Here is a 144,179-nt window from a genome sequence, read left to right on the forward strand (position 1 = left end):
TCTGAACTCTCATAGAATGCCGGGGGAATCTCTGCTCTGTGCTATCACAGGCGGTGCTGTGCGTGTGGGGAGGGGACTGATCCCACTATATCTGTAGAAAGATGCTGTATAATGAGGTTTCACTGTGCTTTCCTCATTTCTCCATTCTTCTGAGAGACCATGGCAGAAAGAACTTTATTACTTTCAGTCCAGTTTATTTGACTAGTATCCAAAATCTGTGCTTTATCATTGGTCATGGGAAACCTGAAGAAAGGAAGAAGAATGTAAAGAGATAGTATGCATGGAGAGGATAATGATAATCTCAGAGCCAGGGATTTCCATCATGACCTTTTTGTTGTTTGTTTCTTTTTTTGCCAGCACGCCAGAAAGAACCTTCATTTACTTTTATAATCACCTCTTATGCTTTTTTGCCACGTGACTTTGGAGCAGGCGCTTTCTGGGTTGCAGCTTTTTGACCTTTCTTGAGCTTTCGGAGGAGGTGCTGCCTTCTGGCCTGTAGCTTTCTGCAGGAAGCTTCTGGGCTGGAGCCTTATTGTCTGCTTTTGAACCCCAAGAAAGCAAATGCTTTGGGCAAGTAGCTTAACCTGTTTGTGTCCTACTTTTCTTTTCTCTCAATGGGGATAATAATATACAGGTGGTATTACAATGCTGCTATTGTACAAAAAAAATAGTGCATTAAAAACAAGGTAAAAACCGCCAGCTGAAATTTTCTAAGTGCTTACTATGGACCAGGCACAGTTTTAAGCGTTTGATACTTTTGAGTTCATTAACTCTGATAACAAAAAATGATTGAATATACATAAGGTTCTCAAATCAGGGCAGGGCACATGGCAAGCCCTTTTTAATTGTGTGATTCCGAAAAGCTACTAAATAATAATCTATATGATTAAACCTTTTTTCCATTCTGATGGGCAGTTATCTCCTCATTTTCACTATTACAAATAGTGCTTTAGTGAACATCATTGTACGTATCTCCTCCATGCATGTTTAAGAATTTCTGGGAGAAGGGAGCAGGGACATGGGAGAGTCTAGAAATAGAATCCTGTCATGCATTTAGCCTGTTTCCTTCATTCTGAAAAAAAAAAAAAAAAAAAAAAAAAAAAAAATTCAGTAGTATATGTTTCCTCACTTCTCAAGAGAGCTTTAAAACATAACCAAATATTAGCCAGGTGTGGCAGCGTGCACTTTAATCCCTGCTACTTTGGAGGCTGAAGCAGGAGAATTGCTTGAACCTGGGAGGCGGAGGTTGCAGTGAGCTGAGATCACACCACTGCGCTCCAGCCTGGGTGACAGAGCGAAACTCTGTCTCAAGAAAAAATAAAAATTAAAATAAATAAATAAAAGATCACTTTTTTTTTTCTTTAAACATTGGTTTGTGGATAGTATTTGAATTACAATGTGCTACACTAAACAGAGTATACCAGCAGAATGGTTAATGATTTACCTTTTACTTGTCAATTTGAATTAGAGGATAAATTTGGCTGAAAAAATTGAGCACATAGACAACATTAATTTGGGAAGGTGTGATTATCAGTTTCTCTGCCTCTGTTTTTTGTTGGTTTTTGTTTGTTGTTATGTTGTTGTTTTTGTTTTTGTCTGTTTCTGCAGATTGACATTAATTGCTGGCCTTGTGACCAGAAAACGTTTTCCAGTTTAAGATAAAGGGCAATACTTCAGGTTTTGTGACACATCCTAATGAGCTTCGCCAACTACTCTCCTACCACTATTGTTCTGTGTTTGAAGAACAAAGAGTGCAGAGTTGAACAGGGCAGGTCCCAGCTCACCTGAATACCAGTGAGAATTAAATCTCAGCCCATGTCTCTGATTGCCCAGTGCCCCTGAATTTGCTATGATTGTGTGGAACAGATTGTCCAAAGAGCTGGCCCTGGTCACAACATGCCTCACAAACTGAAACAGTGACAGCAGCGGTGATTGATAGAAATCCTTCTATGAGTAGCAGGTGCTACCCAGGTGAACCAAACCGTGGCCATTATTGTTTTGGGTCAGAATGCAATTAGTGTCAGAAACAAGAGCAGCCTTCTGAATTGTTCTGTGCTTCTTCTAAAGTAAACATGCAATAGTTTGTATTATTTTAGTTTGCATTTCCCTGCCACTGGTGAAGTGGAGAATCTCTTCATACTGTTCTTTTGTATTTCTTCTTTATTGTGTGTTCATGCTCTTTGCCCATATATATACTTTTATAAATTAATGGTTTTTTTTTTCAAATGTCATTTTCTTACTTTCCTATTTTAATTGCTTACTTTATTTCATTTTTTTCATGGACACCTCTAATATTATATAACTTTATTTCTTTAATTGCACTTACTATTATTTTATTTTTAATTTTTTTAATACAAAGTTGAGACGGGGGGGGGTCTCATTATATTGCCCAGGCTGGTCTCGAACTCCTGGGCTCAAATGACCCTCCTACCATTGTCTCCCAAAGTGCTGGCGTTACAGGCATGTTCCACTGCACCCAGCCTATGATTTGAAATTATCTTGTTATTTCTTACCGTATTTGTTGCTACTAATTTGTTTATTCATTTATTTATTAGCAGGGATCTTGCTAGTTATGTTTGCCATTGTATTTGTAACAGCCTGGTTTATACAAGACACAAAGTATTTGATAAATTAATAAACAAGTTGCATTGTTGCTTTGATACCTATAAAATACAGTAGATACTTGTGATACATGGTACACAATCAAGTATCTAGGGGATTGTGTAGGCACCAACCCCCTACACAATCAAAAGTTCAAATATAACTTTTAAGCCGGGTGCAGTGGCTCACACCTGTAATCCCAGCACTTTGGGAGGCCGTGAGGGGCTGATCACTTGAGGCCAGGAGTTCCAGACCAGCTTGCCCAACATGGTGAAACCCCATCTCTACTAAAAAAAAAAAAAAAAAATACAAAAATTAGGCAGGCATGATGGCACACACCTGTAACCCCAGCTACTTGGGAGACTGAGGTAGGAGAATTGCTTGCACCTAGGAGGCAAAAGTTGCAGTGAGCCAAGATCAAGCCACTGCACTACAACCTGGGCAACACAATGAGACTCCATCTCAAAAAAAAAACAAAAGGAAAAAAAGCAAACATAACTTTTAACTCCCCCAAAACTTAACTACTGATAGCCTACTGTTGACCAGAAGCCTTACTGATAACACACACAGTTAACACATATTTTGTATGTTATATGGATTATGTACTGTTATCTTACAATAAAGTAAACTAGAGAAAATGTTATTAAGAAAATCATAAGGAAGAGAAAATACATTTACTATTCATTAAATGGAAGTGAATCATCATAAAGATCTTCATCTTTGTTGTCTTCACCTTGAGTAGGCTGAGGAGGAAGAAAAAGGGTTGGTCTAGCTGTCTCAGGGATGGCAGTGGGGAAGAAAATCTGCATCTAAGTGGAACTGGGCAACTCAAACCCACGTTGTTCAAGGGTCAACTGTATACCAATACCTTGACATTAACAGATGGTGGATTATTGTGTGTTCTCCTCTAAATTAAACTTGAATGAAAATATGTTACAAGTCCAGGTGTCAGTAGTTGAAAGAACCAAGGGAATTCTCTGGTGGGGGTTAGCAAAAACGTTTAGCTGAGTTGTAGGAGTTTCAAGGCAGTAAGGTAGGAAGGTTTCCTGCTTCAACCAGATCAGCTCCTCGCTCATCAGCATTCCTTTTTTTTTTTTTTTTTTTGAGATGGTGTCTCTCTGTCGCCCAGGCTGGAGTACAATGGTGTGATCTTGGTTCACTACAAACTCGACCTCGTGGGTTCAAGCAATTCTCCTGCCTCAGCCTCCCCAGTAACTAGGATTACAGGTGCATGCCACCACACCCAGCTAATTTTTGCATTTTTAGTAGAGATGGGGTTTCCCCATGTTGGCCAGGCTGGTCTCAAACTCCTGACATCAGATGATTCACCTGCCTTGGCCTCCCAAAGGGCTGGGATTACAGGTGTGAGCCACCGAGCCCAGCCACTCATCAGCATTTCACAGAGACATCCTGCACAAACTTTTGTTTGAAGAAAGGTTCCATTGCTCAAAACAGGAAGTTGGTCATGTGGGAGAAATCACTGTTTTAGGGAATTTGGAGAAAAAGGTAATGGAAATGACTTTACCTTTTAAGTTATATTTATTTTTCCCTTTAAACATCAGTGTGCTGTTATTATTAATGTTTTTATGATATAAAAATATAGGCCAGGCACGGTGGATCACGCCTGTAATCCCAGCACTTTGGGAGGCTGAGGCGGTGGATCACTTGAGGTCGGGAGTTCAAGACCAACCTGATCAATATGGTGAAACACTGTCTCTACTAAAAATATAAAAATTAGCCAAGTATGGTCGCAAGTGCCTGTAATCCCATCTATTCAGGAGGCTGAGGCAGGAGAATCACTTGAACCAGGGAGGTGAAGGTTGCAATGAGCCAAGTTTGTGCCATTGCACTGTAGCCAGGGCAACAGAGAGATATTCCATCTCTATTCCTAAGTATTTTATACATTTCTGCTGTTGTAAATGAGACTTTTTGTATGTTATTTCCAAATTTATTATTTCTTTAATTTTTGTACATTGACCTTTTATTGAGACACCATATTAAACTCCCTTAACCTATCTCTCATTTGCTTTTTTTGATTAATTTTACCTATAGACCTAGTTCTGTAGTTTCAACTCTATACTCTCAAAGTCAGTTTTGTTTCTTCCATCTTAATATTTCCCTTTTTCTGAGTTAATTAAATTGGCTAAAATTTCAAGTACAATTTTTCAATAATAGTATTGTTAGAGGAAATATTTGATTTTCTTCTAATTTAAATGGGAATTCTTGGAATGATTTACATTATGCATTGGACTTATTGAAAGTTTCTGCTTTCACCCTTTTCCAGGTTTATTTCTAATCTTAGTTTACTAAGATGTGGTCAATGTAATTGCTGCTGAATTTTACCAAGTGATTTTTTTTTTACTGTCTATTGAGATTATTATAAACTTTATTGATATGCTAATGTAGTGAATTACAATGATACCTTTTTCGAGTGATGAACTAATTCAATCAAACTCTAATTATAATGTTTTGTTATCTTAATACACTGCTGGATCAACTTTACAAATATTTTAATTAAGATACCTGTACATTATGGTCATAGCTGAGATAGCTTAAATGTTTGATTGCTTGTCTCTCTGAGTTTCTGGCTATCTCTCTATTTGGTTATGTGTCTGGATACTATGCGTGGTCTGGTTTTGATGTCAGAGTTACGTTTATTTCACAGAATGCCTTAGAAATAATTTTCTTTTTTTACCCTAGAAGAGTTTCAGTAGCATAAATATGGTCAATTTCTTGAAGGTCCAAAAGAAGTTTATTACAGCTATATTGGTTTAGTGCCTTTTTTAGAGGTAGAGTTCTCTATTATTTATCTATTGCTGTGTTAGAAATTATCCCAAAATTCAATGGCCTAAAACAACAATAACCATTCATTATCTCATTGATTCTGTGAGTCAGGAAGTTGGGAGCAGCTCAGTTGTGTGGTTCTGGCTTAAAGTTTCTCATGAGGTTGCAGTTAGATATTGGCTGGGGCCACAGCGATCAGAAAGCTTTATTAGGGCTGGTGGATCAAAATGTCTCACTAACATGACTGCCAAGTCAGTGCTGGCTATTGGCCAGGAACCTCTGTTCCTTTTCTCATGGATCTCTCCATAGGACTGCTTAAGTGTCCTCACAGCATGGTGCCTGGCTTCCTCTAGACTGTAGGGAAGTCATCTTTTGGCTTCCCTGGGCCACATTGGAAGAAGAATTGTCTTAGGCAACACATAAAATACACTAGCACTAATGATAGCTGATGACTAAAAACAACAACCAAAAAAAACTCATGATGTTTTAAGAAAGTTAATGAATTTGTGTTGGCCATATTCAAATCCTTTCTGGGCCACATGCACCCATAGGCTGCAGATTGAACAAGCTTGCCCTAGAGTAAGCAGTTAAAAAGAGCATGATAAGACACAATGTCTTTGAATGACCTAGTCTCAGAAGTCACACACTGTCACTTTTTTTCTTACTCTATTAGTCACTGGGCCAGCTCAGATTTAGCCCTGATTCAGAGAGGGGACTACAGGAGGCAAAAGTTTATTTGAGAGCATCTTGTAGGCTGGCCCCCATAAGTGCTCAGTGCCTTTTCAATTATTTAATGATTATTGCTCTAGTAAGATTCTAGTTCTTCTTGAATCAATTTGATATTTTATAGTCTTCAGGAAATTTACCCTATCATATAGTTAAATGTTCTATAAGTTTTTAGTGGAAAGTTTTGGTTTCTCCAAAGTTACAAAAAAATTCTGCCCTCAGATCTTCTAGAATTTTTGTGGTTTTATAGTAATCAAATTTTTTGTCAAATAATTTAGGTATTTGTCTGGGCAGGGTAGCTCACACCTATAATCCCAACACTTTGGGAGGCCAAAGTGGGAGGATAGCTTGAGGCCAGGAGTTTGAGACCAGCCTGGACAACGGAGCAAGACTCCATCTCTACAAAAATTTTAAAAATTAGCTGGGTGTGGTGGCTGCTCCAGAGGCTGAGGCTGGAGGATCACTAGAGCCTGGGAGTTCAAGGCTGAAGTGAGCCACGACCACCACTGCACTCCAGCCTGGGTGACAGAATGAGACCTTGTCTCAAAACAACAACAAACTAAACTAAATTTCAGGCTATGAAGGGGAAGGGAGGTTGGACATGCCTCATTATACCCCCTTTTCTTTTGGAGTTCAGATTTAACTGACCAGCATTACTGTTAAAATGCAGAGCATAAGACTGATAAAACAGATGCTTTGGCAATAAAATAGCAAATTCCAACCAACTCTGATACAGCATCACATAACAGATAGCAGATCCTGAAGGCAATAAAAATATTTTACCCCAAAATATATTTTCTTAACGTACTTTGAAATGGCCCTGTAAACCTGTCTTTTGTGGGAAGTTTGTGTCTGTGAAGAATCTCCTTCTGTTTCTAGGTCTTTCCCAGATCTAGGAGAGATTAAATGAGAATCTGACACCGTTATGTTCTGAAAAGAGATATGTACCGTCTATTCTCTCTAAGACTGCTACCTGGAAGCTACGTCGACAAAACAAGAACCTTGGCTTCCACAATACACCTTGTCTTCACTCAAGCATTCCCCACGCCTCAGTGTATAAAACCAAACTGTAACCTGAGCCATGGTCATTCATATTGGCTTCTTTAAATATTTTATGAAGTTTGGCTTTATGGTCAACACTTCTTTTATTGAAAGTTTCTTTGTTTTATTATCTAGGATCATTGTTGAATTTTGTCACATTCCTTTTCAGCATCCATGGAGATGATCATTTGATAGACAATAAATATTACTAGATTTTTCTAGAGTTGAGCCATCCATATATGCATAGGAGAAAAATAACTTTCATAGTCATAACTTGCCATTGGATTCTGCTTATTAATAATGTATTTAGTATTGATATTAATTGAAAGACTAGTCTATGGCTTTGTATCTTTTTTGTTTTTTTGCAAGAGTCTCACAATGTTGTCCAGGATGGAGTAGAGTAGCATGATCATAGCTCATGGCAACCTCCAGCTCCTGGGCTCATGTAAGCATCCTGCCTCAGTCTTCCAAGTAGCTGGGATTACAGGCACACAAAACTGTGCCTGGCTAATTAAAAAAATTTTTTTTGCAAAACAAGGTATGCCTAGATTGCCCAGGCTGGTCTTGAACTCCTGGGGTCAAGTGATCCTCCCACCTCAGCCTCTCAAAGTGCTAACAGGCATGAACCACCACACCTGGCCTTAGCGTTTGTAAATTTTGTAGTCTCTGTTGGTTATGTATTTTATATTCCCTTCATAAAATAATTAGGAAACTAGCTCCAGAATAATTTAAATGAAGCTGGAATTATCTGCATTTTAAAGATTTGGTAGAATTTCCCTGTGCAATAATGTAGTTTTGATACTTTCCTTGGGAAGAGAGAGGAGAAACTGTTAACTATTTTCATATTGGACTTTCTCTTGTAATCTAATGAGTATGGGATGGTGTAAAATAAAAAGAAATAGGAGGGACATGGTGGTTCATGCCTGTAATTTTAGCACTTTGGGAGTCCACAGCAGGTTGATTGCTTGAGCCCAGCAGTTCGAGACCAGCCCGGGTAACATAATGAGACCCCATCTCTACTTTTTAAAAAAAATAATAAGAAAAAATATATATTTGGTCACTTTCCTTTCATTCCCTTGGCACACAACTGGATATGCTCTGGATCTGTGTTCCCACCAAATATCATGTCGAATTGTAATTCTCAATGTTGGAGGTGAGCCTGGTGGGAGGTGATTGGATCATGGGACAAATTTCTCATGAATGAATGGTTTAGTACCATTTGCTTGGTACTGTTCTCAAGATAGTGAGTGAGTTCTCACAAGATCTGGTTGTTTAAAAGTGTGTGGTACCTCCCCCTTCTCTTTTGCTCCTGCCCCTGTCTTATAAGACATGCCTGCTCCTGCTTTCCTTCCACCATGGTTGTAAGTTTTCTGAGGGCTCCCTGGAAGTTGAGCAGATGCCAGTATCATGCTTCCTATGCAGCCTGTGGAATCATGAGCCAATTAAAAGTCTTGTCTTTTCTTCTTTTTTTTTTTTTTTTTGAGACAGGGTCTCACTCTGTCACCCAGGTGGGAATGCAGGAGTGTGATCACAGCTCACTGCAGCTTCAACCTCCCAGGCTTAAGCAATCCTCACACCTCAGCCCCCTGAGTAGCTGGGACTACAGATGTGAGCCACCAAGCTTATCTAATTTTTGTATTTTTGGTAGAGATGGGATTTCACCATGCTGCGCAGGCTGATCTCAAACTCCTGAGCTCCAGCAATCCACCCACCTTGGCCTCCTAAAGTGCTCAAATTATAGGCATGAGCCACCAAGCCCAGCCTAAATTTCTTTTCTTTATAAATTGCCAAGACTCAGGTATTTCTTTATAGCAATGCAAGAACGAACTAATACAGAAATCCATAATCCTAAAACCACTGGGATCACTGAAGTGATAAATGTCTTTGTGTATGCTAATGAATGACTGGTAGCTGGGGGCTCCCGGATAGCCTCAGGATGGGGGCTGGTTGCCAGGGGGACTAACCATGTGGTTAGAGGGTTTGAACTTTTAGCCCCCCAAACCCCTACATCCAGTAGGAGAAAGGGATTGAGGATTGACTTAACCACCAATGGCCAATGACTTAATCAATCATGCCTACAGAATGAGGCCTCAGTAAAACCCCAAAATGACAGGGTTCAGAGAGAGCTTGCAGGTTGTGGAACCCAGGGAGGTGTTGGGAGGGTGGTGTGCTTGAAGAGGGAATGGAAACTGCATACCCTATCCACCCTACGTGGTCCTATGTGTCTCTTCCATCTGGCTGTTCCTGAGTTGTATCCTTTTATGGTAAACTGGTAATCCAGTAAGTAAACTTTTTCCTGAGTTCTTTGAGCTGTTGTAGCAATTTTTTTTTTTTTTTTTTTTTTAAGACAGAGTCTCACTCTGTTACCTAGGCTGGAGTGCAGTGGCGTGATCTTGGCTCACTACAACCTCTGCTTCCTGGGTTCAAGCAATTCTCATGCCTCAGCCTCCCAAGTAGCTGGGATTACAGGTAAGCACCACCATGCCTGGCTGATTTTTATATTTTTAGTAGAGACAGAGTTTCACCATGTTGGCCAGGCTGCTCTCGAACTCCTGACCTCAGGTGATCCTCCACCTTGGCTTTTCAAAGTGCTAGGATTACAGGCCTGAGCCACTGTGCCTGGCCAGTTCTAGCAAATTATTAAAACTGAAGTTGGCAGCAGTGTGGGGGTTGTGGGAACTTCCAATTGATAGCTGGTCAGTCAGAAGCACAGCTGACTTGGAATTGGCATATGAAGTAGGGGCAGTCTTGCAGGACTGAGCCCTTCTTCTGAGGAGTTTGGGCTAAGCTCAGCGAGTAGTGTAAGATTTTTTTGAATTGTGGGACACCTAGTTGGTGTCCAGACAGTTGGAGAATCAGTTGGTGTGGGAAAACAATGACGACAACAACAGTAGCAGTGAAGTGGGTTGAGTGTTGAGAGTGAAGTACAGAGGAAACAGGAGTTTTCCTTTCAGATGGGAAGCAATACAGCTAAGCATCAAAAACAAGTAATGTGGCTAGGAGCGGTGGCTCAGGCCTGTAATTCTAGCACTTTGGGAAGCCAAGGCGGGTGGATCACCTGTGGTCAGGAGTTCAAGACCAGCCTGGCTAACATGGTGAAACCCTGTCTCTACTAAAAATACAAAAATTAGCTGGGTATGGTGGCAGGCGCCTATAGTCCCAGCTACTTGGGAGGCTGAAGCAGTAGAATCGCTTGAACCTGGGAGGCAGAGATTGCAGTGAGCCGAGATTGCATCACTGCACTCCAGCCTGGGTGACAGAGCAAGACTCCCTCTCAAAAACAAACAAACAAACAAACAAACACAACAACACAAAAAAACAAGTAATAACTTCTTATCATGTTCCAGGTCTTGTGGACCGCCCACACTTTCATTGACATCTGCATAGTCATTGTAACACCAACCAACCTGGAAAGGCAGAATCAATCAGAAGCATCTAAAATGCATTTTTCAACTGAGAAGAAACAATAACATGAACGATATCCAATGAAAGTTCCCCATGTTTCAAAGAAAACAATGAACATTGCTAGTTTTTTTAAATTGAAAACTATTTTTGATGGCTATTATTAAAAAGTCAAAAAATAACAGATGTTGGCAAGGTTACAGGGAGAAAAGAGAATGCTTATATGCTGCTGGTGGGAATGTAAATTAGTTCAGCCACTGTGGAAAGCAGTCTGGGGATTTCTCAAAGAACTTAAAATAGTACTACTATTCAACCCAGCAATTCCACTACTGGGTATATACCCAAAGGAATATAAATCGTTCTACCATAAAGACGCATGCACGTGTATGTTCATTGCCACACTATTCACAATGGCATAGACATGAAGTCAACCTAGATGCTCATCAGTGGTGGACTGGTTAAAGAAAATGTGTTGTACATATACACCATGGAATACTACATAGCTATGAAAAATGAACTCCTGAACTTTGCAGAAACATAGATGGACCTAGAGGCCGTTATCTTAAGCGAATTAAAGCGGAAACAGAAAACCAAATATCACATGTTCTCATACCATAACTGGGAGCTAACCATTGAATCCACATGGACACAAAGAAGGGAAGAATAGACCCTGGGGCCTGTTTGAGGGTGGAGGGTGAGAGGAGGGTGAAGATTGAAAAACTGCCTATTGGGTATCATGCTGATTACCTGGGTGACCAAATCATCTGTATGCCAAACCCCTGCAACACACAATTTGCCCATATGACAAATCTGCACACATACCCCTTGAACCTAAAAGTTGGAAAGAAAAAGTGTTTAAAAATAAAAATTAAACTATTCTTGGAAACAGATGGCAACTTGCCGTCTTGACCCAAATTTACTGTATTATAAAAATTTAAACCAACCACAGAAATTAACATGAATCAGACAAAGCAAAAAAGGAATCAGGTTAGACTTGCTGTAGGTGAGAATTTGGCTAAAAAAGAAGAATATCAATTTTTGAATTATTTTTAATTTCAGTCTGCTACTATTGTATAAGTACCTTCCTTAACTTCTTAATCTCTAGGGCAAGCATATTTTCAATAACAGTTTTTAAAAAGATTGCCTTATTTATGACTTAATGAAATTATATATATATTAAATTTAAAAATAAATTTTATAAATTTATTTTTTGTAGAGATGGGGTCCTGCTATGTTGCCCAAGCTGGTTTTGAACTCCTGGGCTCAAGCAATCCTCCTGCCTCAGCCTCCCAAAGCACTGGGATTACAGACATGAGCCACTGCACCCAGCCTCAAAAACTTAACTTTTGATTTCAGAACACTGACCCCATTTCTCTTGAGTCTGTGTTTTCCAGATGGCAATTACCAGCTTTTAGCTTAAATAAACTCTTTAAAACTAAATTTTAATGCTTTGAATTATTTCAGGTTGGCACATGAACCAAATAAAGTTGGTTCACAAATATAATTGCATCACATTCTACTTGAAAACCTTCCAGGAAAGTCTTTGGTGATCTGGTCTCAGCCCATCCTCTATTTTCACTCCTGATAACTCTCCTTTGTACATCTTATTCAACCTCTTTTATGCCAACATAAGATGTTTGGTCATGTGTCCACTGGTTTTTCTTTTGCCCTAAATCCTTTTCTATTTCTCAGAGTGATAAGCTATTTCTCATCCTTCAAGACTTAGCTCAAATCTTAATATCTATAAGAAGTCTTCTTGGCCAGGCACGGTGGCTCATGCCTGTAATCCCAGCAATTCGGGAGACCAAGGTGGGCGGATCACCTGAGGTCAGGAGTTCGAAGCAGCCTGACCAACATGGTGAAACACTGTCTTTACTAAAAATATAAAAATTAGTCGGGTATGGTGGTGAGTGCCTGTAATTCCAGCTATTTGGGAGGCTGAGGCAGGAGAATCGCTTGAACCCGGGAGGTGGAGGTTGCGGTGAGCCAGGATCATGCCATTGCACTCCAGCCTGGGCAACAAGAGTAAAACTCCGTCCAAAAAAAAAAAAAAAAAAAAAAAAAGTCTTCTTGACCCCTAGTTGATCAGCTTCTATCTTTTTCCTTCTACAGTACAGTATTTAACTATATGTCTCTCCCTAGACTGAGACTTTCCCAGCGACTGTGAAAGCAATGGCATTATCATAGTCACCTTCTTAAAAACAATGTCAGTGCCTTATTCATCTTTATATTCTCATCTCTATTACTATTCCCTCATACTACTGCCCAGCAAAATGTCTGGCATAATACATCTTTAATGGATGAGTGAATGCTGAAGCAATATGATCCTTCTTTGCTCCAAAGTGCAATCTAAAAAAAGGACATTAGTCTAAAGGCAAGAAACAAACCTGTATAATTTAAACAAAAAAACTACATATAATATATGCAATTTAAAGCAAAAATTTTATTCAGAAAATAAAAATTAGAATCTAAAGTTACAATTCCAATGTAAATCATTGGAAATTTGCATAGAAGCCAGTGCTGAACATGGATGGGTCATCCAAATCTTCCTTCCATTGTATGCTGACTCTTTGAAGACAGTGGACTGTTTTGGTCACATAGCTCACTTTGACATCCATTACTGCTTTGTTTCACCCATAGGTTTCCTATGTATTTGAGTTGTTTCAATGGTCTTTTTTTTTGTAATTTATAGTCACAATACTTTGTTTAGACAAACAAAACAAAACAAAACAACAACATTCATCCCAACATTGATAACAAATTACAATTTTTTTCTTTTGACATGGGGTCTCACTATGTTGCCCTGGCTGGAGTACAGTGGCTATACACAGGCACAATCATAGTACACTGATGTCTTGAATTCCTGGGCTGAAGTCATCTTCCCACCTCAGCCTTCTGAATAGCTGGGACTACAGGCACACCGCCACTGCATCTAACACAAATTACAATTTTTAAAGGTGGTTGGGTGTCATGGTTCATGCTTGTAATCCTAACACTTTGGGAGGCCTGGGCAGGTGGATCACCTGAGGTCAGGAGTTCAAGACCAGCCTGGCCAACATGGTGAAACCTCATCTCTACTGAAAATACAAAAATTAGCCGGGCATGTAAACCCAGCTACTTGGGAGGCTGAGACAGGAGAAGTGCTCGAGCCCAGGAGTCAAAGGTTGCAGTGAGCTGAGATTGCACCACTGCACTCCAGCCTGGGTGACAGAGCAAGACTCTGTTTCAAATAAATAAATAAATAAAGCAGGTAGGTAGACATGAGAAAGGGCAGAAACTGAAGAGTAGAGGTAAGAAGATGGTTTGGGAATACAAGGTTTATGTATATATTACCTGTGTGACCTGTAAATACTGAACCCTCTCTAAACCTTAATATGTAAAATGAGAATATCAGAATCTATAATCATTATTGCCAGCATCAAATGAGATACACATGTAAATTTGTAGCTTCCCTGATCCAGAGTAAGCTTTTTGTTTTCTTATTAATTCCGAGTTAAAAGAATCATTACATTGTATTTTTAAAAACAGAGATATAGCTCATAAGCATAATGCATTTGAAAAACAGTTAAAAATCATGGCCTCAAATGGTGACTCACAACTGTAATCCCAGTACTTTGGGAGGCCAAGGCAGGAGTATCACTTGAGGCCAAGAGTTCAAAACCAACATGAGCAACATAACAAGACCCCCCCCTTCTCTACCAAAAAAAGGAAGGGGGGGCCAGGCGCAGTGGCTCTCACCTGTAATCCTAGCACCTACCACTTTGGGAGGCCAAGGCAGGTGGATCACTTGAGGTCAGGAGTTTGAAACCAGCCTGGCCAACATGGTGAAACCCCATCTCTACTAAAAATAACAGAAAAAATAGCTGGGCATGGTGGTGGGTGCCTGTAATCCCAGCTACTCAGGAGGCTGAGGCAGGAGAATTGCTTGAACCCTGGAGGCGGAGGTTGCAGGGTTGCAGTGAGCCAAGATCGCCATTGCACTCTAGCCTGGGTGACAGAGCAAGACTCCATCTCAAAAAAAAAAAAAAAAAAGAAAAAGAAAAAAGAAAAATCTTGATTTTTAGAGGTTGGAATAATAAACTAAATAAAAAATAATATAATATTTTAAAATTGACTATTTGATTAACATCTGGCTTTTGATTAACAAGGACAGGAACTTGATTTCGATTGCTCACGTTGACATATAGGAGATGCTCAATAAGTCTTTTTCCAGTGCATGACTGCAGGCATGCATGATGAACAAAGGTTATTATCTTCAAGAAGATATTATTTAGGCCCTGCAGATGTCATATGCTGGCTATAAATTTGTCTAGAGATCATAAGGTCTTGCCTTTGAATAGCACTTGAAACCTATAAAGTTGTTTCCAATCATGACAAATATGTGAGGTAGATTTGAACAGTACTATTTTCTAATTTTGATGGACAGGGTAAAGAGGAACAGAGTGAAACAATGTCACACCCTCTAAAAGATGACAGATCCAAAACTAGAAAGAATAGTTTTCTGACTATTCCTTGTTTTTGTTTTTGTATTTTTACAAACTTTTCTGTATGTTATCTGAATGTCTACATCAATTCCTTACAAATTATCTTTTATAAATATAGCTATGGCCATAAAAGATGTTCAGAATATATTGTCTTGTAAATAGTTATTAGCAAAGACAATACAGCATGGCCTTATTTTTATTTAAATAAATATATATATATATTGATATACATTTAAATATATATATTGATCTCTGTATCTAAGACTTTGGAAGACCATACGCCAAAATACTAAAAATACTGGCTATTTCTTTTTTCTTTTTCTTTCTTTTTTTTGAGACGGAGTCTCGCTCTGCTGCACATGCAGGAGTGCAGTGGCGCGATCTCAGCTCACTGCAAGCTCCACCTCCCAGGTTCACGCCATTCTCCCGCCTCAATCTCCCGAGTAGCTGGGACTACAGGCACCCACCATCACACCTGGCTAATTTTGGTTTTGTATTTTTAGTAGAGGCGGGGTTTCACCATGTTCGCCAGGATGGACTCAATCTCCTGACCTCGTGATCCGCCCGCCTCAGCCTCCCAAAGTGCTGGGATTACAGACGTGAGCCAGCACACCTGGTCAATACTGGCTATTTCTGAATGGTGAAATTTCATGATTTAAAATTTTAATTTATGTGTATCTTCTTTCTTTCTTTCTTTCTTTTTTTTTAGATGGAGTTTTTTGCTCTTGTAACCCAGGCTGGGGTGCAATGCACAATCTCTGCCCACTGCAATCTCTGCCTCCTGTGTTCAAGCGATTCTCCTGCATTCAAGCAATTCTCCTGCATTCAAGCAATTCTCCTGCCTTGTAACTATTTCTCCCTAAAATGTCATCAGTTATAAGGAAATAGCCACAGATAGTAAATAAATAATAAACACACAAATTCACAAATTAAAAATAAAAAGTTACTGTAGACTTCAGATTTAAATATTTTGTAAAATATTTACAAATATTTATCCTGACTTTCCAACATCAGCATAGTTTCCAGTCATTATAGTTTTGTTAAACAGAGGAAAAAGGAATTCTCAGAGATGACTGATTGTTCAGGGAAATGAATCCTGTCAGAAAAATGTTAAGAAGGAAATTGCTTAGCATCAAACTTTTAAGTAGCTTAAAATGCCACCATCTAGCCAAGCATTTTTATTATTATTATTGATCAGTTTCATCATATTCATAGGCATTATTTCATCCCTCCATGCAGTCACCTTAAATCTACCCTATGGAGAATCTTAAAACCTTTTATAATAAGAGCTTAAATACAGTGTGCAGCATTAATACACAGAAATTAGTAAAACTGAGATTATTTTATCTTCAAACAGTGTTTGAGCATCTGCTATACTGTGTTCCTCACTGAGGATGCAAAGAAACGGGAGGTGAAGTCCAGGTCCAAGATAAGCGCTCAGATCCAGGGGAAGATACAGCAGGCAGGTAAAAAAATGGTTAACAATGGATGTGGTATCATCTAAGTGACATATGAGCAGGTGGCTAAGGCTCAGAGCAGAGAGGATCTGGAAGCTGAATTTATGGATGAGAGAGACTTGGTTTGAGTTTCAAAGAAACAGTTGTAACAAAGTCACAGATTAAGAGGGAAACGGGTTGATGCCGTTCCCAGCATGAGTAAAACATTCCCACAGTGTGATTTCCAGCACTGTGAAGGGTGAGTTGTAAATTCAGGAACACTTTGTAATAGCAAATCTAATCACACAAGTTAAGTAACCTTATATGGTAACTTAAAAGACTTTAACCTCCCCTAGCTGGGAGTTTTGGATAGATATCTTTTTCTTTTCTATATTTCTAAAAACATTTTTGCAATATTTTTAGTTACACAAGCAATACCTACTCAACATAGGAAAAAAAAGTAAGCAAAAATAAGAAAATAAAAATCAGTGAAACTTTCAACTCTGAAGTTACCGTTCTTTTTATTTTCATAGATAATATTGCTAAATTGTTCTCCAAAGTAGTTATATCAATGTATATTCTCACCATGGATATTATTTTTATGCAAAAATACGTAATTAATTTTTTTTTTTTTAAAGGACAAATGTTTGTTAAGGCCATTTGGTTAATCCCAGAGTAGGTGTGATTAAAATCATGGTCTTTTGAATATATTAAAGTAGAAGTAACGATTCTGGGAACTGAATGGAGGAGAAAGTATAACTTTTGGTTATAAATTCTTATTTTCTTCCTAGACTCATGATTGGGAGAGATACCTTTGTAAGCAAATTGTTGATGGCTACAATAAGAATAAAATTTGCCAAAATTTTGGCTTTAAAATTATGGAAGGGCTGGCCAGGCATGGTGGCTCATGACTGTAATCCCAGCACTTTTGGAGGCAAGGGTGAGTGGACTGCTTGAGCTCCAGAGTTCAAGACCAGCCTGGGCAACATAGCAAGACCTTGTCTCAAAAAAAAAAAAGTGTGTGTGTATATATATATAATATAAAATATTGAAGGTGAGTGGGAAGATTTGGGGATGAGAAGGAAGAAAAGGATGACAGTTGCATCTGAATAGGTTAGATTTCTTTTGGAGAGTTTGGGGCATTTATTTGTTTATTTATTTTTAGCTCAGAGACCAGAAGGACAATGAACAGAGATGGCCTAACATCTGTTCTCAACTGTGTTTGAGTCGTTGGGATAAAAGAAGAGAAAACTACAAGCTGATAAAAGTGATTTCATGATATTTGGTAAGTTTCTCAGCAAGATCTGAGGGCCTACACTGATAGAACTAACCTTTCTTGAAACTTTGGGATTTTGGCCTAAACAGAGCTGCTTGGTTCTTAGTGGCAAAGTAAAGCATAGAGTTAGTAGGCCACTGCCCCAGTACCAGGAGGACCAGTGAGGACCACACTGGGCCTAGCCCTTTGCTTTTTCCTTGGATGCCAAGACAATATGTTAGGGGTGGCAAATATGTGAGTCTCAGGGCACCAAACATGTTACTGCTGGAAAATATCCATGTTACTGGTGGCAAATCTGTTATCAGTCTGCAGCCACCTCAATTCTTGCCTGCTCAGAAGACAGAATTTGACTAAGGGACATAAGGCAGAAAAAAGAGACATGGGCAAGTGTCCAAGCAGGAGTAGTTTATTTAAAAGGGCTTTAGAACAGGAAAGAAAGGAGAGTACTCTTGGAAGAGACCCAAGTGGGCAACTTGAAGAACAAGTGGGGTGTTTAACCTAACTAGTACTTTATAAGCAGGCCCCTTTCCCATGATTCTCCCCTTAGGGTGGGCTGCCCACATGAGCAGTGCCCTCCTTACCCTTGGGAGGTGAGCCGCTCAGTGTGTTTAGGAAGTTGTGCGCATGCCCATCTTCCCTTTTCCAGTGGTGTGCGTCCAGAAGCTCATGCTCTGCCATTTTGTCTCAATGCACATGCACAGGAAGTTGCTTCTCCCTGGCGCCTACATTCAATTAACACCTTATTTATTTATTTATTTATTTATTTATTTATTTTTGAGATGGCATCTCACTCTGTCACCCAGGTTGGAGTGCAGTGGCACGATCTTGGCTCACTTCAACCTCCTCCTCCCAGGTTCAAGTGATTCTCCTGCCTTGGCTTCTCGAGTAGCTGGGATTACAGACACCCACTACTATGCCCAGCTAATTTTTGTATTTTTGGTGGAGATGGAATTTCTTCATGTTGGCCTTGAACTCCTGACTTCAGGTGATCCACCTGTGTTGGCCTCCCAAAGTGTTGGGATTACAGGTGTGAACGACCGCACCAGCCTCAATTGACACTTAATGCAACTGGTGTGGACCATCAGGAAATGGCCTCTCCCTGGCACTGGCTGCTAATTTATCACTTTTAGTGAGGCAATGTGATAATTACCAAACCATCACCTGACATTCCTTGTGAGTCAGGGAGAGCCCTCTCCTGCCCCACTCATGCCTAACTGCCTGTAACAAATTGGTGGAGGCCACACCAGACACTGACCTTGGCTTTCTCACTACACACACTGTCAGGAGGACCAGTGGTGAGGCTTCTGCACATGGCATCAAGTGGGAGATAGAGGAGGAGGGGCCGAATGGGCAGGCACTGTGCTGTGACCACAGTCAACAGCCCCCACCTGCCTTTGGGACCCCCAGAAATATCTCGGGGACAGTCTGAGTGGGACTGCTTTCTTGTTGGGTCAGGTGGGCAGGGATGTGGTGTAATCACCTAACAAGTTCTTCCCACTGCACAGAGAAAATCACTTCACTGAGACCAAGACACTGCAGTAGAGAAGAAGAGGCTGGCCCATCCAAGAGAACTGGAGTTATCACTCAAGTCAGTCTCCCCCACCTCCAAGTCTCGAAGGTTAGGGTTTTTATAGACAATTTGGTGGGCAGGGGACTAGGGAATGGATGATGCTGATGAGTTGGGGATGAAATCACAGTGATGTGGAAAACACTCCCTGTGTACTGAGTCCACCTCTGGGTGAGGCCACCAGACCAGTTGAGTCAAGAGTCTGGGTGGGATCACTCTGAAAAATATCTCAAAAACCAATCTTAGGTTTTACACTAATGATGTTATCAATAAGAGCAATAGAGAAAGTCACAAATCTTGCAATATCTGGCCACATGATTCCTGAGCAGTAATGGATTATGGAAACTATACCTACTTTTTAGCAGAGTTCAGGCCCCTCCCCTAATCCTATTCTTGTGATCTTTCATTAGTATAACTAAGGTGGGTGTTGGTCCCTGAGCAAGAAGAGTTAATTTTAGGGAGAGACTATTATCCTTGCTTTCAAACTAAACTATAAATTACTACTAAAGTTAGCTTGACCTATGCCCAGGAATAAGGAGAGCTTAAAGGTCAGGAGCAAGATGGAGTCAACTATGTCAGACTTATCTTACTGTCATAATTTTGCAAAGGCAGTTTCAATGAGAAGGGAGAACAGATGGTTGGAGAAGGGCTCAGGCCACCGTATAGTGGCAAAATCAAGAATGACCTCGTTTTGTGGGCAGGCTGGTAAGGACTGCTCTTATGAGCTATGTGTGGATGTGACTGAAATCCATTGTGACTGTGCTCAATTATTTTTGGGAAAATTCATTCTATAAATATTTATTTCTTCTCTTCCATTTGAAACCACTTTATTTTTCTCTCTTTCAACACAATCATTTTAAACAGTGGGGCACTTTTTATCACATGGTTCTATCATATTTGATTTTATGATCTTGCTATTTTTGGACTTTTAGGCTATTTTGTCCTATCATTTATTATGATACAGTAAACATCCTTCTTAATACCGTTTTGAGCACAACTATTATTTTCTTAATATAAAGACTCCAAGGGAGGTTCCAAGATGGCCAAATAGGAACAGCTCCAGTGTACAGCTCCCAGCGTGAGCAATGCAGAAGATGGGTGATTTCTGCATTTCCAATTGAGGTACCAGGTTCATCTCACTGGGGCTTGTTGGATAGTGGGTGGGCCCACAGAGCACGGCGGGGCATCGCCTCACCCAGGAAGCACCAGGGGCCAGCACCCTCCCAGTAGGGGCCAACTGACACCTCACACAGCCGGGTGCCCGTCTGAGATGAAGCTTCCAGATGAAGGATCAGGCAGCAACATTTGCCGTTTTGCAATATTTGCTGTTCTGCAGCCTCCACTGGTGATACCCAGGCAAACATGGTTTGGAGTGGACCTCCAGCAAACTCCAACAGACTTGCAGCTGAGGGTCCTGACTGTTAGAAGGAAAACTAACAAACAGAAAGGACATCCAAACCAAAACACCATCTGTTCGTCACCATCATCAAAGACTGAAGGTAGATAAAACCGCAAAGATGGGGAGAAACCAGAGGAGAAAAGCTGAAAATTCTAAAGATCAGAGCACCTCTTCTCCTCCAAAGGAATGCAGCTCCTCACCAGCAATGGAACAAAGCTGGATGGAGAATGACTTTGACGAGTTGAGAGAAGAAGGCTTCAGAGGGTAATAACAAACTTCTCCTAGCTAAAGGAAGATGTTTGAACCCATCGCAAAGAAGCTAAAAACCTTGAAAAAAGATTAGACGAACAGCTAACTAGAATAAACAGCATAGAGAAGACCTTAAATGACCTGATGAAGTTGAAAACCATGGCACAAGAACTACGTGACACATGCACAAGCTTCAGTGGCTGATTTGATCAAGTGGAAGAAATGGTATCAGTGATTGAAGATCAGATGAATGAAATGAAGCAAGAAGAGAAGATTAGAGAAAAAAGAGTAAAAAGAAATGAACAAAGACTCCAAGAAATATGGGACTATGTGAAAAGACCAAATCTACATCTGATTGGTGTACCTGAAAGTGACGGGGAGAATGGAACCAAGTTGGAAAACACTCTTTAGGATATTATCCAGGAGAACTTCCCCAACCTAGTGAGGCAGGCCAACATTCAAATTCAGGAAATACAGAGAACGCCACAAAGATACTCTTCGAGAAGAGCAACTCCAAGACACATAATTGTCAGATTCACCAAAGTTGAAATGAAGGAAAAAATGTAAGGGCAGCCAGAGAGAAAGGTCGGGTTACCCACAAAGGGAAACCCATCAGACTAACAGTGGATCTCTTGGCAGAAACTCTACAAGCCAGAAGAGAGTGGGGGCCAATATTCAACATTCTTAAAAGAAGTTTCAACCCAGAATTTAATATCCAGACAAACTAAGCTTCATAAGCAAAGGAGAAATAAAATCCTTTACAGACAAACAAAGGCTGAGAGATTTTGTCATCACCAGGCCTGCCTTACAAGAGCTCCTGAAGGAAGCACTAAACATGGAAAGGAACAAACGGTACCAGCCACTGCAAAAGCATACCAAATTGTAAAGACCATGGATGCTAGGAAGAAACTGCAACTAACAAGCAAAATAACCAGCTAACATCATGATGACAGGATCAAATTCACACATAACAATATTAACCTTAAATGTAAATGGGCTAAATGCTCCAATTAAAAGACACAGACTGGCAAATTGGATAAAGAGTCAAGACCCATCAGTGTGCTGTGTTCAAAAGACCCATCTTACATGCAGAAACACACATAGGCTCAAAATAAAGGGATGGAGGAAGATCTACCAAGCAAATGGAAAACAAAAAAAAGCAGGAGTTGCAATCCTAGTCTCTGATAAAGCAGACTTTAAACCAACAAAAATCAAAAGAGACAAAGAAGGCCATTACATAGTGGTAAAGGGATTAATTCAATAAGAAGAGCTAACTATCCTAAATATATATCCACCCAATACAGGAGTGCCCAGATTCATAAAGCAAGCCCTTAGAGACCTACAAAGAGACTTAGACTCCCACACAATAATAAATGGAAGACTTTAACACCCCACTGTCAACATTAGCCAGATCAACGAGACAGAAAGTTAACAAGGATATCCAGGACTTGAACTCAGCTCTGTACCAAGCGAACTTAATAGACATCTACAGAATTCTTCACCCCAAATCAAGAGAATATACATTCTTCTCAGCACCACATTGCATTTATTCCAAAATTGACCACATAGTTGGAAGTAAAGCATTCCTCAGCAAATGTAAAAGAATAGAAATTATAACAAACTGTCTCTCAGACCACATTGCAATCAACCTAGAACTCAGGATTAAGAAACTTACCCAAAACTGCTCAACTACATGGAAACTGAACAACCTGCTCCTGAATGACTTCTGGGTACATAACGAAATGAAGGCAGAAATAAAGATGTTCTTGAAACTAATGAGAACAAAGACACAACATACCAGAATCTCTGGGTCACATTTAAAGAAGTGTGTAGAGTGAAATTTACAGCACTAAATGCCCACAAGAGAAAGCAGGAATAATCTAAAATTGACACTCTAACATCACATCACAATTAAAAGAACTAGAGAAGCAAGAACAAACACATTCAAAAGGTAGCAGAAGGCGAGAAATAACTAAGATCAGAGCAGAACTGAAGGAGATAGGGACACCAAAAACCCTTCAAAAAATCAATGAATCCAGGAGCTGGTTTTTTTAAAAGATCAACAAAATTGATAGACCGCTAGCAAGACTAATAAAGAAGAAAAGAGACAAGAATCAAATAGATGCAATAAAAAATGATAAAGGGGATATCACCACCAATCCCACAGAAATACAAACTACCATCAGAGAATACTATAAACACCTCTACACAAATAAACTAGAAAATATAGAAGAAATGGATAAATTCCTGGACATGTACACCCTCCCAAGACTAAACCAGGAAGAAGTAGAATCCCTGAATAGACAAATAACAGGCTCTGAAATTAAGGCAATAATTAATAGCCTACCAACCAAAAAAGTCCAGGATCAGACAGATTCACAGCTGAATTCTACCAGAGGTACAAAGAGAAGCTGGTACCATTCCTTCTGAAATTATTCCAATCAATAGAAAAAGAGGGAATCCTCCCTAACTCATTTTTTGAGGCCAGCATCATCCTGATACCAAAGCCTGGCAGAGAGACACACACACAAAAAGAGAATTTTAGACCAATATCCCTAATGAACATCGATGCAAAAATCCTCAATAAAATACTGGCAAACTGAATCTAACAGCACATCAAAAAGCTTATCCACCACGATCAAGTTGGCTTCATTCCTGGGATGCAAGGCTGGTTCAACATATGCAAATCAATAAAAGTAATCCATCATATAAACAGAACCAAAGACAAAAACCACATGATTATCTCAATAGATGCAGAAAAGGCGTTCAACAAAATTCAACAGCCTGTCATGCTAAAAACTCTCAATAACCTAGGTATTAATGGGACGTATCTTAAAATAATAAGAGCTATTTATGACAAACCCACAGCCGATATCATACTGAATGGGCAAAAACTGGAAGCATTCCCTTTGAAAATTGGCACAAGGATGCCCTCTCTCACCACTCCTATTCAACATAGTGTTGGAAGTTCTTAAACTTTCAACTTAACTAAGAACTTAAACTAAAGAGCTTCTGCACAGCAAAAGAAACTACCATCAGAGTGAACAGGCAACCTACAGAATGGGAGAAAATTTTTACAATCTAGCCATCTGACAAAGGGTTAATATCCAGAATCTACAAAGAACTTAAACAAATTTACAAGAAAAAATCAAGAACCCCATCAAAAAGTGGGCAAAGGATATGAACAAACACTTTGCAAAACAAGACATTTGTGCAGGCAACAGACACATGAAAAAATGCTCATCATCACTGGCCATCAGAGAAATGCGAATCAAAACCACAATGAGATACCATCTCACACCAGTTAGAATGGCGATCGTTAAAAAGTCAGGAAACAGCAGGTGCTGGAGAGGATGTGGAGAAATAGGAACACTTTTACACTGTTGGTGGGACTGTAAACTAGTTCAACCATTGTGGAAGACAGTGTGGCGATTCCTCAAGGATCTAGAACTAGAAATACCATTTGACCCAGCCATCCCATTACTGGGTATATACCCAAAGGATTATAAATCATGCTGCTATAAAGACACATGCACATGTATGTTTATTGCGGCACTATTCACAATAGCAAAGACTTGGAATCAACCCAAATGTCCATCTGTGACAGACTGGATTAAGAAAATGTGGCACATATACACCATGGAATACTATGCAGCCATAAAAAAGGATGAGTTCATGTCCTTTGTAGGGACATGGATGCAGCTGGAAACCATCATTCTCAGCAAACTATCGCAAGTACAGAAAACCAACCACCGCGTGTTCTCACTCGTAGGTGGGAATTGAACAATGAGAACACTTGGACACAGGGTGAGGAACATCACACACCAGGACCCGTTGGAGGGTGGGGGGAGGGGGGAGGGATAGCATTAGGAGATATACCTAATGTAAATGACGAATTAATGGGCACAGCACACCAACATGGCACATGTATACATATGTAACAAACCTGCACGTTGTGCACATGTACCCTAGAACTTAAAGTATAATAAAAATAAAATAAAATAAAGACTCCAGAGGGGGTCAAAGAATACAGTTTTCAAGTTTTTAATAGCACTACACCTTATCCTCCACAAGGTTGTGCCCATTTACACTCCCACTAGGAGGGTAGAAGTGTTTGCCCACATCCATTTTAACAGTGGGCATTGTTATATGAAACATTTTTGTGTGTGCGTGTGTGTATGTGAAAAGGCTTGCTCTGTTACCCAGACTGGGTGCGATCATCGTGCACTGTAACCTGGAACTCCTGTGCATCTGAAATCCTCCCACTTCAGCCTTCCCGGGTAGCTGGGACTATAGGCATGCACCACTATGCTCAGCTAATAAAACATTTTTTAGGTGAATATTGGTGTCTTAATTTTTCACCTGTGTTTGACTGTCATTAGTGAGGTTAGACATGCTTTCCTTTATTTGTTGGCCATTTGTATTTGTTTTTTAAATCACTTTTTAAAACATTTACTGACATTTAATGTGTGGAGCACAAAAAGAGATAATAAACCTTAAATTAGAATATTAAGGCCAGGCACATTGGCTCACACCTGTAATCCCAACACTTTGGGAGGCCAAGGCAGGCGGATCACTTGAGGTCAGGGCTCAAGTGATCTTCTCACTTCTGCCTCCCAAACTGCTGGGACTACAGGTATGAGCCACTGTGCCCAGCGCCCATGTGATATTTAAATGGCTTTTCTTTGTGTCTCTGGTGGTCAACTCCCATTTCCCCCTCTGCCCAGATCCTTTTAAGAACTGAAGTCTGCTTATCAAGTAAGTTTGAAGGACAGACTCTGTAAGTTTAGCCTGGGGCCCTCCCTGCCCTACTTCCAGGAATGTAATACTCATCCTCTTGCATACAGCTGATAAGCATGCATGCTTTGGGAAACTCTGAAACAGGATGCTTCCTGTCCCTCCCTTCTTTTATTTTATTTTCTTGTTTTAAAAACAGTATCTTATTCTGTCCCTATCATAGCTCGTTGTAACCTTGAACTCCCAGGCTCAAGGGATTCCCCACAACCTTAGTCTCCTGAGTAGCTAGGATTACAGGTGTGCACCACACCTGGCTATGTTGAAAATTTTTTTGCAGGGACGGAGTCTCCTTATATTGCTCAGGCTGGTATTGAACTCCTACATTCAAGTGATCCTCCGGTCTCAGCCTCCCAAAGTGTTGGGATTACAAAAGTGAGCCACCACCTCATACCCTTATCCCTCCCTTCTAAGAAAAAATACTAAAGCAAAATATCGCTGAGGTCTCAAAATACAAATAGTGTAGTTTTGAGATACATGAATTGCCCTAGTCACTCAGTAATGACTTTGGAAAAACACACAGGCTAATGTATCCTTTCCAGCAGATAAAATTTCTAGGGCTGTCCACAGGGACACATTTATTTTTAGAGTCCTGTGGCTAGCACACTAGCCTAGGGCATGATTGATCTCTTCATTTCTGCTCTCTTTAGGGTTGAAGGAAATTGCTGCACTTGAATCAACTGTGTCATGAACCAAACTAGTAAACCACCAACACAAATGGTTTTGTGGTGGTGCCTTGGGCTTTTATTTTGTGGGCAAAGTCATCATTTCTCTTTGGTTCCATTCAGAATCTGAAGGGAAAAACTCTTTGTAGCCATGATGAATTTTTGGGGGAACATAAATTGCGAAGTGTTGATTCTCTGACTGAAAACCTTTTTAGGTGGTGATGTTTTCACCGCTGGATATAGCTGCTCCCATTTAGATATGCAAGTCTCTCATTCTTGGTCTAAGTGCTGGTGCCCTTATTAAAGAATTGTCTGGGCCAGACGCAGTGGCTCATGCCTGTAATCCCAGCACTTTGGGAGATTGAGGCAGGTGGATCACCTGAGGTCAGAAGTTCGAGACCAGCCTGGCCAATGTGGTGAAACCCCATCTCTACTAAAAATACAAAAATTAGCCTGGCATGGCGACGGGCGCCCGTAGTCCCAGCTAATCAGGAGGCCGAGGCAGGAGAACCCCTTGAACCCAGGAGGTGGAGTGCAGTGAGCCAAGATTGTGCCAATGTACTCCAGCCTGGGTTACAGGTGAAGACTCCATCTCAAAAAAGAAAAAAAAAAAAAAAAAAAAAAAGAGTTGTTTAATTGCGTTTCGTGGGAACCTGCAATTCATGGCAGCCAAGTTTCCAAATTGTTCATTCTTTGCATTGCATCATTTCTTTTTTCTTTCTTATGTGGAATATTGTTAGCATTAAATAAAATGATTTTTTAGCCAGGAAGAGAGGAGAACAAAACCCTAATTCTGGCAGGAGCAGGACTTGAATTATTGGGCTAAGCATAAGGAAGGAATTATTTCAGAGACAGAGAAACATTAAACACCAGTTGTAAGCAGTAAATTTTATCATTGAGGTGATGCCAATATATTAATCACTGTTAACAGTCTATCATCCAAGTCTAGGGCTCCTTGGATATTTTTTGCCATAGTTGGTTACTCTTTGCAGAATTTACAAATTTTGAGGGCATTTTCTTTTAACCAGCTTGGGAGGTAGGGGCTGGGGGAGTTGCTGATGAGAAAACAAAGACATGAGCCAAAACCAAATGTGCAAATAAGTGCAATGGGAACAATTGGATAGACTCACCTCTCAAGAAGACAGAAGAGAAACTATTGAGAAGTGGTTCTGGAAGACAATGCTCAAATGGCACAGGAAGTACTTGACTTTTTTTTTTTTTTGGAAACAAAGTCTTGCTCTATCACCCAGACTGAAGTGCAGTGGTGCGATCTCAGTTCATTGTAACCTCCACTTCTCAGGTTTAAGTGATCCTCCTATCTCAACCTCCCAAGTAGCTGGGGCTACAGGTGCATATCACCATTTCCAGATGATTTTTGTAGAGATGGGATCTCCCTATGTTGCCCAGGCTGGTCTCGAACTCCTGGGCTCAAGTGATCTGCCCACCTCAGCTTCCCAAAGTGCTGTGATTACAGGCATGAGCCACTGTGCCCAGCCAGGAGTTACTTTAATGTGAACACTCCATAGGTATGCTGTGAGAAGTTATTAATTGACCTTGAGAGAAAAGCAGTGACTAATTCAGACTGTGCTTTGAAAATAATGGCTGGAAATCTTTTTGCTTCAAAGCAAGCAAAGCAAGAACACAGATTAATGAAAGAGTTTTAGCTATCTTGAAAATAGGAAAGAATAAATAATAAATAAATAAATAAAAATAATAAATAAAAGAAAGAAGAATAAATAAATAAAATGTCTTTAACAGTTGGTACCATACTTTTGCTTCTAGTATTCTTGAAAACACATTTCTCTGACTTAATTTTAGATTACAGAAGCACTCGGCCAGGCGCGGTGGCTCACACCTGTAATCCCAGCACTTTGGGAGGCCGAGGCGGGTGAATCACCTGAGGTCAGGAGTTTGAGACCAGCCTGGCCAACATGGCGAAAGCTTGTCATGGTGAAAAATTACCCAGGTGTGGTGCTGCGTGCCTGTAATCTCAGCTACCTGGGAGGCTGAGGTGGGAGAATCACTGGAACCTGGGAGGCGGAGGCTGCAGTGAACCAAGATCCTGCCATGGCACTCCAGGTTGGGTGACAGAGTGAGACTCCATCTCAAAAAAATAGCACTCACTGGTTAACCTTCCCAGGCATCTAACTCTCCTCCAGTTTAATCAATTAGTGATTATTAGATTATTAGAATTCCTGAATTTTTCTTAGATGAGATTGATTTTACCTTTGTTTCTGATGTTCAATTTTCACCACAGTCTGATGATCTTGGCTCAGTGACCAATTACAAAGCCAAGAACATGTTCCATCTATGAGATTTCTCTTTCTCTCTCTCTTTTCTTTTCTCCTTTTCTCTTTCTCTCTCTCTCTTCCTTTCTTTTCTTTCCCTTTCTTTCTTTCTTTCTTTCTTTCTTTCTTTCTTTCTTTCTTTCTTTCTTTCTTTCTTTCTTTCTTTCTTTCTTTCTTTCTTTCTGTCTCCTCTCTCTCTCTCTGTTTCTTCCCTCCCTCCCTCCCTCCCTCCTTCCCTCCCTCCCTTTCTTTCTTCCTTCCTTCCTTCCCCTTCCTTTACCTTCTTTCCCTTCCTTCCTTTCTTTTCTTTTAAGACAGGGTCTCACTGTGTTGCCCAGGCTGAGTGTAGCGGCACAAACACAGCTCACTGCACACTCAACCTCCCAGTCTTGAGTGATCCTCCCACCTCAGCCTCCCAAGTAGCTGGGACTACAGGGACTATATGTACATGCCACCACACCTGATTAACTCTTTTGTGTTTTTTTTTTTTCTTTTTTCTTTTTTTGTAGAGATGGGGTTTTGCCATGTTGCCCAGGCTGATCTTAAGCTCCTGGCCTCAAGTCCTCAAGTGAACTGCCAAGTGCCTCCCAAAGTGCTGGGATTATAGGCACAAGCCACCATGCCCAGTGAGATCTTTTTTATTTTTTTTTGAGATGGAGTCTCCCTCTGTCGCCCAGACTGGAGTGCAGTGTGGTGCAATCTCAGCTAACTGCAACCTCTGCCTCCCAGATTCAAGTGATTCTCCTGCCTCAAACTCCTGAGTGGCTGGGATTATAGGCATGGGCCACCACGCCTGGCTAATTTTTGTATTTTTAGTAGAGACAGGGTTTTACCATGTTGGTTAGGCTGGTCTCGAACTCCTGACCTCATGATCTGCCCGCCTTGGCCCCCCAAAGTTCTGGGATTGCAGGTATGAGCCACCATGCCCGGCATGCCCAGTGAGATTTTTAATTGTCCCTGGCTCTCTAGGTATTGGTCATTTGTACCTCACGTACCATGCTCAACCTGTTCATTACCATAAGTCTTCATGACACCACCTGTTTTCTGCCTAGGTGGATCATAAAAAGGTGTTAGGGCCTTTTTATAGTTTAAAGTCAAGTCTTATTGCTCAGCTCATACTTTCCTATTCACTCCCCTCTCTTCTCTGCTTCCTCAAAAGTAGTAACAACAAAACCCATAGGTACTTTTCATTTTCCTCCACTGAAACATTGAGCTCGTTCAAGTCTCCAAGTCTGCTCCCAGATTCAGCTCCAGGACCCCAGTGAGGCTTCTAAACGTCCGTCTAATTCAGTTTTTATAAAAGGGATATTTTTCTCCAGCGTGTCCGAGGTGAGGGTGTCCAATTCTTTAACTTTCAATAGAACATATTAAGTCAGATAAAATCACAAACTTTAACACAATTATCACTTGCAAGGGCTCACAAACCTTCCTTGTTCAATTCTGAAGAGCTAAATAAAAATGCCTTCAATATATAAGGAGCACTCAAACTATCAATAGCATCCATTCCCAAGTATACATTGGTTGTTTAGAATGCTAAACACGTTTTTCTTTTTTTTTTTTTTTTTTTTTTTTTTTTTTTTTTTTTTTTTTTTTGAGACGGAGTCTCGCTCTGTCACCCAGGCTGGAGTGCAGTGGCCGGATCTCAGCTCACTGCAAGCTCCGCCTCCCGGGTTCACGCCATTCTCCTGCCTCAGCCTCCCGAGTAGCTGGGACTACAGGCGCCGCCACCTCGCCCGGCTAGTTTTTTTTTTGTATTTTTAGTAGAGACGGGGTTTCACCGTGTTAGCCAGGATGGTCTCGATCTCCTGACCTCGTGATCCGCCCGTCTCGGCCTCCCAAAGTGCTGGGATTACAGGCTTGAGCCACCGCGCCCGGCCTAAACACGTTTTTCTTTAAACAAAGATTTATTGAGAGCCTAATGTGTGCTAGTCACTTTTTCCAACAAAACAATAGAATGAGTATTATTTGGGTTCCAGGGCCAGCTCATTAAAGCTGTTTTACCTAACATGGAATCAAACTATACCACAAATTGTGCAAGTCATATTTTTTTTTTATTTTATTTTATTTTATTTTATTTTATTTTATTTTATTTTATTTTATTTTATTTTATTGAAGCAAGGTCTTGCTCTGTCACCCAGTCCGGAATGCAGTGGTGCTATCACAGTTAACTGCAGCATTAACCTCCAGGGCTCAAGTAGTCCTCCTACCTCAGCCTCCAGAGTAGCTGGGAATACAGGTATGAGCTCCTACCACACTACCACCAACACCCATGACAACTCTGCCTCCCACCCTCGGTGGCAAGTAATATCTTTGAGTCTTGGAAATAGCAGACCATGTGATAAGAAAGGAGGGAGAAGAAGGAGAAAGAATAGAACTTTCTCTCCCTGTTGTGGCAACTTACTAGCCCTAGGACCAATGATTAGTAAATACTTATTTGGGTCTATGTGCTATTTCAAATGCTTTATATAAGCAGCTGTTTAAACATATTAAGCATATGTTTTGGTTTGTATTGTCATTTGTCTTCCTTCTGTACCCCTTTTCTACTCTTTGAGAGCCTCTCTCTAAGGTACAGGGCACACCTGTGGACCTGGGCACTCCGTCTGCCTCTTGCCCTGGCCAGTTCTACCCACCAAAGTGTTCCATGCTCTCAATGTCCTATTCTCCAACCTCTACTCATCAAAATCCCCATTTCCTCAGTGTAACTAATCTCAGGTGCCAGGAAGAAACTTTCCAGAGATGTATGTATGTATGTATGTATGTATGCATTTGGAGATGGAGTCTCACTCTGTCGCCCAGGCTGGAGTGCAATGGCATGATCTCAGCTCACTGCAACCTCTGCCTCTGGGGTTCAAGTGATTCTCTTGCCTCAACCTCTGGAGTAGCTGGGATTCCAGGCACCCGCCACCATGCCTGGCTAATTTTTTTGTAATTTTTTTTGGTAGAGATGGGGTTTCACCATGTTGGTCAGGCTGGTCTTAAGCTCCTGACCTCAGGTGATCTCCTTGCCTCGGCCTTCCAAAGTGCTGGGATTATAGGCATCAGGCACTGTCCCCAGCTGAGATGCTTTTATTTTTAAAGAGGATACCTCAGATATCAAATGCATTTCTTTTTTTTTTCCTTTTTGAGACAGGGTCTCACTCTGTAGCACAGTGCAGTGACACAATCACAGCTCACTATAGCCTTGAACTCCTAAGCTCAAGCAATATTCTCACCTCAGCCTCCCGAGTAGCTGGAGCTACAAGCATGTGCCACTATGCCCAGCTAAATTTTGTTTTTAAAATTTTTTGTAGAGACGGGATCTCGCTATGTTGCCCAGGTTGATATTGAACTCCTGACCTCAAGCAATCCTCCCACGTCAGCCTCCCAGAGTATTGGGATTATATACTCTCCCAATTATATAGCCACTGCACCCAGCATCAAATGCATTTCTGGTGGCATTCAGGCAGATGGATCTGGCAGTGAAGGACTGGCAAGGGGGTCCTGGTTACTGGGTGGAAGGGTTGATCCTTCTTAACAGTCAGTCCTGGCCAGGTGTGATGACATGCACCTGTAATTCCAGCTACTCAGAAGGCTGAGGCGGGAGGATCGCTTGAGCTTGGAAGGTCCAGGCTGCAGTGAGCTATGATTGCACCACTGCATGCCAGCCTGGGTGACAGAGCAAGACCTCATATGTATAAAAAACCGGTCAGTCCTTGGAGGCCACACTTCAGAGCCATTTCTATTTTTATAGCTTCTTCCCTTCTCTGCTTTAAACGTAAAGGAAGCACAGGGGGAAAGTACCAGCAAAGGTAAATTAGCACCCTCAGCTTCTCTTAAATTCTGTAGAACACAGCAAGGCAGGGGCAGCGAAGACAGTGTTGTGAAGGAGATGGAGTCATCTTTGTGACCAGTTTCCTATTCTTGTTGTTAATATGCTGACACCTGTATCTGCTGATTACTGACTGACCCATATGAAAATTAATTCACATTTACCCCATTTCAGGGGACCTATGGGAAAATAAAGTCTTTTTTTTTTTTTTTTTTTTTTTTGAGATAGGGTCTCACTCTGTCGCCCAGGCTGGAGTACAATGGTTACAATGGTGTAATGTCGGCTCACAGCAACCTCTGCCTCCTGGGTTCAAGCGATTCTCCTGCCTCAACCTCCTGAGCAGCTGGGATGACAGGCGTGTGCCACCATGCCCAGCTAATTTTTTATTTTTAGTTTCACCATGTTGGCTAGGCTGGTCTCAAACTCCTGGCCTCAAGTGATGCACCGGCCTCAGCCTCCCAAAGTGCTGGGATTACAGGTGCGAGCCACCATGCCTGGCCAGAAAAGAAAGTCTTAAAATTAATTTCAACAAATTCTTAGTCCCTGATGGTATTTTTTTTTTTTTTTTTTTTTTTTTTTTTTGAGGCGGAGTCTTGCTCTGTCGCCCAGGCTGGAGTGCAGTGGCCGGATCTCAGCTCACTGCAAGCTCCGCCTCCCGGGTTCCCGCCATTCTCCTGCCTCAGCCTCCCAAGTAGCTGGGACTACAGGCGCCCGCCTCGTCACCCGGCTAGTTTTTTGTATTTTTAGTAGAGACGGGGTTTCACTGTGTTCGCCAGGATGGTCTCGATCTCCTGACCTTGTGATCCGCCCGTCTCGGCCTCCCAAAGTGCTGGGATTACAGGCTTGAGCCACCGCGCCCGGCGATGGTATTTTTTTATATCAGCTTTTAATGATGACAATGGACTAAAGCTTTCAAAGGCAGGAACTGCTGGTTTATCTTCATCATCTTTTGAGTATAACTTTCTGATGTAAGAATTAATTATTTCACAAATCTTTGCTTGTCAATCTTAACTTCTACACAGGTTAAGATTCTATTAGTCTTTATCTTTTCCAAATTAATAATGTAGATGCCAAAAGAAAAGACATCTTTTTAACTCAATTTTCATTTTTATTATAGCAAAACTACTTTATATATTTAAGAGATGAATTTTTAAAATTATAGTCATATTGAAAGAAAAAAATGAGAGCAAGAATACTTATTAGGTGCTCCCTTATAAGTAAAAGGGATATTTATGCCTCTTATTTATTTTAATTTTTTTCTAATATACTTACTATGAAATTATATACAATGAGATATAAGCATAAAAAAGAATTGCCGACTGAATCACAAAGTTTGCTTCCAGAGGTTCTTTTTATTAACCAGTTCATTAAACCAAGCCTATTGCCTGCACAGATCATGCTAACATTTATGTACCATTTGTGGCTCTTGTCACATTATGATCAATCATTTCTGTTGTTATTTATGTACTTTTTCTCTCCCCTGTTAGACTGTGGGCTACCTGAGGAGATTTCTGTTATGTTCACCATATTCTATATCCCCAGAGTGTTTATACCCCTGGCATAAAATAGACCTCATAAATATAATAATCGTATGTTGAGTAAACAAATCATATCACTAAGCACCTGAGATAAGTTCATTGCGATAGCTGAACAATGAATTTGGCAAGGTTTCTAGGCAGTTAAGGATTAAGGAAAAACATATTGGTCTATGTAAATTTTCTTCTAACTAAAAACAGCATGTGCGTAGAGACAGTTTTTCTTGAACTAAACTCGAAGACATTGAGTAACAGAAATGACCACATCTGTGGTTTCGCAGGACAACCAAATGGCTATTCAAAGGAATTATTTTATAGACCCTCTGTAAAAGTTTGTTACATTTAACTAATAAGAATGTTGTCTCAGATAACAAATTATATGGCCCAGGTGCATTGATAGCAGTTAACCAAGATCATTTAGTGTTTAATTGCTTAAGCTTTGAGTCAGAAAGATCTGGGTTTGCATCCTGGCTGTACCATTTAGAAGCTGTGTGATATGGGCAATTTACTCACTCCCTCTGAGCCTGTTTCCATGTCTGTCAACTGTGACACTAATTGCTAATCATAAATGTATGAATTAATGAGATAATTTATGTTATCCTTCTAACAATAAGTAAATGCTCAAGTACTATTCGCCAGCAATATGGAAACAAAACTAGAGGAATTTGAAAGAATCAATAATAACCATAATGATAAATCAGTTTTTTCCCAATCTCAAGTCCTTAAATAAGCATTATGTGAGTGGTATCTCTCAGTCAATTCTTAACTAAATTTTTCTGGTCAGTATGGGAAATGAAGAAATTTTATGTTGATAGCTAAGGAGAGAGTATGTTTTAGATACCATGTAGTAGGGAGCAAATTTGTTCTAATAGGAAAGAAAAATATCCAGACTTGTCTTTTGATCCAAACAGGATTTTCATTCAATCAGAAGTATAGGCAGCAAGAGTGCTTGGGGATATAATCAAACTCTTTTATCAAAACTTAAACAAGGCTGGGAGTAGTTGCTTACGCCTATAATCCCAGCACTTTGGGAGGCTGAGGTAGTTGGATCACGAGGTGAGGAGCCAGCCAGTTCAAGACCAGCCAGTTTGAGATGAGCCTGACCAACACGGTGAAACCCCATCTCTACTAAAATTACAAAAATTAGCCGGGCGTGGTGGTGCGCACCTGTAATCCCAGCTACTTGGGATGCTGAGGCAGAACTGCTTGAACCTGGGAGGCAGAGGTTGCAATAGCTGAGATCTCGCCATTGCACTCTAGCCTGGGCAACAGAGCAAGACTCTATCTCAGAAATAAAAGAAAAAAAAATCTTTAAATAAGTACTCAATTGACATTCCGAGTGCCACCTAACAAGAAAGAGCAGCAGAAAACTATGAAAACTATGTCATCCTGATGGACTGCCAGATGAGTCAAGCAAAAAAAATGCATCTCCCAAGGTAGTGAATAAATTGAGATGCCTTTTAGATCTGCTTAAGGGCTCTGTTAAAATGTTGCAAACTTGGCTAGATATGGTGGTTCATGCCTGTAATCCCAGCACTTCAGGAGGCCAAGGTGGGTGAATCACCTGAAGTCAGGAGTTCAAGACCAGCCTGACCAACATGGTGAAACCCTGTCTCTACTAAAACACAACATTGGGCATGATGGTGCGTGTCTGTAATCCCAGCTATTTGGGAGGCTGAGGCAGGAGAATCACTTGAACCCTGGAGATGGAGGTTGCAGTGAGTCAAGATCACTCCATTGCACTCTAGCCTGGGCAACAAGAGCAAAACTCCATCTCAAAAAAAAAAAAAAAGTGGCCAGGAGTGCATGGTAATCCCAGCACTTTGGGAGGCTGAGGTGGACGAATCACCTGAGGTCAGGAGTTTGAGACCAACCTGGCCAACGTGGTGAAACCCCATCTCTACTAAAAGTACAAAATTAGCCAGGCATGGTGGTGCGCACCTATAGTCCCAGCTACTCGAGAGGCTGAGGCAGGAGAATCGCCTGAACCTAGGAGGCGGAGACTACAGTGAGCTGAGATTGTGCCCCTGCACTCCAGCCTGGGCAACAGGAGCGAAACCCTGTCTCAGGAAAAAAAAAAAAATGTTGCAAACTACCTACAGAGTACAACTCTTCAAGTTTGGGAGTAATGACCAGTAAGACATTTGTCAGCAACTCCTCAATGGGTCTGATTGTTTCTTAGGACAACATTTGTTATAAGAAACCACAGAGGCTTGGACGGTGACTTACACCTGTAATCCTAGCACTGTGGGAGGAGGCGGGAGGATCGCTTGAGCTCAGAAGTTTGAGACCAGCCTGTGCAGCATAGTGAAATCTCATCTCTACTAAAAGAAAAAAAATAAATAACCAGATGTAGTGGTGCTTGCCCATAGTCCCAGCTACTTGAGAGGCTGAGGCAGGAGGATCACTTGAGCCCGGGAAGTCAAGCGCTGCAGTAAGCTGTGACAGTATCACTGCATTAAAAAAAAAGGCCAGGCATAATGGCTTACGCCTATAATCCTGTAGTCCCAACTCTCTGGGAGCCTGAGGTGGGAGCATCACTTGAGGTCAGGAATTCAAGACCAGCCTGGGCAACACAGCAAGAACTTGTTTCAATCAATCAATCAACAAATAGTGCTATATTACCAGACCCTCTATGAAGTATTTTATAGGTTGTTTTATTAAATCTATACAATAGTTCCATGAGAGAGTCATTATTATTTTCAAAATGTAGATTAGGAAAGTAAAATTCACAGTGATGAATTAATTTGTTTCAAACCATTTGGCTGGTCTGGGGATAATAGGTATTTAAACCCTGTTATGTCTAATTCCAAAGCCCTGCATACCATTCACCATACTCTACAGTCTTTCCACTAGAGAAAATAATAATAATAGTGCTTCCAACACATGAGCCACTTTTATATATCTTGAGCTAGTACTTAGTTGTGCTACCTTGGGCAAACAATTTAATCTCAGCTTCCTCATCTCTGAAACGGGAATGATAACAATAGCGGCTACCTCAAGGGGTTGTTGTAAAACTTAAGTGAGGCATATATGTAACATTTGGAACCGTGCCTGGCACATGGTAAGAGCTCAATCAATGTTTGCTATTTTGATCTCATTCAGTGTTTTAAAAATAGATTAACAAAATAGCTTTTGGTAGTCTCAATTGCTAATTGTAACTTGGTCTGGAAAATTCTATCTATTTGTTTTCAAAGATATGAAACAAAGATAGTGGCTGACCAGGCCTACCCTCATCTCTATTCCCAAAAGGTTGACAAGACTGGCATCAGCCAATCTACTGATGTATCACAGAAGGGGAAACTTATTGGTGAAGTCTGAGTATGATAGAAAATCCTCAGAGCTCAGGAGATTTATCAGACGTTGAAGAGAGCATCTATCTTCATGGAATCTTTTTTTTTTTTGGACAGTGCTTAAGAAGGACAGAAGATTGGGCACTTTGGATGGAGAGAATATTATCAGATAAGGGGCCAAGTGAAGGCTGCTGTCAAATGCATACCTTACTTATTGGTCACCAATTTTGCAATTCTGATTCTCAGCAGTTGCTCAGAGATCCTTTTCCACTGGCCCCTGCGACATAGGCAATTCATAAATGTTGGGAACTTGTGTCTCTGGAGATGAACTGGGGCAGAAAACAGATTATCAAAGCTGGGCACCCCTTTACCACTTAGGACCTTGCATTTTATCCCTAGAAAAAAAAATGTTAAAGCAAACTATGCTAGTGCACCATTCTAGCCGTGATGACCTCATACACGTGCACACACACACACACACACTCCACATACACGGACAATAACAATAGCCCAAGCCTCAGGGAACAGAGCTCTTAGCCATTTAACTAGAAATGGAAAACATATCAAGTTCTGATAGCAGGAAAACAGCCACCAAAAAGCCCCTAAATATACCCAACAGAATAAATATATCCAGGCCGCCTTCTTCCCTTCTCCTTAGATGTATTGTAGCAGAGAACTTCTAGCGTCAATTATATTGTCCCACTCTCAGAATAATTCTTTTTTTTTCTTTCTGAGACTGAGTCTTGCTGTATCACCCAGTCTGGAGTGCAGTGGCACGATCTCAGCTCACTACAACCTCTGCCTCCTGGGTTCAAGCGATTCTTCTGCCTCAGCCTCCTGAGTAGCTGGGATTACAGGTGCCCACCACCATGCCTGGCTAGTTTTTGTATTTTTAGTGGAGATGGGGTTTCACCATGTTGGCCTGGCTGGTCTCAAACTCCTGACCTCAAATGATCCTTCCGCCTTGGCCTCCCGAAGTGCTGGGATTACAGGCGTGAGCCACCGTGCCTGGCCTCTCAGAATAATTCGAATGGCGGTGGGGTGAGGGGCAGGTCTCAGACCCATCAGAAATGGAATAGCCTATCACGGTAGACCATTAGTGGAGGGGAGAATTTCGGAAAGTTGGAATCTTTTGGCAAATCTAAAGTAACATTTCATTTTCATGGAGGACTAGTCTTCATTATTCCATTCCTTCTGCAGATCCAGATGTCACAGACAGGAGTATAGGAAGACAGGATCAAAAACATCAGCCAATAGCAAAGGAACCATTTATTATTACACAACCTAATTGAATATATATATTTTTTCTTTTTTAAAAATTCTTTTTCTTTTTCTTGTTTTTAAAAATACATGGGGTCTCATCATGTTGCCCAGGCTGGTCTTGGACTCCTGAACTCAGGTAATCCTCCCTCCTCCATCTCCTAAAGTGCTGGGATTACATCACTCCCTGGGGCATGTCCTCATCGGCACTTTTGAAGACTGTTAGCCACAAAGCCAGGCTATATAGTGGGAAAAGCAGTGAGGACATGGAGAAGGCATTATCAACTGTTAAAACCCAAGCTTAGGAGCATACACATCATTTCTACTCATGCTCTGTTGGCAAGAGCTTAGCAATACAGCCACAGCTCAATGTTCAGAAGACTGGGGACCGTATTGCAGGAAGGCAGCCATATGCCCAGGAAGGAGAAGAGAATGAATTTTGGTGGGTAAATAATAGTCTCTGCCAAGGGGTATTCTCCTTCCCGGACTGACTGGGCTTTATCCCTAGGGCAGAAGGAATGATGTATCTGCTTGGGGAGTTTGGGGGAAAAAATGGGCAAGAAAGCCCAGTCCCTTCTTGGATTCCCTTTTCTTCAAACTTGCCTGTCCAGGTCTGCATTCTGATTTGCTGTAGGTGGGGAGAGGCATGTGCCTGCCCAGGAGGGCTTTGTTAGTCAGAGGTGAAGTTCACTGCAGATACAAAGACAAGTTCTCCAACCTTTCTTATCTGTAAGAAAGGTGATATTTTGATTTCCATATGTCTGTCCCCTGAATCTCTTCTCCAATTGGTTTCAAACTCAGGCAGGAAAAATGGGCTTTATTTACCAGTTCCCTGGAACCCAACAAGTAGATAGAATTCTTCACCTTCCTTGCTCATGAAAGTATCCTACACTCATTGTAAAACCGTGTCTGAACCAGGTGAGGTGGCTCATCCAACAATCCCATCATTTTGGGAAGCTGACGTGTAAGGGTCGCTTGAGGCTGGGAGTTTGAGACTAGCGTGGGCAACATGGCAAAATCCATCTCTACAAAAAATTTAAAATATTAGCCAGGCTTGGTGGCTCAAGCCTGTAGTCCCAGCCACTTGGGAGGCTGAAGTGGAAGGATCGCTTGATCCTGGGGGTCCTGGATGCAGTGAGCCCTGATCATGCCATTGCACTGAAGCCTAGGTTACAGAGTAAGACTCTGCTCAAAAAAAGAAAAACAAGGCTGAGGCAGTGGCTCACACCTGTAATCCCAGCACTTTGGGAGGCCGAGGCGGGTGGATCACCTGAGGTCCAAGACCAGCCTGGCCAACATGGTGAAACCCCATCTCTAGCAAAAATACAAAAATTAGCTGGGCATGGTGGCAGGTCCCTATAATCCCAGCTACTTGGGAAGCTGAGGCAGGAGAAATGCTTGAATCCAGGAGGCGGAGGTTGCAGTGAGCTGAGATTGTGCCACTGCACTACAGCCTGGGTGACAGTGAGGCTTGGTATCAAAAAAAAAAAAAAAAAAAAAAAAGAAAAGAAAAAAAAAACAAACAAATTGTGTCTGAGCTAAGCTAAGCTATAAAGTATTATTATTATTTGAGATGAGGTCTGACTATGTTGCGTGGCTGCTCTTTTAACTCTTGGGCTTAAGGGATCCTCATGCCTCAACCTCCTGAGAAGCTGGGACTATAGGCACATGCCACCTAAATCATTTTTGATATGTGAACCAAGTTTTAACTTGTAGATATGAAGAATTCTGCTTTGTATATAATTATGAACCCAAATGGGTATTGCTTTTCCACAAAAATTATAGTTTTTGTTATTGGTAATTCTGATGAAATTTGTTAACTATCTCAGAAGTTTCAAAACATCCTAAGAGCAAACAATACCAAAAAAGAACACCTGAAGGATAACATAATAATTATAATGGTAATAAAATACCACTGAAGTTGGAAAAATGGAATTAAAACACTTCTTTTTGCTTGTTTGCTTTTGAGACAAAGTCTTGCTCTGTAGCCCAGGCTGGAGGGCAATGGTGTGATCTCTGCTCACTGCAACCTCCACAAGTGATGCTCCTGCCTCAGTCTCTGAGTAGCTGGGACTACAGGCACCTGCCACATACCTGGCTAATTTCTCTGTATTTTTAGTAGAGACGGGGTTTCACCATGTTGGCCAGGCTGGTCTTGAACTCCCAACCTCAGGTGATCCGTCTGCCTCGGCCTCCCAAAGTGCTAGGATTACAGGCGTGAACCACCGCACCCAGCCCTCTTATTTTCTTCTTAATTTACACCTTTTCCATGAATAGCTCTCCTTTCTGCATGCACACTGAAGATTTCTGAATCTGTGCTTGCCCCACAAGTAATTTTCCTGAACCATACAGTCAAATTTCTAACTGCTGGACATTCCACAGCTAGCGAAAATGTAGCATGTCCAGAACAGAGCTCATTTTATACACTCTTTCTCCCAAATTGGAAGATTTCATATAAAAATATGTTTTTCCAGTATCTCTTGAAAAATTGGAAAATGTGAGAATACTGTCCCCATGTAACAACAACTGAGGTTGGTAGCTGCCCCCTTTATTTATTTATTTATTCATTCATTCATTCATTCATTCATTCATTCATTTATTATTGTTTTAGAGCCAGGGTCTTGCTCTCTCAGGCTAGAGTACAGTGGTGAGATCATAGCTAGGATTACAGGCGTCCACCACTGTACCCTGCCCAGCTTCCCTCTTTAAACAAAGCCTGTGGTCTCCTGTTATTCATAATTCTTATTGCTCCCCACTGTCTTACACTTGGCTGACTTCACACGATACGTTTCTGGAATGGCCCCTATAGGTATTTGCATCTGTAATCACTGATCTAGGCCATACTAGACCATCTGTTGAATTAATAAATTAATTAAAGTACAAATAGCATCTTTTCTGTGAAAGCTGGAATTTGGCCAGGCGCAGTGGCTCACGCCTGTAATCCCAACATTTTGGGAGGCCAAGGCGGTCAGATCACCTGAGGTCAGGAGTTTGAGGACCAGCCTGGCTAATATGGTGAAACCCTATCTCTACTAAAAATACAAAATTAGCCAGGCACAGTGGTAGGTGCCTGTTTTCCAGCTACTGGGGAGGCTGAGGCAGGAGAATCGCATGAACTCAAGAGGCAGAGGTTGCAGTGAGCTGAGATTGCACCACTGCCCTCCACCCTGGGTGACCACCCTGGGTGACACCCTGTATCAAAGAACACAGAAAAGAAAACTGGAATTACCTGATGTCATTGAGCCCTGGATCCGGCAGTTACTAAACTGATTGAAACTTTGTGTAAGTTACTCAACCTCTCTGTACCTCAGTTGCCTCATCTATAAAATAGAACAATGCAGTAGTCTCTTTTTATCTGTGATTTCAGTTACTTGTGGTCAACTGCAGTCAGAAAATACTAAATAGAAAATTCCTGACTGGGTGCGGTGGCTCAGGCCTATAATCCCAGCACTTTGGGAGTCCAAGGCCAGCAGATCACGAGGTCAGGAGCTCAAGACCAGCCTGACCAATGTGATGAAACCCTGTCTCTACTAAAAATACAAAATTAGCCAGCACGGTTGGCACGTGCCTGTAATCCCAGCTACTAAGGAGGCTGAGGCAGGAGAATAGCTTGAACCCAGGAGGCTGAAGTTGCAGTGAGCCACAACTGCACCTGGGCAACAGAGCGAGACTCAGTCTCAAAAAAAAAAAAGAAAAAAAGAAAAGAAAATTCCAGAAAGAAACAACTCATAAATTTTAAATTGTGCATCATTCTGAATAGGATGACGAAATCTCATGCTTCCCCACCCTGTCCCACCCAAGATGTAAATCATCCCTTTGTCCAGCATATCCCCACTGTGGAGTCTGCCCTCCCCACTAGGCTGTAGCTTAATTGTAGTAGATTGTTGCGGTATTGCAGTGCTTTTGTTCTAGTATCCCTATTTGACTTAAATGTGGCCCCAAAGTGCAAGAATAGTGATGCAATTCAGATATGCCAAAGAGAAGTTGTAAAATGAAAAGGTGAAAGTTTTCAAATTAATGAGTAAAAGAATTATATGTTAAAAAAAAGTTTGTTATGGTAAGAATGAATCTAAACGTGAAATTCTGAAGAAAAAGAATTTGTGCTTGTTTTGCTGTCGCACCTCAAACTACAAAAGTTTATCACAATGCATAACTGCTTAGTTAAGATGGAGAAGGCATTAAATGTATGGGGTTGAAAACATGAATAGAAAACATGTTGTGCCAGAAAGTTTTGAGGCTGTATAAAGACTTCAGCATGGCATCCCCTGAAGCAAGTGACATTTAGCCATTTACTATAAGTAATGCATAGTTTTTTGTTTGTTTATTTGTTTGTTTTTTAGACAGTCTCGCTCTGTCGCCCAGGCTGGAGTGCAGTGGCGCTGTCTCGGCTCATTGCAACCTCTGCCTCCTGGGTTCCAGCCATTCTCCTGCCGCAGACTCCTGAGTAGCTGGGATTATAGGTGTGCACCAACATGACTGGCTGATTTTTGTATTTTTAGTTGAGACGAGGTTTCATCATGTTGGTCAGGCTGATCTCGAACTCCTGACCTTGTGATCCGCCCACCTTGGTCTCCCAAAGTGCTGGGATTACAGGTGTGAGCCACCGTGCCCAGCTGTTATTATTGTTAATCCCTTACTCTAATGTATAAATCAATTTACCAGAGGTATGTACACATAGGAAAAAACAGTATATATAGGGTTCGGTAGTATTCACTGGTTTTAGGCATTCACTGAAGGTCTTGGAAGATTTCCCCCGCAGACAAGGGGGGATTACTGTAGTAGTTACTTCACAGGGTTGTTATGAGAGTTAAATGAGATAAAGCATACAGGCAATTTAGAACAACGCTCAACAGATAGTTAATGGTAGCTGTTCTTGTATTGCTATAAAGAAAAACCTGGCCAGGTACCGTGTCTCATGCCTGTAATACCAGCACTTTGGGAGGCCGAAGCAGGCAGATCATGAGGTCAAGAGATCAAGATCATCCCAGCCAACATGGTGAAACCCTATCTCTACTAAAAATCCAAACATACAAAAATTAGCCAGGCATGGTGGTGCATGCTATAGTCCCGGCTACTCGGGAGGCTGAGGCAGGAGAATCACTTGAACCCCAGAGGCGGAGGTTGCAGTGAGCTGAGATCATGTCACTGCACTCCAGCTTGGTGACAGAGTGAGACTCCATCTCAAAAAAAAAAAAAAAAAACTACCTGAGGCTGGGTAATTTATAAAGAAAAGAGGTTTAATTGTCACATGGTTCTGCAGGCTGTACAGGAAGCATAACCTTGGCAGAGTGGAGTGGGGGAGGTACCACACTTTGTAACAACCGGATCTCATGAGAAATTATTCCTCACTCACTATGGTGAGGACAGCCTCAAGCCACGAAGAATTCTATCCCATGACCCAAACATTTTCCACCAGGCCCCGCCTCCAACACTGGGAATTATATTTCAACATGAGATTTGAGCAGGGACAAATATCCAAACTATATCACACTGCTTCTAGGCTTCCTCAGTGGGCAAAGCTAGGAAATATATTAGCCTATGTATATGTACATCTTTATTGTCCATCTATTTATCATCCATCTATCATCTATCTATCTATAAACATGACTTCATTCATACTTCTATCTCTGACCCTAATCTAGCACCACATGGTTCATTCCTTCTCTCCTTGCTTATTTGTGACTTTTTCCCTGGTAGCAAGAAACCTGGCTCCCATTATCTACAATTATTTAGTCATTTGCCAGACCCTAGTGTTAGGAGTTGAATTGTATTATCCCAAAATTCATACATTGAAATCCTAACCCCCAGTACCTCATAATGTGACCTTATTTGGAGATAGCATCTTTACAGAGATAATCAAGTTAAAATGAGGTAATTAGGATGGGCCCTAATCTGACTGATGTCTTTATACAAAAGGAAAATTCAAACAGACACACACATAGAGGGAGGCACAGGGAGAGGACAGCTATTTACAAGCCAGTGAGAGAGATCTGGAACAGATCCTTCCTCCACAGCCCTCAGAAGGGACCAACTCTGCCAACAACTTGATTTTAGATTTCCATCCTCCAGGACTATGAGAAAATACATCGTATTGCTTAAGCCACCCAGTTTGTTATGGTAGCCCTAGCAAACAAATACAGATATCCTAGGATACAGGGAAATTAGTTTCCAAATTGCTAATGCTTATTATCCCTTTGATAAATAAATTTATCAACTATAGTGCAATGCTTATGTGTAGCTCTTTTTGCCTTTAGCCTTATAGTGTCCAGTCAAAATACTGTTTTCAAAAGTCAACTCCTTTTTCACTCACCCCCTCGTGAGATTATATGTTTATAATTCAGTTAGATTAATTTGTCACAGTCTGCGTTTTATCCTAGTATTTCCCCAACATCTGGTTGACTTTCTGAGAAACTGAATATAGCAAATGGATTTTGCTCAATGTATGTAGTCATTTATCCACTACCTATAGAATATAGAACAATTCCATTATCTTTAAAAAATCCCCCTACAACCCCTTTGGAGTCAACTCTACACCTCTCCCCCAACCCCTGGCAATCACTGATGTTTTCTATCTTCATAGTTTTGCCTTTTACATATGCTGTAGAAATGGAATTGTAATATATAGAGTTTTGAGTCTCACTTCTTTCACTTAGCAAAAATGCATTTGAGTTTCATCCATGTTGTTGAGTGAATTGATGCAGGACAGGTGAGCTCCAGAATTGAGGCGTAGCCCTGGAGGGTTCTTGGCTTTGCCCAGGAAAGAATTCAAGGGTGAGTGGCAGTGTTAAATAGCAACTTTTATTGAAGTGGCAGTGCACAGCAGCAGCAAAGGTACTCCTCCTGCCAGAGCAGAGTTACCCCATAGGCAGTGTGCCCAGAGTAGCAGCACAGAGGCACTTCTACAGTCCTATTTATACCCACTTTTAATTATATGTAAATTAAGAGGTGGTTATGCAGAAGTTTCTAGAATGAGGGTGGTAACTTCCAGGTCATTGCCACGGAAAGGGGTGGTAACTTTCAGGTGTTGCCATGGCAATGGTAAACTGACAAGCACACTGGTGGGCATGTCTTATGGAGAGGCGCTTCCACCCTAGACTTGTTTTAGCTAGTCCTCAATTTGATCCTGATGTCCAAGCCCTACTTCTGGAGCCAAGTCCTGCCTCCTACCTCAGAATCAGTAGCTTTTTTCTTTTTATTTCCATCATATAAATGCGCCACTGTTTGCTTATCCACTCACCTGCAGAGGGAGATCTTGGCTGTTTCCTGGTTTTGCCAATTAGAAATAAAGTTGTATATGTGTGTGTGTTTGTGTGTGTACATAAATTTTCAATTCATTTGGATAACTACTCAGTAGAAAGATTACTGTGTCATATAGTAAATGTATATTCAACTTTATTTCATTTATTATTTATTAAAACTTTTTGTTGTTCATTTTTGTTGTTGTTTTGTTTTGTTTTGTTTTGAGATGGAGTCTCGCTCTGTCACCCAGGTTGGAGTGCAATTGCATCATCTCAGCTCAGTGTGACTTCCACCTCCCGGGTTCAAGTGATTCTCTTGCCTCTCAGCCTCCTGAGTAGTTGGGATTACAGGTGCGGGTCACCACGCCAGGCTAATTTTCTATTTTTAGTAGAGATGGGGTTTTGCCATGTTGGCCAAGCTGATCTGGAACTCCTGACCTCAGGTGATTTACCTGCCTTAGCCTCCCAAAGTGCTGGGATTACAGGCGTGAGCCACTGTGCCTGCCAGCCTATTTTTAAGTTTTTTTGAGACAGGGTCATGCTCTGTCACCCAGGCTGTAGAACAGTGGCACGACTGCTCACTGCAGCCTCGACCCTCCCGCATACACACACCCCCTCCCCCTGGCTCAAGTGAACATCCCTTCTCAGTCTCCTGAGTAGCTGGGACTATCGGCATGCACCACCATGCCTGGCTAATTTTTAAATTTTTTGTAGAGACAAGATGTTGCTGTGTCGCCCAGGCTGGTCTGAAACTCCTAAGCTCAAGCAAAACTCCCACCTCAGCCTCCCACAGTGCTAGGATTACAGGCGTGAGCCACTAAAGAAACTGCCAAACAGTCTTCTGAAGCGATTGAACCATTTTGCATTCCCACCAGCAGAGTTAAGAGTTCCTGTGGTTTTATGTCTTTGTCAGCATTTTGTACTGTTATATTTTTTAAAATTTAAGCAATTGTAATAGGTGTGTAAGGGTATCTCATTGTGGCTTTATTTTGCAACCGCTACATTTTAAAGATTCAATATTGCCATATTACATTCAATATTCTGCTACATAATACTCCATGTTGTGCATATACGACATTTCACTCTCAATTGTCCCAGTAGTAGACTCTGATCGTCTCCAAATTATACCATGTAATTTGTTGTATTTATTCATTATGATCTAAAATATATCAACATTTCTTTACTTTCTTTTTACCAGCAAATGGATGAGGGAAAATAATATCGTAACAAATACCCAAATAATATTCAAAGGAAAACCCAAACAATGTCCAAATCCAAAATCTTCTTGTGCAGATAAGATTGTCAAATTTGTCTAATATAGACTCTATGATAAATGTAGAATTGATGTAATTGACTTCAAAAAAGGATTATTTACATAAAATATTGTGACTTCCTGATTGTTTTCAATAGGTTCTTTATTTCCTTTCTCCATCCTTCCTTTCCTTTCTTCCTTGAATCTTTCTTTCCATTTCATGTTTTCAAGCAAATAAATATTTACTGAAAGCCTTTCACAGCCAGTCACTGTTTAAACCAAGGGTATGTAAAAAACAATAACACTGCCCTGCAGCAGTTAACAGTCTAGCGTAGTGTGTGTTGTGGGAGAAGGAAACATGGGCTCATGAATGAATGAATACATATCTGCATAAATACCCACATACAAGTGTTGTCCACAAACAGAAGGGTTTGCAGCCAGCTTTGTCTTGAAGAGTCAGAGAACCTTCTCTGACTTGATTAGACTTACATTTTAGAGCAATAACTTTGGTAGATTGAAGTGGAATAAGAGATTGGTATTAGGGAGACCAACTGTGAGGCTATTGCAAATGGTTTAGGTAAGAAATATTGAAGGCCCACACAAAACAATGGCATATTTTCTTTTTTTTTTGAGATGGAGTTTTGCTGTTGTTGCCCAGGCTGGAGTGCAATGGCGCGATCTTGACTCACTGCAATCTCCGCCTCCCAGGTTCAAGCAATTCTCCTGCCTCAGCTTCTCAAGTAGCTGGGATTACAGGCATGTGCCACCATGCCCAGCTACTTCTGTAGTTTTAGTAGAGACAGGGTTTCTCCATGTTGGTCAGGCTGGTCTCGAACTCCCGACCACAGGTGATCCCCGCCCCCTGCCTCGGCCTCCCAAAGTGCTGGGATTATAGGCATGAGCCACTGCGCCCAGCCTAACAATGGCATATTTTCTACCTAAGTGGTCTATGTGTGAGAAACAAAATAAAATGTAAGAATGCAGAACATTGTGTGGCATATAAAAAAACAAAAAAACAAAAAATCCTGACTGTAACAAAAGGTCAACGTACACTGCAATAATCCTGTCCAGGAAAAAAAGAACTAAAATTTAAAAATAAATGAATGAATAAAAGGGCAACATAAAGGATCCTTGGGGTGATATAGCTGATCTGTATCTTCTTGGTGATAGATACACAAACCCACAAATGGTAATATTGTATAGAACTAAATCCATAAACACACAAATGGATATAAGTGAAACTGGGAAAATCTGAATAAGAGCGTGGATTGTTACCATTATGGTAAACTGGGGAAAGTTGTCATGGATCTCTCTGTAGTTATTTCTCAAAACTTCATGTTCAGTAAAAAGTTCAGTTAAGTAATGACAGCAAAATAAAAATATTCTTAAACAAGGCAGGCATAGTGGCTCATGCCTGTAATCCCAACATTTTGGGAGGCTGAGGTGGGAGGACTGCTTGAGCACAGGAGTTGGAGACCAGCCTGGGCAACATAGTGAGAGCCCCAAATTAAAAAAAAATAGTCAGGCATGGTGGTGTACATCTGTAGTCCCAGCTACGTGGGAGGCTGAAGTGGGAGGATTACTTGAGCCAGGGAGGTCAAGCTGTAGTTGCACCACTGCACGCCAGCCTGGGTGACAGAGTGAGACCTTGTCTCCATAAAAAAAAAACAAAAAACAAAAAACAAAATACAGGTGCCGTGGCTCACTCCTGTAATCCCAGCACTTTGGGAGGCAGAGGAGGGAGGATCACCTGAGGTCAGGAGTTTGCGACTAGCCTGGCCAACGTGGAGAAATCCCGTCTCTACTAAAAATACAAAATTAGGCGTGGTGGTGCATGCCTGTAATCCCAGCTATTTGGGAGGCTGAGGCAGGAGAATTGCTTGAACCCAGGAGGTGGAGGTTGTGGTGAGCTGAGATCGTGCCATTGCACTCCAGCCTGGGCAGCAAGAGCAAAACTATGTCTCAAAGAAAGAAAAAAAAGATTTTTTTAAATAAAAAAACAATTAATCCTTTTTTGTTTTTGTTTTTGTTTTTTTTGGATGTAGAGAGAAAAATTTAAGGCATCTTGTTCCTAATTTTCCACTTGGAATTTGATTATATTGCAGCTATAAATTAATTTGGGGAAAAGTAGGAAAAAATAAAACAATCCAGATCTAACTAAGGTAACTGTTATTTAAATATATCTTGTGCAGTTTTTAGATGATAATTATTATTAGTTCCTTTGGATGTTTTACCTACAGATTAATTCAGAGGGAAGAAAATAAATATTGAGTACTTAAAGGGCAAGTCATTGCTCTGGGAACTTACAGACATTTCTCTATTTTATGCTAATAAAGAGACAGGTTTTATTATAATTATTAATGCATTTTTCAGATAGGGAAGTTTGAAGATCGAGTGGGTAAGTACTTTTGCAAGGTCACAAAGTGTTGGAGGGAGCCTATACCTGTCTGATGTTAAGGCCTATGCTTTTTTTCTACTACATAGGGGCTGAAATACAGACACAAGCACAGGTGAAATACCATCTTTGTCATCAGCTTTCTTGTTGATCTCTATAGTTCTTATCCAATATTGAGAAAAGTTGACTATAATATTTTTATGGTAATTGGTGTGGATTATTGCAGCTCAGGAAAATGTCTTTTGAAAGTTACGACTAGATACCTTTTAATAAAATATTTCACAAAAAGTGTCAGATATTATCAGAAGACTTCGGGGTATTTCCTTAAACCTTTAAATAAAACAAAAATAAAAACAAAACTTTGGTAAGAGGTTAAAAATGGTTACCTTTTATTGAGCATTCACTATACATGTCAGGCATTATGTTAAGCAACTTAAATGTGTTATTTAAAGTTTCACAGCTAAGCCAGGCACAGTGGCTCACACCTGTAATCCTAGCACTTTGGGAGGCTGAGGCAGGTGGATTGTCTGAGCTCAGGAGTCTGAGACCGGCCTGGGCATTGTGAAAGCCCGTCTCTACTAAAATACAAAAAATTAGCAGGATGTGGTGGCGCACACCTGCAGTCTCAGCTACTTGGGAGGGTAAGGCACAAGAATTGCTTGAATATGGGAGGCAGAGGTTGCAGTAAACCAAGATTGTGCCACTGCACCTCAGCCTGGGTGACACAGTGAGACTCGAAAAGTTTCACAACTGGGCAAGGTGGCTCAGGCCTATAATCTCAGCACTTTGGGAGGCTGAAGTGGGAGGATCTCTTGAGTTTAGGAGTTCAAGACCAGCCTGGGTAGTACACCAAGACCACTCTTGATTAAAAAAAAAAAAAAAAAAAAAAAAAAAAAATATATATATATATATATATATATTTTTAATAAGTTTCACAACAGCCCTGTGAGAAATGCATGCTTATTTTCCTCATCTTACAGATGTGGAAAGTGAAACCTGGGATGGCTAAGTGACTTATCCAACGTTATACAGCTATTAAGTGGTAGAAAAATAGGGACAAAACAGGCTGTTTGACTCCAAAGCCACACCTCTAAGCCTCTAGGCTACAATGCTATAAAAATCTACCAAATGAGCCGGGAGCGGTGGCTCAAGCCTGTAATCCCAGCACTTTGGGAGGCCGAGACGGGCGGATCACGAGGTCAGGAGATCGAGACCATCCTGGCTAACACGGTGAAACCCCGTCTCTACTAAAAAATACAAAAATCTAGCTGGGCGAGGTGGCGGGCGCCTGTAGTCCCAGCTACTCCGGAGGCTGAGGCAGGCGAATGGCGTAAACCCGGGAGGCGGAGCTTGCAGTGAGCTGAGATCCGGCCACTGCACTCCAGCCTGGGCGACAGAGCGAGACTCTGTCTCAAAAAAAAAAAAAAAAAAAAAAAAAATCTACCAAATGAAAATCATGGGAGATAGAGAAAAAAGAAACTTTATTTTAGTATATATGCTGCCAAAGAGAGCATGAGAAAAGGAACCGTAACAGAAAATTTGACATTGCCCCAGATCAGTGACCAGGGTCACCCTTTATTGCAATTAAATTAGATGAGTTAACTACATTGTGTGATTTGGGGGTATAAGAGGGGCCAATGTAAAAAGCTCAAAGGTGGCCAGGTGCAGTGGCTCACACCTGTAATCCCAGCACTTTGGGAGGCTGAGGCAGGCGGATCATTTGAGGTCAGGAGCTCGCAACAAGCCTGACCAACATGATGAAACCCCATTTCTACTAAAAATACAAAAAAATTAGCTGGGCGTGGTTGCGCATGCCTGTAGTCACAGCTAATCAGGAGGCTGAGGCAGGACAATCGCTTGAAACCCGGAGGCAGAGGTTGCAGTGAGCCGAGATCGGTGCCACTGCACTCCAGCCTGGGCAACAGAAAGAGACTCCGTCTAAAAAAAACAAAAAAAGCTCAAAGGTATCTTCAGGTCAGTCACCTTCTATCCCTTTTCTCATTATATTTTCTTTATAGTTTTCACTTATCAATTATTTATTATTAAGTGAAATTGTTTTATTACTAATAAAATATTTTATTAGTAAAATTATTTCATTGCTAATCGTTTGCCTCACCTCACTAGACCATAACTTCAATAAAATCAAGAACCTTGTCTTTCTTACTAAATGCTGTATTTCCACAGTCTGAAGTTGTGCCTGACATAAATATTTGTCGAATGAATGCATAAATGTCTGCCCTTCCCTGGACTTTAATTCAAAAGACTGTATTAAAAAGGCATGCATTATTAGAAATTTTTTATTGTTTTAGTTTCTTAGATTGGCTAGGATACACTGAAAAAAGAAGAGGAAGCTGGAGAAAAGGGGGAAGAGCATATCCACTGGTAATGATAACACCTAAGTTACAGAGGTTGACAGGGGGTGGTGGTGAAACCTAAAAAATCAAGAGCCTTCATGGGTGAAGTGCCAAAAATTGGTGAGGCTCTCTGGTGTAGGATAAAAACCATCACAAAAGCTAACTTCTCAATTTTGTCTCAGAAATTCTGCTACCATAAAGATTTATGGAAAGAAAGTGATTTAGTTCATTTTAATATGCTAATTACCTTGCATTGTGCAAAGCTTTGATTAAAATGCAACATTCCTGAAGTTCTCATTGAAATTAACGTGTCAAATTTATGTTCAAACTGAGCACTGATCTACCTTGTTTATGTATAGTGGATTCTTCCTGAAGATCCATTATTGATGCTATTACGCTCCTTGTTAGCATTACATCAGTGTTGAGAAGGGTGTATAGGAACAGGCTATGAGAACAACAAAGGAATTGTATATGAAAAACAAAAATGAATGAATAAACAGAGGCATCTGCAGTGTAGAGTGGGAAAGGCAATTAATTTCAATGAGGTTCTGGAGCGCCAAGGAAAACATCGTATCCCCTCAAATGGAAGATACAGTTGCTAAATGTGTGGATTACAATAGGGGATTCTAGACAGTTTGAAGTTTCAAGAAACGCAAGATTTAGAGAACAGGTTCTCAAACTTTGTAGTCTTAGGATTCCTTTACACTCCTTTAAAAGTTGAGGACCCCAAAGAACTTTTATGTGCATTATTGATACTGATACTTATGTCAGAAATTAAAAGTGAGAAATATTAAGAGTATTTCATTTAAAAACAATAAAGCAATCAAATATTAACAAAAATAATTTTTTATATGAAAAATAGGCCCAGCGCGGTGGCTCACGCCTGTAATCTCAGCACTTTGGGAGGCCGAGGCGGGCGGATCACGAGATCAGGAGATCGAGACCATCCTGGCTAACACGGTGAAACCCCGTCTCTACTAAAAATACGAAAAATTAGCCGGGCATGGTGGTGGGCGCCTGTAGTCCCAGCTACTCGGGAGGCTGAGGCAGGAGAACGGCTTGAACCCGGGAGGCGGAGCTTGCAGCGAGCTGTGATCGCGCCACTGCACTCCAGCCTGGGCGACAGAGCGAGACTCCCTCTTAAAAAAAAAAAAAAGAAAAAAAAAAAAAAAGAAAAATACTCCCTCTTGCCCCCAAATCGAGTTTTTGCAAATCTCTTTAACGTCTCGTTTAACTGCAGATGACTGGATTCTCCTATCTGCTTCTATTTTCAGTCTGTTTCCTTATCACACGTCACATAGCCTCCGGAAAACCCCACTGTACACTTGTGAGAGAATGAGAATGCAAAGGCAGTCTTGACATTAACATGGAAATAGTTTTGACCTTCCTCTTGAAAGCGTCTGGGGACCCTCAGACCATATTCTGAGAACAACTTTTTGAGTTAATATTAGTCAATTCATCATCACCTGAAAATTAGTTATGAGGTTTTACAAGCCTGAGGATTTAATGCGATGTACTTTTTCAGAAAGATGAAACAACGGACATACTGAATGTCCCCATTATAACGCATCCAGAGAATGCACAAATATGCCATTTTCATCCGTCAAAAGAACTGAAGCCGAACTGAGGGACTGTACATCAGGTACAAGTATGTGGCGGGGGGATGGGGGCTAAGGATGACGAGCACCCCCTAAAGGTGCGGAGACCCGCTGGCATAGGAGAAGCAAAACAGGCAGAAGAGGCCGCCGAAGTGGTCTAGAGGAAAAAACTGTTTTTCTTAGGCGGGGAGGGAAAATGGTTACCGGGGGCCGGCGAGCTGCAGCAATTAGGCCCTGACAGGGAGCGCCCGCCGTCTAGGCTGCGGCGAGAGAGGGACCAGGCGACTAGCGCCCGCCCTCAGCATTCCCAGCACAACGCCGAAGGGGGCGGAGCGGGCCGGGCGCCCGGCATGCGGGCCAGGCCTTCCCCACAGCTGATGGGGTTGAGATTTCCTTTCCGGCTCAGCGGGGAGAAAAGAGATGGTGGGGTGCTTAACAGAGAAGGTTAGACACCGGCGGGAACCCGAGGAGCCCAAGCGAGGCGCCTGGGCCTCGGGGCTGCAGGAGTCCTCCGGGCTGCAGGAGTCCTCGGCCGGGGTATGGAGGTCGCGGGGGAAGAAGGACGGTTCAGTTGCTAGGCAACCCGGCCTGGACCCGCCTCTCGCTCGCGTTGCTGGGAGACGACAAGGCCGGGGGGAGGAGGCGAGAGGGCCCTACGTGCTGACGCTAATTGTATATGAGCGCGAGCGGCGGGCTCTTGGGTCTTTTTTAGCGCCATCTGCTCGCGGCGCCGCCTCCTGCTCCTCCCGCCGCCGCTGCCGCCCTGAGTCACTGCCTGCGCAGCTCCGGCCGCCTGGCTCCCCATACTAGCCGCCGGTAACGGATGGGGGCCTGGAAGGGAAGGGGGAACGTAGTTTTGGCTGGGCGGCCTGCGCAGATGGGAGGGCCGGAGGGATAGAGGGACTGGGAGCCGGGATTCGGGGCCGCTGGCCGCCTGGGGCCTCCGGGGTCGTCCTGTGAGGTCGGACAGGACCGCGGAGTCCGGACCCCGGAGCCTGAGAGGGGCCCTGGGGCCGACCAGCGCTTTTATCTGGGACGGCTGAGGCGACGTAGGGGTTGGCGCGGCCTGGCGGCGTGAGGTTCTCTGAGCTCCACCGTCTTCTCCGCGTGGACCGGAGCGAGGCCGCGGTGACGCCCGGGTGCCCTGCGAGTCGGCTGCGCCGCGGGGACCGGGAGGCCCCCGGCGTACTGGCCGGGCCGAGTGCAGAGCGGGCCGCCTCTTCGACACCCCCCTGCTTTTCCCTCAAAAATAATACCAGGAGGGAGGCCGCTGGGAGATGAAAGAACGGCGGAGGCTGCGAATTCCGACGGGAGGGAGGGGCTGTGGAGGGACGAGGCCCCGAGGCGGGGAGGGGGCGGGGGAGACTGCGACGCTCCCGGGCTCTCCGCCCATTGGGGGCGGCCGCGCGGGGAGGGGAAACCCCCCGGTGGCTTCCCTCCGCACGTGGTAATGGGCTTGGTGGCCACCGGCTGGGCCTGGGTGGAGACCCTTGCCCTCGGGCTATCCTTACTTTGAAAGTTGTAGAGACGGTGGAACGTGAAAAGGGAAAGTAAGCTAGTAAGCCCTGTCCCTGGGTTTCAAAACTCTTCCCTGCTTCTCTTGGGTCTTAATCTTTTTATTGGTACCGGAGATTGTGGATGTTAGCTGATGATGAGGAAGGGCCTCCACTGCTAGTATTTTAAAAAGTTAAGGCGTATCTAGCGCTTATGTTAACTGTTATTAGCAAAAGGTTGTTGTTGTGTTTCCCAGGTACAGTTAGATGGGTGTCTTGATCAGGATTTTTTATTTGGGGAGTATTGACCCTAATCGATCTAAACCCCTAAACCAAGCTTGTCCAACCCGCGGCCCAGGACGGCTTTAAATGTGGCCCAACACAAATTCATAAGCTTTATTATTATTATTATTTTGAAAAAGCTCGTCAACTAGTTAATGTATTTTACGTGTGGCCCAAGACAGTTCTAATGTGGCACAGGGAAGCCAAAAGATCGGACCACCCCTGCAAACGGTTCTTAGATGAAAATAAAGTTTGACCCTTTGTGACTTTAATTGTTCTTGGCTTTCTTATAAATTAGTTCGTTTATTGAAATCACTAGAATAAGATACTTAACTGTTTCCTTTTTAAGATGGGAGGTGGGATGGAATGAGGTGTTAGTATAAACTTAGCCAAGTTTGTAGCCTGCAACGTTGTCAATGAACCCCACTCCCCTAAAGATCTTGGGGATGGCAGTGTAGGGAGGCTGGGACTGAGGTCCTATCTTGGAAGGCTAGACTTTGAGAGTACCAAAAGGATGAACCAGGCACAGGATGTCCTCAAGGAGCCCCTATTTTAGACGGTCACTGATCAGTTCTGAAACAATTACATTTTAAAAATATCGCTGCTAACATTTTAAGATATCTCACTGCTGCATTTAAAAATTTACACTGCTTCCCTGGTTTCAGAAGAGCTGTAAAATGAAATTTGGCCTTTTGAAAATAGGTGGATTCAAAACATCTTTGGAAACGGGTATCTGGGTCCTCTTTTTTTGGTCAGCTTAAATTAACACTCACTTTGGAGTTAATGGAATTAACTCTCTTAAATTAATATTTACTTTGGAAGTAATACACATGACCTGTGATTGAATAAGGGAAAAACCTTTTACGTATGGGGTACCATTTAAAAATCGAAGGGAAATAAATGACATTTACAGTTATTTTCAAGGCACTCTTGTGTTTCAAGCTTGTTTGAATTGCCCAAGTTTAAATAAATGGCCTATATCTATAGTTTAGTTCTAAGAATACTATCCTTTGGAGAATATGTGGAACTAAACCCTGGTAGGTGGACTTGGACATCTTCTATCATAAAACCTGACTTTAATAGATTCTCTTTCCAAGTCAACATTATGTTAATAAATAGAAAAAGTTTTCAGTATACTGATTTGAATATCTTTCTAAATTTTATCTGTTAGAAAGTACCTATTTTTATATTAGGCCCATTGATTTGCAGAATTATAAAGCTAATACCGAATATGGTAAATTACTGCACTTGGCCTTTAATGAGATTTTTGAAAAGAATACTTGTACCATGACGAATGTAATTCAAAGTGCCATCTCTTTTTATTCAGCTTGCTCCTGTTGGCTCCTGGTAACTGAGTTGATTCTAAGTTGCTGAAAATATGTTAAAAACTAAGGGTCTTTTTGTAGAAGGGGCTACAGAAGCAGTATCTGTTGGACTTAAAAGGTCTGAAGATGTCAAAATACAGTATTTGTTTACTTCTTGGTTGTAAATTTGAAACGAAGGATTAGAATGAAACCTCATCAATATCAAAATATTAATGATCATTGTATTCAGATCTTCACGTTTAATCAAACCTGTAATTACTTGTGTTCTCAGTTTATTCTTTGGGTAACTATCTGGCACCTGTATGGACATGTATCTTATGAGCAAAAGAGGCAAATTGGTTGCTTAGATGTGAAATGTTAAATTGTGATGACAGCTGTGAAGGAAGAAAAAGGTAAAGGGGGCATAGAGTAATACAACGTTTGCACAAAGGAACCTGTTATAATTGATGATTTTAAGTTCCATTTCAAACTGGTTTCATCTAAATAAGTTTTTGGGCAGTATAGGGGTTAGAAGGAGACTTGTTACTTTACACCTATCCATATGTAAGTTGTTTAGCTCAATGACTGCGGAACATTAGAGTACATTACTGGGCTTACCATAGAAATTGGCTTCTATACCTTTGGTTACCAACTCTGCCTTTTACTTCCTGCATATTTGTATACATTTTTACTTCAGAAGTTTTGTACATTTTGATTTTTATTGGGAAACAGGGTTATATATATTTTTTCCTTGTGGAGACAGGCTCTTGCTGCGTTACCCTGACTGGTCTTAAATGCCTCAAGTCAAGTGATCTTGTCTTGGCCTCCCAAAGTGCTGAGTTTACAGGTGTGAGCCACCACACCTGTCTAGAGTTATAATTTTGGTCTTAGAATTACTTCCTGAAGAGGGTGCAGAAGAACATAACAGGGGTAAATAATGTGGTAGGCAACACTTACTGATTGATTATTCAGGCATTGTTTTAAATTCTGTGTGTATTATTAGCTCATTTAATGCACTTAGAGATAGGCAGCATCAACATTTTAACAAGGAAATAGGTATGGAGTGGTTAAATAACCCGTCCATGGTTATGTACGTGAGCAATGATAACTTATGATGAGATAATTTTTGTCCTGGCTTTGAAAGAATGTTGACTTACACTGTTCTACTGTAAATCAGCATGAATAAATAATTTATTTCTTGAAGTTATAGAGGCTGAGAAATCCAAGATTGAGGGGCCCCATGTGGTGAGCACCTTACTTGTGGGGACTCTGAAGGTTCCCAAGGCAGTGCAGGGTATCACATGGGGAGGGGGCTGAGTGTGCTGAGTAGCTCGGATCTCCAGTTCCCCTGGTGGGAAACTGTGTAATTTATAAAGAAATACATTAATCCACTAATGGATTAATTCATTTGTGAGGGTGGAACCCTCATGATCCCAATCACTTCTTAAAGACCCCACCTCTCAGTGCTGCCACATAGGGGATTAAATTTCAACATGAGTTTTAGAGGGGACAGATACTCAAACCATAGCAGCATGGAATTCAAAAGCACTCCACTTTGTATCTCACTGTGCTCTAGGGAAAAGCTGTATAGCAGTTATGGTCATTAAGTCTTCTAACATACAATTTGTTTACATATACAGTCATGGATGGTTAATAATGGGGATATGTTCTGGAGAAATGCTTCATTAGGCCATTTCATCCTTTTGTGAATGTCATAGAATGTATTTACACAAACCTAGATGGTACGGCCTACTACACACCTAGGCTATATGGTATATAGCCTGTTTGCTGTTCCTAGGCTACAAACCTGTATAGCATGTTGCTGTGTTGAATACTGTAGGCAGTTTTAACTTTTTAAAAAATAAGTTGGAGTGTACTCTAACCACAAAAAGCATAGTAAAGTAAATACATAAACCAATAAGTCATTTATTGCCCTTATCAAGTATTATGTACTGTACATAATTGTAAGTGCCATACTTTTATATGAATCAGCTCCATTATAATCTTAGGGGACCACCGTTGTATATACAGTCCTGGGTTGACTAAAATGTTATGTGACTGCAGTTGGGTAATGGTTTCTTAGCCTTATGGTCAGCTCTATGTATCCAGTTAGTTCAGGCAGTTGCCTCCCCGCTTCCGTGGAAGATTTTCTTTGTTTTTAGTTCAGTTTAGGAAGGAAGATTTGCTTTCAGGAGGCCAGGCGTGGTGGCTCACACCTGTAATCACAGCACTTTGGGAGGCCAAGGAGGGAGCACAGGATTTCCAGACCAGTCTAGGCAACATAGTGAGACACTCTGTCTTCACAAAAAAATTTTTAAAAATTAGCTGAATGTGGTGGTGCATGCATACCTGTAGTCCCAGCTACTCAGGAGGCTGAGGTGAGAGGGTGAGAGGATCACTTGAGCCTGTGAGGTCTAGGCTGCAGTGAGCTGTATCACGCCTAGGCAACAGAGCAAGGCCTTGTCTCCAAAAAAAAGAAAAAATGCCTTCAAGCATGTTTTTAGGGTCAGTTATGTCTTTTGAGATCTTATATACACCATATATGTATGAATTTTTTATTATAAAGTGACCTTTTTATCTCTTAATGTTTTTCCTTGAAGTCTATTTTTTCCTGACAATACATGCTACGTTGGTTAGTGTTTTATTCTGAAACTGTCTTTTACTTTTTTTTTTTTTTTTTTTTTTTTTTAAGGAGATACGTTGAAGTGCAGCGGCATGATCATAGCTCACCGTAACCTCAAACTCCTGGGTTCAAGTGATCTTCCTGCCTCAGTCTTCCAAGTAGCTAGGACTACAACAGGCATTTAAATTTTTTGTAGAGATGATCTATATTGCCCAGGCTGGCCTTGAACTCCTGGCTTCAAGCGATCCTCCTGACCCAGCCTTCCAAAGTGCTGAGACTATAGATGTGAGCTACTGCACACAGCCTCACCTTCATTCTTAAAAGATGTTTTGGTTGGGGATAGTATTCTAAGAGCCTTAGAATATAGAAGATTAGAACATATAGAACATATAGAACATATTAGAACATATAGAAGATTCTGTTGTCTTTTGGTGTCTTATTGAAGAGAAGACAGCTGTCAGTCTTTTTGTGGCTTTGAAGTTAATCTGCCTTTTCTGTGTGTGCTTTTGAGATGAATTTGTTTTTGCTATCTTGCCTTTTTACTGATATATCCCGAGCTGGATAAATAAACCATATATATATATGGGTTCTTTATTTCATGGTTTTAACTTGTAGGGCTACCTGAATCTGTGGATTGGTGTCTTTCATCACTTAAGGAAATGGAAAATTCTTGCATATTAACTTCTTCAAATATTGCATCCTCCTGCTCTTGGAACTTGTATGAAGTATTCATTAGGCTTTTTTGGATCCTAAAATGTCTTTTCATTTCAGTATTTTCAGTCCTTCAGATTCTGTGGCTCTGCCATATTTTGAAAGTTTTCTTCTAAGCTTCATTTCAGGTCACTTAATTCTTTAGCTGTTTATCTTACTCTTAAGCCAGCCCATTTAGTTTGATTCCAGTTATTTTTATTTCTGGAAGTTCTAGTTTTACAAATTTTGTTACATCACCTTTAATAGATGACTTCCTTGCAGACAATGTTTTTTTAAACTTAGATCAAAGACAACCAGGCTTACTATGCCTATAGGTATATATTTGTTTGTAGTCTGTATGACAGTATTTAAGTCTTTGTGTAGGATTGATTTCTGTTTTATTTTCTGTTTCTCCTGTTGGCTGTAAAAATTACTTGTATGAATTTTTTAAGGTCTAGAAGGAAGCTTTCATTTATATTTGGATGTGCAGGTGTCTAAATATACCAGGGACAGATCATTTTAAGTACATAGGTTGGGGTTTGGAGGGCAATATAGATGAGGTAAATTGGGGCCGTTTGTCCAGGAGAATGAATTTATTCTTGAGGATATAGCATTTTGGGGTTCCTGCTTAATTTGGGAGAGTTGCCATAAAGATACCCATCTTGGACAGGCCCAGAATTTTAACTTTGGTTAAAACCAGAGTTCACATTGCTGATAATTGGCAGTTGACCTTAGTGCGCAAGTGCCTTCCTTCTGCTTCCTGTATTGCCTTCAGTTTTGGACTGGTAATTCCTTACTATCTTGTTAATATTTCGGTACTTTTAAGATTTTTAACAAAATGTTTTTGTTAAAGAAGTCTGTACTTTTAATTATTTTTCTTTCTTTTTTTTTTTTTTATTTGAGACAGGGTCTCGCTCTCACCCAGGCTGGGGTGCAATGGTGTGATCTCGGCTCACTGAAGCCTCCTCCTCCTGGGTTCAAGCAATTCTCCTGCCTCAGCCTCCCAAGTAGCTGGGACTACAGGTGTGCGCAATCACGCCCGGCTAATTTTTTGTGTTTTAGTAGAGACTGGGTTTCACCATGTTGCCCAGGCTGCTCTTGAACTCCTAAGCTCAGGCAATTCGCCTGCCTTGGCCTTTCAAAGTGCTAGGATTACAGGTATGAGCCACTGCGTCCAGCCGTATTTTTCATTGGTAGAATTGATCTGCATAATCTAATTTGTTGCTTTCAGGAATGAAAGTTTTTCACAGAGATCTTGGAATGCAATTTAATGTCTTAACAAATAAGATTCTCACTGATTTTATTTAATGTCAACTACAGAAAAAAATTAGCACAGGTATTAACCTAAACTTGTGTTTGTCAATGTGGTCTACCTGAGAACCACCTCTCAGAAGCTGAGTTTTTTGTTTAGACTGCAGATTTTTGGGTCCCACTCCCTCAGATATTTTTCTACTTTATATAGTGATGAAATAGAGTCAGAAGTTGTTTGCCTTAGTTTGTGGATTGCTACAAAGTTGATGTCAGCCCAAATGATCTGACTACAACTGACTAGAAAATTAGGCCTATCTTACAACCAAGAAATACAATATAGCCAGAATGGGCAGGTTAGATCAGCCTTCTCTGGAGGAGTAAATGCCTCCTGTTAATGTTCTTTAAATGTTCTGTCTTGGATCCTCTTTACTAAAGATAAAGTTTCATTTTAAGAATTTAAACTATAAATATAATGCTGCAAATGGACATTGAGGTTAGCAGTGTAGCCATTCTTCTGTGAACACATTAAAATGTTATAAAAAATTAAATTTGGAAGTTTTGGGTTTTGTTTCTATTTTTGACAATTGCTGGGTTTACTAGGCACTATATATTAAACCCAGAAAATTTCAGAATATATTTGTGTATTGGAAATTATTATATAAATCTTTGTACTGGAAAACCAAATGCAGTCATGCACCACATAAATACTTAGCCATTACATTAAAGTTGCCTACTGTGTTCAGTACAGTCACATGCTGTATAAGTTTGTAGCCTGGGAGCAATAGTCTGTATTATAGCCTAGGTGTGTAGTAGGCTATACCATCTCGGTTTGTGTAAGTATACTCTGATGTTTGAGCAACAATAAAATCACTTAAAGACACATTTCTCAGAACATATAATCCACATATGACCATAATGGTGAATGGGAAATTAGTTCTCATTACCCCCAGTCCCTTCTTTCTCATTAGGTTACTCTGGTTAGGTTTTTGGTGTATGTTTTTAAAAAGGTTTTATTTATATTAAAGCATGTGCATATATGAGTGGAGATTTTATATATATATATATATATATATATATATATATATATTTTTTTTTTTTCCCCCATATCCAAATGGGATTTTGGCATACATATTCTCTACCTTGCTTTGGTGTTCCTTCATATCAACTCAGATATGTTTCATTTGTGACTGCCAAACATTCCATTTATGCACATTCCGTTATAGTACTAAGTTTATGATAAGCTTTGTATGCTACCCCAAAGAAGACACACTGTGATTGGCAAGATCAGATTTAATTCTTGTAATCATGAATCTTGTCAGTTGGGAGAGACAGACCATAGGTCACCCTAATTTATAATTACAGACTGAGACATCTTATGGTGGAAAGAAAGCTTTATAGGAGTGTGTGTACAACCAAGAAATCTTACTTAACCGGAATCTGCAGGTTGGAGAAAGCATCTCTGGGGAGTGAAACTTTGAACTGAGAGTCAAAGGATGTGCAAGACTTGTTTAGAGCTGTGGAAGAACCTTCTAGGTGAACATGGAATCTAGGCATTAGATTCCTTATAATTTTTTTATGGTAGATCTCATAAGTGAATAAATCTGGAGATGGACATATTTTGTTTTTTTAATTTTTATTTTTTAACAGACAGAGTCTCATTGTGTTGCCAAGGCTTGTCTTGAACTCCTGTCCTCAAGTGGTCCTTCTACCTTGGTCTCCCAAAGTGCGGGGATTGCAGGTGTGAGCCACGGTGCCTGGCTGAGATGGACATGTTCAAGACTTTTGATATTCCTGTTGTCAGATTGCTCTCCAGAAAGAACAATAGCCAGAAATAAGGATGCATGTGCACCACAAGTTTTTCGGTATTAAAAGGAAATTATTGATGATGTGATAGACAAACTGGAATCCTACTTGCATTTCTTAGATGTCAGAGATTCAATATTTTTCTTATTTTTGATTAGTATTCGTAATTGCTAAACACTTTGTAAATGCTGACTCATTACCTAGCATCACTAGAAAAATTCATCAGTATTATTAGGAATTATTTACAACAAATACAAAATATTTACAGAGTTAAATATATTAGGAAGAAAAATTTTCTTTATAATTACTCTATATAATTCTTTATAAGATACTAGGTCAGTAATACTGTTTCCCCCAAATATTAGCACTTAACTGCTAAAATCAGAATCTTTTCCATTTGCAACTCTTTGTTCATAGGCATAATACGTTGCTATGAAAGTAAACACATGCAGGATTTTGTGGATTAAATATGTACTAAGATTTTTTTTTACCAGATTAGCTTGATTCTATTTATTTATTGTTACTTTTTTAGAGATAGGGTCTTGCTGTGTTTCCCAGGCAGGCCTTGAACTCCTGTGCTCAAATGATCTTGCCTCTTGGGCTGCTGGGACTACAGGCTCGTGCCACTGTGCCTGGCTAAGAAGATAAACTTGATTTTAATGTGGATTCTATCAAAACTTGGTTTAGTTTTTTTTGTAATCTGTAGATTACCTGTGGCATTCTACCATTGTTTGCTGCCTGAATATAGCACATCTACTTTTAAGATTCTTCTAAAAGCAGTATTCTCCAGGTTCATACTAATCTTTTAGTGAGAAGGAACTTAGGATGTCCTCTGGTCAGTCTTAACAGTAAACTTACTCAGGTCTGGTAACCACAAGTCTTGACAATGTCCCCAGCATATCTAGGGGAAGCTGGAGGTTGGTGGTTATCAGTTATCTAACATGAGGTACATGTACATTTGGAGAGATAGGGAAGGCTTACCTGCCATTAAGATTGGCACCCACAGCTTTTGAAATAGTCTAAATGGCTGTTTGATCCAAGGATTAAATCTTCTTTAAAAAGAGATGTAGGGGGCATAGTGAGTACAGTAGCCGTCAGGTTTTGGTTTTCTTAAACATGAATTACATAAAAATGAATATTGCTAAATACGAAATGGATTTGTTTAAGATGCTAAGTCTAAAAATTTAAGCAGAAATTGACCTTTCTTGGTTGTTGAATTTGAATGAAGATCCTTTTGTACTGTTCCTTTCCTGTGATTCTAGCAAATGTTAGTTTTTTTTTTTTAACCAATGGTGCTATTATCATAGTCTATATACAACAGATTCTAAAAGCCTAGTGGTAACTTTTCTTGTTTTAAGTAATATCCTTTGAAAAATTACTTTTGGTACTAGTAAGGAAGAATTTGCATGTTCCATGAGTTTTTATTCTTAACACTGATGGTATTTTAAAGGAAATAGACATTTCTTGGGATAGTTTTCAGCATGGTATTGATTTAAAGGGTTTTGGTTTCTTTTTTTTAATAAATCATACACTTTTTTTTAACATTGATGTTTCTCTCCATAGATATTTGGAGTTCTTACAACATGGCAGACATTGACAAGTAAGTGGCAGAGAGTTGGTTCTTTTTCCAAGATTTGGCATCACTTTGTACTCTGTTCTTAACAGCAAGTAGTATGAATTATATATTATGAAAATGTAGTTACTAATGCTTAGTACCTACTTTTACAAAAGGCTAGTGCAGTGTATTCAAGATAAAATATACAATATATGATCATTAGTGTATTTATGATCATATATTCAAAACCATCATATATACTAAACCATTTGTCACTGTTTTTAAGAAAGTGCGGGGCATGATAATGGATTATAAATACTTGCAGAATTCATTTTTATTGTATATATTTCCCAAAGATTTTACTGCTTGTATTGTAATGTACCAAACACCCAAAATATGTATAAAATGTATTTATATGTAGAGCTTAAGGAATATTAAGACAAGTTAAAAATAGAACATTACTATCAGAAGCCTTGTGTGCCCCTTCTCATTTGCATCTTTCCCTCGCAGACATATAAGTGCTATCCTGGCTTTTGCTAATTCCTTTTTTTGCTTTCCTTTAGAGCTTTACCACCTATAAATTCTCAACCAGTGTTTAATTTTGAAAATCTGAATAAAGGCTCTAAGATCAGGATAACAAGGAAAAAAGACTATCTGGGTCATAGTCTGGCCTCAAGTTTTCTGAGGCTTTATAAAGACTTATGGAGAAGTATTGGGCAAGGTCATGTGTCCTGGGAAGCATAGGTTTAATCAAGTTGGCGTGTGGCAGGATTCTAATGTGGATGGATGTTTTACAGAAACAGGGTCAGGAAGAATGGGATGAGGTGCACAGGATTTGTTGCATGTAATTTTACAGTAGCCTGTGTTAAAATAGAGCACTTGGGAGTGAGGGGATGCTAAATGATTTTCCATAGCTGTTGTAGGCATCAGCGAATGATAGTGGGAGGGCTGGAAACTTCAGTACAAGATCAACACATAGAAGTACAAATAAGAATTTGGGCCATTCTTACGCATTCTGTCTTCAGCATTAAAAAAACCAGATGAGTGGCTTATGCATTCTGTCTTCAGCATTAAAAAAACCAGAAGAGTGGAAACAGCATTTTTAGTGATTATAGTTCTCAAAATGATCGTCTCCTGTGTCACACTTCTAATTTGGATTGCTTAACCTTGGTGACATGGCTGTCATTGGATCTATTTTACTATCTTCCTGAGTTTTCACCTTGTTTCTCCTCTTGGGTTTGTTGTTTGCCAAATCTCCCATTGCTTTCTTGGTGTGTTAGTACCTTCTTGGAATAGTACAAGGGAGGTAAATTATTTTAAGACATGTCATGACACAAAACGACTATTCTACCTTTATGCCGGATAGTTTGGGTGTAGGATAGTAAGATGGGAATCATTTTTCTTCAGAATTTTGAAGGCGTTGCTCCATTGTCACCTTGCTTCCAGTGTTGCTGTGTTGAAGTTCAGAGTCATTGTAATTAACTAATTGTGTATGATAATTAAGAAATATATACAGTTACAGTTTATATACGTTTCTTTCTGGAAGCTACTATGGCTTCAGAGTTCTGAAATTTTCACATTATTTTTTTTTCTTTTAACGTTACATGTTCAGTGGTGGACCCTTTTAGTGCGGCAATTCAGGGGCTTTTAGTTTCAGGGATATTCTTGATTTAACTTTGTGATTGCTTCATTTATTTTTTCTCTTTCTGGAGCTACTATTAGGTGTTCTGTGTTGGATTGGTCATCTCATGATCTTCTGTCCTATTTTCCATCTTTGTCTCTTTGCTCTTCTTTCTAGGCAGAACTGAAGACTTTCAGCTCGTGTTGAGTTTTAAGATTTCTGTTGTTTTGGTTTCCAAGACCTGCTTTATTCTTCCTTTTTTTTTTTTTTTTTTTTTTTTTAATAGCATCCTGTCCTTGTTTCACTGATGATAATCTCGTTTGTCTGGATATTTTTTCCATCTTTATAGTCCATTTGCTCTTACATTTTCTTTCCCTCATTTGGTCTCAATCTAAGACGCTTTCCTAAAATATAAATCAATACTTGGTTGGCTGCTCATTAAGATTGGGTTAGGTGGGGTGCAGGGACAATTCAGAGATGATTAAAAAAGAAAATTGATTGGAAAATTTGAGTGTTGAAGAGGGAGGCTCGTTAATTTGGGATTTCAGTGTAGGATCACCAGAGTGGGCATTTGTTAGAAAACCCAGTGTTACAATTTTTTTTTTTTTTTCTGGGCTAGTCAGATTAATCATTGAACAATGTCTGGGTAAAGATCTGGCCTCTGGTGTTTCTCTAAATGTAGAGGAGGCTCTACATTTAGCATTCTAATGTGCACATAGTCCTATATCTTTGATACTGTTAACTGTGTCTGTTGTCTTCCAGTCCAAGTTCTGAATTTTACCCTTTCCGAGAGGAAACTGAGTATGTCTGCTAGTGTAGAGGAGAAGATGTAATGATTTAACTGCTTATCAGTTTTTACTTTCTTGTTTTAGCCACCTTCTCTCCTGCCCCACCCCTTGCCCTAGTTCTAGAAATGTACCTGGTACCACCAGTTCTTATCCTTTTGAAGACTGTGATTGGGCTGCTTCTCAGCTTTCCCCACTGCTAATCTTAGATTTCAGTTCTCTCAATGAAATTATCACCTGTCTGGTTTCCAGCTTCCAAAATGTTGCTGCCCTTGTTTCTTTGATTTCAGTGTTAGTCTGCTAACAAAACAAAACAAAAAAACCCTTTATCATAATTTTAGTGTAGATTTTAGGGATTAAGATCAGATGAGTTTGTGGTATCTGCCATCTTAACTTTGAAATTCTCATTTTAAACTTTAAAAAGAGCAAATTGGTTGTGACAGCTTGATTTCCCTCTTCCTTATTATTTAATTTTGGATGCCTGTTAGTCCTGGGAGGGTGGAAGTCAGAAGGGATTCTTGTTCTTGAAAACCAGAGTCAGTAAACCTTCCTCTGTAAAAGACTTGGTGGTAAACATTTTCAGCATTTTGGGCCACATGATTCTCTTAACTGCAGTTGGCCCTCTGTGTCTGTGGGTTCAGTTTGCATCTATGAATTCAACCAACTGCAGATAGAAAATATTAGGGTAAAAAACAATAAAATATAATAGCACAATAATAAATGCAAATAAACAGTAGAACATAACAACTATTGTTTGTTTTGTTTTTAATAGAGTATTCTCACTGTGTTGTTCAGGCTGGTCTTGAACTCGTGGCCTCCAGTGATCCTCTTGCCTTGGCTCCCAGAATGTTGGGATTGTAGGCATGAGCCACTTCATCTGGCCCAGCATAATACAACTATTTACATAACGTTTACATTGTATATAGTATTATTATAAGTAATCTAGAGGTGATTTAAAGTATGCAGGAGGATGTGCATAGGTTAGTTGCAGTTACTGTGCCATTTTATATGAGGGACTTGAACATCCCAGCATTTTGGTAGGGAAGTTTCCTGGAACCAGTCCACCATAGAATCTGAGGGATGACTGTACTCAACTCTGCTGATGTAGTGTGAAAGCAGATAATACATACATGTAGTACATCTGTGTTCCAATAAAATTTTATCTACAATAGTAGGGTGGGCTGGATTTGGCCACATGGACATAGTTTGTGGACAGCTGTTTTAAAGTCTTTACATATAGATGTTCAATAAATGATTAAAGACACTAGAGGAGGAGTTGCTCCAATTATCTGTAACCAGTGGCCCTTAAGTGTGTATACTTATGAAACACTTAAAGTTTATACTAAATCAAAGTTCTTCCAGAAATAGGCTGGGCGTGGTAGCTCATGCTTGTAATCCCAGGATTTTGGAAGGTCGACATGGGGAGGATCACCTGAGGCCAGCCCAGCCAACATGGTGTAACCCTGTCTCTACTAAAAATACAAAAAGTAGCCATGTGCAGTGGCGCACTCCTGTAGTCCCAGCTATTCAGGAGGTTGAGGCACAAGAATTGCTTGAGCTTGGGGGACAGAGGTTGCCGTGAGCCGAGGTTGTGCCACTGCACTCCAGCCTGGGTGGAGTGAGACTCTGTCTCAAAAAAGAAAAAAAAAGCTTTCAGAAATAATATGTATCATTTCTGAAGACTGAATTCTTTTCCTCAGTTGACAGGAACTTAAATTATGCTGGTAGAGTACAGATGATTTTTTTCTGTAGTTGTATGAAAATTAAGTCATCATTTGTCCCTATGGAAAATTAATTTTTCAAATGCTGTTTAAACACAAAAGCAACTACATTTCTAATCCAAATGTTAAAAAAAAAATTCACACAGGAATTGTACAATGACCTTTTATATTGACTTTGGAATCCTTATTTTCCTTTCTAATGCTAGATGTAATCTCATTTTCAAAAATTTAATTTTTGGTGATTTTTTTTTTTTTTTAAGATGAAATGAGAAGGATGCTATCTTACTGCTTTTTAACTTTCTCTTTGAATGGTGCTGTCATCTTGGCTTTGTTCTAAACAAGAGCTAGACTCAGAAGTCTTCACTTTATTCTTTCTTAACCTCCACTATGAAGTAAAGAAAAGGAAAGTCCAAAGATAGTATAAGCTGGTATAGTTGCTCCACAGCCATAAGGGATCCAGGATTCTTCTGTTTTTCCTTACTCCTTTTTCTTTAGCTGGTGGCTTTCATTTGCTAGGATGCCTCCTGGTCCAGTGTGGCTGCTGGAGCTCGAGCAATCACATTAATATTCTAAGTGGGAGCGGGGAGAAGGGATTAAGATAAAGGCTTCCCAGCTGTCTACGTTCCTGTTAAGGATACTTCCTCAAAGAAAAACAGCACTTCTGTTTTTCTATCTTGCTGCCAAAATAGTCTAGCTGAAGGTAGGCTAGGAAATGTAGACTTTTAGCTTGGTGTGTTGCCATCTCATATAAAATGAGGATGTTGTTACTAAAATCAGTAGATACTGGGTTGAATGCACATACTTGTTGACATCACATTCCCCAAAAACCTACAAAACCAATTTTATAAAGCTTGAAAAGTATAAACTTCACATTTGACCAGATGCTTTTAATGAAAGTTTAAGCACTTCCGGTTTGTACTTGTTTACATGTGAAGTTAGAAAACGGAATTACCTTTTGAATTTCCTATTTCATGTCTTTGAAAGAGATACTAATTTTGAAAATGAATTTTAAGTTTTTCTGTAATTTTTTTTGGTAATTGGTACATTTGAACCTTGGTGTGATACTATGATATTATAGCAAAGAACAGTCTGAACTTGATCAAGATTTGGATGATGTTGAAGAAGTAGAAGAAGAGGAAACTGGTGAAGAAACAAAAATCAAAGGTATTACTTTAAATTACTTCAGGAGCCAATGATTGCTGGCACATGTCTACTAGAGGGTAGTTAGAAGTACCAGTCTGTTTTTTTGGACCCTTCTCATTGTCCTATTTTATCTACTGGTCCATACCTCTAGAAACTTTGTGTGTGTGTGTGTGTGTGTGTGTGTATTTGTTCGAGAGAGAGAAAGGAGAGGGTAGGTATAGATATAGCAACTCAAAAGTCATTGTTTGCATCCTGCACTGTTGGAGCGACTTGGTGTACCTATGTCAAACAGTTGCCCATGAGTTCTGTCTGAATTTAAAAATGTTACAGGTCGTGATGTGGTGCTTATAACAGTATGTTTAGTGTTTAATTATATAGAGAACATGTAGTGTGTGTCTTCTTAAAAATCCACTCCTTCAAGCAGAAAAGCCATTTATTAAATGTAGATAATATTCACAATTTATTTTAGCAGATACTTTTTAAAAGGAGTGGTGGTGGGGGCTTGTACTGCTTAGGGTATGTCCTGTAGATCTGGGCCAAGAATATTAAGGTACCTGATGACTCAGCTTTTCATTTTTAAGCCGGATGGAAGTTAATTGTGAAAAGACTTCAGAACTTGTATTAATAGCTTCAGCTTTCATTTTGTAACATTTTCTTAACGGATACAGAACTGTATCCTCAGTGACCAATATTGATATTTAAAAATCTATATTGGTTATCCTGGCTGTACATCATCCAATAATTGAATTATTATCAGAAGTAAATTGACCTCCAAAAACATAATTGGGAAAATTAAGTTTATGGCACTTTGTGTAATAACTATTGATGATGAAGAGAAGATTAGTAGCGTAATTTGTTTTGTAAAAATCTAGTGTATATTTGGATTATGTTTTTAAAAAGCCATTTATAACCACATTTTGTTTGGCTTCAGTTGCAACTGTTGACTGTGTCAACTGTTAACTTTATTCATACACATAGAAATACATTACACAAGCATCAAACATAAACATTCAGATCATTCACTTCACCTTTCTCCTGGGCCTAAAACTGTCAATATATTTGCAGTTTTTCTGATATGTGTTGTCTGCATTCAAAGGACTGTCAAGAGTCATAGATAGGCATCTGAATGAAGCTTTGAGCTTCCTAAAATGCAAGGTGGGTGAAACACAAGATACCTGGAAGAGGAAGGATACTGTTCATAGTAGTTGTGGCAGTGACCTTGAGAAATGTCTTGACTAGGGATAGATTAGGAATCTGAATTATTCCTGAACATTGGGTTTTCCTAGAGTGTATTCTCTTTAGCTTGCCCTGCCCGTCTCTACTCATTAGATACACCAGCAATTTATGGGCCAGTTAGGAAAACTTCATGAGATTGGATTGTCCTATTAAATTAAAAAAGCATAATACATTTTCATAAAATCCTTCTTTCGATGCCCTTTTTTTTTTTTTTAAAGCACGTCAGCTAACTGTTCAGATGATGCAAAATCCTCAGATTCTTGCAGCCCTTCAAGAAAGACTTGATGGTCTGGTAGAAACACCAACAGGATACATTGAAAGGTACAAGTTCTCCTTTTCCGTAGTCCTTATTTATCTTTCTATAATCAATCAACGTTGTAGGCGTATCTGTTTTTAAGACCATCTAGGATTTAGGTATGCAGTAGTGGAAACCTGTTGTCTGCTAGTATCCAGTATAGGATTATTGGAAGTGTAAAATTGTGCTTAGTACCACCTGTTTACATTGGTCTTTTAAAGTTTATTTTGGTTCAATTTTATAGGAAGTATACTGATTTTAAGCATTTCAGAGATTTGTTTAGAGGTATGTTAGAAATGCACAGAATTAGAAGAAATACAGATTTCTTATTTCACTGGTGACATAAATCATTACTAATAGCATGAATATCTTATGCAGCTTACACGTTAAAAAACCTTTTTTGTGATTTTAAGATCCATTCAGGTTACTATCTATATGTTAATTATAGTTAGTAGCTTCTAAATGTTGCCTAGTTCTGTGTGGTGTGTGTTCTCTGTGTTTTATTATCTGCTTTTCCTACAATGGACTCCTTTATCAACACAAATTCAATTACATGGCCTGTAAAGGAACTGTGTGAGAATTTCTTTGAGATGTATACTCAGCAGTGGGAGTGCCACTTACATAGAGTATGCAAGCCTTTAAGCATTGTGCTTCCAGCATGATTTCCAGAAATACTGTACCCAGTGCAAGAAGATGGATTCATCTTCATGTCTGCCAACAATTGGCACCATCCAGCTTCGTAGTGTTTTTGTTTATATTTTTAAATCAGTCTGAGAGGTACAGACTCATTTTGTCTTATTTGTGTTTTATGATTTCTAATGAGTTTTTAGCTTTTCTTCATAATGCTTGAACCTTTTTGGTTGCCCATTGGTACCCTTTTTCCATTTTCCTGTTGAGATTGCAATTTTTTTTTTTAATGCTTTGCAAAAGTCTTTGTATTCCAAATGTTATTCCCTTATCAGTTTTTAGACATTCTAAATAATGTGTCATTTCTACTAATTTATCCATGGAGTCCTCTGGTAAACACTAAGTTTTATTTTAGTAAAATATTTTGCCCTAGGGCTTGTGCTTTTGAAACTGTTTAAGAAGTCCCTCCTGGATTCTGCTACATTTCCTATTGAATAGTTTTACCTTTTACATTTAGGTCTTAAATCCCTCTAGAGTCTACCTTTCTATTTGGTGTGTGTAAACTTCCAGTTCCTTTTTTCTCTGCCTCTTTTTTTTTTTTTTTTTTTTTTGAGACAGAGTCTCGCTCTGTTGCCCAGGCTGGGGTGCAGTGGCCGGATCTCAGCTCACTGCAAGCTCCGCCTCCCGGGTTTAGGCCATTCTCCTGCCTCAGCCTCCAGAGTAGCTGGGTCTACAGGCGCCCGCCACCTCGCCTGGCTAGTTTTTTGGATTTTTTAGTAGAGACGGGGTTTCACCATGTTAGCCAGGATGGTCTCGATCTCCTGACCTTGTGATCCACCCGTCTCGGCCTCCCAAAGTGCTGGGATTACAGGCTTGAGCCACCGCACCCGGCCTCTGCCTCATTTTTTAATGAGCAAGGTTTATTTATTTATTTATTTTGGGTCTTCCTCCAGTGACATGAGCTAGTTTTTTTTTCACTATTCACTAATCAATCCATTCTTCCTCCATTTAGGTGTACCACCTATCTTCATTGCATATCAAGTTGTAAACACCTGTGTTTGTCTTTGAGCAGCACTTTTCTGTTTTATTGGTCTTTGTCTCTTGTCATTGTAACACTTAATTACTGTGACTTTATAGTTGTCTTAATATTTGGCAGGGCAGGTTGCATCCTTTCACACATCTCCCCCAAACACAATCATCCACATTTTTGACAGTTAAGTTTATCAGGGTTGTCAACAAGCAAAAAAAAATATTAAAACTCTGATAGGAATTGTATTGCATTTATAGATTTACAGAAATTATATCTTTTAATATTGTCTCATCCACATACTTCTGATTATTCGGGTCACATTCTGTGTCTTTAGTTTCAAAGTTATCTTCATAGAGTCTGTTGGTTAAGTTAATTTCTGTATATTTTGTGTGGCTGTTGTGAATAGCATCTTTTTTATTGTATTTTCTGTTTGGCTGTTCTTGATTTACAGAGGATTGCTGTTGTTTTTTTTTTTAAGTTGCTCTTGTATCCGGTAATTTTGCTAAATTTATTGTAGTAATGTGTTCTGTTTTGCCCCCTTAGTCACAAGATTTTATCTGCAAATAATGGCAGTTTTACCTCTGTTCTTCCACATTACATTATACCACATATTTTTCTTTACAACATTACCAGGACTTTCACTACTGTGTTAAACATTAGTATTAAAAAAGGACATCTTTGTCTTATTTCTGTTCATATTGGAAATGAATATAAAATCTCTATTAAATTCAGGCCTGTTTACTGTTTTTTAATCTGACCTTTGTTTTTTTCTATCAATTAAGATGCTCTATTGAACTTTTTCCTTCAATATGTTAAGTAAATAGTAAATACGTGTTTTGGAAATACTTATTTTGGATATCAAACTAGCCTTGCATTCCTGTAGTAAATTGAATCATGATGTGTTATTGATACATTGTTGAGTAATTGAATTTTACAGTTCTTATTGTTAGTGAAATGAGCTTGTGTTGTGTGCATTCACGTATGTATGTGCATAAGAAACTTTCAGGAAGTGGTAATACTTAACTGGTTTTTGGAGTCAAATTTCAATTGCCTAATCTAATGAATGGCTGCTTTTTTTTTATTTTTCCTGTTTCCTGAAACAACTTGTATAAGATAGGAATTAGCTGTTCTTAGGGTAGAACTCTTCTAAAAATTTAGTTTGTACCTTTGGAGTTTGGGAAGTGGAGGTCCTGGGGAGTTTTGGAGAATTTTTTTTTTTTTTTGACATACTAATTTATTCAAGTTCTCTCATCAGTTTTGGAGTTTCATATTTTAAACATGTACACATTTAGGTTTAAAATTGATTAGTACATAGTTGACAATAGTTTTAAAAATCTGGTTTTCATATTCTGTATTTTGCATCTTAATTCTGCTAGTTGTCTTGATCTTATTAATTTTTTAGAATATTAATTTTGCTTTTGGTTTTCCTTTTCCATACTGTCTTTTGTTATTGTGGCTGTCTGATTTCTGGCATTAATGTTACTTCTTTTTTAGGTTTGCTCTGTGGTACTCTCCAGTTTTTTAAATTGAATGTGTAATTCGTTTGATTTTATTTTTTAATTTGTGTTTTTTATGGCCTTAATACTCTTACTTTTGTAAATGTTGAGTGTGAAGATCTGTATGCTGAAATTAATAGCTCAAGCTTATTGTATTGTTGACAGCTTCTCTTTATTTCTGCTTATTGGTTGTCTGTTTGACCTGACAGTTTTTTCTGTCATTTGTAGTTTGAAATATTTTGAAGCCGTATTAGGTGTATAATATTTGTGATGAGCATTTCTTCTCGTTTCATTTTACTGATATGTGTCTTCCTTTGTATTTTATAATTTTTTGGGGGGGCCATAATTTTTATTTGTCTGATATTACAATAACGACCCCCAGCTTTTATGACAAGGCCTCACTCAGTGGTCCACACTGGAGTGCAGTGGCATACTCATGGCTCACTGTGATCCTCCCACCCCAACCTCACAAGTAGCTGGGACCCACAGGTACATACCATCGTGCCTGGCTATTATTTTTGTAGAAATGGGGTCTCCCTGTGTTGCCCAGACTGGTCTTGAGCTCTTGGGTTCACTTTGGTCTTCCAAAGTCCTGGGTATACAGGCATAAGCCATCACCCCCAGCCTCTTTTTTTTTTTTTTTTTTAAACTTTTAACCTAGTATGTCTTTTTTCATCTTTTCATCTTTGTTTCTTCCTCTAGATCAATGTTTGCTTCTTTTATTTTTTGGATATAGTGTCTCGCTTTGTCTCCAGGCTGGAGTGCCATAGCACAATGATGGCTCACTGCAGCCTTAGCCTTGGGCTCAAGCGATTCTCCTGCCTCAGCCTCCCAAGTAGCTGGGACTATAGGCGCACACCACCATGCCTGGCTAATTTTTTTATTTTTGTAGAGATGGGGTTTCACATTGTTGCCCAAGCTGGTCTCAAACTTCTGAGTTAAAGCGATTCACCCACCTGGGCTTCCCAGAGTGCTGAGATTACAGGCATGAGCCACCACACTCAGCCTCAATGTTTGCTTCTTTATTATTAGTAAGGCTGACTTTGCATTTCTTAAAAGTTATATTGTTTTTGGATTTATTGCTGCCATCTTTCTCTTTTTTAATTTATTTTACTTTGGGTCTTTCTTCTTTTCGGCTTGCCATTGGATAAATCAAGTCATCTTCTGCTGGTTCCAAAGTTAATGCATTGATTTTTGTTACTGTGGTAGTGGCTTATAACCTAATATCTAAGTTTATTTACCCCTATTGATATCTTAAATTTACCAATATTTATATTGTTTATAAATGTGCTTTCTCTGGCCCTCTTATTTTTCCCTTCAAGGCAAGAAATTTACCAAGATATTTGACTGCACCCATACCTTACATAGAATCTGCTGAAATTTTTTTTAATTTCCTCAAAAGTTGCTTTTAGTAATATATAGTGAGTATCTGTGGCAAACCTGAAGCCTGGTATACCTGATACAATTTTTGTCTTGCTTTTATATCTGAATAATAGTTTGGCTATGAAGTAGTAAATTCAGAGTTCTTAAAAACTACAATTTATTTTTTCTTTATTTCAGCGTTTCTTTTAATGCCTGTTGTTAGTCTGATTCCTTTTTCTTTGTAGGTTATTCTTTTTCACTGGACACCTTCAGAATTTTCTTGTCTTTGATATTCATAAATCTCACTAACATGTCTAGGAAGCAGAGTAAAGATTTTTATATTGCTTTAATTCTGAGAAATGTATCATTCTCATATGTTAAGATTTTGTACCCCTTCTCTGTTTGTCAGGTGTTGCTACTTTTGTCATCCATATCTCAGAGCTTTTCTATTTTCCATCTGTCTTTCATGCTGCCTTCTGGTAGAACTTTTCAACATCATGGACTTTATCTTCAGTTGAATCTATCCTGTTTCTCTTATTTGTTGCCTATTTTAGTTATTGTATTTTTCATACTTAACATTCCCACTCTGTTTTAGATTTCTTGGTCTTGTTGCATGTTGTTAATCTTCCTCATCTCTAAGTATATTTACATTCTTGTTTAAATTCTCTAATTATGCTGCTTCAGATGATAATCATTTCACTCTTTGATAGAAATTGTACCCTTGAAGTGTCTAGTTATTCTTCGAGCTCTGGCACATTAGGCAATACCAGTTACCCTAATAATGAATATTTGGGGAGAAATGAAGGTTTGTGACAAGGAGAAGGGCACAGCGTGAGCCTAAGTAGTACAGCACTAGTTGCCTTAGACTGAAAGTTTGCTGCCAGTCCAGGCAATTTTTATGGGTGTGCTTTGTAAGGGTGGGGGACTAATCGTCTTTGGTTGTCAATTCATTATTCCTAGATTGGAGCAAATACATGTTTGAGGGCTTTGAACCACTGCAGCTTTCATCAACCCTGGCATTGGGCTCTTGTGAAGGGTGAAGATGACAGACAATGATTGTTGCAAGGCAGGAGCAGAACTTAAAAAGCTTTCTTGTGGAATTGCTATCTTCCAGCCTGTCCGCATGGCTACCTACTGTGGCCATTCTCTCCCTAAGTTGTTGGTCACCCTGTACCAGTTAAACACAACCTCCAGTCTTACCTGAAATTGCTTACAGTGTGTGTGTGCCTCAGTAGTTGCTTCATTCTTATTCTAAAGTTTCTGGGATTAGCTTTTTGGGGGAGCAAGAAAAGCCAGAAGCCCATGCTGGTTCACCACCTTGGCAGAGTAGTGCTTTTTACTTAAAATTAGCAGAAATAGAAAGGTGATATCTTCAAGGGTTTGTTTTTTATTTCTAATAATATTAAATAGTGACTGACTAAGTGCATTATTTGATTCACAAAAGTTTGTGGCAGGAAATTCTAACCTGGATTTTGTATCTGTTGCATAGATTCCCTAAAGTTAGGTACATTTTAAGTGTGAACATTTATTATTAGAGAGGTTTAATCATTCTTTAGGAGACTGAAAACCTAGTGTGTATAACCTGTTAAAGATCAGTGCCCCCTATTCACAGTAGCAGACATGGAATCAACCTAAATGCCCATCATTGACAGATCTGATACAGAAAATGTATACATCACGTAATACTATGCAGCCATACAAAGAACGAGATCATGTCTTTTGTGGGAACATGGATGGAGCTAGAGGCTATTATCCTTAGCAAACAAACACATGAACAGAGAACCAAATACCACACGTTCTTACTTATAAGTAGGAGCTAAATGATGAGAACTCATGAACACAAAGAAGGAAACAACGGACACTGGGGTTACTTGAGGGTGGAGTGTGGGAGGAGGGAGAGGAGCAGAAAATTAAGTATTGGGTACTGGGCTTAATACCTGGGTGATAAAATAATCTGTACAGCAAACCTTCACATATCCCCATATTTTAGGGTATACATATATATATAGGGTATACACATATATTTTAGGTTGACCTAAAATAAAAATTAAAATAGTGCTTCACAGTGCATTGTATGGTGTATGTATTTTATCTCATCAAAGCTGTTATTTATTTTTGAGACAGGGTCCAGGCTGGAGTGCAGTGGTGGTGCAATCTTGCTCAATTTGGCCTCGACATCCCAGGCTCAGGTGATCCTCTCATCTTAGCCTTCCAAGTAGCTGGGACCACAGGCATGCACCACCACACCCAGCTAATTTTTGTATTTTTTGTAGAGACAGGGTTTTGCCGTGTTGCCCAGGCTGGTCTTGAACTTTTGGGCTCAAGCAGTCCACCCGCCTCGGCTTCCCAAGGTGCTGGGACTACAGTTGTGAGCCATAGCACCTGGCCTAAAGCTGTTATTTTAAAAATACATGTCTCCTCTTTATAGTATGTTACACTCTTATTTAATAATGTGATTACTAATTCCTAATTAAATATGGAGACTAAAATATAATAATGGTGTGTGGAATCTTGTCCTTTTACCTGATATACATATGCTCCCCTCTTTTTCCTAATAACTAGTATAGGTGAGATATATGTAAAAGAAAAATCCAAGGTAATCATTATTCTCAGAATTAAAATGGTTAGTCCATGACTTCAGCAATGACAAGTCCAGCACTTAACTTGGGTAAAGATTGAGGGTTGACAATATGATTTACATTTTCTTCATCAATTTACCTAGTTACATTTCTACTTTTGAAATATAGCCAGTGGGTCAATATATTTATATCTATTTGATTTTTATTTACTTTGACTCCACCTTTTGCTTCAGATAAAAAACCTATCATTCACTAACTCCAATGCTTCAGTTTCAATATGACAAAAGAAGTGTGACTTCCGTTTTAGTGTGATGCTATGTAACTGATTTCTAACCTTTCAGCCTGCCTAGGGTAGTTAAAAGACGAGTGAATGCTCTCAAAAACCTGCAAGTTAAATGTGCACAGATAGAAGCCAAATTCTATGAGGAAGTTCACGATCTTGAAAGGAAGTATGCTGTTCTCTATCAGCCTCTGTTTGATAAGGTAATGCTTTCTCCTACTTTGTTTAATTTAACATTCTAGAAGATGAAGTCTGGAAATATAAGCAGACTTGGAAGAGGTTAGTCTTTAGAACTCTCACTGAAATTTTTATTAGAGGCACTTGGAGGAACTATCAATAATAGAGTTGTGGTATGCATTTGTTAAATTTATAAGACTTCTTAGTGAGAAACCGCTGGTTTTACCTTGGATGCCAGTGATTTTATACAGCCTTTTTTTTTTTAAATCATTTTAGCGATTTGAGATTATTAATGCAATTTATGAACCTACGGAAGAAGAATGTGAATGGAAACCAGATGAAGAAGATGAGATTTCGGTTGGTACCAACTTTATTTTAGTATGTTTTATAGATGGTAAAATCTTAGGACTTGTCAGAAATGTTAGCATTTAATGATGGAGTACAATATTATATAACTAGTTGTATTTTTTTCATTTTTTAATTTTACATCTTATATTTTTCTAATACTTTATATTAAAAAAAACAGTCATACAAGATTGTAATTTGCATGGCAATAAGCAGTGGTTTCATGGACTCTAAGTTTCTTTCTTTCTTTTTTTTTTTTTTTTTTTTTGAGGCGGAGTTTCGCTCTGTCGCCCGGGCTGGAGTGCTGTGGCATGATCTAGGCTCACTGCAAGCTCCGCCTCCCGGGTTCACGCCATTCTCCTGCCTCAGCCTCCTGAGTAGCTGGGACTACAGGCGCCTGCCACCACACCCGGCTAATTTTTTGTGTGTATTTTTAGTAGAGATGGGGTTTCACCGTGTTAGCCAGGATGGTCTCGATCTCCTGACCTCGTGATCCGCCCACCTCGGCCTCCCAAAGTGCCGGGATTACAAGCGTGAGCCACCGCGCCCAGCCGGATTCTAAGTTTCTTAAAAGTGTCCACAGCATTAACACCACAAGTCTTCTTTCCAATTTGGAGCACCTGACTTAAAGTTTAAATTCATCTAATGCATCATTAAAAAACTGTCATTTTCTCTTGTGAGAAGACATATTTCAATTGCTATTTCCAGGACTGTATATTGAGCATGGGTGTACATTATTTTTAATTGGTTAGCAGAATTTTACTCATGTAATTTATGGCCAGAATAAGAACCTCTAGCATCTCTGAATGGCCTTCCACTCAGAATGATGACGATAAATGTCTAAGATGTATCTGGTGTGCCCCCACTTGACATTACCAAACATGTTTCCAAATAATCTTAGAAAATATGATTCTTTAAACATATATGCAAACCACATCTTTAAACATAAACATACCACACAGTGTGCACCATCAGTTCCTTAACCATTTTCCAATTGTTCATTTATAACATTTACAATTTTTTATTATAAATCATATTGTGAAGAATACTTTCATCCATAAGTTTATTGCAAGGCTTATTGTTTCCTCTAATGTCTTCTAATGTCAAAGAAGTAGCTTATTGGTTCAAACAGTGCACATACATGGTTTTAAGGCTTTTAGTATACTTTACCAAATAATCTCCAGAATAGCTCGAACACCTCCTACCAACAGTATGTTATTGTGCCCATAGGGTGGACTTCATAACAACGAAGCAGATTCAACCACAAATATGTTAGATTCTCACCCATCTCAAAACTATCACATCAAAGAAGCAAGGAGACATATTATTGTGAGGGAGCCAAATTCAATTTCTTTTAAAAAATCACTCAGCTTTAGGTCAATAAAATAATCAACAAAAATGCTCCCCACAAAAAGTCTGCTGGGTTTTTCAAAAAATAAAAAGAGAGAAAGAGAAAGGCCAGGCACAGTGGCTCATGCCTGTAATCCCAGCACTTTGGGAGGCCCAGGGGGCCAATCATGAGGTCAGGAGTTTGAGACCAGCCTGGCAAACACGGTGAAACCCTGTCTCTACTAAAAATACAAATTATTAGCTGGGCGTGGAGGCAGGCGTCTGTAATCCCACCTACTCAGGAGGCTGAGGCAGGAGAATCACTTGAACCCGGGAGGCAGAGGTTGCAGTGAGCCAAGATCACGCCACTGCACTACGGCCCAGGCAACAGTGCTAGACTCCGTCTCAAAAAAAAAAAAAGTCAATACCAGATGACCAAAATTTTTTATTTAACTAAATTGTATTCATGCATGAGCATGATAGTCTCTCCTGTTTATTTGACTTTGGCAATAAAAACAAGCAGCCTTGTACAGAACAGTGAAAATGCCGAGGATGAGGGCAATCTACAGTTTTACTGTAGAAAATATATATATATATGTTTATAAAGGCCTCTCTCCCTTTGGCCATATCAACTCTCAACTCTAAGTTCAGTCCATTAACTACAGACAGATTTTCAAATTCACTTCTCCAAGATCTTCGATGCTGTCCGTCATCATGTACTTCTGGCCATTTTTCCTGAATGACATCAGTTATGTCATCTGTAAAGTCTCCTTGAATGATAATTTCATCCTCCCCTGTTACTGAGGCACCACAGGAGAATTTTTGAGCAATAAATCTTTGTGTGTTTTAAGATCAATTTCAAAAGTTACAAGGCCACACACTCTTGTCACAAATTTCTTTGCTCTGGGAATTTTGGCTATAGTAATCTTTTGTGGTGTGGTCTTTGTTTTTTGTTTTATTTGACCCCTTCCACCTCTCTTCTGTTTTTTCTTCTCCTCTTCTTCCCCTGCTGTTCCTTGACCCTGACTAATTCCAACTTCTTGTTTGGGTGAATTTTCTACAGTAAGTTTTGCAAATTCATTTGGAAAATTCTTCTCTAATCATTGTCTACATTTAGCAACATCAGGCATATATTCATAGTACTCTGTTGGTAATGAACAAACTCCACAATAAAAGACTCGAAGTGGGTAATCGGCATCTAACTTGGCACTGTTCCTTGGGTCTCCTTTGCAATCAGCCCTGCTGGATTCAGAAATGTCAGCAGCCATTGCACAAACCCAGGTGGTCTCACAGGCCCTGCCCACTCCACTCCCGCTGCTATTGCCAGCTGAACCGACAAATGCAACTGTCTCCCTGGTCAGGGCTGCCCTAGAGCATCAGTTGTATTTTTATACCTAGGAAATATTTTTCCTTTTTGTAAGAATGATAATGCAGATCAGCTATTATTCATGCTGGCACCACCATCTGTACTCAAAAAGTCATTATTCCCTTACATTTTATAGTTTTGTTTAAGAGACAGGGACTTGCTGTGTTGCCCAGGCTGGAGTGCACTGGCATGATCTTGGCTCTCTGCAGCTCACTTCTGGGCCCAAGCTATTCTCCCACCTCAGCCTCCCAAGTTGCTAGGACTATCTGAAGCTACCATGCCCAGCTTAATCTCTACATTTTTTTGTAGAGGCAGAGTCTTCTCGCCCAGGCTGGTTTTGGACTCCTGGCTTCAAGCAACTTTGCACCTTAGCCTCCCAAACTGTTGGGATTATGGGCGTGAACCATTGAGCCACTGTGCCCAGCCTATTTTTATAGTTTTTTTGAGTCTCACTCTGTTGCCCAGGCTGGAGTGCAGTCTCGGCTCATTGTAACCTCCACCTCCTGGGTTCAAGCAATTCTCCTGCCTCCTCCTCCCAGTAACTGGATGACAGGCATGCACCACCATGCCTAATTTTTTGTACTTTTGGTAGAGGTGGGATTTGGTCATGTTGGCCAGACTGGTCTCCAACTCCTAACGTTAAGTGATCCACACGCCTCAGCCTCCCAGAGTGCTGGGATTACAGGTGTGAGCCACCATGCCCGGCTAACAGTTTTTAGTTTGTAGATTCATTATATACTTTTTTTTTGAACTTCATGATAGGCTGAGGATTGTTGCCATTTTCAAGTGAAGACATGGAGGCTTCTAAGTGACCTGCCCACAATCAATAATGGCAGAGCTGTGACACACATTCAGTGCTGTGTTAAGTGATCAACTCTCTAGTGTTGCTATTTTATGTTGTTTGGTAGAGAATATAATGTGTTGATTAATAACACCATGGGGTGAGGCATTGGACCAAGTTAGTATTTCTGTTGCTTTTCTTATTTACTATGCTTAAGTCTTCATTTTTAATTAGATTTTAAATTTTTTTTTTTTTTTTTTTTTTTTTTTTTTTTAACTAAAATGGTTTTTCCTACAGATCTTGGTCACTTTAATGGCTCTCTTTGGAGGGGTGTGGTAGCAGTAATTTTGATGGGATTAATTGAGGTTTGTTATGGACAATGGCAGTGTTTACACAGATAGACTAGAACTTTGAAGGTAATATCTGGTGACTGTGCGTTTTGGTTTTTATACCTTTGTTACTTTATCAAGAGGTCTAATCTATGTATTACATAATGTTTGCTGTCACTTATCAAGGAGGAGTTGAAAGAAAAGGCCAAGATCGAAGATGAGAAAAAGGATGAAGAAAAAGAAGACCCCAAAGGAATTCCTGAATTTTGGTTAACTGTTTTTAAGAATGTTGACTTGCTCAGTGATATGGTTCAGGTAATTTTATTCATAAACGTACCAGTTTACTTTGAAGGGTAAACGTTTGAAGTTTAAATGGCTGTGATGACTCTTCTCTTCAGTGTTGATCTTTCTAGAATGATTGCTTACTTTTTAAACAGTTAATATCTGTAGAAGGGAAATTATAGCTTTTATTAATGTAATCAAATAAATTACAGTTTATTTTAAAAAATGAGATAATGAAATGGTTCCATTGATAATTGCTCATTGTCGACTGGTGTTTTCTCATTACCCTGTGCCTTCTGTCTTTACATACTTAGTATGGAAGTATGATGGGAAAGTTCTTACAGCTGCAATTATACAATTCCCTTAACTCTTCCAGGAGAAATTTGCATTTTAAAAGAAAGCTATAAAGATGTTAAACTCATTCACAGTGGTTACATTCTCTGGCAAACCATAATAGTTGTCACCTTTGGGAAACTTTGCTTCAGGCATTTCTTGAGTGAGCCCCTACCCCTACCATCTACATTGTAGTAGTACATGTTGCCCTGTCTTGTCATTGTTGGAAGTTACATGGAGAAAAGGAAATGATTTCCACATAATTACTACTTATCACAATTCTACTTTAGCAAAGTGGAAAAGGAACGACCAGGAGGAAGGGGACAAGCAGCTGGAAAAGGCAGCAGTTATAATCAGGAAACATTTTTGAAGCAGATATGCCTTATTTAGACTTGATTTTTAATTTTTCAGCCTATATAATGATTTAGTTGTCTATTTGGACACTTTTTCTCTACCAGTGGCAGTAGAACTACAGTATAAATTAGCTTTAGTATAAGCCATAACCTGGAGAGTAAGTCTGAAGGTTCGTAATTGCTGTACAAAACTACTTTAAAATATATTATGTCTCAGTCAGCTAGTGTCTGTGTAGTAATAGAACACAATCCTCAAATGCCATGTTACTCATTTTTATTATTTTTTTTTAATTTGAAGGAACATGATGAACCTATTCTGAAACACTTGAAAGATATTAAAGTGAAATTCTCAGATGCTGGCCAGCCTATGGTAAGAGGACTTTGAAATATTTATAATCTTGTAACATGCTTACAGGTAGATAAATAGAAACTTTTAAAAAGATAACATTCAAGGGTAAGGTTGGTGCTCTTGGTTGTAGTGAATAAATATTTGGATGCTGCTAATTGTGAGGCAGTATTTATTCCTTTTCCTCTTTCTGAACATAAACTGTGTTTGAAACACAGATGATCCTTGTTCTTGGATAAGTGGATAAAAATAATGCCAAGGGAACGTGAATAAGTACTTTTTCTGCATTAATGAACTTGGGAATTACATGAAACTGATGTTAGAGGACAGATCAGCAAATAACCTGTCCACCAAACCACCAGTATTAATGTCAACTATGGGCAAAACTACTAAGAATATAGGCTGTAGATGCTTAAGGTTGGGCTTTTTCTGTGTTAAGTTCACGTTTAGTATGCTATTTAAAAGCCTGATTCCTCCGGTAGTTGGGGAGTAAGGGAGACAACATGGTCACTTTATTCAGGTGTGCCTAGCCTGTTGTGTAAACATGTTAATTATTTAGTAGTTGTAAATTGAAACTAAGCTTTATTCAGTTCAATTTGTACCTCATTTTGATTTTAACATAATTTTTTTGATTTTAGCAAATAATTTGCTAAAGAATAATTTGGGGCTTATCTGACAGTCTGTTCCATTCTTAAATATTTCAGGGCTGGGCGCGGTGGCTCACGCCTGTAATCCCAGCACTTTGGGAGGCCGAGGCGGGTGGATCACTTGAGGTCAGCCTGTCCAACCTGGTGAAACCCTGTCTGTACTAAAAATACAAAAATTAACTGGGTGTGGTGGCATACACCTGTAATCCCAGATAATTGGGAGGATGGGGCACAAGAATTACTTTAATCTAGAAGGTACAGGTTGCAGTGAGCTGAAATTGTTCCATTGCACTCCCGCCTGGGCAACAATGCAAGACTCGGTCTCAAAAAGAAAAAGATTGTATTTCAGAGTAGAAAAAAAATTACCATTTAGAATATTATATATGTTTATAAAAAAACACCGATTAAGCTGTATTTACTAAAGTATTGAAATGTATGAGGTAGGTATTTAACTGATTTTTATGCTTCCTCTCCCCAGAGTTTTGTCTTAGAATTTCACTTTGAACCCAATGAATATTTTACAAATGAAGTGCTGACAAAGACATATAGGATGAGGTCAGAACCAGATGATTCTGATCCCTTTTCTTTTGATGGACCAGAAATTATGGGTTGTACAGGGTGAGTTTAATTTTACTACCTTAACAAAATTTTTTTTCTGTTTTTGTTATACTTGATTGGTATACTCGGTTATTTTCAGTTTGATATATGTACATAGTCTGTCTCTGAACATTTTGGTAATATGTTTTCTGAAAAGTTCTTATCAATTTTCCTGTAATTCTCCTTGGGCCCATGACTGTCTCACATATATTTCTGCAAAGGAATGCTTCTTTAAATTATACTATGTATTTATGCTAGTTGTAAATATGTTTATTTTAAGTATTTGATTAGAAATAAAATTTTTCCCTTTATACTGCTATAGAAAACATTTGAAGCAATTCACCCTTCTAAAATTTGAAATCTAAATAGAACATTTACTTCTAAAAGTTCAGCAGTTGAAAGATTGTCAATTGTAATAGATTTTTCTTCTTTGTTTTGCAAGGTGCCAGATAGATTGGAAAAAAGGAAAGAATGTCACTTTGAAAACCATTAAGAAGAAGCAGAAACACAAGGGACGTGGGACAGTTCGTACTGTGACTAAAACAGTTTCCAATGACTCTTTCTTTAATTTTTTTGCCCCTCCTGAAGGTAAATAATGTTTTAGCTTGAGTATTAGTGGTTATTTTATAATAAGCATTGTTTAGCTTCTTATTCATTGTAATTTCTTTTCTCAATTTTGCAGTTCCTGAGAGTGGAGATCTGGTAAGTTGAATTGTTATTTATTTATTGAATTGTTAACTATATTTGAAATTAAAGCACCGAATTTCAAGTGGAGAGTGGGATGGTTGTTACATTGAGTTCTGAGGCCTACAATGCATGGGGCAGACATTTTGGATCTGAAAAATAATTCCATTCAGAATGATATCAGTGCCTCTACTGAGAAGCACTGAGATAAAAAGCTTAAGGTTTTCTTTTCTTTTGAAACTTACAAAGCTGTGAGAGATTTAACCTTTTTTTTTTTTTTTTTTTTTTGAGACGGAGTCTCACTCTGTTGCCCAGGCTGAAGTGCAGTGGCCAGATCTCAGCTCACTGCAAGCTCCGCCTCCCGGGTTTACACCATTCTCCTGTCTCAGCCTCCCGAGTAGCTGGGACTATAGGCGCCCGCCACCTCGCCCGGCTAGTTTTTTGTATTTTTTAGTAGAGACGGGGTTTCACCGTGTTAGCCAAGATGGTCTCAATCTCCTGACCTCGTGATCCGCCCGTCTCGGCCGCCCAAAGTGCTGGGACTACAGGCTTGAGTCACCGCGCCCGGCCGAGATTTAACTTTTCAAAACTATTGTCTTCCTTAGTAAAACCAGAATGTATTAAGTCATTTATACTGTTATATTCCTAACTACATTATGGTTAGAATGCATTCCTGAATTTGTTACCCCAATGTAAATATGATTTCATATTGTGACTATGTATGTTCATATATATGGCATATGGCAGAGAACCATGAAATGTTCCTGCCATATAGCCTGAACTGAGGAACAACCTTAAAGAAAGTCTATACACGCAAGGTATGGCAGGTATGTTTTGAATTTGGTTTTCTTCTGGGCATGGTTTTGAATTTAAATTAACTGAGATAGTTTAAATAGTTTGTCCGTATATGGAATTAGAAATTAACCTTAACTGAATACTTTTGAATTGGAATACTCTTGGCTAAGGCTTAGAACAAATCTGTAAAAGGCAAAAGTAAGTATTTCTGGCTTGGCTTACAGGACAAAAAAAGAGAACATAAAGCAGTGTTGAGTTTCAGGTGAGAAAAACTACTTTAAGTAGTAAGATAGAGCATCACACTATTTTCGTATCAGTGGATGTGTTGGAGTTTGTGTTCAAGTTCTATTTTTTTTTTTTGTTACTAAATATTGATGATGACAAAACAGTCTAGTTATGGATAGAAAACCTCCACCTGTGGTTTGAATTCCTCCCCACCCCCTTTTTGGACTTTTTTATTTATTAGATTATGTTGTTGACTCAAACATTCATGGAATTCACAGAGGGCATGCTCATTGTTTAGTATCATAGAACTTAAAGTGGGATTATTTATTTTATTATTATTATTATTATTATTATTATTGAGATGAAATACTGCTCTGTCGTCCAGACTGGAGTGCAGTGGCGCAATCTCCACTCATCGGAACCTCTGTCTCCTGGGTTCAGGCAGTTCTCCTGTCTCCACCTCCCGAGTAGCTGGGATTACAGGCGCACACCACTGAACCTGCTAATTTTTTGTATTTTTAGTAGAGATGGGGTTTCACTGTGTTGGCCAGGTTGGTCTTGAACTCCTGACCTCAGGTAATCCGCCTGCCTTGGCCTCCCAAAGTGCTAGGATTACAGGCGCTAGCCACCACGCCCTGCCAAAGTGGAATTATTTTAATTGTAAATAATGTCAGACCCACTTTTACCCTGTGCTTTGCCATTAAATAGAAGTCCTAAGCCAGGTACAGCTTCAGGCACCTGTAGTCCCAGTGGCTCCGGTGGCAGAGGTGGAAGGATCACTTGAGACCAGCCTGGGCAACATAGCGAGACCCTGTCTCTGAAAAAGCAAAGTGCTAGGGGCAAAGGAAAATTGCAGACATATGTAACAATTGCTTTTATGTATTTCTGTTTAAACCGGCAAAAACTAAGTAAACAGTTCTAATTTTTATTCTTCACAATTTCTTAGTATGCATACTGACCTGCTAGCTTATTTTCTTTTTGTTAAAAACTTGGAAAAGTTATTAAGGAAATTTAAAAATGACAAATCATTTGTTAACATGGTGTGAGAGAAAAATTATGGAAAGTAAAAAGTAAAGTTGAGCATTTCCTCCCTTCGTCATGTAATTTAAACTGAAGAGTTTTTTTTTTTTTTTTTTTTTTTTTTTTTTTTTGGTTGCCCAGGCTAGAGTATAGTGGTGCGATCAGAGCTCATTTCGGCCTCAAGCTGCTGGGCTCCAGCAATCCTCCCACCTCAGCCTCTCAAGTAGCTGAGACTACAGGCATGTGCCACCCTGCCCAGCTAATTGTTTATTTTTTGTAGAGACGCGGGGGTCTCACTATGTTGCCTAGGCTGCTCTCGAACTTCTGGGCTCAAGTGATCTTCCTACTTTGGCCTCCTGAAGTGTTGGGACTACTGGTGTGAGCCATAACACCCAGCCTCTAAGAGTCTTACATTGCCACGTTAAGTAACACAGTTATTCCTAAATTTTCTGCTTTTGTTTTCCTTTAAAAATAGGATGATGATGCTGAAGCTATCCTTGCTGCAGACTTCGAAATTGGTCACTTTTTACGTGAGCGTATAATCCCGAGATCAGTGTTATATTTTACTGGAGAAGCTATTGAAGATGATGATGATGATGTAAGTGAATTTGAATCCTGCAAAGAAATAATTGGGTGAGGGTATAGTGGTCAGAATTAGTAATAGATGAGTTTAGTTTTTAAGAAACAGGACATAATATAATTCAAAGTTAGGCTAATTACTGATGTTCTGTATATAGCTTTTCTGGGTTTTAAGTATGTCTCCTTAGGATTTTTGGATTCATTTAGCTTTTAATTCTATGCTAATGAGATTGTTCTGAGTTTGTGAAACTTTTTTATGTTTGGTTAGTGCTATAGATCTATTATGCCCTTGCCTTGACTTCACGGAAGTAGGACTTTTCTTAGTGCACAAGAAAACATTTACTGGGAGGCATAGAATTTCTATTCAAGGTAGTATTGAGTGATGATTAGGTTAAGATTAGGCTGCGTATAGATGTTTTGGATATGTTTATTGCTAAACGGCAATTGTTAGAGTAGGCTTTAGGTCCTTTTTGTACAGTGCATTCCACACTTAAGTGTGGGTGAGTAATATTTACAGTAATACTTGTCTGATCACCCATTTTATCCACGATTGTACTCTGTTCTTTATTATAAATTGGCAGTGAGCTGAGTGATTATTGCAGTCACTATATGTTAATTTATAATCAGCCCCTTGATAGGAAAGTAGGTTTTCTCTTTTAAGATACTAGTTTTACAGTGATGAATGTTACTAATGCTACTCTGAAATGTGTGTTACATTCACTCAACACTTATGCTGTTTTTCCTTTTCAGTATGATGAAGAAGGTGAAGAAGCGGATGAGGTAATGTTTACCAAATGAGCAAATAATTCTCTGTGGTTAACACATTGAGAAGCAAATTGAATGACTTATGTATTCCTTTGCTATAATCATTCTGTGATTTGGGATAAAAACATTTTGGAAAACATGATTTTAGAATTCTACAGCCAAACAATGTATGTATAAGGTTTCAATAAATAAATTGCAAAACTCAGCAACATTTTTTTATTTCAAATAATTTTGTTCTGCTGCAGGGTTATCAGCTCTTTGAAGAAGTCAAAAGCTGCAGTAAACTTTTCCAACGTTGGCTGCAGTAACTATTTTCAATAAAAGCTGTCTGGATGTCTCAAGTTGTGTTGGGAAATTTTTCATATTAGAAGCTTTCAGATTAAATTGTATTATCGTCAAACTCTGTAATCATGAAAATCTGTTGACCCGTAGAGTAACTTGTATTAAATTTTCCCTACATTATGAGCCAATTTACCTACTATGTACATACTTCATGGATGCATTTTGAACTTTAATATAGGAAGGGGAAGAAGAAGGAGATGAGGAAAATGATCCAGACTATGACCCAAAGGTGAGCAAAATTAGTGCTGCTTTCTATTAAATTTAAGACAGCTAAAGTAAGAGTTGGTGTTTCTGAATATCAAGTTTCTGTCCGTTAAAGTCTTTAATAAGTAAAGCCTATTGACTGGATAACTTGCTTTTTTCAGTCCCACTGGCATTTTGAACAGTACACATAATTTCAGTGGACCTTTTTCTAAGAAACGTTGTTTTTTGTTTGGACTTTGTACTTTTTATAGTTTCAGGTACAGTGATCCCTAGGATTCTATTTTAATGGGATAAATTATAACAGTTCTTAAGCATTAGAAAATAAACAAAGGTTTTTAAAAGATCTGGTGGTAGGAGTGTTTGGGAACTGGGGAGCAGTGCAGTTTGTTAGATCCTTCCAACTACTCTTACTCAGTCCCTGAGAGTCCTAGTCTATTATTCCTTAAAATTTGTTATATTAGGATTAGCAAAAGCAAAGCTGATTGGTAATATAACTAACATAAATTGCTTGGTAACTTTATTTTTTAAGATTATGGTTTAGTGTGTGTCATTTTATGGAGTTAATTCTACAGTGTAAAGTTTGAGCTTGATTTTAGCATTTCAGTGACTTGCTAATAAAATAATTTACCATCATTTTCCTATACCATTTCTTTTGACAACAGTGAGCTACTGTTATAATTAAGGCAGTAATTACTATTGAGAAATTCACTGAAGCAGGTAGAAGAAGATAGATTGACTTCTTGTTTTCCTTTAACAGAAGGATCAAAACCCAGCAGAGTGCAAGCAGCAGTGAAGCAGGATGTATGTGGCCTTGAGGATAACCTGCACTGTAATAGCCTAAACACAACTCTTATTTACTTACAGCCTTATGTTTTTGTATTTTCTTGGTAGACTAGGTAATTTTTTTTTAAAGGACAGGAAACTGATATTTTAAAGACCAATTTGTTCTACCTAGCATTTTAGCTAGTTTTTCTGCCAGATATGTTGAATGCACAAATTCTGTCACGCATGTTCATTCATTGCTACATAATTTGGTTCTTCTGGAATATTTTTATGTAGCTCTTGGAGTACAGCTATGAAAATTAACAACTGTTAAAGGAAATACCTTTTTTTTTTTTTTTCGTGATTTTTTTCCTTGAAGAACCAAAGTATTTTTTCAGCTGGTTGTTGAATAGGGTTAAGTCCGCTTGGATTAGCTGTGCCTTTCATTACTTTGTTACAGAAATGCAGTGACTTATACTAAGATAATGTATTGTTAAAAAAAAAAAATTGGCAAGACAACGATATGGTTAAGAATTTCCAGTATGACCACACCCAATAACTGTATTAGATTGTTAGTGGATTATTGTGTTTTAGGTGACATAGTTAACTGTAAAGTAACCTGACTCAGTGTAGTTACTGGTACCACAGTGAGGTGAATAAAACGGGATTTTCAGAAGTTAGCCTGAATTTACCTGTACTTTTAAATTTAACCTCCATTAACTAAGCATCTTTTCTTTGTGGTAGGGTCTACCTTCTGCTTCCCTGGAAAGGATGAATTTACATCATTTGACAAGCCTATTTTCAAGTTATTTGTTGTTTGTTTGCTTGTTTCTGTTTTTGCAGCCTAAAATAAAAATTTCAAATACAATTTTAGTTTTTACAAGATAATGTCTTAATTTTGTACCAATTCAGGTAGAAGCAGAGATCTTCCTTGAATTAAGGGTTATACTCAGTTTTTACCACATTGTTGAAGAAAAGGGTACCAGCTTTGGCATGAGATACTTGCTTTTTTTTTTTTTTAATTAATTTTCTTTGGGTTAGAGCTAGAGAGAAGGCCCCAAGCTTCTGTGGTTTCTTCTAATTCTTACTGCTTAAAGTATGAATATGTCACTTAAACCCATGCTTCTGTTTACTGTGTATTAAAATGGGTAGTACTGTTTACTTAACTACCTCATGGATGTGTTAAGGCATATTGAGTTAAATCTCATATAATGTTTCTCAATCTTGTTAAAAGCTCAAAATTTTGGGCCTATTTGTAACGCCAGTGTGACACTCAGCATTTTGTTCACACCACGCTTTGATAACTAAACTGGAAAACAAAGGTTAAGTACATCTGTTCTGGATCTGGGCAGTCAGCACTCTTCTAGATCTTTGCGTGGCTCCTATTTTTGTAGAAGTGGATGGATGCACTATTTCACAAGGTCCAAGATTTTTTTTCAGATATTTTTGATGACTGTATTGTAGTAAATACTACAGGGATAGCACTATAGTATTGTCATGAGACTTAAAGTGGAAATAAGACTATTTTTGACAAAAGATGCCATTAAATTTCAGACTGTAGAGCCACATTTATAATACCTCAGGCTAATTACTGTTAATTTGGGGGTTGAACTTTTGATGACAGCAAGGGTGGATTATTGGATTGTCATTAGAGGAAGGTCTAGATTTTCTGCGCTTAATAAAATTACATTGAATTCATTTTTAGAATTAGTGAAAACTTCCTTTTTGAGATGTTAGTGTTAAGGTCTTGGAATGTGAACACATTGTCTGTAGTGCTATCCATTCCTCTCCTGAGATTTTAACTTACTACTGGAAATCCTTAACCAATTGTAATAGCTTTTTTCTCTTTATTTTCAAAATGATTTCCTTTGCTTTGATTAGACACTATGTGCTTTTTTTTTTTTTTTTTTTAACTATAGCTCATCGAAATGCAGCTTTTTCTGAACTTTAAAGATAGAATCCCATTTTTAATGAACTGAAGTAGCAAAATCATCTTTTTCATTCTTTAGGAAATAGCTATTGCCAAAGTGAAGGTCTTGTTACATAATGGGGATGTGGTTTGCAGAAGAATTTTCTTAAGGGATGTCAGTGTTTATGCCATTTTTCCAGTTCCAAAATGATTCCATTCCATTCTAGAAATTTGAAGTATGTAACTTGAAATCCTTAATAAAATTTGGATTTAATTTTATAAAATGTACTGGTGATATTTTGGGTGTTTTTAAATGAATATATATACTTTTTTTTTGAAGAGTGGAGAGTAGTGATGTCTAGAGTGAGCTATTTCGTGCTGAGGCCATTGTGTTCTGTAAATCCATAATTTTAAGAGCAATCTCACAATCCCTGCTAAGTGGAGTTTATTATTTGAAGACTAAAATGGAATTCCATAGTTCCCAATAGATTATATTCTGAGTTATCTACGAACATTTTTGAGACACTTGAAGATTTGTCTTTACACTCTGTAGTTTCCAGCAGCCCATGCAGACTGCCAAGTAAGTCTCATTTTTTTTTCCTGTTAGAAATGGTGAAGTATCATATAGTCACTTATAAAGAACACTGATTAGAAAAAATTTTAGCGTTGTTTGCTTTATGGTCACTCAAATATGGTAAGTGTTCCACATATTCCACAAATTGATCAGTTGATAGTTTAACATGGATGTCTGAAAGCCACATATATAATTTCTTAGGATTCTCAAATTAGTAAATCTAGCTTACTGAAACAGTATTAGCATCACTATTTTAGGTTGCAAAAATACTTTAATTGTGTGGAATTGGCTAATAGAGTGGTACTTAAGAAAAATGGGATTCTACCTCTATTTCTGTTTTAGCTTTAGCACACTTAAACATGAAAGGATATATTAACTTTCATAGAAATATTTTTGTTGTGTGAATAGGTTAATGATGCGGTAAGGCCCCTAAGATAACTGAATTAACTGTTTGTTGTAATTGTAGGCCATTCCCATTATTAAAAATAAAGACAAAACTTTGAGTAACTGAAAATCTTATCGTGCTATGTAGAAACATTGAACTAATATTCAAATAGTTGAATGCTTTGGTTTCAGGGATTGGTTTAAAATTTGCCTCCTTTTTCATGGGTTAGTCTTATAAAAATTTAAGCCTTTATATTTTTGACTTTAAATCAAAACAAATGTTATTTTAAATGTACAGAATACATTGACAGTGCAGAAGAGCGTAAGTTCTTCATAGGAGCTTTAGAAAAGAGAAATATATGCCAATTCAGTTTTTTTTTTTATCTTCTGCACTGTACATATACACTTGGTAATTACGAGCTCAATTTTGTTTTTGGAAATAGTGTTCATAATTTAGGTAATTTGCTACTTAAAGCACTAAGTCTCTGATACCTGAAAAGTAAATGTAAATGGTGATGGTGAAATAATACTGCAATTAACTTAATAGATGTATACTGCTGATTTTTGTATGCTGGATTAAAACTCCAGATATTAAAATATAACCTGGATAAAAAAGTTCTTGGACTGATTGAGGATCGCTTACATGACTTTACATAAATGGAAACATCCTTGTTGGTATATGAAATTGTTTTACTCAAGGATAAGTGTTTATTCATAAGAAATTTTGATTGATGTATTACATTTTCAAAAATACAGTATGCTTTGTATCTTGTGTTTCTTCCTTTTGACCTCATATTGTCAGGTTTTCCAGTTTACAAAAATTAAGCTATTCACTAAAATCTTAGTACAGATAGTCCCTGACTTATAATGGTTTGACTTAAGACTTTATATTAAATGCATCTTCGACTTATGATATTTTTGACTTACAGTGGGTATATTGAGGCCTGACCACGTCATCCTCAACAGTCTGAATAAAAGAATAAATGGGGTATTTAGAAATAATAGATTGCTGGCGGGAAATAAGTCAGTCTGGTTGTTTAATTTTTGTATGGGAAATTGGGCATTTTAAGTTTTGTGGATCCTAGAACAAATTGAGTTTTATTATTTTGAAACTCAGGATAAAATATTGCATAAAATAAAAGCATTGCTTTTTAGTTTCTTACATGTTTTATTTATTTTTATTTTTGAGATAGAGTCACTCTGTTGCCCAGGCTGCAGTGCAGTGGCATGATCTCGGCTCACTGCAGCCGCTGCCTCCCGGGTTCAAGTGATTCTCATGCCTCAGCCTCCCAAGTAGTTGGGATTACAGGCATGCGCCACTGAGGCCAGCTGATTTTTGTATTTTTAGTAGAGATGGGGTTTCACCACTTTGGCCAGGCTAGTCTCGAACTCCTGACCTCCTGTGATCTTCCCACCTCAGCCTCTCAAAGTGCTGGGATTATAAGCGTGAGCCACCATGCCCAGCCAGTTTCTTTCATGTTTTAAACTTAAAGCCGAAAAGAAGGAACTGGGAATGTGTGATAAACATGTGAGTGCCAGAAGTTCGACAGCAACTTGGAGATCAACAGCCCAGCGTATTTAACCTGCATTTATACTGTTTCAGCTCTGCTTGACTACCTTTTCTTTTACTTCTGCCACTGGACTGTTTTGTGCATGTGTTTTACTAGTTCAGCATAGAATCTCCTTTTCATTCGTACCTACTCTGGTTCTGTAAGTCTGAACTGTTCTATATCAGTTCAAAATGTACTCTAGAAATACTTGCTCATTAATGAGTTTCCTAATTTCCAGCAATGGGTTTGGAACATGGTAAGTGTACAGTAAAGTTTTGTATGTATAGGTCTGTTAGGATTTATCTAGACCTATTCGATGTACCAACCATAATCCCGTATGGGACTGTGTAGCAAGTCAAATGATTGGATCTCAGTAGTTCAGTCTCCTAAGGTCTTTTGCAGTTGTTACATTCGTGCAGATTGAGAAAACTAATGAAACAAAGCTGGATTGTGTATACAGTTGGCCCTTTAATAATGCAGGGACTAAGGGCCCCAGCTTCCCTCAATTGAATCTATATATAAACTGTTTCCCCAAAAACTTGATTGATAGCCTACTGTGGAAACCTTACCAATAAGACGTTTAACACACACTTTGTATGTTATGTGTATTATATACTGTAAAAAGTTAGCTAGAGAAAATGTTAAGGAATCGAAAATATGTTATCATGGTCAGGTGCGGTGGCTCATGCCTGTAATCCCGACACTTAGGCTGAGGCGTGCCAGTTACTTGAGGTTAGGAGTTCGAGACCAGCCTGACCAACATGACAAAACCCTGTCTCTACTAAAAATACAAAACTTAGCTGTACGTGGTGGTGGTGCGCGCCTGTAGTCTGAGATACTTGGGAGGCTGAGGCACAAGAATTGACTGAACTTGGGAGGTGGAGGTTGCAGTGAGCTGAGATGGTGCCACAGCACTCCAGCCTGGGCAACAGAATCTGTATCTGTGTGTGTGTGTGTGTGTGTGTGTGTGTGTGTGTGTGTGTGTGTGTGTGTATGTATTTACTCTCAGGTGGAACTGGATTATAAAGGTCTCAATCCTCATTGCCTTCATGAGTAGCTGAGGAGGGGGGTCTTGCTGTCTGAGGTGTGGTAGAGACAAGTAAACCTGTGTGTAAGTGGACCCTCTTGGTTCAAGTTTGATATTCAAGAGTCAGCTGTTCAGGGGAAGGCATATCAATAGTTGCAATTACTGCATAACAACAACCTCCAAAACTTATTATATTGTAATAAATTACATATTGTATGCCTCCTTTAGGGAAAAAACCATAAACTTTTTCCCATCATTTTGGAATCTTTTACTTGAATTATAGTTGGACAATTGAGATTTCCAGATAAATACATAGTGAACTCACTCAGACAAAAATGTCAAGCTTGATTGGTAAAGGAACCTCAAGTGGTATGTATAAGGTGACCATTAAGTACACATGTGTTTACAAAAGTTGGGTATAATGTAACTAGACTGAGAGGTTTTGAGAAAAAAAGTTCATTGCTAATCCATGTATAGTTTTAAACTAGTGAGATTTCAGTTGACAGTATTAATCAGCAATTTTGGGAGAACTAAATGTTCATTTAACATTAAGATAATAAAAATAATGCCTTAATCATACTTAATTGAGGATATTCCCTTTTTATGCATAAGGATAGAAGTTAAGTAACTTTAACAAGGACACAGTGGATTTGTGTTGGAGCCAGCATTTGGATGGGCCTCCACTTTGCACTGCCTTGTAGATATTTCTGTCACACAACTAGTGGTTAAATAAGCATGTGCTTTAGGCTACAGCTTTCAGAATATGAAATATTTTAGAGACCCGAGTTAATCTACATTTAAACAACATTCAGATATTTTTTCCTTGTTCTCTCCCCTGCCCTGAAGAGTTTGTATTTATTAAAATGTTGTATAACACAGCCCCAATACAATGTGGCTTATATAGGTTTTTCTTTTAGGCTTAGACATAGACTCTGGGACTGATATGGGAGCTTCATGGTTCTCAGACTGGCTTTCATTATTTTTGTTGCAAGTTGGTTTATTATCAAGTGACTGCTGGGGCTCTATACGTCTTGTCCAGGTTCAAGGTACAAGATGGGCTGAAGGAGGCTAAAGGCTACTGGCATCCAACCTCTCCTGTAAAAAGAAGAACCTATGGTTTATGCTCACAGTGCCAAAAGTAGGGTAGTAAATAAAGGAGAGCTGGGTGTGAATACCAGGAGAGGTTAGGATGACAGCCACATTGGCCACATATATTGAAATAAGTTGATTTAGAGAAGGATTATTTGATCAAGGATATCCTGAAGCATAAGGCAAATGACTGCATTTCAGAAATAAGTGAACAGGGCTGAGAAAAGTAATTTTCTTTAAATACAGCCCAAAAGGATTAATTATGATTGGAGTCCTACTTTGCCCAAGGCTTTTTATTTCATTTTGCATGATAACCTTTCTCAGAACCATGCATGCACAAATGAGGTTGAGACAAAGCCTTAATAGTAAATGAAATCTCGTTAGAAATAAAAGCCATTATGTGTTATCTGGTTTCTGACCTGTTTAAGGGGTGCTCATTGTTACTCAACAGTGATTTACTTAAATCAGATAGTTATAAATTGTGATAGGGGTTTCTAATGGGATTTGCTTTTTCTGGTAGGTTTAGTGGCAACTTACAAGCTTGCCATAAACGTTTCCTGGGTTTTATCTTTTTTAAAAGTGTTATTCCACCTTTCTGAGTCTGGCTACCCCACAGAATTCTTTTATCGCTTTTACTCTTGGATTACGTTGTCTGTAATGAAACCTACCCTCTCTGAAGCCTGAGTTCCTCTTCTAAGGTAACACCACCAGCACCTTTTTTCTTTCTTCTCATATTTTTTGGGAGAATTGTCTGCAAACTGCTATATGTCCTCTATCACCTAAGAAAGGTATTTGCCCATTACTGGATATTTTTTTTTTCTTACAGAGATAATAGTGATCAAATTGAACAGCCTATGACCTCAGGCTGTGTGTTCTGTGGCAATGGAAAAATGACAGCAAAAGAGGGAAATATCCTTGGAATCTAGTTCCTTAAGTGGAGGTATTTGCCCAAGTGACTGTCAATTAGATATTTGAGTTGCAAACAACGGGTGCATTTACCTGGTTTCAGAGTAGAAACAGACTTAGGAAAGGTGATAGGTGTTCTTGGGCTCTTAAGAGGAGACAGAGGATTGCTGTTCAGCCAGAGCAATGCTTCCACTGTTAGTTACTGGGGTATCTTGTCACCCCAAAGACCCAGAGCCAGAATATCAACACTTGAGTGATTGCAGTTTTGTGACAATGTAATACTGGGTCTCTCAGCCTCCTTCATTGGATTACCTTCCTCTCTGCTCCACTTCATCCAGTTCCATATTTTCGTTTGTCATTTCAAAGCTAATTACCATAAGTTTACAAATCAGACTCCCTGGTTACTTGTTAATAATAATAAGATAGCCTGCTTGCCCGTTTTGAATAGTAACAATGCATTTCCAGACAAAACATTAGTCATTTCCCCTCATAAGTGCTGTCAATCAGCTCTCTTAGGTACAATGGTGAAAACACTCATCCAGGATCTTAGATACTTAGGGAAGTAGACGTGCTTTGGGAGGCCGAGGCGGGTGGATCACAAGGTTAGGAGATCAAGACCATCCTGGCTAACATGGTGAAACCCCGTTTTGTAATTTTTGTAAAAATACAAAAAATTAGCTGGGTGTAGTGGTGGGTGCCTGTAGTCCTAGCTACTCGGGAGGCTGAGGCCGGAGAATGGCGTGAACCCGGGAGGCGGAGCTTGCAGTGAGCCAAGATGATACCACTGCACTCCAGCCTGGGCGACAGAGCGAGACTGCGTCTCAAAAAGAATAGATGTGAAAATCTGGTAACTACGCATCAGAGTTTGAAGTGATTAGAAAGGAATTAACTCAGCCAGAGGAAATCTAAGAGGTAGGATTTGAATTGGGCTTTGAAGAATGAAAGGTTACAGAGGATTTGGGAAAGTAAATTGGAGGCAGTGAGGACAAGTAGATATATGCATGGCACTCACTCAAGGTTGAGCCGAAAGAGAGTCAAAATAAAGCAAGCAGGACCCATTCTGTGGAGGACTTGCCATGCAAGGGTAAGGAATTGGAATGTTATATACAATGGGAGGTGAATAGAAGTTTTCTCTCATATTTTAGGAGTAAAACCTGAAGACCGTGTGTATGAGAGTATGGATCAGGTGGTTGGGCCACCCAAAAGCTTAGATGAGAAATGAGAACTGAATTAGGCTGCTGGCAGAACAGAAAGGATGGAGACAGCTGATGGACGGTGCTTGGATCCACAAGTAGGTTGTACTACGGTTAAAAAAAAAAAAACAGCACTAAGAACTGCTGTTACACAGATTGATCACTAGGAGGCATCCGTTCATCAACTAGTGAGGCGAAAAGGAAGGCAGCTCTGGACACCCACTTACGAAGTCTGGATAGTTCCATATTTAACCTTTTCAACTCAAGGATTTTTGGAAACTAGATTATTTCTTCTGAATAGTACTTAAAAGATTAAATAAGGCCAAGAAGTCTAAACTGCACTCTGAATGTGGGACTATTTGATGATTTATTTTGAGACAGAGTCTCGCTCTGTTGCCCAGGCTGGAGTGCAGTGGCACGATCTCGGCTCACTGTAACCTTCACCTCCCTGTTTTAAGCAATTCCCCTGCATCAGCCTCCAGAGTAGCTGGGATTACAGGCGCATTTTTTTGCATTTTTAGTAGAGACGGGGTTTCACTATGTTGGCCAGACTTGAACTCCTGACCTCAGGCAATCTGCCTGCCTCAGCCTCCCAAAGTGCTGGGATTGCAGGCGTCAGCCACCATGCCCAGCCTTGGTTATCTTTTATACACTGATGAGGGCAATGTGACATGTTCATAATTTACTGGGTTTTAACTATTTTTTGGAAGATGTTTGACTTTTGGACTATCCAAATCTTTAATAATGATCATTGTCAGGAGTTTTTTACTGTATATTGCAAATTAGTTTACATATCAGAATTTTGTAATCATTATGAATTAAACACTTAATAACTTTCCAAGTTCTGTTACATGTCTTTAAGCTAGTATTGATTAATGGACTTTGAATCAAGTGTTTGACTATGTAACTGCCAAGTAAGAAACTTATCAACTCAGTTCCATTACTGTGTTTCTTGTGCTTCTAAATACTTACTAGAAAACAGTAGGATGCTAGTTTATATAAACACCTCTCACAATATTAAATTGCATGTTGCTTGGGAAAAGGTTTGTGGGATTTATTTTAGGTGATGTCTGGACTATGAAAGCATTTAAGATTCAGAGAGGCCTAGCATGTAGTTATCCATTTAAAAATTATAGCAGAGATATATTTGTAGGGCACATTTCGAGTCCTTACATTTCAAATTTTAGGATGCATCATGAAAAATCCGTCAGAAGCATTTGAAAAAATTGATATTCTTTTAATGATGGGTATGGACTTCTGACTCAAGTCAAGATTTCTACCTATGTTGAGCATCTACTTTGTATCAGTACTTTTTCTAGGTGATTGGGACACATCAGAAATAATGGTCCTTGCCCTCTTGAATAGCTTGCATACTATTCTAGTAGGAAGGGGAACAGAAATAAGCAATAGGTACAATAAATTATTGGGTAGCATGTTAGAATATATGCTATGGGAAAAATTAAGGGGAATTGGGTGGCTACCATTTGAGAGTGATCAGGATAGGCCTCTTGAGCCAAGACTTGAAGAAAGTGATGACCCTGGGTGCTATGCTGAAAATAGATAATAAGGATAGAATCAGGGAGACAAGTTAGGAGGCCATTGTAGTAATCCAGCGGGGGGATATGATGGTGATTTGGATCAGGGTGGTAATTAAGGAAGTGGACAGAATCCAGAGGTAGTTGAAGGCATAACCAATGGGATTTCCTGACTAAATGTGTAGATTGAATATTGGGAGAGAAAAAAATCAGAAGGCAGGCATGCTTCTATGCCCTTGAAGGCCTGGGGCAAGAGTACAATGGAGATACCATATGTTTAAATATTTGAAAGTTCTTTTTAATGAAAATATGCCCAATGTGCCTGTCTTGACAAACTTTCATTAGAACTGGGAAGCCAGGTTTGTATTTATGCCAGAACATAACTTGGGGACAGAGCTGACCCTCAGCCCATGTCCCACCTTCATTTCCTTCCTACCCCGGCTCTGAACTGTATGGCAAGGGGCCTCCTGCATATTTACTTGGATGCCATAACAAGTATATTCAAACCATCCCATCCCCCTAACACATCAGTGCATGCAATGATGATGTAATGCATTTCCTGGAACAGCCGGGGCTATTCTGGGCAGGGTATTTGGGGTCCTGAGTACCTAGAATGTAGTGCAGAATGAGTATGCCCTCTAGATGACATGTCATTTTGACTCTAAAGCACTCAATCCTAAAGCTCAGGGCCTTGGTAAGGGCCTTTCCTGGCCTGATGTAAGGGCAGTACTGATTTAGGGTTTTTAGTTTGAGCATCTGTACAGAGGATTGCTGTCAACTGAGAAAGGGGGCTGCAGGTAGAATAGGTTAGGGTGAGGAAGATAGTTTGGGAGCTCATTCACATGTTTTATCTTAGATTACACAAGCAGTACTGCAGAGAAGTGTAAATGGAGAATTTTCAACTTACAGTAGCACTCACTGGCCTAGAATATATAAAAACCGAGGGCTGTTTTTCACTATAGTTAATTCTAACCTGTAAACTGGAGCAGTTCCATGTTGGAATTTGTTATAACCTATTGTGTATGAATTTTAGACTCCTCTGACCTATCCAGAATGGTGTTTTCCAGGCTTTTTTTTTTTTCCTATGACCTAAAATCCCCTCAGACTTAAGCCTCTAGTGAACTACTCAGTAAATGGCTTTACTAGTAAGTGTTCCCTTGCCTGGTATGTTTATTATTTTTTAACTTCAGTGGTTTATTCTTCAGCAGTAAGCAGTTGGATATAAGTTGGGGGTATAAATTTGGGACTCTGGCATATGGATGTTATTAAAAGTGATGAGACTGGATATCAACAAGGGAATGAGTATAGATAGGAGAGCCAAAGACTAAGACTTGGGGCATTCCAACATTAAAAGGTTGGAGAGAAGAGAAAGAACCTCGTAGAGGAGACACCAGAGATGTAAAGGAAAACTGAGTGATGTCCTTGAAGCCAAGTGATAAACTATCCAAGAGAAGAAAATGAACTGTCCAATGTTGCTGATAGACAACTTGATATTGCCAACTGTAAAATGTACTTTGAAATTAGCCGTTTCGAATTTGTTTACCAAAGCAATGATTTTGTTGGCTAGTTTTCTAAACTTCAGTAACTTTTAAGTGACTTGTAGGTTTTCATTGCATATACAGCTGAATTTTTTTTTTTTTTTTTTTTAAACAGGGTCTTGCTGTCGCCCAGGCTTGTTATAGTGGTGCGATCCTAGTTCCTGCAACCTTGAACTTCTGGGCTCAAACAGTCCTCCACCTTAGCCTCCCAAGTAGCTGGGACTACAGGCGCATGCCACCACACCTGGCTAATTTTTGTTTACTTTTGTAGAGGGAGGCCTTGCCATGTAGCCCAGGTTGGTTTCAAACTCCTAGGCTCAAGGAGTCCTCTTGCCTCAGCCTCCTAGAGTGTGTATTACAGGTATGTGCCACCATGCCTGGCCCAAAGCTTTTTTTTTTTTTTTTTCCCTGTAATGCATTTTCTGTGAATTTATTGTCTTAAAAATTTGGCAAATATGGCCATTTTGACATATTTGCCAAATATTAGCATATGGCAACTATGCTCTTAATTTGTTAAGTCACCAACTGTTGGTGATGACTGTTGAAATAACAAGAGCACAGTTGTCACCAATCTCCAGGATCCTTACACTACTGTTATTTTCAATAATGTCCCATAGTCAGACGTTGTAGACTTAACCTCTGAGCTGCTCACAAAATTACTAAATCATTGTGAGATATGTAACTGGAAATTCTGGGCTTTAAAGTCTCCAGTTATAATTAAATGGGTGATTTTGAAAATTGTGGAGGCTGTTCAGACATTTTCAAATGAGACTAGAACGCATTTGTTTCAGACCAATAAACTGCAGGAGGTTAGATAACACCAAATACATTTGGGTTTCTCCTTAGAAAATGACTTGGGCCTCCAGATTACATTCTCATTTTTTTTTTTACCCTATCAAGTTTGTTTTTCCATATGAAATGTCTTTTCCAACTACACCTGCCCTTGGAGACTGTGAATAACAGACTTAAAGGAAGAAAGGAAGTATCCTTTCCAGATGAGCTGAAGAATGTCATCCTCTTAAAAGAATGAACAGCTGGTCATGTAGAAATTCTCTGGAATGCTCACTTGTCCTACAAAGGCAGGGGGCAGAAAACATGTTTGTAGTTTTTTTGTTGTTGGTATACATAATTGTAAATCTTTGAGACATTAATTTTACTAGAAGTCCACATAATTTTAATAATTGCCTTTCTCCTGAAAAGATGGCTAATCAGTTAATGTGAAGGCTAGAAAGCTGGCCAAGCATAATTTAGTGGGACTCAGGATTGCTGGCTGGATTGTCCCGTTTGATCAGACCATGTTTCTTAGATGAAGATTCAGGACGCCCTCGTGTATAAAAGTTATCCTTTGTTCTGATTACGTTGGTATTAAGTTCGAATTTCTTACCATGACACACAAAGGATTCGACTCTTGCTTATTTAGCTGTCTAAGCTCCTCTCACTTTCTCTTCCCCTCTTGAATTTTTTGCTCTTGCCACACAACTAGCAGATGAGCTAATCTATCTGTTCCAATGTGGGCACGGTAGCAGCCCTTCCTCTTACCTTGGCCCATTATGACTTGTCCAGCCCTGGTTTAATTCTTCGTATCCTCGTGAGGGTCCGCACGTCGTTGGGGCTGTTTACTAAACGGATGAATTTCCCTACCGGGAGGCTAGGTCTCCGTTATGCTTTAATTCCCAGGAAGCGGCTTCTATAGGCATTGTTTAAATGTAAGGACTAGGAGGGAGCTGGGGGTATTGCATTCCCCATGTCACAGATAAATGAGATTCCAAAACCAACATCTGGCTAGGCGCTTGGAAAGAGGGACCCGCGAGGTCGACCAGGCGTTTAGAACCTTGCCTTGCAGTGTGGGATCTCAGTACCGGATATTACCCCGGTTTGTAGAGAGTTACTGTTTAAGAGACGATGCGCACCGTAAGGAAGGGTCAAGAAGAAAGCCGAAGACAGGTTAGCGCCTGCGGTCGGGGTAGAGAAAAGGCAGGCGAAATGCGACCTGACGTGGGTCCGCCTTTCTCCACCCGTGGCAAACCCGACAGTCGCACCATTGCTTTAACAATCGCCCTCTTTCCAAGAAGAGCTACTTAGTGACCGTGAGCGAATATGCCTGGGAAGACACGATGTCCTCTGTGCGCTCACTTGTTTACCTAGGCGTCCGGGGGAGGCATACTCGCCGGACTCGCGAGCCTCGGCCCCGGCCTCCCGGCTCAACCAGGCCACCACGCTGGTTCTGCGGGCTGTCGGACCCAAGAGCGAATCCCCAGGGCTAATTCCCAAGAACGGAGAGACAGCACTGCCTGGAAGCTGCCCCCGCCTCTGCGCCCCCGTCCTCACTTTCTGAGGCTGTTAGCAGAGAGCCCCGCGGGCCGGGGAGAGGCGGGACGCGGGGGATGGCTTCGCAGCGCCCTGTGAGCGTCGGCATTAGTCGCCAGGCAGCCAGGGCTCCTTGGGCGATCGCCCTGGGTGGAGGAGAGGAGTTTCCGGGGCTCGGGTCCCGGTCGCCTTCCAGGGGAACAAGCGCGGCAGCAAGTGGGCGGTGAGAGGCGGGGCGAGGGACGCGGGGGGCGTGGACGCAGCCGGCTTTGGAAAGGCCCCAAGTTAATGAGGCGTGCGCCGGCTGCCGAGCGCCTTTCCGAGCTGGGCTTTCCCCCGTGGTGCGGGCGCCAGGAGCCGCCTTTTCCGCTGGGTGTCACTCGGGGGTGGGGAAGATGGCCCATTCAAAAGCGCCGCGAGGGGGCCCGGCCAGTGCCCTTCAGTGAGCGCTCGCAAGAGGACGGCAGAGGCCCGGCAGCTCGCGGCTCCGGGACCTTGTGGCGCATCAGGACGCGGCTGTCCCTCTGCCGGGACCTACAGCCGCCGCCGCCGCTCTGCCTCCTGCGTGTTAGCCTCCTCTGCGCGCTCCGGGCAGGCGGCCGTGGGAGCCGCTGGGGCGAGGACGGCGCGCGGCTGCTGCTGCTGCCCCCGGCCCGCGCGGCTGGAAACGGAGAGGCCGAGCCAAGCGGCGGCCCCTCTTATGCTGGGAGGATGTTGGAGAGCAGCGGCTGCAAAGCGCTGAAGGAGGGCGTGCTGGAGAAGCGCAGCGACGGGTTGTTGCAGCTCTGGAAGAAAAAGTGCTGCATCCTCACCGAGGAGGGGCTGCTGCTCATCCCCCCCAAGCAGCTGCAACACCAGCAGCAGCAGCAGCAGCAGCAGCAGCAGCAGCAGCAGCAGCAGCAGCAGCAGCAACAACAACAACAACAGCCCGGGCAGGGGCCGGCCGAGCCGTCCCTACCCAGTGCCCCTGCTGTCGCCAGCCTAGAGCCGCCGGTCAAGCTCAAGGAACTGCACTTCTCCAACATGAAGACCGTGGACTGTGTAGAGCGCAAGGGCAAGTACATGTACTTCACTGTGGTGATGGCAGAGGGCAAGGAAATCGACTTTCGGTGCCCGCAAGACCAGGGCTGGAACGCCGAGATCACGCTGCAGATGGTGCAGTACAAGAATCGTCAGGCCATCCTGGCGGTCAAGTCCACGCGGCAGAAGCAGCAGCACCTGGTCCAGCAGCAGCCCCCCTCGCAGCCGCAGCCGCAGCCGCAGCTCCAGCCCCAACCCCAACCCCAACCCCAACCCCAGCCTCAGCCTCAGCCGCAACCCCAGCCCCAATCACAACCCCAGCCTCAGCCCCAACCCAAGCCTCAGCCCCAGCAGCTCCACCCGTATCCGCATCCACATCCACATCCACATCCACACTCTCATCCGCACTCGCACCCACACTCTCACCCGCACCCTCACCCTCACCAAATACCGCACCCGCACCCACAGCCGCACTCGCAGCCGCACGGACACCGGCTTCTCCGCAGCACCTCCAACTCTGCCTGAAGGGGGCAGCTCCCGGGCCAGACAAGGTAAGGTCCCGGCACTCGCGCTCCGGAGGAGTGGGTCTCGGGAGTGTGTTGGAAGGCGTAGGAAGCTTGCTCACAGGTTCGGCTCCTGTATGGAGAAATCAGAACTCATTCCGAGTTTCTGGGGCGATGGAAGGAACAGAAACAAACTGGAGCCAGGAGGGCCTGGGCAGAGAGGGAAGGCTGGGGAGACCTGGGCCAGGCAGGGGGCCTCGCAGACCGCGCCCGCGCCCATCACGACCGTCCTTGTCCGGTGGTGCGCCCCCCAGCCCTACTTGACTGTGTGTTTGGGCACTTGAGGGAAACACCGCGGTGCCTTTCTGAGCCCGCTTTGTCAGCCGGACTGGCCCGAACAGAACTGGTCTGGGAGGGTTCCTAACCACCTACTTCACTCGGTGTCATTTCTTTCCAGGTTTTGAGGACTTGAAGAAGTGGGACGAGCACATTTCTATTGTCTTCACTTGGATCAAAAGCAAAACAGTCTCTCCGCCCCGCACCAGATCAAGTAGTTTGGACATCACCCTACTGAAAACTTGTGATTCGTCTTAGTTTTCTGCATACTTTTCATCACGATGCAGGAAACGATTTTGAGTCAAGAAGACTGTTATTTATGAACCTTTGAAAGGATCGTCTAGTATGGTGAATTTTCTAGGAGCGATGATGTACTGTAATTTTATTTTAATGTATTTTGATTTATGATTATTTATTAGTTTTTTTTTTAATGCTTGTTCTAAGACATTTCTGAATGTAGGCCATTTTCCAAAAAGGAAACTTTATTTTCAAAAACCTATTCCATAGTAAGTCCTAGTGTTGGAAAATAAAAAAGGGCGGTGGAGGGGAAAACATTAAGAATCTAGTCATTATTCCTGGAGTACTTTCAGAAGGTATGACACTTTCATTGTTATGCCAGGTGGTTGAAATTAAAACTCCGATACTACTTTTTTTGAGGATTTTTGGTTTTGTTTTTGCTTAGGCATATAGTTTGTCTAGAAATTTAAAAAAGCTAAAAGTTCAAAATGGTGTAATTATGAATATCTAATGCTCAAGATAGTTTCTAAAAGGAAATCAGTAGTAGGGATACCTGATTTCAAAATATTTAAAACATAACCTAACTGATGATGGTAGGATGATTGTATCTTGAATATGTGGTAGGGCCACATCTACTGTAGGAAAACCTTTTATCATCTGTGTGTAAAGGGCTTAACAAGGAGAAGAGGCCTTTTGACTGATTTATGAGTATAAATGCATTTGCTGTTTCATTTCAAAAATGTTGTGGAGGAAAAGAGTATATTTAACTTGTGTAAGAGAGTATTTGTGCTCCTGTCCAGGCTGCAGGACCTTTCTCCGAGAGCTTTGCACACTTGAACCACATTTTCTGATCCCTTTACTTTGTTTTAGAAGCACACTGAAAAATCTCGTTGTTTAAAGTACAATTTGTAAATATTTCAAAGGTCTAGGCGTCATCACTTTTTGTTTTCATACTGAAAATGATGTTGATCAGAGAAACCAACTGTTTTGCTTTTCATTGCTCTGTGAGAAATTTGAGGATTTAGGATTCTGTTTTGTTTTTAGGTTAGCTAAACTCAGAAATTGAAAAGGAAAAGATTGGATAAACACAGGATTTTCAGTAAGAAAACAACCCCAGTCTTGTCTTAGAAGGCACTTGTTGAGGAGTCGGGGGGGGGGGGGGGGGGGGGGGGGGGGGGGGGTGGAAAGAGGATGTGCTTTTAAAGGTAGAACAAACCTTCTTCTGTGTTAAATCAAAAGGATGTTCAAAATCCACCAGGGCAGATGCTACTTAAGTTTAAATGGAGCCATAGATGATACAAAGTCCTCTTGGGGCTGAAAATCACTTCCTATCTGCATGGCTTTACTAACTAGTTTCTGTTTTCCATTATCTTTTTCACAGAAAGTCTTGGTCAGTATTTTTCCAGCATTTAAATTGAAACGGTCAGTATCAGACCACTGCTAAGTTATATAGTCAAGAAATAAAAATAGAATTACATGCTACAGATGTCTTTATTCTCCTTCCATCTAGAAAGGAGTTCCAAGGTCAAAGTACTTTTTAGTGCAATAGTTAAATGACATTTTGAGATCATAACTCTTACCCAAAAAGTTGCAGGGAAAATTAAAATAGTTTTCCCCTATTAAGCAAATGGCAAACAAAACTTAAGTGGACCCCCACTTCCAGTGGTTATTTAGGTTGCAGTTGTGAAAATATGCTGCCAACATTTAAAAACTTGTTTCATATGTATATATGTATATACATATATGAATATGCATGTACGTATACATATATGAGAACAGGCATGTACACACATATGCACATATGTTAATATGTATATATGTATATGTGTGTATATATGTATATGAAATGAGAGCCAGATCTAAAGATTTCTTAAATCAAGTTTGGTTCAGCTTCCTTAGAAGTACGACTGTACTTTTTGAGGAATGCCTCATAGTACTATACTTTTAATGCATGCAAATCATAATAACTCCAAATGAACCACAATTTTTTTCCCAATGGAGGATTTTTCTTTTAAATTCTTGTACTAAAAATAAAAAAATCCGTACCAAATACTTTACAAATTAAGATTGATGTAGCTTTCAAAAAAGGCATTTGTATGTTGTTAGCTTACATATGGGGCTAGGTAATTTCGTTGCTTAAAAAAGTATGCCCAGGCTCCCTCTTGGTGGCTGGATTTCCTTTTTTTCCCCCTGTGGTGGCCATGGTTCTTAATAGGGCCACCAGAATCATGGTTTCTTTTCTTTTTCTCTTTTTTTTTTTTTTTGAGATGGAGTCTCACTCTGTCGCGCAGGCTAGAGTGCAGTGACACGATCTCGGCTCACTGCAACCTCCGCCTCCTGGGTTCAAGCAATTCTCCTGTCTCAGCCTTCTGAATAGCTGGGACTACAGGTGCATGCCACTACGTCCGGCTAATTTTTATATTTTTAGTAGAGATGGGGTTTCACCATATTGGTCAGGCTGGTCTCGAACTCCTGACCTCAGGTGATCCACCTGCCTTGGCCTCCCAAAGTGCTAGGATTACAGGCGTGAGCCACCATGCCTGGCCCCAGAATAACGGTTTCTTGACTTTCCATAGCCCTTGTTCCTTAGTCTGCTGTGATATTTATGTTGACCTTTATCACTTTCTATTCTGAACCCCTCTTAGCATTTAATGTGAAATCTAAGAAATCAGAGAGAAGTAGAATGGCTTTTATTGTTTTGACACCTTTGAAATTATTATTAATAATTTTTCCAGAGCAAAAAAGCAAACATGCTCAATAAGACTAACCAAAACAAAATATAAATGTACATCATTTAATGTCTCAGTGGCTCTATCTACCTGTAAGAAAATGATACAAACCACCTAAGGTATTTTGAAGCCTGACAAATCAACTTCATGGAAAAAGGTAAAAAATGCATTTTTCAACCCAAGGAAAAGATGACCGAAAGGGCAGATCCAATAGAAGACCCACTCTTAAATAAACATAAAATGTAAAAAGTTGGAAAATTAGGAGCAATGTTCCATCTGGAAACTGAACTTTTTATCCTTGAACTTGTGTTGGCACCAAGCCTCATATACAGTGAGCTCAATAACTGTCTGTTGGGACAAAGGAAGGAAGGACAAAATGTGTAACTCCCCAGCATCTGGGAGATGCTGTCTCTTGCCTCGCTGAGTGTTCCTTTTATTTGCTCTCATGTCGTTCCCTGAGAACAACGAATTCTGGAACAGGCTAAACATCATGACGAAATTTCTTAAACAGACTTTCTTAGTGGAAATCCATTTAGATCTATCTGTGTATGCTCTATGGGGAGTGCTGGCGTCGGAGAGTAAACGTCTATAAGGGGCCCTTTTAAAATGAACATTTTCCTCATTGAGCAAGCTGGGATTCTCTAATCATGTAGAAATCAAACCATCTTTATAATTTCACTTCAAATGTTTATGGTTTTGTGTTTTTGTCTCCAATGACGGTAAAAATAAAAAACACACATTACTTAAAGTGAGTTTCCCTCACATGTAAACACTGTTAGGAAGTCTGGATTAAGTTGAAAGTCTTGTTTTAACTATTTTTTTCTCTCATATACCAAACACTCTGTATTTCTCTTAAAGAAGCTCTTTAAGAGAAAGCCCTAATTTTAAATCTGACAGTAAAGTTTGCTGCAAGTGTATGAGTTCAAACACATCCCTTATTTTCTGTCCCTAGGGGAAAAGTCACGTGGTTTTAGCTTGGCTCCTGTGTTAATATTATATTTAGTAGCAGGCTTAGAAGAGTGGTCTAAGACTTGAACCTGGAGCAATTTTATAGCACAGAATCCTATGAAGATAGGACTGTGAGCATTTGTTTTCTTTTTTTGTGTGTCAAACTAATTGGCTTTTGCTTTAGCAATAAAATGTCCTCAACAGAATAAATTTTAAATGTGAAAATTATAGATCTTGGTATTGAATCCATCAGTGATTCAAGAGATACACCTATTTGCCTAAAACAACGTAAGATGTATTAGTTATGGAATTATGTGTTGGATAGGTTCTTAAGACCTGTTTCCTCAATTCTTGACACAGTTTTCAAGGGTGGCTTTTTGACTTGCACGGTTGGGCAGATAATCCAGATTTACCTAAGATTGGGTAAAAAAGTGATCTGTGACTTTGCTGGCAGGGCATTTGCTAAATGGAGTACAGGATCTAACAGGGTTTTCTTAGAAAGGGCAATATTGTCCAATGAAGGAAGCAGAAAGACTCTGGATTAGAAGCATCTGCACAAAAGCTGATGAGACCTACTCTCCACTGCTCTGCAGCTGGTCAGCTGATGGCAGGCTGAGCAGTGGGGAAGCAGGTTTTAACAACAGGTAGTCCTTCCAGGTCACTGTATACTGAGAAGAAACATAAAACTATTTTCTGTTACATTCCGAGGTCAGCCTTCTTCTTAACGTTTTATAGTATACAAATGCCAGCTTCTGGAAAGCAAGTATCATCATGTACCAAATGCTTTATACACCATCACATTCGTGAATTTTTTAGCATGGTCAGAACTTGTGTAAATATGTCTCTTAGATGATTTTGGGGAGATGTGATTTATTTTTCATATTTTCAAAATGCATTCCATTTCAAATAAAGTATCTATTGAGACAACCGACCTGTGGACTTTTGAAGGCCTTGTTCAACTGGCACATGCACTGTGTGTTCTTGCAAAACAGAGATTCTGAATTACTTGGGCATTCTGGGGAAAAAAAGACCATTTTTGAGGTTGGGAATTCAATTTTTAAAAAATTCACTGGGAATTTGGAATATGAAAATTCACTCAGGTCTGTTGGTGAAAAAATTAGCTTTCAGAATGCTAATGAACCTTAGTGGAATTTTCCATAGTTTCCCGGAGGACCAGAAACAGTCCCTAGTGAATCAGCTCAATAGCAATTCCCTCTTGAGTCCCAGAGGTAGTCTAGTTCTCTTATGTCTCTTGGGAGGGTAAAGCTTTGTCTCTGAGTCATCCTTCAAACAGGTATTCATAAACCTTCCTATTTTGTGTTGAAAGCAGAAGACGGACTTGATTCTTTAAAGAAAAACAGCATAACTTTATTCTTACAATCTCCACTGGCATCTAAAGGCCTTTAAATCTCAAAAGACTTTAAATTAGGAAACTTGAAGTCTTTTTTTTTTTTTTTTTTTTTTTTTTTTTATCCCTTAGCATAGTCTTGCATTGACAGCTTTACTACTCTAGTTTTTTTGTTTGTTTGTTTGAAGAAAAAATGTGAGAAGACAAATCACTGTCATGCTAAGGGGACTTCAGGGACTCTGTGCGAAATAAATATATATAGTAGGTGGTAGCCAGGATTGGTAAGAGCCAGGATTTGAGAGTCATAGTACACAGGTTCAAGTCCCAGTTTCACAATTATTAGCTGTGTAGATCTTGAATTACTCAAACTCTTGGAAACTCAATTTCCTTTTCTGTAAAATGAAGTTTATAAAGCTACTTATTTTAGGGTAGTTGAGGAGATTTAATAAGTTAGGATACATAAAAGTACTTAGAGCAGTGCCTGGCATCACTGTGAAAGGAAGCTCCTTGCACTAGGGCAGATAAACAGGTGGGGAATCATTATAGCCATATGAATATATAATATATGGTATTCTGAAGCTAGGCATTGTATTTTCTGAGATCTCAGCACTTATTTATTTATTTATTTAAAACAGAGTCTTGCTTTGTTGCCCAGGCTGGAGTACAGTAGCGCCATCTTGGCTCACTGCAATCTCCACCTCCAGGGTTCAATTCTCCCACATCAGCCTCCTGAGTAGCTGGGATTACAGGCGTGTGCCACCACAGTGGCTAATTTTTGTATTTGTAGTAGAGATGGGGTTTCACCATGTCGCCCAATCTGGTCTTGAACTCCTGACCACAAGTGATCCAGCTGCCTTGGCATCCCAAAGTGCTGGGATTACAGGCGTGAGCACTGATGCCTGGCCTCAGCACTTCTTTTTCAATGGTAAGAACAGTATGGTTGACTACATCCTTGTATTCAACTTTGAAAAAAGAGAAAAATACATTATAGAAATACTATTTAAAATTTTGTTATTATTATTATTATTAATGTTTCTTTGGAAACAGAGTTTCTGTCTGTCGCCCAGCCTCTGAGATGCAGTGGCATAATCTCGACTCACTGCAACCTCCGCCTCCCGGGTTCAAGCTGTTCTCCTGCCTCAGCCTCCTGAGTAGTTGGGATTCCAAGCATGCACCACTATGCCTGGCTAATTTTTGTATTTTTAGTAGAGACGGGGTTTCACCATATTGGCCGGGCTGATCTTGAACTCCTGACCTCAGGTGATCCGCCTGCCTCAGCCTCCCAAAGTGCTGGTTTTACAAGTGTGAACCACCGCACCTGGCCAATTTTTATTATTATTTAGAGACATGATCTTGCTCTATTGCCCAGACTGGAGTTCAGTGGTGTGATCATAGCTCACTGCAGCCTGGAACTCCTGGGCTCAAGCATCCTCCCACCTCAACCTCCCAAAGTCCCAGGATTACAGGCATCAGCCACCATGCCTGCACACACTACCATTTTAATGATATTTTTCATATGCTTATTACTTTCCAGTCTTGGTCCACATGCTCATGTATTTTAAGTTACTTATAAATTAGTCTATCAAAAAAGTCACATATGTATCTGTGGTGCTCTGCCCAGATTGCCACTTCAGGACAGAGAGGGCATTCAGTCACCATATGTAGAAGTGTTGGTGACTATCATGTTCCCTGGGGACCCACTTTGTCCTAGAACATACCCCCTCCTTGGGGGTAGCCCACATCCAGGGATGGGTCTATGGGGAGTGAATGAAGGTCAGGCCAACTATAAAGGATCATCCCAGCTGCAGAGCTGCCTGTGGAATTGGCAGAGGCCTGTCACAACCAGTGTGCATTGTAGTCCAACTCTCACTCTGCTCAATTCTGTTTCCCTTGCTTCCTCACAGGTGAGGTTCCCAAAAACACTACTTGGGGTGGAAACACTCGCTCTCCCCCAACCTCCTGCCATCAAATCTCAGAGTCTCAGAACCTGCATCTCAGGGAATCCTGTCTATGACCATGTCTGTTTCTGTATGTGAATATATGTATGTTCCCACCACCAGGTTCTATAGGAAGGCTAGTGGTGTTGGGAGGGGAGTAAACAGCATAATGGTGAAGCATAGGCTTTAGGGTAGTGGCTCTCAACCTAGAGCAATTTTGTCCCCCAGAAGACATTTAGCAACGTTTGGAGTGATTTTTAGTTATCACAAGTGGTGAGCAGAGGCCAAGGATGCTGCTAAATATCCTACTATGCACAGGAGAGCCCCACCTACAACAAAGAATTACCCCGCCCAAAATGTCAACCATACCAAGGTTGAGAAACCCTGCTTTGGAATCAGATAGTCTCATTCTTATTAGCTGAGTTGCTTTGGGCAAGTAATTTAATTTATTTTAGCCTCCGTTTTCAGCGTGTGTAATGCAGAAAATGATAGTACCTGTCTCATGGAGTTGTGAAACCGAAATTAGTTAGTTCACATAAAGGACTGTGGCCGTTCCTGTCGCAAAGTAAGCATTCAATAAGTGGTAGCTATCATCCTTATTATTATTGTTTAAAGTCATAATGTTAATGACAGCATAATATGCCATTTAGTTGGTGTATTATTTCACTTATTTGCCTATTGCCATCTGGTGATTTTCTGTTGTTATGCTGTTAACAATACAGCTGCAATAAACATCATCATGCATACATTATATTGAATAAAAAGCATGAACTGGGATTCTAGTTCTGACTCTTAGTCTTCTGACATTAGCAGCTCATTAAATCTCTTATGAGCCTTAGTCTGCTCATTTGTAAGTGGGAATAATAGCCCTGCCTGAGAGAAGCTATTATGAAGATACTATGAAGTGGCAGAAAAATCTGCATGAGTTCAAGTCCCAGAGGCACCACTTAGCCACTTTACTTACAGTAAAGCATCATGAAAAATGCAAACATTATTATCTGGATTCCATTTTAAGAGGAATTAGATATTATATATTCATATACATATGTATATTTCAATCCAAATAATCTGGTTTTAAGAAATAGGATGGGCTGGGCATGGTGGCTCATGACTGTAATCCCAGCACTTTGGGAGGCCAAGGCAAGAGGATCATTTGAGGCCAGGAGTTCAAGACCAGCCTGGGCAGCATAGCAAGAACCCCATCTCTAATTTTCTTTTTTAAGATTCTGACAAAGAGTTATTAAAAAATGCAAACCATTAAAAAAAGAGATAAAAATTTTAAAAAGAAAAGGAAACAGTATGTTACTGTAACTAAAAAAAATAGTATCAAGTAATTCCTAGTTTTTTATAGAATTTGACCCAAATTTATATTTATGGTAAAGTGGAAGGAATCATGTCAACTTATTGACAGAGGAAAACGTGACTAATGAACTCACTGACCATATGAATCTATTCAGCAAAATATTCTTACTTGCTTTTCTCTCAAAGACCTGGTGGGAAGCCCTCACCAGCTACATAGAAAGGCCATAATCAGATGTCATGGTGCGAGTGTTCCAGAGCTCTAGCCTTACTTGCCTACAAAGTAAGTCTGTTTATCAAAGATGGCAGCAGTGGGGGCCAGAACACTGGAAATTTAGATGATATGGGATAGACTGTTGCTGTGAGCAAATCTAAGTGGTTTGAGGATTGTTCAGATTCTGATTTTATCTTGAAGGATCTGAGGATAAAGAGGTCCACTTTGTTACTCCTAGACACAGAGTCAGCATTAGCTGCTTCGGAGATACAGTCGATGTGAGAATGGCTTGCTTTTTGCCAGAGCATTCACCTGAAGTATTTGATATTTAGTTAGGCTCCGGAAATGAAAACTTGAAAAAATAGTCAATGCGGTTATGTTGTATACTCTAAGGCCTGCCAAAGTCGTTTATAATGGAGTGAGCAAACACATACTGCCGTCTTTTAAGACCAGACATCCTGTGCTTCCAAAGCAACTGATAAATGAGTATTCAAGTATGAGAGAGAAAGAAACAGGAAATGATCCTTGGGGAGTTTCAAAGTTTTAATTATGTTACTATCCTCAACTGGCTTTCTCCAGAAGCTGATAGTTCATACAGTTGACTTATTCTGCAAGTATTTTGAACTTTGCTGTAGCAAATTCTAACCAGTAGTGTGGCTTACCCCGTCAGGGCTGACTCATGACCTCAAAACTGCAGACCAGCTTTGTGACTAATCACAGCCAAAGAAGCCAAACTTGTAGCAGTTTTAGGCATATTCTCTCTTTTTTTTTTTTTTTTTTTTGGTTTTTAGTTGTTAAAGAAATGTTCATTTCTACAAAGCTTGGCTGCAGTTGGTTGGCTGTAGTTGGTAAACACCTGCCTTTAATGATCCTTCCAAGGAACCCCCAAATATATACATTGTGTGTGTGCGTATGTGTGTGTATTATAATTACTGTTTTTACTCTTCTTGCTGGTAACTTTTCATGGCATGTGAAGGCGGGCTTGTCAGTTTTTTGGTGCGGAACCTGATCTCTAAGAGTTTGAAGCAGCCCTGGGCAGAGTGGCTTCCTTAGAGCTTTGACTGCCCTGCTTTGAGGGTGAGGCCTGTCCTGCCTGAACACCTATGACAAAGCAGTGGTCTGTGATAGTGCCAGGTCCCTTTGTAATTTCCTGTTGCTAATTTCAACACCACCGCTGGAGGGGATGACTCTGGTCTCAGTGGGAGAACAATTCAGTGACTTACTTTTTAAGTTTCTGACAGAAAAGGAGACTCCTCAGGTGGATTGCATTTGTATATGGGTTGCATTTGCAGGCGTGAGAAAGCATGTAATCCTTGCCACGATGTGCTGGCTCACTACGGAATAATTGTAATTATTGCCAGAGGTTCAAACGAAATCCTTGATGCCTGTAAGTAGTGCCAGGTAGCTGCTGGAAGACCTGAGCTTCATGGCTGTCTTAACAGCTGGTGGACCCTGGTTTGAGTTTGTGTTCTAAAAAATGTTAGGCAATCATCTCTCTCCTACCTGCAGAAATGCTGAGTTTGAAATCAGAGTTGATCATGGCATTTTGGAAGTTTAGATGATGTAGCATCGCATCCATTCTTCCCCATTTTACAGTGAAAAAAAATGAAGTGAGGAGGTGTCAGTTAGCCACCCAAGGTCACACAGGCAGTTAAAGACATGATTAGAACCCAATTCCAGTTTCCATGATTCTTAATTAATGCTCTTTCAATACTGTATCACTGCTTTGTAAAGCCTGAAAGACAGTTTACATAAATCCAAGGTGTTGTTATTCTTGCAAATAATCCCTCGAAGCATTCGGATATCATTTATAGTCTTTTCAGCATTTAGATGAAAAGATTCATCGCATCTTTTCCCCAGAAAAATTAGATTGAAATGAGATTGAAAATTAGTATAAATGAAATTGAAAGTAAACTGTTTAATTCTATAGTTTTAAAAAAGGAATCATGGCCAGGCTTAATGGCTCATGCCTGTAATATCAGCCCTTTGGGAGACAGAGGTAGGAGGATCACTTGAGGTCAGGAGTTCAAGACCAGCCTGGGCAACAAAGTGAGAACCCGTTTCTACAAAATATAAAAAACGTAGTCTGATGTGATGGCACATACCTAGGAGGCTGGGAGCAGGAGGATCGCTTGAGTCCAGGAGTTTGAGGACACAGTGAGCTCTGATTGCACCACTACACTCCAGCCTAGAAAACAGAGTGAGACCTTGTCTCAGAAAAAAAAAAAAAAAAAAAAGTTAATCATGTTTTGGCCTTTTCAAATAGAATCCACATGGATTAAAAAAACTTCAGGAAATAGGCACATTCACAACAGAAACCAGAGTATGTGTGTGTGTGTGTACATATATATAGACACACACATTTTCTTTTTTGTTTTCTTTTTCCTCTTCTTCCTCCTTCTCCTCCAGAAGTATATTTTGAAATGGACTTATTTTAAAATGTGATTATTAGAATATATTCTTTTAAAAAAGCCATTTGGAATTGATTTTATCTTATGACTCCTAAAATATTCATGGAATGTTTCCTGTTGCTAGTCACCCTCAGGTACTGAAATTATCTGTGGAGTTGAAAAATGTTGAAGTGATCTGAATGTTTATACAGTTACTTGAGGAGGTAGCTGCCTAGCTTTTGTAGCCTGTGTAGGTGCAGGGAGAAATATTTTCTGAAAAAGGTTTGTTGAGGGTAGTGGATCTACAGGCACCGGTGAGATCCTAACACATGGGGTGATAAAATTTGCTGCTGCCCTTCTGGGGAACTAGGTGAATGCAATTCCCAGAGCTCCAGATTAAACCATAAATAACAGTTTTTGACCTACCTAAGGTATTAAGAACTTCAAACCACACAGTGTTTTCTTTTGTGCTTCTTTTACTTAAGGATTTAACTTGGAGAAGATTTCAGAACTTGTAATAACTTTTAATGAAAGGATGGGGAGAAAAAAGAGTGGGATCTCTAATAAGTAGATGTAATTCTGCATCCAGCAATCCGGCTTTTAATTCAAAATTGTGTATGGCTCTGGGTGACGCCAACATTTCCTCTTATATAAAGTGACCTTTTACGGGGTTTCATTCATAGCACTTGGCTCCCTCCCGGAGTCACAGTGCTTGTCACAAGGCAGCGGAGTGCCTGCTGGTTCTTATGCAAGTGATGACTGGGAGGGCTGATAGGGGGTAACGCGGACAGCCTCTCTCTCTGACAGCAGATTGTCAGCATTCTTGACCCGGGCACTCTAAGAGCCTGGGAAAACACTTTGATTTCAATGTGGCTTTAAAAAATGATATTCAGTTGAACCAAATGACTGTGTAAAATAGGACCACAGGGAGGGCCAGGAGCAGTGGCTCATGCCTGTAATCCCAGCACTTTGGGAGGCCAAGGCGGGCGGATCACCTGAAGTGAGGAGTTCAAGACCAGCCTGACCAACATGGTGAAACTCCTTCTCTACTAAAAATACAAAAAATTAGCCGGGCGTGGTGGCGGGTGCCTGTAATCCCAGCTACTCGGGCGGCTGAGGCAGGAGAATTGCCTGAACCCAGGAGGCGGAGATTGCAGTGAGCCGAGATCACGCCATTGCACTCTAGCCTGGGCAACGAGAGTGAAACTCTGTCTCAAAAACAAACAAACAAACAAAAACAAACCAAAAAAACCTGTTGTTACAGATGAATCAAAATAAGTGTATTAAGATAAAGATTTACTTCTCTTTTATGTAGAAGAAATCTAGATGTGGGTGGCCCAGGGCGGGTATGGTGACTTCAGTTTGTCACAGATCCGGGTTCCTTCTTTCTTTTCTCTTCTACCACCCTCGGTACAGGACTTCTAGCCTCATGATTCAAGAAGGCTGCTGGAGTTTCAGCTACCATATTCGAGTTCTAGACAGGAAGAAAGAAAATTAGGGAAACAGCAGCTCACGGCAGCCTCAACCGCCTGGGCTCAGGTGATCCCCCTTCCTCAGCCTCCTGAGTAGTTGGGATCACAGGCACTCACCACCACACTCAACTAATTTTTAAATTATTTGTAGAGACAGGGTCTCCCTATGTTGCCCAGACTTGTCTTGAACTCATAGACTTAAGTGATTCTCTCAACTTGGCCTCCCATAGTGCTGGGAGGTTTTTTCACAGGTTTGAGCCACCACATCCAGCCTAGAAAAATTTTGGAATCCCAATATGGCGACTTCCACTTAACACCTCATTTGCTATCCAGAGTTGCAAGGGAGGGCTAGAAATGTACTGGACAAATTGCCATCCCAAATAAAATTAGGGTTCTGTTAGCAAAGAAGGAGGGGAGAATGGTTATTGGAAAGGAAACTAGCAGCCTCTATTATAGTTCTTATTAGCCTCTACTTAATAGATAAGAAATTGAGGATTGCAGAACTGAAGAAACTTGCCAAATAAACGGCAGGATGAGAATTGTTATCTGGGCATTTAACTCCACTGCCCTTCTGCTTAAAAGCTATGCAAACTGTGGCTGTGTGCTAGCACTAAAATACGATGCAGACCTCTCTCAGAGATGGGAATGCTCTTAAAGACATTAATTTAGACTAGTTTAGGTATTCTTTTTTATTTTATTTTATTTTTTTGAGACGGAGTCTTCCTCAGTTGCCGAGGATGGAGTGCAGTGGCGCGATCTCCGCTCACTGCAAGCTCCGCCTCCCGGGTTCACGCCATTCTCCTGCCTCAGCCTCCCGAGTAGCTGGGACTCCAGGTGCCCGCCACCATGCCTGTTTTTTTTTTTTTTTTTTTTTTTTTTTTTTGTATTTTTAGTATAGACGGGGTTTCACCATGTTAGCCAGGATGGTCTCGATCTCCTGACCTCGTGATCCGCTCACCTCGGCCTCCCAAAGTGCTGGGATTACAGGCATGAGCTACCACGCCCGGCTGTTTTAGGTATTCTTATAATTCTTAACTAAGGTTTACACGTTCCTTTCTAATATGGTACTGTTGTAATGATTTTCAGTTGGTCCTTTGTTACATCTGAACAATTTAAATAGAACAAAACTAAATTTCAAAACAGAAATACGTAGCTGCTTTCAGTGCCTTCCTGTCAGAGTCATATTGACATGGTAAAGATATAAGAGCCGGGCGCGGTGGCTCAAGCCTGTAATCCCAGCACTTTGGGAGGCCGAGGCGGGCGGATCACGAGGTCAGGAGATCGAGACCATCCTGGCTAACACGGTGACACCCCGTCTCTAATAAAAAATACAAAAAACTAGCCGGGCGATGTGGCGGGCGCCTGTAGTCCCAGCTACTTGGGAGGCTGAGGCAGGAGAATGGCGTAAAACCCGGGAGGCGGAGCTTGCAGTGAGCTGAGATTTGGCCACTGCACTCCAGGCTTGGCAGCAGAGCGAGGCTCCATCTCAAAAAAAAAAAAAAAAAAAAAAAAAAAAAAAAAAGATATAAGAAAGATCGAAGGTTCTTAGCGGAAACTGGAGCAATACAGCCAAAGATACCATCAGTGGTGCTTGCTGGTTTTACAGAAGCTAGCTCCCTTAGAGACCTCATGTCCAGCACCAGTCACAGACTCTATCACAAGATTAAAGTCAAGAAAACAGGAGAAGAAACCCAGTCTTTTCATTCACGCTCAACAAGAGGAGCATGCTTTTACACTGTCCCCGGAGATTCCTCAAGGGTCAACAAAGAGTAGTAGAAAGAATCCTAGATTCTAGACTTGGCTTTGCCATTAACAAGTTGTGTGACCCTAAGCACATGATTTTGCATCTCTGGACTTTAGTTTCTTTGTCTTTAGAGTAAAGATATTCTTCACTTGCCCCATTTCAACTGTAATAGTTTACAATTAGTTATTTGTGCACTCATTTGCCTTTCTTTGGAAAGACTATGACTTTGAATTTGAAGGACCTGGATGTGAATCTTAGCGCTTACTCTCATAAGCTGTGTAACTTTGCACAAGTCACCTAACATTTTTGAATCTTAGTTTTCTTACCTGTAAAATAAGAATAATAAATCCTGTCTCATAGAGCTAGTGTGAGGATTAAAATAAGTAATGAGATGTGAGAGCACTTTGTATAGTATAGGTGATCAATAAATATGCTATTAACCCATTCTAGCACTTTCTTAGTATTTAATGCTTAGTATCTACTTTATACCCAAATAAGAGATTTTTTTTTGCTTTTTGTTTTTGTTGGTTTGTTTTGTTTTTGTAATCTCACTCTGCATTGGGAGAGATGAGAAAGGAAAGGGTTTACAATAGTAACTTTTACCCATAAATCAAAAAACAGTCTCTTCAGTTCATCTAGTGAGTTTAGAGACAGCACTAAAGACCTCTTTCCCTTCTGGGAAGCTTTTGCTTGTCTCCATTCAGGCAAAACATCTAGAAAATGCTTGTCTCCACTGTCTCTAAAGAGCATCTGCATTTCATGACCCTTCCTTCCTTCCTTCCTTCCTTCCTTCCTTCCTTCCTTCCTTCCTTCCTTCCTTCCTTCCTTCCTTCCTTCTTTCCTTCCTTTTTTCTTTCTTTCTTTCTTTCTTTCTTTCTTTCTTTCTTTCTTTCTTTCTTTCTTTCTTTCTTTCTTTCTTTCTTTCTTTCTTTCTTTCTTTCTTTCTTTCGTTCTCTCTCTCTCTTTCTTCTTTCTTCAGGTTCTTACTGGGGTACAGTGGCACAAACATGGTGCACTGCAACCTTAACTTCCTGGGCTCAAGTGATTCTCCTGCCTCAGCCTCCCTAGTAGCTGGGATAACAGGCATGTACTAACATGCCCAGCTAATTGTTTAAATGTTTTGTAGAGATGAGGTCTATGTTGCCTAGGCTGGTCTCAAAACTCTTGGACTCAAGTAATCATCTTGCTTCGGCTATCCAAAGTGCTGGGATTACAGACATAAGACACCTCACCCTGCCCTTTTAATTTCTTTTTCTTTCTTTTTTTTGTTTTTTTTTTTTTGTTGTTTTTGTTTTTGTTTTGTTTGTTTTGTTTTGTTTTGTTTTGAGACGGAGTCTCGTTCTGTCACCCAGGCTGGAGTGCAATGGCGCAATCTCAGCTCACTGCAACCTCTGCCTCCCGGGTTCAAGCAATTCTCTGCTTCAGCCTCCCAAGTAACTGGGATTACAGGCGCTTGCCACCATGCCCGGCTAATTTTTTTAATATGTTTTTAGTAGAGATGGGGTTTTACCATATTGGCCAGGCTGGTCTTGAACTACTGACCTTGTGATCCACCTGCCTCGGCCACCCAAAGTGCTGGGATTACAGGCGTGAGCCACTGCACCCAGCCTGCCCTTTTAATTTCAATCTCTTGGAGCCACATGCAGCAAACATCTTCAATTTACAAAAACATCTGGTTTTACTCTGTGATTTTCCCCTTCCTTTAGGAAAAAGAAGGAAACTGTAAGACCTGCTGTTTTATAGGATTTTGTTTTGGTTTTGGTTCTTTTGACACACAGTGTGCCTTCAACCCACTTACATAATAAGAACTACTTAGAATAATGAAGGATGCTAAATAATGAACGTACATGGTTGCTTGCTAATGTCGGAACGTATTCTAACTTGATCTAGAATTATTTTCTACAGCATGACCTGAAAGTGAAAATGGGTGGTTCTAAAAGACTTAATTTAGGCAGAAAATTTATTTAAGCCAAATCCTCTATTACCTGCACACTGTAATGAGCGGTGTTTTACTTCAACTATGTGAACAATTATGTAAATGGAGAGAATAACGATTGAGGAAATATAATAAAACTTGAACAATAATAGTTCCCGTTTTCTAAGCATTTATTTTATGACAGGTCTTTTATCATAACAGTGCCTCGAGATAGGTATTGTTATCTCCTTTTTACTGATAAGAAAACAGAAGCTTACAGAAGTTGAGAAAGTTCCCAAGAGCAGAGGGCAATTATGCGGCAAAGCTGTGATTTGATACGGATCTGAGATACTCCAGAACCCCTATTCCTTTCACGGCAGGAGGCTGACTCCCAACCCTTTAATGTAAGCAGGCCTGGGGGAGACGAAGGGCAGTGAGGCTTACCTTTCCTCATGAGAAGAGAGTGGCCGGGGAGAGGGTAGCTGTGATTTTCCTGTGATGAGTTTGGAGCCACAGGCCAGCTCAGGCAGCATCTCCCCCAGACCACCCTGCAAAACAGTCTGTAGGCTTTGAAGGCATCATTTTATTTGTGGAATGATGGGGTTATGAATTGAGGGGAAAAAACAGAAAGACTAGTTTGATTTAGCATGTATTCAAGAAAAACATATGACTTTATAAGGAGCGGGATGGAAGTCATGTCTCCCAACTGCAAACACTGCTTCCTGAGGAATTAATGAGAACATGTCATCATCCCAGAGGCCCCCCACAGTGCTAGGCCTGTACCCAGGGCCTTAGCTGAGGAAAAGCAAGAATCATGGAGAACGGGTAGGCTCAGTGGAGAGTTGTCCAGCTGATGGGATGAGGGCAGGCTTACCACATCTCAGCAGGGGCATGAACATGCAAGCTCTTCATCCAGCTCGCTTTCACCCAGCTCTTGACGTTCCTTGCTTTAATTTGATTTTTTTTAAATAAAATAATTGATCAAAGCCCCTTCTGGAGCTGTTGTTTCTCCCCTTTTAAAAAGAACTTTCTGGCTGGGTGTGGTGGCTCACATCTGTAATCCTAGCACTTTGAGAGGCCAAGGCAGGAGGATCACTCACACCTAAGAGTTCAAGGCCAGCATGGGCAACTCATCTCTATTTAAAACAGAAAACAAAACAATTAAAAAATGAGCTTTTTGTTTTGCTTTGTTATTAGACAAGATCTCACTCAGTAGCTCACTGGAGTGGTGCAGTGGCGCGATCATAGCTCACTGCAGCCTCAAACTCCTGGGCTCCAACGATTCTCCCATCTTAGCCTCTCAAGTAGCTGGAACTACAGGAGCACGCCACCATGCCCAGAGAATGTTTTTAACTTTATATTTTGTAAAGGTGGGGTCTCACTATGTTGCCCAGGCTGGTCTCAAACTCCCGGGCTCAAGTGATCCTCCACCTCAGCCACCCAAAGTGTTGGGATTACATGTGTGAGCCTCTGCTGCCCTGCCAAAATGAGCATGTGAGGGTCTTTGTGGTGTTGTAGAAGTGCTGCAGCCCTTCCTGTCCTGGCTCTCTCATCTGACTGCTTGCACCCTGTGTGTGCTCTCTGGCTGCAATGATATCATCAGGCTGCAATGATATCATCAGGAGACTCACCAAGTCGGCTTTCTGCAGCTCCTTGGTGATTATTGGGTTTGGGCCTAATCCTCGAGGACCCAGACCCTAGGCATTCAGATAGGGCTACCACTCAGGCAGGAGAGATGCTGAGGCTCAGCGTGGGAGTGTGGAAGGGGCAGCTGACCCTGACCCTTCTCCTCCCAGCTTTGCATCTCATCTTACTTCAGGGACTGCAGAGCCCTGAAACAGAGCTGCCTCCCTCAGTCTGCAGAATCCAGGTTGCTCTTCAGGTAGGTGAGGCACCTTTTTGTCCTAAGGGATTCCTCTTACTCCCTGTTTGAGGGGCTGGGGAATTTCTGAGTCTGTGCAGTGGATGAGATGGCAGGTGGAGGTGGGTGTATGTGTGAAAGACACTTTCCCAGGAAGGCCAGGTTCCTAAGGGATGTAGGAGTTATAGAGGGGGCAAAGATGCAAAAAGCAAGACAGACTTTGCCAGGGAAGCAGACATGGGAGAGATTTTGAGTAAGATGCGAACTCCAAGTGTTACAAAGACACTAAAAGCAAATCGCCAGGAAGGGTAATGGCAAAGCTCTCATACTTTTACTTGGTTCTGTCCATGCCTTCTAGAGGAGGTGATGGTTGTTGCCTAGCAGTGAGCATCTTTCTAAGAGCTCTGTTTCAGTACTTCCTCCCCTCCCCTCCTCCACCTTCTCCTTGGTCTGCCTGCAACCTCATCTCTTCGAGGCCCTTGCATGGGACATCTGGACAATCTGCCTGTTATGTGGATAGAACCTTTATTTTTTATTCCTGCCCAGGGTCTGTGCCTCCCCCGCCCACACCACTTCACACAATCAGCTCTTGGTGCACATCTGACCACCCAGCATGAGATGCTCATGGGACTTCGCAGAAGGAGGCTTCTCTCATGGAATGCCTGGGGCTTAAGAGCACTAGGACTCCAGGAATGGGGCAGCTCCAGTCTCCCTGGTGGCAAAAAAAGTTGGAGCATGTGATGTCACATCACCAGCAAAGGAATGAACTTGGAGATGAAAATGAAGTTCAGTGGAGTCAGACTCACGGCTGAGAAAAGATGGAGGCCTCGTGGGGAGCTCAGTAGGGGTAAGCACAGGTGGCAGGAAGGGGAAAGGAGCTGACCTAGTCCTCACTGATAGCATAGTAAGAAATTGGAATGTCCCAGATCCCAGCCCCTGACCATGGAAATCACTGTGGCTTGGGCAACAGTGACAATAGTATTTCGTTTGATCTCCCCACCCTCTCAGTGTTGTCTCCTCATCTCCTTCCCCACAGGGTCTAGGCAGCTCATTGAATACCTGGTGTTAACCCTTCATGTAACAAGCTACTATCAACCGTGGCTGCTGCTGTGGCCTCCATCGTAGGTGAGTCTGGCTTTTCCAGTTTACAGTGTCATCCACTGAGGAATTTAGAAAGGCTTCCCTGGGCCTGGGCCAGGTGCCATTTGAGGCTCCATCGTGTGTGATATTTATTCACAAGTGTCCATCAGTTTGGATCCCCCTACAGGCCCTGTCCTTGGCTGCCTTTCCCTCAGGGTGGTTCCTGATAACCAGTGTGTCTTCTTTCTTTCCTCCTCCTCTACTCTTTCAGGAAAGCAGGGCAGCCTTGAGTCTCCTCTTAGCTCAGGAGTGCTCAGCCCAGTCTCCTGGGTGTCTGACTGTCAAGACCATAGTCCCGTTGCTGTTTCTCCTTGGAAGCTTGAGGGTTCCTCACACAGACAGAGGAACCCTAGTAGCCATTTCTCAGGGTTTCCAAAATAAGCATACAGATTAGTACCCGACAGTGACATATAATTTAAAAAGCAAGTAGCAAAATAATTCTTTATGAGTCACTTGTAGAGACCAGGCCAGACTTGTGTTTTTAAGCAAAAGCAGGGACTCTTTCAATGAGGTTTTAGTAAGCCCCAAGCTATTTTTGAAGTTGAGTGCTGGGAATCCTTTTAAGCACAAAGGCAGAGTCCCTTTGGGCACATTGGACCACCCTGGAGTCATGAAGTGGATTGAAGAGGCATTCCAAAGACAGGCTGGGAAAAACCTGACAGGAAGTATTCCCAGAACAAGCTACTCCCAAAGTCCCCGTTGGCTAATGACTAGGGCATAATTGTAAACAAAGCAGACCAGCTTCAAAGAATAGCGATCTGTCTACGAGCATCAGCCACTCAGCAAAGAGGAAAATGCCCTCCTGGCTTTTGGCAACTCACAGCACCCCTTCTGCCAGAGCATTCTAACTTTAACCAAGAAACACACATGTGCTTTTACCCAGAGCCATGTCCGAACCCACCTCTAGCCTCCCAAGCCCCCTCTCCTCAGCCCCAGTGTTCTCCATCTCTCAGCCCGATATTCACAGGGTGGAAAAGAAGGGAGGTGGCAGGGACGTGAGGAAAGGGGATGGAGAGGCCAAGATGGCCAGGGTACTGGGTCTCCTTTGATGTCCAAACAGGGTGGGTTTCCAGTGGGTAAGGTCCTGAGACAACCTTGCTCATTGACCAGTTAATCCTGTTCATCACAGCCTGGTGTTGCAGAACAAGGCCTAGGCGAGCTGTGGAATTAGTCCTAGACTCCACGTCTCAGCTCTACTGCTTAGTGGACTTAATATTTTATTGAACCTGTTTTCTCATTTGTAAAATGGTAATGATAATCTTGATCTGTGGATAGGTCTTGTTTTGAAATTATAAATGTGTATAAATAAATATATTTAGTGCCTGGCACATAAGTGATAGATACAACTATTATCATTTCTAGCACTTCTGCAAGTATTGTAAATAGCTTCTGGCTAGTGACTGCTTACCGTATGTTGGGTATTGGTTTAAATACTGTGCATAAACACATTTTATGGTCTCTACTTCTATTATAAAACTATTTTGTTTTTTGTAAAAACATGATTTTTAATACAACAGAGTATTGCTTTATATCAGTTAAATTAACAAATCTCAAGCCAGGGAAAGGAAGTTTGAATAGACCAACATTTCTGTTTGCATTTGCTTACCTGAAATCCAGTCATTATATTTCACAAGCGATCTATTCTTGAGCCAAGATACAATATCATATTTCAGCAGGTGTTAATCCTGACTGTGTCTAAATTCTAAATGAATATTAAGAATTGGGACAGTTAGCTCTATCAGCTAGATGAAAAACCTGCTTTTAAGTAAACACTCAGGTAATTGAAACCCATGTATAGGTATCAACTGTTTTAATTATTTTACCATATGATACAATCATTCTTGACTCTGCTTCTGTATAGATGCAACTTTCTTATGCTGCTTTACATTTATCCAAAATTTCTGTGCTCTTAATAAGCAGAAAGGAAACATTTGCTGTTCTCGACCATATCTGTAAGAAGTCAAGAATCATTAGCTTTCAATACATCATGTGCCAATAACTGGAGGAATTAGTAGCTTTGAGGATTCTCATGAAGAGTGCCTCAAATCTAACTGAGAAGAAGAAAAGTGGCTGCATGAAATTCTCTAGATGAGGTGTCACCAACCAGTAAGGAGGGGTAGGTCTGTGCAGGACAAATACCACCTCTCTATCCCTGCTTTCCTGCAGTGTCTGGTGAAGACTATCTGCCCTGTGTTTCCTGTGAGATAGAAATATTGCTTTTGTTTTAAAATGGTTCAACCTGGTCAACAGGTTGAGGTGATCTAGTATTTTGGGGACACGGAGAACTGAATACATTTTTCTCTGACATCTGGTCAATGGATGAGAGCTACAAACAGTGGGGTGGGAAAAATGAAGGAGACTTTAACTGTAACTACCCCCTTCCAGGTGTCAGACACTATGGTAATAAGATGCTTTGTGTATGTTACCTCTTGTTTTTTTTTTTTTTTGAGACAGAGCCTCACTCTGTTACCCAGGCTGGAATGCAATGACACAATTTTGGCTCACTGCAATCTCCGCCTCCCGGATTCAAGTGATTCTTGTGCCTCAGCCTCTCAAGCAGCTGGGATTATAGTAATATGCCACAATGCCTGGCTAATTTTTTGTATTTTTGGTAGAGACGGGGTTTTGCCATGTTGACCAGGCTGGACTCGGACTCTTAACCTCAAGTGATCCGTCCACCTCAGCCTACCAAAGTGCTTGAATCTCTTTTTTTGTTTTGTTTTGTTTTAAGAGACAGGGTGTTGCTGGGTTACCCAGGCTTGACTTGAACTCCTGGGGTCAAGTGATCTTCCCCCCTCAGCCTCCCAAGAAGCTGACTATAGGTGCACGCCACTACACCCAGCTCATGTGTTACCTCTTGCAATTCCTACAATAAACCTATAAATTAATTATTGTTATCTGAACTCTATAGATGAGGAAATAAAGAGGTTAAGGAACTTGCCCAAAATAGCCTGTGGCAAAATCAGGATTTAAACCATGATCTTTGGACTCCAAGCCAATATTGTCTCCGCTGTACTAGATAATAACTGGTATATTCAGAATTGCTGGTATACTGGTAGTAAGAACATTTACTTTGTTGTCAGGTTTTATGAATTTTAGTTCCAGCTTGCCCATTGTGTGAGTGTGGGCAATTTAATGCCTCCAAGACTCATCTATAAAGAAGAACAACAATAATAACACATACCTTAATGAATTGTTGGGAGGATTAAACAAGGAAGTGAGGGTAGCGTACTGGCATAGTAAAGGCTTAAAATATATCAGCTGTTGCTATTCTACTTTTATTTACCTGGTACATCACTAGATTTATGGTCAAGGATATCATAATGCCTCTGTTAATTACACAGTGATTTTTCACAACATCTTGTTAGAGACTCCATTACTAGAGGTGAAGATAAGAGAAGAGGTAACAGTATTTAACTGAGAATGACAGAGTAAGGGCTAGCAAAACACTCTGTACTGACTGGAAGGAATTTACATGCTGTAGAAGCACCAAATACATACCTGAGTGTCTTGAGCAACAGGAGGGTTGGACTGACCTGTTGTTCAGGGAGATGTAGGAAGGAGCCCTGCAGTACTCCTGCCCGTGAAGGGGAAGAGAGTGGAGGATTCCTATTCTGAAGGAATTTTGTGACAAGGGCTAGCATTGTTTGTTACCTCCTATTCCAAGCAGGGGTCCCTTGCAGCTATTCCTGAGCCAGTCCTTAGAAAACCATGTGTGTGTGGTGTGTGCATGTGTGTATATGTGTGAGTGATATGCATGTGTGTGTGATGTCTCTGTATGCATGCGTTTGTGTGTGGGCATATGTGTGTCTTGGTGATGTGTGTGTTCTGTATATGTGTATGTGATGTATATGGCATCTGTGTGTAGTATACATTTATGGTATGTGTGTGATGTCTGTGTGATGTGTATGTAAATGTAGTGTCTTTGTGTATGCATGTACTTGTATGTGTGTTCACATGTGTGTGCATGTGTGTTTGTGTGTGTGGTGCCTGCATGTATGCACATGTGTGTTTGTGATGTGTATGTGTGGTGCCCGTATATATGGACTTGTGTATTTGTGATATGTATGTGTGTATGTGTGGTGGCTGTATATGCATGCACTTGTATGTCAATGGTGTGATGTGTATGGTATCTGTGTGTAGTATGCACTTGTGTGTTCGTGTGTGTGTTGTGTGTGATATGTATGTGTGTGTAATGCCTGTATGTGCACGTACTTGTGTGTGTGTGCATGTCTGTGTGAGAGCGTATTTGAGGGGCAGAAAACCACTGTTGTGTCGTTCTAGTTCATCATCACTCACTCCTTTATTAATTTCCTTTGACAAACATTTATTGCATATTTCCTTGCCAGGAACTTTGATAAAGTCTACGATAAAACTTGAGTAAGATACAATCTCTGCTCTGAATAGAATTACCAGCAAATCAATCAATCAATCAATGTGATTTGACGGGTCTAGTAGAGGCTTTTCAGATAGTTAGCTCTCTACCTGTCAGGGGACTACATAAATCTCAGTTAATAGGGAATTATGGATTTTGCCCCCAAATCAGACATAGATAAAAGCCTTAAAATACAAATACTGTTGAAGTAATGGATTAAAATGCATTCATGTTACTGTATAATCAAACAGTGCGGCTGAAAATTACTTATTTAAATCCATCCTGATTTGGATGGGACCAGAGACGGGGACCAGGTGGAGAGTGACAGCTGCCGGGGAGGAGGCACAGGTGTGGAGACGAGGCCAGAACAGAAGACAAGCCCGCCAGCTGCACCCAGTAACCGCTCTTCTACCCTCAACAAAGGACAGCTGTTGGGGGCCTGCCTGCAGTGTCTTTTTGTGTTATTGCTGCTGATTTTCTTTAAAATAGAAGAAAAGGCAATTTATTATAAAGTAGCTTCTAAAAGATTTGTTAATGAACCCATCACTCTATTAATTCGATGCCTTCGGAGGCCCCCTGTCTTGGTTTGAGCCACTCTCATAGGAGAACGCTGAAAAAAAGCCTTGAATCCCCCCAGGAAACATAAGATGTTCTCACAGATTGGTGAAATTCAAGCCTGTTATTTATTCTGCTGGAAAGCGGCAATAAATCTGATGAAAGATGGGGAGGTAGATTAACCCACTGAATAATTAGCTCTGCCAATAAAGGGTAAATAACATTTTCCCTCTGCCTCTTTAGTTCCCAAGAAGCCTCCAGGTTGAGCTCCTGACCTGCAGACCCTGAGGGAGCGTGGCAGGGTGAGAGGACACAGGCTCTGGAGTTCCTGGGACCCAAGGACAGTGGCTGCAACTTCTTTGCGGTATGTCCTTAAGTGTACTCAAGGCTTCTTAGTCTTGGTTTTCTCATCTTCAGAATAGGGATGGTAACTTCTACTTCATAGGATTAGTTGTTGGAAGAACCAAACGAGGTTTTATATATAGCTATGTGATCCTGGGCAAGTTATTTCAACACTTTATACCTCTCTTTATCCATCTGTGAAATGTGAACAATGATAGTACCCACCTAATAGAGTTCAGAGAACATAAGTTAATATTCATAAAGTGCATGCAACAGTTGCTGGCACATAGTAAGAATTACGTAAGTTATTATTATTTAAAACATTCAATAGGCACTCGATAAATGCCAGTGATTTTATTATTCCTTCTTTAATCCCAGGTATGCCATTTTGTTAAAGCACTGTTTCCGTCATGCAGATCCCTGGCTCCATCAGCTAGAATTGTTATGTTACATTGCAGTAATAATAAGACTCCTACAAGTAGCAGCACAATGAAGTTTATTTCCTGTTCATGTAACAGTCCAAGATGCTTCCAGGTTGGAGGTGAGTCTCTGATTCACAAAGTCACTGAGGGTCTTAGGTAGACAGAGGTTCTGGCATCTGTAACATGTTAACATTCGAGGTCCTGCTGGAAGTTCTGTCTATGTCAGCTGGAAGAGGAAAAGAGGGAGGGAGAACCTGTAGAAGAGGCTATTATGGGCTTAGTCCTGAAGCAGAACACATTATTTCTTTTCTTTTCTTTCTTTCTCTTTTTTTTTTTTTCTTTTGAGATGAAGGCTCACTCTTTTTGCCCAGGCTGGAGTACAATGGCGTGATCTTGGCTCACTGCAACCTCTGTCTCCTGGGTTCAAGCAATTCTCCTGCCTCAGCTTCCTGAGTAGCTGGGATTACCAGCATGCACCACCAACACCAGCTAATTTTGTATTTTTAGTAGAGACAGGGGTCTCACCATGTTGGCCAGGCTGGTCTCAAACTCCTGACCTCAGGTGATCTGCCCACCTTGGACTCCCAAATTGCTGGGATTACAGGCGTGAGCCACTGTGCCTGGCTGGAGCACATTATTTCTACCCATGTTTGTTGCCTGGTTCACAATCACATGACCATGCTTAACTGCAAGGAAGTCTCAGCACATGATCCACCCATGCCCAGGTACACGACGAGACCATGAAGTTTGGAGAAAAGCTGGCAGCCTCTGCCTTATTAAGTCACACACCAGCAGTAAGTTCTCCTGCCTTCATGATCAACAGTCTATCACTATACCTGGCTGTACAACCGCTGCTACCTCATGGTACAGGCCAACACAAATCCTTTGCTCCTATTGGCCCAGTCTTCTTGCTGCCAAATAAAAATGCCATGTTCACAGACTCATGTTTTCCCCTGCTGGATTCTCCAGACATTTGCTTCAGATTCAGAGTCAGCTAAAATTTGCAGGCCTACTATGTGCCAGTCACTTCCATAATCCCATGTAATCCTCACAACAGTCTATGAGGTGCGCATCATAATACTCATCTTATGGATGAGGAATCTGAACTCAGAGAGGTTAAGGAATTTACTTACAGTCATAACTTGCCCACTACTCTCCTCTATCTTCCAATTCCATAGCACTTAGAATCTTTACCAAATCAGTTAGTACTCAGTCCTCCATGGTTTCGTAAGAATATGTCCTACCTCCTCAACAACAATAGAGTTAAAGCTTCTAGGTCAAGCATAGAGCCTTTATATAGAGAGTTATGCATCACTTAACGATGGAGATATGTTCTGAGAAATGCTCCATTGGGAGATTTCATCATGCAATCATCACAGAATGTACTTACACAAACCTAGATGGCATGGCCTACTATACACTTAGGCTAGATGGTATAGCCTATTGCTCCCAGGCTGCAAACCTGTACAGCATGTGACTGCACTGAATAGTACAGGCAATTGGAACACAATGGTATGTACTGGTGTCTCTAAACAAACAAACAAAAAGGTATAATAAAAACATGGTATTATCATCTTTCTGTCATTAACCAAAATGTCTGTTATTCGGTGTATGTCTGTAGTTTTTTGGGTCTCTTGAAGATTCTTACATGGTATGGAGGACACCATTGATACATGAGATTCACTGAACATGAGCTCAGCAAAATTCCTTTTTTGTTTTTTTTTGAGATGGAGTCCTGCTCTGTCACCCAGGCTGGAGTGCAGTGGCACGATCTTGGCTCTCTGCAACCTCTGCCTCCCAAGTTCAAGCAATTCTCCTGCCTCAACCTCCTGAGTAGCTGGGACTACAGGTGCCCACCACCACGCCCAGCTAATTTTTGTATTTTTAGTAGAGACGGGGTTTCACCATATTGGCCAGGCTGGTCTTGAATTCTTGACCTTGTGATCCACCTGCCTTGGCCTCCCAAAGTGCTGGGATTACAGGTGTGAACCACCGTGCCCAGCTGAGCTCAGCAAAATTCTGATTGATGAATTTACTAATTGTTCTTCACAACTCAGGTGTTAGTCTTCATTCAGGCCAAACCAAAAACGGTTCAGACCCGAAGTCACCTACAACCTTCTTTCTTTTTCTTCCTTTTGGTGCATGTTGAAAGAAATGCTATTTCTGGAGGAAATGACCCCCCACACCCCCAGACTGATTTCTGACCTCTCATTACATGGCGTGTTAGTTGGCTCTCAAAAAAGGAAACTTAAGCAGAAATACCCAGCTGTGATTTCTCTTCTCCGGCTTCCTGTGTTTGACGTGAGGTGTATAGGCTGGAAATGCCAGCTCCCTGGCTGCTGAAGGAGAGACTCTGCAGTCTCTCCTTTGTGATTCTTGCAGCTGCTGATAGATACCATGTCTTCAGTGCCAGAGGATCAACAAAGAAAAACAACTTGGCCTCAGATGATAATGACCCCAAGTGGCTGGTCAAGAACAAAGAAGTGGCAATGGTGAGTTTTATTGCTTTTTTTGTGTTTCATCTCTTTTTAGGGATTTTTGATTATTTAAAGTCATTTACAATAAACAGTTACAAATGTTAGGGAGATTGTGCTGCACTGGGGTTCTCTCTCACAGCTGCAAGTGTTGCCGCCTACATGTTGTTAATTTAGAGGTAATCAGGTTTGCATATGCAGCTGTGCAGCATATGTTTTTCTAAAACAGTCATGGCCATGGGCACCAGAACAATTAAGACTGGAAAAAATGCCAGGAAGCATTTTTTTCTTCCTCTGATAAACTGATAATGTCTTTCTTTTAATTCTTGTTTTGTATGGTTTTATCATTAAAGAGAGTAAAGCAAATGTTTTTTGCACACCTGCTATGTGTCTGAGCTAGTTGCTTTTCATAAATGTTATTACATTTAAATATACTATCTTGGGTTTTTTTTTTTTTTTTAATGGTTTAATTTTATTAGTGGAGAGAGCAGCTAAGGCCTTTTGGTAGGAGACAGTAATACCATGTCAGACACAGTAGAACATACAGTGTTATAGCTGGAATGTTATATCAGGGAAAAAGCTGATTAGATATTGCTGGTTGGAAGTTGCTATTTTTTTTTTCCAATTTCAATTGAATTCTAAATCATTCTTAGATTACTCTGATAGAAAATTCCTTATTGCCATAATCTGATTTCTGAGTGAAACACAAAAACTGTCTTTACTTTTTGAATAATCTTGTAGAAAGAACAGATTATATATTTCTTTGAAGAATTTGAACTGAGGGAGATAAAGCCAGAACAAGGCTTGCATCAAAGAAATCCTGAACCACGATGTCCTTTTGGTATCTAAGCATCTCTGTTTCTTTCTCCATGCAATGCAACTTTTTCATTCTCTTGCATTAAGTAAAAATATCAATATAAATAAAATTCATCTGAAGATTTACATAGCTAAATTAACTCCTGTATGACTTTTTATTTATTCAGTAAATAATAAACAATTTTATTTTTATTATTTTTTATTTTCTTTCTTTCCTTTCTTTTCTTTTCTTTCTTTCTTTCTCTCTCTCTCTCTCTCTCTCTCTTTCTTTTTATGAAGTCTAGCTCTATTGCCTAGGCTAGAGTGCAGTGGCACCATCTTGGCCCACTGCAACCTTCACCTCCTGGGTTCAAGCAATTCTCCTGCTTCAGCCTCCCAAGTAGCTGGGATTACAGGTGCATACCACTGCGCCCCGGCTAATTTTTGTATTTTTTAGTAGTGATGGGTTTCGTCATGTTGGCCAGGGTGGTCTCTAGGGTTTCGTCATGTTGGCCAGGCTGGTCTTAAACTCCTGACCTCGAGTGATCTACCTGCCTCAGCCTCCCAAATTCCTGGGATTGCAGATATGAGACACCGTGCCTGGCCTATTTTCTGTTTCTTATGTTAGCATTTCGTAAACTTTGTGAATATTATGAGCATGCTGACATGCTAAAAGCTGGTCTACTTCCGGGGTTGGCAGACAACAGCCCTGAGCCAAATCCCGGTGCCCCCTGCCCATTCATTTGCTTGTCTATGGATTCTTCTGCACTGCAATGCCAGGGGTAAACAGTTGTAATAGACCAGGCTGGCTTCACAGGCGGGAGATCTGTGTGGTCATAGAAAGCCCCAGCCTCTAGAATGATCTCCTGCTTGGTTTAATGCTCAGCCGCAACTATCTTGCAGATATTAATCATTTTTAAAAAGGGGACTCTGCATTTTTATTTTGCATTGGGCCTTACAAATTATATAACTGGTCCTGGTGACAGAGACTGCAAAGCCTAAAATTCTTTAGACCTATAAAACCTAATATATTTACTGTCTGGCCCTTTACAGAAAAAATTTGCTGACCCCTGACTTTGTTGATCTTCTATTTTCTTCTGTTTGTAATTATTTAAATTAGTTAATGAGTTAAGAATTACCTGGAGAGAATGATGAAAATGTAAATACTTGGTCCCCACACCCAGAGATTCTGGTTCAACAGAGGTCTTGTGTGTGACTCAGGGATCTACATTTTTAAAAAGCTGAATAACGGTTTTTTATTCAGTTGCTCCTTGGTAGCTCCTGGATGAAAGCTGGTGGGCCCTTCCTACCTTGTGTTTGGAATGTCTCAGTCGAGTCTTAGGACTTCCTTGCCACCACTCCCTCCCTTTTCCAATCCATTTTTTATGCAGTACAGGCATACTTCGTTTTATTGTACTTTATCACACTTTGCAGATATTAAATGTTTTGCAAATTGAAGGTTTGTGGCAATCCTGTGTCAAGCAAGTCTGTACCATTTTTCCAATAAGCAAGTGCTCAGTTTGAGTTTCTATTTCAATAATTTTCGAAATATTTCAAATGTTAAAAATTACTAATATATATCTGTTATGGTGATCTGTGATCAGTGATCTTTGATGTTTCTACTATAATTGTTTTGAGGCACCAAGAACCACACCCGAAACTTTATTGATAAATGTTGTGTGTGTTCTGACTGCTCCTGACAACCTGTTGTTGCCCCATCTCTCTCTCCTTGGGCCTTAGTATTCCCCGAGACACTACAATATTGAAATTAGGCCACTTAATAACTTAAAATGTCCTCTAAGTGTTCAAGTGAAAGGAAGAGTCTCATGTCTCACTTTAAATCAAAAGTTGGAAATGATTACACTTAGTGAGAAAGATATGTTGAAAGTGGAGATAGGTCAAAAGCTAGGCCACTTCTACCAGTTAGCCAAGTTGTGAATGCGAAGGAAATGTTCTTGAAGAAAATTCAAAGTGCTATTCCAGAGAACGCACAAACGATAACAAAGTGAAACAGTCTTCTAGTTGGCATGGAGAAAGAACAAACCAGCCACAATAATCCATTAAACCAAAGCCTAATCCAGACAAGGCCCTAACTCTCTTCCTTTCCGTGAAGGTTGAGAGAGGTGAAGAAGATGCAGAAGAAAAGTGTGAAGCCAGCAGAGACTGGTTTATGAGGTTCAAGGAAAGAGGCCATCTTTATAACATCAAAGTACAAGATGAAACAGCAAGTACCGATGTAGAAGCTACAGCAAGTTATCCTGAAGATCTAGCTAAGATAATTAGTGAAGACAGCTACACTAAACAACAGGTTTTCAATGTAGACAAAACAGCCTTATATTGGAAAAAGATGCCATCTGGAACTTCCATAGCTTGAAAGGAGAAGTCAGTGCCTGCCTTCAAAGCTTCAAAGGACAGGCTGACTGTCTTGTTAGGGGCTAGTATAGCGGGTGAGTTTAAGTTGAAGCTACTGTTCATTGACCATTCCAAAAGTCCTAGAGTCTTTAAGAATTATTCTGAATCTACTCTGTCTGTGCTCTCTACATGGAACAACAAAGCCTAGATAGCAGCATATCCATTTACAGCATGGTTTCCTGAGTATTTTAAGCCCACTGTTGAGGCCTACTTCTAAAATACACACACACACACACACACACACACACATTCCTTTCAAAATATTACTGCTCTTTGACAAAATGCACCTGATCACCCAGGAGCTCTAATGGAGTTGTACAAAGAAATTAATGTTTTTATGCCTGCTAACACAACATGCATTCCTCAGCCCATGGATCAAGGAGTAATTTCAAATTTCAAGTCTTACTATTTAAAAAATACATTTCATAAGGCTATAGTTGCCATAGGTACTGATTCCGCTGATGGATCCGGGCAAAGCAAAATGAAAACCTTCTGGAAAGGATTCACCATTCTAGATGCCATTAAGAACATCTGTGATTCGTGGGAGGAGGTCAAAATATGAACATTGTCAAGAGTTTGGAAGAAGTTGATTCCAACCCCCATGGGTGACTCTGAGGGTCTCAACACTTGAGTGGAGGGAGTGACTGAAATGTGGTGAAAATAGTTAGAGAACTAGAATTAGAATTAGCCTGAAGATGTGACTGAATTGCTACAATCTCATGCTGAAACTTGAATGGATGAGGAGTTGCTTCTTAGGGATGAGCAACGAAAGTGACTTCTTAAAATGGAATCTACTCTTGGTGAAGATGCTGTGAACGTTGTTGAAATTAGGACAAAGGATTTAGGCTGGGCGTGGTGGCTCACGCCTGTAATTCCAGCATTTCGGGAGGCCAATGCAGGCGGATCAGTTGAGGTTAACAGGTCAAGAGTTGGAGAACAGCCAGGCCAACATGGTGAAACCCCATCTCTACTAAAACACAAATTAGCCACGTATGGTGGCAGATGCCTGTAATCCCAGCTATTTGAGAGGCTGAGGCAGGATAATCGCTTGAACCTGGCAGGCAGAGGTTGCAGTGAGCCAAGATCACACCACTGCACTCCAGACTAGGCAACAGAGACTCTGTCTCAAAAAAAAAGAACAAAGGATTTAGATGATAAAGCAGTGGCAAGGTTTGAGGGGATCAACTGCAACTATGAAAGAAGTTCTACTGTGGATAAAATGCTATCAAAACACATTGCATGCTCCAGAGCAATCCTTATGGCAAATTTCATTGTTGTCTAATATTAAGAACTTGCCGCAGCTGCCTCAACTTTCTGTAATCACCACCTGATTAGTCAGCAGCCGCCAACATCCAGGCCAGACCCTCTGCCAGCAAAAAGATTATGACTCACTGAGAGCTCAGATACTTGTTAACATTTTTTAGCAATAAAGCTTTTTAAAATTAAGGTATGTACATTGTTTTAAATATTATGTTATTGTGCACTGAAAGACTACAGTATAGTGTAAACATAACTTTTACATGCACTGGGATATCAAAAACTTTGTGTGACTTCCTTTATTAAGATAACTACTTTTTCATGGTGGTCTGCAATGTCTCAAAGATATGCCTACCCTGTGGTCAGGTTAATTGCCTCCAGATACTGCTTTTCATGTCTTAATACCTTGCTCAAGCTCTTTTAATAATTACCTGATCTCTGAATACAGCTCTAACTCATCAGTTTTGCATTCCAACACCTCCCACGCTGACTTTTACAAAGTCTCATTCCAAACTTTCTTTTTTAGAGGGAGACGGAGTCTTTCTCTGTCACCCAGGCTGCAGTGCAGTGATGCACGATCTTGGCTCACTGCAACCTCTGCCTCCTGGGTTCAAGCGATTCTTCTGTCTCAGGCTCCTGAGTAGCTGGGATTACAGGCACGCACCACCATGTCCGGCTAATTTTTGTACTTTTAGCAGAGACGAAGTTTCACCATGTTGGCCAGGCTGGTCTCGAACTCCTGACCTGTAGTGATCTGCCTGCCTTGGCCTCCCAAAGTGCTGGGATTACAGGCGTGAGCCACTGTGCCCAGCCCCCAAATGTTTTTCATCCATTTTCTGTAGAGAGGCAGCGAGTGACAGTCAAACTTTTGTTTCCATATCTAGGTGTTGCTACTCATTAGCTGTGGATCCTTTTCTGAGACTCAGAATCTTCATCTTGAAAATTGACACAATAACTTAGTATGATGCACTGAGAAGAATGTAGCATCATTTCTCGAATATGCTTGCCCAAATTGTATAAGCTCATTCTAATCATGAGAAAACATCACACAAACCCAAATGGAAGGATATTCTACAAAATAACTGACCAGCACTCTTCAAAAGTGTCAAGGTCAGGAAAAACAGGGAAGACTGAGGAACAGGCACAGGAGGAAATTAAGGTGACAACAAATGCAATATAGGATTCTGGATGGATCTTGGACCAGAAAAAGGACATTGGCAGAAAAATTGGTGAAATTTGAATAGAGTCTGCTTCTGAGTTAATAATGTTGGCACTAATGTTAACTTATTCTTTGATCATTATACCATGGTTATGTAAGATGTTAACATTAAAGGAAGCAGGGTGAAATATAGGAAAATGCTCTGTACTATTTTTGTGACTTTTATGTAAGTCTAAAATTAGTTCAAAGTAAAAAGTTTAAATTGAGATACAGGAGAAATTATAAAATACTTACTAGAACCCTGAGGGCATTTATTATGTCGTAGCCACAGGAACTTTACATGCATTTAGTCATTATGACAACCCTATGTAGTAGGAAATACTTATCTCAGATATGGTTATCTGACACTTAGTAAGAGTCCCCTGAGTTCCAGCAAACATTTTTCTATTCACTGCTGCCCAAACATGTCCACTTTTGGAGTTTCTGTAAAGTCTCTTGGGGCCCTTTTTGCTACTCTGGACATCTGGAAAGACTATGTCTGCAATACTCATTTAGCACTAATTTTGTGCAACTTGGTATTGTTAATTTTCTGTGTCTTATTATCCCAGCTAAAAGGGAACTCCTTGAAAGCAGAGGACTGGATTTCACAGACGTTTGGATAGCTCCCAGTATCCGGCACCAAGAATCTTGGATATTGCTCATGTTTGTGCTAACAATCTTGGATATCCCATAGTGCCCTTCAGTAATAATCTTGGATATCCCACCATGCCTTTTACCAAGAATTTCCCATGTGCTTCATCATCCTGGGATCTCCAAGAATAACTCATCCTGGCTGAGCCTGGGACAAGTTCTCTGGCCTTTCTAGAGTTGTAGACATTGGATTCTGCTGTAGGAGGCAATATTAGCAGTTGGCTTCTTGGATGATTTCCTAGAAAAGCACACATTGCAATCTGACTTCTAGAGTAAAATTCAGCAATCATACACTTTTAAAAAACTTGGGGCAAAAAACACATAACGCAAAATTTATCATCTTAACCATTTTTAAGTGTGCAGTTCATCAGTGTTAAGTATATTTCCATTGTGAAACAGATAGCAATCATACATTTTTAATTTCAAAAAACATGTTAGCTATCCAGAATATATGACAGACTCTCACCACTTAATAAAAAGAGAACAAGCAATAATAACATCCAAACATGGGCTAAAGATTTAAATGGATATTTCATCAATAAAGATACACAGATTACCAATAAACACATGAAAAGATATTCAACATCATTAGTCATTAAAAAAAAAAGAAAGGCCGGGCACGGTCACTCACTCCTATAATCCCAGCACTTTGGGAGGTGGAGGTGGGCAGATCACGAGGTCAGGAGTTCGAGACCAGCCTAGCCAGCATGGTGAAACCCCATCTCCACTAAAAATACAAAAAATTAGCTGGGCACAGTGGCGTGTGCCTGTAATCCCAGCTACTTGGGAGGCCGAGGCAGGAGAATTGCTTAAACCTGGGAGGCGGAGGTTGCAGTGAGTTGAGATCGCACCACTGCACTCCAACCTGGGTGACAGAGAAAGACTGTGTCACAAAAAAAAGGAAAGTTAAAACGACGATGCGATACCTATTAGAATGGCTTAAAAAAAACTGAGAACATGGAGTGCTGGCAAGGATGTGAAGTTACTGAAATTCTCATACATTGGTGGTGGAATGCAAAAAAGAAAGGGCACTTTGAAAAAATAGTTGGCAGTTTCTCATACTTTAAACATACACTTACCATATAACCCATAATTCCCACTTCTAGATATTTATGCAAGAGAAATAATGACATATACCCACACTGAAACCTGTATGTGAATGTTTACACAGCTTTATTCATAATCACTGAAAACTGGAAGACAGCCCAATGTCTATCCACTGGTGAATGAAATTGATGAACAAACTGTAGTATATCCACACTACTTCTCAATAGAAAGGAATGGACTACCAATAGGACAACCACATGGATACATCTCAGATACATTATGCTAACTGACAGAAACCAAACTCAAAAGCTACATGATTTGATTCCTTTGATATAACATTTGGTGAACGCATAAGTATAGGGACGGATGGGGTGGGGAGAGGGTGAACTATGTAGGGCACTTTTATGGTGAGATATCCTATATCTTGATTGTTGTGGTTACAACTCTTTATGATGGCTCAAATTAATAAATTTACCTAAATAAAGTTAATTTTTACTGTGTAAATTATAGTTCAATTGACCTAGCTTTACAGAACTATGTTAGCTATTTAGTACTTCAAATGTAATTGGCCACTTAATTTATGGTGTTGCTATCAGAAATAGCTGGATTAAGGAGAAAAACCTAATACGTAGGTAGATTTTACTTTGCTTTGGACAATTCGGCTAATGCCTGCTTTTCTCTTAACTTGGTTGGTTTAACATTTGTCCTATGAAATAGAGATGTAGTTTGGATGGCAAATTACATAGTTATGTTAGGTTTAGGACAGTCTGGGAAACACAGTGAGACCTTGTCTCTACTAAAAATTTAAAACTTAGCCTGGTGCAGTGTGCGCGCCTGTGGTCCCAGCCACTCAGGAGGCTGATGTGGGAGAATTGCTTGAGCCCAGGAGGTGAAGGCTACAATGAGCTATTATCATGCCACTGCCCTCCAGCCTGGGTGACAGAGTGAGACCCTGTATCTAAACAAATTTTTTTAAAAGGGGGGGTGGGGGTAGGCAATGTTCTCATATTATTTTGGACAAATTCTCGAGATACCAGGACACTAACCAGACTTTTTAAGGGCATTAGACAAGTGCTAGTCTTTCTCCTGAGGAAAAGGGAAAGTTGGAGAACATCCTCAGTGACCCTCCGGATGAGTTTAAACAATAAAACATGTGACACAGACTTTGGAGTCCTGTACATTTAGGATTTAATAATAGGACTACTCCTAAGTTAGTGGCCATGATATTTAATCTAAGTAACACTGCCAATAAAATAGGTGTTGCAAGAAAGTGACTTAGCAAATTGCTTGGTGCAAATTCAGTGTTCAGTAGTTGCTATAATCACTGTTGTCACTGTCATTGTCATTATTTGCTGTGAATAAAATGAACTATTTTTCCATTTATGATGAGCTGCTTCACCACATTGAGGGCAAAAAGATTGTGCCATGAAATGTGTGCACAGTTTCCATTCACTTTTGCGATCGTGAAGTCTTATGTGTATTGGCATTTGCCGCTGCTTTTCTTGCTCATAAAGTGGACTTGCTGAGGCTTATTCCTCACCTAAAACTGGGCCTCCTCTGTGGAATTACTGGTTGCACTGTTAAGTGTCTTCCTTCTCCCTGGCTGTCCATGTGCTGGTTGATTGTTTGTTTTCTGGTGATTTCAAGACAGGGTGAAATGTATTTAAATAATTTTAGGAATGCAGCACACCCAAGGTGTAAGAGCAAGAAGTATGCTTCACCTGTGTCCTTGCCTTGTCACTCTGAGTATGGTTAGATCACTCACTTAGATACTGGAGTTACGGAGTCAGGATACTTGAAGCAAGTGTGAAACTCAAGGATGATTTCGTTGAACCTATGAAGAAAAAGATTGTTGCTTAATATTTTCTTCATTTTTATTTTTTTCCTGCCATGTTAGTGAAAGATTTTGCTTAAGTTTTATTGAGCTCTCACAATGTGAGCCACTGCGAACCTCAGGCAATCAGCCAGACAAGTATTTTCTTTGGACTAACAAGTGAGTGCTGTATTATGATGCAGATAGGAAATAAAAAGAAACATAACATCCAGAACCTGCTTTGAAAGTGTTTACACCACAGCTGGGAAGACAAATGAAAATACACAAATCAAGGGAATAATAATATGAAATAGAATTAAATACTATATGTTGTGGTATAGCCCTAAAATAATACAAGATATGAGTGAAAGGAGAGAGAAATACAAATGGGAAGTGCTCAAGGCAGGTATTTTAAAACTCCCTTTATATGACTTTAGTGTCTTGCTACATGTGGTTTAAGAAGTTAATTTCTGATTACCAGCTGGGATTTTGGTAACAGTCTACTCCTGTGCCAAAGCTGAATAAGAAGCAGTTAATGTGGTTAGTATTTAAAACTAAATTAAATTAATTGTTAGCAGATGCAAGATTGATTGGAGTGGGAGATGGTGGGAGGAGGGAAATAGGATACCTTTCAGATTTTAAAAAAGCCTATTCATGAACATTTAATAGCAAGCTGCTATGGAAACATCTGAAATTTTTTTTGTTTGTTTTAATAAATTATGGGAATTCTACTTTGCTGTGAGGGAGATGGGAAGCAAAGGTTGTTCAGAGGAATCTTCAAAGGGCAAATGAGCGTTTTCTTTGATAATTTTGTCTCAGATAAAGTTGCTTCAAAGAAGACTGCGTACAAG

General features: G+C 40.3%; 2 protein-coding genes and 1 pseudogene across 12 annotated transcripts; 2 read left to right on the top strand and 1 right to left on the bottom strand.

The window, feature by feature from the left end:
* The first annotated feature begins 53,221 nt into the window (after window positions 1-53,221).
* NAP1L1 (nucleosome assembly protein 1 like 1) lies at window positions 53,222-94,502 on the top strand. Of its 11 annotated transcripts, none has more exons than XM_030938526.1 (16): window positions 53,222-53,489; window positions 64,455-64,491; window positions 69,652-69,737; window positions 71,171-71,273; window positions 78,683-78,824; window positions 79,075-79,155; window positions 83,138-83,263; window positions 84,215-84,286; window positions 85,388-85,527; window positions 85,949-86,094; window positions 86,189-86,208; window positions 88,706-88,828; window positions 89,560-89,589; window positions 90,095-90,145; window positions 90,878-90,949; window positions 91,627-93,079. In XM_030938526.1, exons 1-15 carry the CDS (start codon window positions 53,435-53,437, stop codon window positions 90,911-90,913), a joined length of 1,248 nt encoding a protein of 415 aa, XP_030794386.1. In that variant the 5' UTR covers window positions 53,222-53,434; the 3' UTR covers window positions 90,914-90,949; window positions 91,627-93,079. The 11 variants fall into 11 exon arrangements, with proteins under 11 accessions (XP_030794386.1, XP_030794389.1, XP_030794387.1 ...); XM_010362640.2 differs by having other exon boundaries at window positions 53,224-53,489; window positions 83,135-83,263; window positions 90,878-90,921; window positions 91,627-94,502; XM_030938525.1 differs by having other exon boundaries at window positions 53,224-53,489; window positions 83,135-83,263.
* LOC104661850 lies at window positions 81,132-81,808 on the bottom strand (annotated as a pseudogene).
* Window positions 94,503-105,153: 10,651 nt separating the features above from the next.
* PHLDA1 (pleckstrin homology like domain family A member 1) lies at window positions 105,154-111,598 on the top strand. Its single transcript, XM_030939669.1, has 2 exons — window positions 105,154-106,465; window positions 106,875-111,598. The coding sequence occupies exon 1, from the start codon at window positions 105,183-105,185 to the stop codon at window positions 106,437-106,439; it is 1,257 nt and encodes a 418-aa protein (XP_030795529.1). The 5' UTR covers window positions 105,154-105,182; the 3' UTR covers window positions 106,440-106,465; window positions 106,875-111,598.
* The last annotated feature ends 32,581 nt before the right edge of the window (window positions 111,599-144,179 follow it).

Source organism: Rhinopithecus roxellana, chromosome 10 (assembly GCF_007565055.1).
Source record: "Rhinopithecus roxellana isolate Shanxi Qingling chromosome 10, ASM756505v1, whole genome shotgun sequence".
Classification (NCBI taxonomy): Eukaryota; Metazoa; Chordata; class Mammalia; order Primates; family Cercopithecidae; genus Rhinopithecus; species Rhinopithecus roxellana.

Bases quoted from the DNA above. Each gene is read 5' to 3' on its own strand.
- NAP1L1 (XM_010362640.2), top strand. From the start codon at position 53,435: ATGCCATTTTCATCCGTCAAAAGAACTGAAGCCGAACTGAGGGACTGT. The intron at 86,209-88,705 runs GTAAGTTGAATT...CTTTAAAAATAG, and splicing joins TTCCTGAGAGTGGAGATCTG to GATGATGATGCTGAAGCTAT. The intron at 90,146-90,877 runs GTGAGCAAAATT...TTCCTTTAACAG, and splicing joins ATCCAGACTATGACCCAAAG to AAGGATCAAAACCCAGCAGA.
- PHLDA1 (XM_030939669.1), top strand. From the start codon at position 105,183: ATGAGGCGTGCGCCGGCTGCCGAGCGCCTTTCCGAGCTGGGCTTTCCC.